The sequence below is a fragment of the Lissotriton vulgaris genome, chromosome 1_1 (assembly GCF_964263255.1).
Source record: "Lissotriton vulgaris chromosome 1_1, aLisVul1.2, whole genome shotgun sequence".
Taxonomy (NCBI): domain Eukaryota; kingdom Metazoa; phylum Chordata; class Amphibia; order Caudata; family Salamandridae; genus Lissotriton; species Lissotriton vulgaris.
Window position 1 is genome coordinate 1368521105 of NC_141685.1, and position 132500 is coordinate 1368653604.

At 43.2% G+C, this 132500-nt stretch overlaps 23 non-coding genes across 23 annotated transcripts; all 23 read right to left on the reverse strand.

Annotated features, from left to right (window-relative positions):
* Positions 1 to 1164: 1164 nt before the first annotated feature.
* TRNAS-AGA (transfer RNA serine (anticodon AGA)) lies at positions 1165 to 1246 on the reverse strand. Its single transcript has one exon. It is a non-coding gene; the product is annotated as a tRNA-Ser (tRNA).
* Positions 1247 to 2745: 1499 nt separating this feature from the next.
* TRNAH-GUG (transfer RNA histidin (anticodon GUG)) lies at positions 2746 to 2817 on the reverse strand. The gene has a single exon. It is a non-coding gene; the product is annotated as a tRNA-His (tRNA).
* Positions 2818 to 5686: 2869 nt separating this feature from the next.
* TRNAH-GUG (transfer RNA histidin (anticodon GUG)) lies at positions 5687 to 5758 on the reverse strand. The gene has a single exon. It is a non-coding gene; the product is annotated as a tRNA-His (tRNA).
* A 4230-nt stretch (positions 5759 to 9988) lies between these two features.
* TRNAS-AGA (transfer RNA serine (anticodon AGA)) lies at positions 9989 to 10070 on the reverse strand. Its single transcript has one exon. It is a non-coding gene; the product is annotated as a tRNA-Ser (tRNA).
* Positions 10071 to 23999: 13929 nt separating this feature from the next.
* Positions 24000 to 24071, reverse strand: TRNAH-GUG (transfer RNA histidin (anticodon GUG)). The gene has a single exon. It is a non-coding gene; the product is annotated as a tRNA-His (tRNA).
* Positions 24072 to 25360: 1289 nt separating this feature from the next.
* TRNAS-AGA (transfer RNA serine (anticodon AGA)) lies at positions 25361 to 25442 on the reverse strand. Its single transcript has one exon. It is a non-coding gene; the product is annotated as a tRNA-Ser (tRNA).
* A 5800-nt stretch (positions 25443 to 31242) lies between these two features.
* On the reverse strand, positions 31243 to 31324 carry TRNAS-AGA (transfer RNA serine (anticodon AGA)). The gene has a single exon. It is a non-coding gene; the product is annotated as a tRNA-Ser (tRNA).
* A 1491-nt stretch (positions 31325 to 32815) lies between these two features.
* TRNAH-GUG (transfer RNA histidin (anticodon GUG)) lies at positions 32816 to 32887 on the reverse strand. Its single transcript has one exon. It is a non-coding gene; the product is annotated as a tRNA-His (tRNA).
* A 1288-nt stretch (positions 32888 to 34175) lies between these two features.
* TRNAS-AGA (transfer RNA serine (anticodon AGA)) lies at positions 34176 to 34257 on the reverse strand. Its single transcript has one exon. It is a non-coding gene; the product is annotated as a tRNA-Ser (tRNA).
* Positions 34258 to 41640: 7383 nt separating this feature from the next.
* TRNAH-GUG (transfer RNA histidin (anticodon GUG)) lies at positions 41641 to 41712 on the reverse strand. Its single transcript has one exon. It is a non-coding gene; the product is annotated as a tRNA-His (tRNA).
* A 10092-nt stretch (positions 41713 to 51804) lies between these two features.
* Positions 51805 to 51886, reverse strand: TRNAS-AGA (transfer RNA serine (anticodon AGA)). Its single transcript has one exon. It is a non-coding gene; the product is annotated as a tRNA-Ser (tRNA).
* A 12565-nt stretch (positions 51887 to 64451) lies between these two features.
* TRNAS-AGA (transfer RNA serine (anticodon AGA)) lies at positions 64452 to 64533 on the reverse strand. Its single transcript has one exon. It is a non-coding gene; the product is annotated as a tRNA-Ser (tRNA).
* A 4439-nt stretch (positions 64534 to 68972) lies between these two features.
* Positions 68973 to 69044, reverse strand: TRNAH-GUG (transfer RNA histidin (anticodon GUG)). The gene has a single exon. It is a non-coding gene; the product is annotated as a tRNA-His (tRNA).
* A 2870-nt stretch (positions 69045 to 71914) lies between these two features.
* Positions 71915 to 71986, reverse strand: TRNAH-GUG (transfer RNA histidin (anticodon GUG)). Its single transcript has one exon. It is a non-coding gene; the product is annotated as a tRNA-His (tRNA).
* A 2870-nt stretch (positions 71987 to 74856) lies between these two features.
* On the reverse strand, positions 74857 to 74928 carry TRNAH-GUG (transfer RNA histidin (anticodon GUG)). Its single transcript has one exon. It is a non-coding gene; the product is annotated as a tRNA-His (tRNA).
* A 1289-nt stretch (positions 74929 to 76217) lies between these two features.
* On the reverse strand, positions 76218 to 76299 carry TRNAS-CGA (transfer RNA serine (anticodon CGA)). The gene has a single exon. It is a non-coding gene; the product is annotated as a tRNA-Ser (tRNA).
* Positions 76300 to 82101: 5802 nt separating this feature from the next.
* TRNAS-AGA (transfer RNA serine (anticodon AGA)) lies at positions 82102 to 82183 on the reverse strand. The gene has a single exon. It is a non-coding gene; the product is annotated as a tRNA-Ser (tRNA).
* Positions 82184 to 93849: 11666 nt separating this feature from the next.
* TRNAS-AGA (transfer RNA serine (anticodon AGA)) lies at positions 93850 to 93931 on the reverse strand. Its single transcript has one exon. It is a non-coding gene; the product is annotated as a tRNA-Ser (tRNA).
* Positions 93932 to 96789: 2858 nt separating this feature from the next.
* On the reverse strand, positions 96790 to 96871 carry TRNAS-AGA (transfer RNA serine (anticodon AGA)). The gene has a single exon. It is a non-coding gene; the product is annotated as a tRNA-Ser (tRNA).
* Positions 96872 to 106972: 10101 nt separating this feature from the next.
* TRNAH-GUG (transfer RNA histidin (anticodon GUG)) lies at positions 106973 to 107044 on the reverse strand. The gene has a single exon. It is a non-coding gene; the product is annotated as a tRNA-His (tRNA).
* A 5165-nt stretch (positions 107045 to 112209) lies between these two features.
* On the reverse strand, positions 112210 to 112281 carry TRNAH-GUG (transfer RNA histidin (anticodon GUG)). Its single transcript has one exon. It is a non-coding gene; the product is annotated as a tRNA-His (tRNA).
* Positions 112282 to 130189: 17908 nt separating this feature from the next.
* TRNAH-GUG (transfer RNA histidin (anticodon GUG)) lies at positions 130190 to 130261 on the reverse strand. The gene has a single exon. It is a non-coding gene; the product is annotated as a tRNA-His (tRNA).
* A 1288-nt stretch (positions 130262 to 131549) lies between these two features.
* TRNAS-AGA (transfer RNA serine (anticodon AGA)) lies at positions 131550 to 131631 on the reverse strand. Its single transcript has one exon. It is a non-coding gene; the product is annotated as a tRNA-Ser (tRNA).
* Positions 131632 to 132500: the final 869 nt, after the last annotated feature.

The window sequence follows — 132500 nt, forward strand, 5'->3', positions numbered from 1 at the left end:
CCTCAGTGGTTGATAGGCTGAAACCGTTTCCTGGCCGCCTGCTTGTGAACTGGCAGGAGTCAAAGATCACACATACACTGGTGGGCCTGTGATGGGACACCAATGCAGAGAAACACACCTGGCGCAGATATTCTATTCTGTTTATTAGACCTGCATCTCCCCTGTACCTCCTCAAGCCATCTGTATGTGAAGCAAGAAAGAGTTAAGGAACGGTCCATCTACACTTTTATTGGGAGGATGCTGCCGTGAGCTCCTCCCAGCTAATCACACAAACAGCAGTAAAGCAAGATAACTACACAGTTAGGGGGGACTGCATGGTTAGGTTTTTGAGGAATTATTGAAACTGACCTCAGTGACCCATAATCGGAGCTGTGGCTAATGACTGCATGCCTAATTATGATGAAGCAAGCACCATGGCTCGTAGGGGCCCCACAACACACTTTTCTTAGCTCATTGAATTAAAGTATAAACTTCTGCCATGTGTGAGTGGTAAAGGCTTGTTAATTTTGTTGCTTTTCAAATTCACGTCTGACAACAAGAGGAAGGAACATTGGGGCATCAGACGCTTTGGAAAGTAGCCACCAACCGCAGAGAAAGAGAGAAAGAGGGAAAAGACAGTATGAGGTGTGGAGAAAACAGCAGCAGGTACAAGGAGCTCAAATGATATTAAGGGCGCCTAAATAGAGCACGTAAAGGAACAGTTACAAATCTAAGAAAAGGGAAAGAAAAGACTAGGAAAAAACACAGAAAGAGCTTGTAGATGAAATTCTCTTCCAGGAACAGCAGGTTAAGAGAAATTACACAGGGAGCAGTTAAGCTTGTAACACGGGGGAGAATAGAAAAGAAAATGCAGTTTTATGAAGTGTGTTTGCCTAATCCAGCTAGCACTTTTATTTTATTTCTCTATTTGCTTCTTTTATTGGTAAAGTAAGTTTCAAGTGCATGCACAGGTATGACCGAGAGAGCCAGGGTATAATAATTTGAAGCGTTTGCACCAGCGCTAATGAAGGACGAGAGTTATAGCAAAGATATGAAAGGGGGAGCGATAATAAATATGTGATATGGCAATAGTGACACCAAAATAAGCCACCTGTTTATAAAACTGACATGGAAGAAATACTAAAGGTTAACTTCTGAAATTGTAGCCGATGTTAAAAAGATTCTCGTTGTCGGCAGGATTCGAACCTGCGCGGGGAGACTCCAATGGATTTCTAGTCCATCGCCTTAACCACTCGGCCACAACAACTGACTGCAAGGTGTGTGCACATAATCTGTATGCATGTTTTCAAGGTGTCCCACAGCAAATTCCTGATATTCTGCAATGCACTTTTTAAAAATAAGGTTTTTTTCAGCAGGCACATTCTCTCCTAAAAACAAAAATTGCATGCGTATATCTCTAGTTTGGAATACCATAGGCTTGCATCCATACTCTCATGGGTCACTCAAGTTTTTTGGACCCTATTGCACTCTGTTTTTGTGCTGCTTTTAGTATATGTCCCATATTAAAGAAGTCTACCATCTTTGAGTATTTGAGGCTCCTTTGTAAGTGCTTTATATTTTTTCCTTGAAGAGCTATATAATAAAGGGGTCCGGGAAGGATTGCATTTATGGAAGATAAAAGAAGGCCCACTTGTCTCACCAAATGCTGTAGAGAAACCTGATGTTTTACTCATGTTATCCTTAGTTCGTTTTTGTTAGACCTTGCATTCTTAAGGTGGTCCCAACCCCACCTTATTGCTTTTCACCTCCGCATTTTGCTGTATCTTTTTGTTGGCCTTAGGACTCTGATCACTTTATCGCTACTAATCAGTGCTGAAGTGCACGTGCTTCTTCCCTAATCATGTGTATAATTGGAGTATACCTGACTGACAGATTTAATTTACTTGAAAGCCCCTTGTAAAGTGGTATACCATATACCCAGGGACTGATTGTGCCGCCCTAAGAAATAGCATTGCAAACCTGTCTCAAGCCTGCTACTGCAGTGCCTGTGCTGCAGTGTACTGCCACTTCAACTTGGCATTTAAAACTACTTGCCAAGCCTTAAACTCCAATTTTATTACATATCAGTAACCCCTAAGGTAGGCCCTAGGTAGTCCTAGGGGCATCATGCTATGTAAGTAAAAGGTAAGACATGTACTGTGGTAGTTTGTATATCCTAGTAGTATCAAACAGTCTATTACATTTTTCACTACTGTGAGGTCTGCCCCTCTCATAGGTTAGCATTGGGTATTCCCTTATACTTTTTGGGGGGTAATTCCATATCAGAGAGGAGAAGCTTTATTTATTTATTGATAAATCCTATCTACTGGTGAGGTTGGATTTAATCTTACTATTGTATAAATGCCATTTTTAGAGAGTGAGCATTTCTCTGCACTTACTGCTCTATTTGCATTGAAACCTGTCTTCGATTGACGTCTGGATTGGGCTGCGAGACAGCTACATATGTGCATTCCCAGTAGACAGCCACAACACAGGTCACTCAACTGCAACTGCATTCATCTGCATTCTGATTGGCCTGGGGGAGAGCTCCGCTCCCCTTACCACAAATATGTTCAAGAACGATAATCGATGTCAGTAAGTACAGTATACCTACATCTTATAATCATGTGTGTTTAAATAATTTGTTGTTAGATCGTTTAAATATTGAAAAGGATCTGTTTTTAATAGACATTTTACAAAAACAACCGGTACATTTGGGAATTCTGTAAAGGAAAAACCCAACTTCCGTGACATTGCCAACCACAATGCCGTGACTCGGATTCGAACCGAGGTTGCTGCGGCCACAACGCAGAGTACTAACCACTATACGATCACGGCGAGCTACTTGGGCTCAATAATGTACAGTGACATGAAGAAATTATAATTCGGAACACTCAGGGCTACTCCTGTGATAGGCTGAATGTGTTCATTGCTTCCTCGTTCCTTATACAAAGGCTTTATCTCCTCAGTGGTTGATAGGCTGAAACCGTTTCCTGGCCGCCTGCTTGTGAACTGGCAGGAGTCAAAGATCACACATACACTGGTGGGCCTGTGATGGGACACCAATGCAGAGAAACACACCTGGCGCAGATATTCTATTCTGTTTATTAGACCTGCATCTCCCCTGTACCTCCTCTAGCCATCTGTATGTGAAGCAAGAAAGAGTTAAGGAACGGTCCATCTACACTTGTATTGGGAGTATGCTGCCGTGAGCTCCTCCCAGCTAATCACACAAACAGCAGTAAAGCAAGATAACTACACAGTTAGGGGGGACTGCATGGTTAGGTTTTTGAGGAATTATTGAAACTGACCTCACTGACCCATAATCAGAGCTGTGGCTAATGACTGCATGCCTAATTATGATGAAGCAAGCACCATGGCTCTTAGGGGCCCCACAACACACTTTTCTTAGCTCATTGAATTAAAGTATAAACTTCTGCCATGTGTGAGTGGTAAAGGCTTGTTAATTTTGTTGCTTTTCAAATTCACGTCTGACAACAAGACGAAGGAACATTGGGGCATCAGACGCTTTGGAAAGTAGCCACCAACCGCAGAGAAAGAGAGAAAGAGGGAAAAGACAGTATGAGGTGTGGAGAAAACAGCAGCAGGTACAAGGAGCTCAAATGAGATTAATGGCGCCTAAATAGAGCACCTAAAGGAACAGTTACAAATCTAAGAAAAGGGAAAGAAAAGACTAGGAAAAAACACAGAAAGAGCTTGTAGATGAAATTCTCTTCCAGGAACAGCAGGTTAAGAGAAATTGCACAGGGAGCAGTTAAGCTTGTAACACGGGGGAGAATAGAAAAGAAAATGCAGTTTTATGAAGTGTGTTTGCCTAATCCAGCTAGCACTTTTATTTTATTTCTCTATTTGCTTCTTTTATTGGTAAAGTAAGTTTCAAGTGCATGCACAGGTATGACCGAGAGATCCAGGGTATAATAATTTGAAGCGTTTGCACCAGCGCTAATGAAGGACGAGAGTTATAGCAAAGATATGAAAGGGGGAGCGATAATAAATATGTGATATGGCAATAGTGACACCAAAATAAGCCACCTATTTATAAAACTGACATGGAAGAAATACTAAAGGTTAACTTCTGAAATTGTAGCCGATGTTAAAAAGATTCTCGTTGTCGGCAGGATTCGAACCTGCGCGCGGAGACCCCAATGGATTTCTAGTCCATCGCCTTAACCACTCAGCCACAACAACTGACTGCAAGGTGTGTGCACATAATCTGTATGCAAGTTTTCAAGGTGTCCCACAGCAAATTCCTGATATTCTGCAATGCACTTTTTAAAAATAAGGTTTTTTTCAGCAGGCACATTCTCTCCTAAAAACAAAAATTGCATGCGTATATCTCTAGTTTGGAATACCATAGGCTTGCATGCATACTCTCATGGGTCACTCAAGTTTTTTGGACCCTATTGCACTCTGTTTTCGTGCTGCTTTTAGTATATGTCCCATATTAAAGAAGTCTACCATCTTTGAGTATTTGAGGCTCCTTTGTAAGTGCTTTATATTTTTTCCTTGAAGAGCTATATAATAAAGGGGTCCGGGAAGGATTGCATTTATGGAAGATAAAAGAAGACCCACTTGTCTCACCAAATGCTGTAGAGAAACCTGATGTTTTACTCATGTTATCCTTAGTTCGTTTTTGTTAGACCTTGCATTCTTAAGGTGGTCCCAACCCCACCTTATTGCTTTTCACCTCCGCATTTTGCTGTATCTTTTTCTTGGCCTTAGGACTCTGATCACTTTATCGCTACTAATCAGTGCTGAAGTGCACATGCTTCTTCCCTAATCATGTGTATAATGGAGTATACCTGACTGACAGATTTAATTTACTTGAAAGCCCCTTGTAAAGTGGTATACCATATACCCAGGGACTGATTGTGCCGCCCAAATAAATAGCATTTCAAACCTGTCTCAAGCCTGCTACTGCAGTGCCTGTGCTGCAGTGTACTGCCACTTCGACTTGGCATTTAAAACTACTTGCCAAGCCTTAAACTCCAAATTTATTATATATCAGTAACCCCTAAGGTAGGCCCTAGGTAGTCCTAGGGGCATCATGCTATGTAAGTAAAAGGTAAGACATGTACTGTGGTAGTTTGTATGTCCTAGTAGTATCAAACAGTCTATTACATTTTTCACTACTGTGAGGTCTGCCCCTCTCATAGGTTAGCATTGGGTATTCCCTTATACTTTTTGGGGGGTAATTCCATATCAGAGAGGAGAAGCTTTATTTATTTATTGATAAATCCTATCTACTGGTGAGGTTGGATTTAATCTTACTATTATATAAATGCCATTTTTAGAGAGTGAGCATTTCTCTGCACTTACTGCTCTATTTGCATTGAAACCTGTCTTCGATTGACGTCTGGATTGGGCTGCGAGACAGCTACATATGTGCATTCCCTGTAGACAGCCACAACACAGGTCACTCAACTGCAACTGCATTCATCTGCATTCTGATTGGCCTGGGGGAGAGCTCCGCTCCCCTTACCGCAAATATGTTCAAGAACGATAATTTATGTCAGTAAGTACAGTATACCTACATCTTATAATCATGTGTGTTTAAATAATTTGTTGTTAGATCGTTTAAATATTGAAAAGGATCTGTTTTTAATAGACATTTTACAAAAACAACTGGTACGTTTGGGAATTCTGTAAAGGAAAAACCCAACTGCCGTGACATTGCCAACCACAATGCCGTGACTCGGATTCGAACCGAGGTTGCTGCGGCCACAACGCAGAGTACTAACCACTATACGATCACGGCGAGCTACTTGGGCTCAATAACGTACAGTGACATGAAGAAATTATAATTCGGAAAACTCAGGGCTACTCCTGTGATAGGCTGAATGTGTTCATTGCTTCCTCATTCCTTATACAAAGGCTTTATCTCCTCAGTGGTTGATAGGCTGAAACCGTTTCCTGGCCGCCTGCTTGTGAACTGGCAGGAGTCAAAGATCACACATACACTGGTGGGCCTGTGATGGGACACCAATGCAGAGAAACACACCTGGCGCAGATATTCTATTCTGTTTATTAGACCTGCATCTCCCCTGTACCTTCTCAAGCCATCTGTATGTGAAGCAAGAAAGAGTTAAGGAACGGTCCATCTACACTTTTATTGGGAGGATGCTGCCGTGAGCTCCTCCCAGCTAATCACACAAACAGCAGTAAAGCAAGATAACTACACAGTTAGGGGGGACTGCATGGTTAGGTTTTTGAGGAATTATTGAAACTGACCTCAGTGACCCATAATCAGAGCTGTGGCTAATGACTGCATGCCTAATTATGATGAAGCAAGCACCATGGCTCATAGGGGCCCCACAACACACTTTTCTTAGCTCATTGAATTAAAGTATAAACTTCTGCCATGTGTGAGTGGTAAAGACTCGTTAATTTTGTTGCTTTTCAAATTCACGTCTGACAACAAGACGAAGGAACATTGGGGCATCAGACGCTTTGGAAAGTAGCCACCAACCGCAGAGAAAGAGAGAAAGAGGGAAAAGACAGTATGAGGTGTGGAGAAAACAGCAGCAGGTACAAGGAGCTCAAATGAGATTAATGGCGCCTAAATAGAGCACGTAAAGGAACAGTTACAAATCTAAGAAAAGGGAAAGAAAAGACTAGGAAAAAATACAGAAAGAGCTTGTAGATGAAATTCTCTTCCAGGAACAGCAGGTTAAGAGAAATTACACAGGGAGCAGTTAAGCTTGTAACACGGGGGAGAATAGAAAAGAAAATGCAGTTTTATGAAGTGCGTTTGCCTAATCCGGCTAGCACTTTTATTTTATTTCTCTATGTGCTTCTTTTATTGGTAAAGTAAGTTTCAAGTGCATGCACAGGTATGACCGAGAGAGCCAGGGTATAATAATTTGAAGCGTTTGCACCAGCGCTAATGAAGCACGAGAGTTATAGCAAAGATATGAAAGGGGGAGCGATAATAAATATGTGATATGGCAATAGTGACACCAAAATAAGCCACCTATTTATAAAACTGACATGGAAGAAATACTAAAGGTTACCTTCTGAAATTGTAGCCGATGTTAAAAAGATTCTCGTTGTCGGCAGGATTCGAACCTGCGCAGGGGGACCCCAATGGATTTCTAGTCCATCACTTTAACCACTCGGCCACAACAACTGACTGTAAGGTGTGTGCACATAATCTGTATGCAAGTTTTCAAGGTGTCCCACAGCAAATTCCTGATATTCTGCAATGCACTTTTTAAAAATAATGTTTTTTTCAGCAGGCACATTCTCTCCTAAAAACAAAAATTGCATGCGTATATCTCTAGTTTGGAATACCATAGGCTTGCATGCATACTCTCATTGGTCACTCAAGTTTTTTGGACCCTATTGCACTCTGTTTTCATGCTGCTTTTAGAATATGACCCATATTACAAAAGTCTACCATCTTTGAGTATTTGAGGCTCCTTTGTAAGTGCTTTATATTTTTTCCTTGAAGAGCTATATAATAAAGGGGTCCGGGAATGATTGCATTTATGGAAGATAAAAGAAGGCCCACTTGTCTCACCAAATGCTGTAGAGAAACCTGATGTTTTACTCATGTTATCCTTAGTTCGTTTTTGTTAGACCTTGCATTCTTAAGGTGGTCCCAACCCCACCTTATTGCTTTTCACCTCCGCATTTTGCTGTATCTTTTTGTTGGCCTTAGGACTCTGATCTTTTTATCGCTACTAATCAGTGCTGAAGTGCACGTGCTTCGTCCCTAATCATGTGTATAATTGGAGTATACCTGACTGACAGATTTAATTTACTTGAAAGCCCCTTGTGAAGTGGTATTCCATATACCCAGGGACTGATTGTGCCGCCCAAAGAAATAGCATTTCAAACCTGTCTCAAGCCTGCTACTGCAGTGCCTGTGCTGCAGTGTACTGCCACTTCGACTTGGCATTTAAAACTACTTGCCAAGCCTTAAACTTCAATTTTATTACATATCAGTAACCCCTAAGGTAGGCCCTAGGTAGTCCTCGGGGCATCATGCTATGTAAGTAAAAGGTAAGACATGTACTGTGGTAGTTTATATGTCCTAGTAGTATCAAACAGTCTATTACATTTTTCACTACTGTGAGGTCTGCCCCTCTCATAGGTTAGCATTGGGTATTCCCTTATACTTTTTGGGGGGTAATTCCATATCAGAGAGGAGAAGCTTTATTTATTTATTGATAAATCCTATCTACTGGTGAGGTTGGATTTAAGCTTACTATTGTATAAATGCCATTTTTAGAGAGTTAGCATTTCTCTGCACTTACTGCTCTATTTGCATCAAAACCTGTCTTCAATTGATGTCTGGATTGGGCTGCGAGACAGCTACATATGTGCATTCCCTGTAGACAGCCACAAGACAGGTCACTCAACTGCAACTGCATTCATCTGCATTCTGATTGGCCTGGGGAGAGGTCCGCTCCCCTTACCGCAAATATGTTCAAGAACGATAATTTATGTCAGTAAGTACAGTATACCAACATCTTATAATCATGTGTGTTTAAATAATTTGTCGTTAGATCGTTTAAATATTGAAAAGGATCTGTTTTTAATAGACATTTTACAAAACCAACTGGTACATTTGGGAATTCTGTAAAGGAAAAACCCAACTGCCGTGACATTGCCAACCACAATGCCATGACTCGGATTCGAACCGAGGTTGCTGAGGCCACAACGCAGACTACTAACCACTATACGATCACGGCGAGCTACTTGGGCTCAATAACATACAGTGACATGAAGAAATTATAATTCAGAACACTCAGGGCTACTCCTGTGATAGGCTGAATGTGTTCATTGCTTCCTCATTCCTTATACAAAGGCTTTATCTCCTCAGTGGTTGATAGGCTGAAACCGTTTCCTGGCCGCCTGCTTGTGAACTGGCAGGAGTCAAAGATCACACATACACTGGTGGGCCTGTGATGGGACACCAATACAGAGAAACACACCTGGCGCAGATATTCTATTCTGTTTATTAGACCTGCATCTCCCCTGTACCTCCTCAAGCCATCTGTATGTGAAGCAAGAAAGAGTTAAGGAACGGTTCATCTACACTTTTATTGGGAGGATGCTGCCGTGAGCACCTCTCAGCTAATCACACAAACAGCAGTAAAGCAAGATGACTACACAGTTAGGGGGGACTGCATGGTTAGGTTTATGAGGAATTATTGAAACTGACCTCAGTGACCCATAATCAGAGCTATGGCTAATGACTGCATGCCTAATTATGATGAAGCAAGCACCATGGCTCGTAGGGGCCCCACAACACACTTTTCTTAGCTCATTGAATTAAAGTATAAACTTCTGCCATGTGTGAGTGGTAAAGGCTCGTTAATTTTGTTGCTTTTCAAATTCACGTCTGACAACAAGACGAAGGAACAATGGGGCATCAGACACTTTGGAAAGTAGCCACCAACCGCAGAGAAAGAGAGAAAGAGGGAAAAGACAGTATGAGGTGTGGAGAAAACAGCAGCAGGTACAAGGAGCTCAAATGAGATTAATGGCGCCTAAATAGAGCACATAAAGGAACAGTTACAAATCTAAGAAAAGGGAAAGAAAAGACTAGGAGAAAACACAGAAAGAGCTTGTAGATGAAATTCTCTTCCAGGAACAGCAGGTTAAGAGAAATTACACAGGGAGCAGTTAAGCTTGAAACACGGGGGAGAATAGAAAAGAAAATGCAGTTTTATGAAGTGTGTTTGCCTAATTCAGCTAGCACTTTTATTTTATTTCTCTATTTGCTTCTTTTATTGGTAAAGTAAGTTTCAAGTGCATGCACAGGTATGACCGAGAGAGCCAGGGTATAATAATTTGAAGCGTTTGCACCAGCGCTAATGAAGGACGAGAGTTATAGCAAAGATATGAAAGGGGGAGCAATAATAAATATGTGATATGGCAATAGTGACACCAAAATAAGCCACCTATTTATAAAACTGACATGGAAGAAAAACTAAAGGTTAACTTCTGAAATTGTAGCCGATGTTAAAAAGATTCTCGTTGTCGGCAGGATTCGAACCTGCGCGGGGAGACCCCAATGGATTTCTAGTCCATCGCCATAACCACTCGGCCACAACAACTGACTGTAAGGCGTGTGCACATAATCTGTAAGCAAGTTTTCAAGGTGTCCCACAGCAAATTCCTGATATTCTGCAATGCACTTTTTAAAAATAATGTTTTTTTCAGCAGGCACATTCTCTCCTAAAAACAAAAATTGCATGCGTATATCTCTAGTTTGGAATACCATAGGCTTGCATGCATACTCTCATGGGTCACTCAAGTTTTTTGGACCCTATTGCACTCTGTTTTCGTGCTGCTTTTAGTATATGGCCCATATTACAGAAGTCTACCATCTTTGAGTATTTGAGGCTCCTTTGTAAGTGCTTTATATTTTTTCCTTGAAGAGCTATATAATAAAGGGGTCCGGGAAAGATTGCATTTATGGAAGATAAAAGAAGGCCCATTTGTCTCACCAAATGCTGTAGAGAAACCTGATGTTTTACTCATGTTATCCTTAGTTCGTTTTTGTTAGACCTTGCATTCTTAAGGTGGTCCCAACCCCACCTTATTGCTTTTCACCTCCGCATTTTGCTGTATCTTTTTGTTGGCCTTAGGACTCTGATCTTTTTATCGCTACTAATCAGTGCTGAAGTGCACGTGCTTCGTCCCTAATCATGTGTATAATTGGAGTATACCTGACTGACAGATTTAATTTACTTGAAAGCCCCTTGTAAAGTGGTATTCCATATACCCAGGGACTGATTGTGCCGCCCAAAGAAATAGCATTTCAAACCTGTCTCAAGCCTGCTACTGCAGTGCCTGTGCTGCAGTGTACTGCCACTTCGACTTGGCATTTAAAACTACTTGCCAAGCCTTAAACTTCAATTTTATTACATATCAGTAACCCCTAAGGTAGGCCCTAGGTAGTCCTCGGGGCATCATGCTATGTAAGTAAAAGGTAAGACATGTACTGTGGTAGTTTGTATGTCCTAGTAGTATAAAACAGTCTATTACATTTTTCACTACTGTGAGGTCTGCCCCTCTCATAGGTTAGCATTGGGTATTCCCTTATACTTTTTGGGGGGTAATTCCATATCAGAGAGGAGAAGCTTTATTTATTTATTGATAAATCCTATCTACTGGTGAGGTTGGATTTAAGCTTACTATTGTATAAATGCCATTTTTAGAGAGTTATTTACAACAAGGGGTGGTGAGGGACAGAGTCTCTGAATTAAACAGAATACTCTCACCCAGTCAAGAGATCAGGGCTAGATCCAACACCGTTTTTTAGCTCACTGCACCATCCCAGTTTCAGAACCTGACTGTATGCAAATTAGTCTGTTCCTGTCCCAGTGCATGATGGGAACAGGGCAAACCAAACTACAAAAGCCAATTCTTACACTGGGAAGGAAACAAGCTACCGGGGACCGGTTTCTGGCATTTCAGCCTCTTCGGCCCGGCTTGCTTGAATCCTGATGGTGCAATGAGCAAGGGACTCACATCTGAGTATACCCTTCCACGCTTAGGGTGGACAAAAATATTTACAACAAGGGGTGGTGAGGGACAGAGTCTCTGAATTAAACAGAATACTCTCACCCAGTCAAGAGATCAGGGCTAGATCCAACACCGTTTTTTAGCTCACTGCACCATCCCAGTTTCAGAACCTGACTGTATGCAAATTAGTCTGTTCCTGTCCCAGTGCATGATGGGAACAGGGCAAACCAAACTACAAAAGCCAATTCTTACACTGGGAAGGAAACAAGCTACCGGGGACCGGTTTCTGGCATTTCAGCCTCTTCGGCCCGGCTTGCTTGAATCCTGATGGTGCAATGAGCAAGGGACTCACATCTGAGTATACCCTTCCACGCTTAGGGTGGACAAAAATATTTACAACAAGGGGTGGTGAGGGACAGAGTCTCTGAATTAAACAGAATACTCTCACCCAGTCAAGAGATCAGGGCTAGATCCAACACCGTTTTTTAGCTCACTGCACCATCCCAGTTTCAGAACCTGACTGTATGCAAATTAGTCTGTTCCTGTCCCAGTGCATGATGGGAACAGGGCAAACCAAACTACAAAAGCCAATTCTTACACTGGGAAGGAAACAAGCTACCGGGGACCGGTTTCTGGCATTTCAGCCTCTTCGGCCCGGCTTGCTTGAATCCTGATGGTGCAATGAGCAAGGGACTCACATCTGAGTATACCCTTCCACGCTTAGGGTGGACAAAAATATTTACAACAAGGGGTGGTGAGGGACAGAGTCTCTGAATTAAACAGAATACTCTCACCCAGTCAAGAGATCAGGGCTAGATCCAACACCGTTTTTTAGCTCACTGCACCATCCCAGTTTCAGAACCTGACTGTATGCAAATTAGTCTGTTCCTGTCCCAGTGCATGATGGGAACAGGGCAAACCAAACTACAAAAGCCAATTCTTACACTGGGAAGGAAACAAGCTACCGGGGACCGGTTTCTGGCATTTCAGCCTCTTCGGCCCGGCTTGCTTGAATCCTGATGGTGCAATGAGCAAGGGACTCACATCTGAGTATACCCTTCCACGCTTAGGGTGGACAAAAATATTTACAACAAGGGGTGGTGAGGGACAGAGTCTCTGAATTAAACAGAATACTCTCACCCAGTCAAGAGATCAGGGCTAGATCCAACACCGTTTTTTAGCTCACTGCACCATCCCAGTTTCAGAACCTGACTGTATGCAAATTAGTCTGTTCCTGTCCCAGTGCATGATGGGAACAGGGCAAACCAAACTACAAAAGCCAATTCTTACACTGGGAAGGAAACAAGCTACCGGGGACCGGTTTCTGGCATTTCAGCCTCTTCGGCCCGGCTTGCTTGAATCCTGATGGTGCAATGAGCAAGGGACTCACATCTGAGTATACCCTTCCACGCTTAGGGTGGACAAAAATATTTACAACAAGGGGTGGTGAGGGACAGAGTCTCTGAATTAAACAGAATACTCTCACCCAGTCAAGAGATCAGGGCTAGATCCAACACCGTTTTTTAGCTCACTGCACCATCCCAGTTTCAGAACCTGACTGTATGCAAATTAGTCTGTTCCTGTCCCAGTGCATGATGGGAACAGGGCAAACCAAACTACAAAAGCCAATTCTTACACTGGGAAGGAAACAAGCTACCGGGGACCGGTTTCTGGCATTTCAGCCTCTTCGGCCCGGCTTGCTTGAATCCTGATGGTGCAATGAGCAAGGGACTCACATCTGAGTATACCCTTCCACGCTTAGGGTGGACAAAAATATTTACAACAAGGGGTGGTGAGGGACAGAGTCTCTGAATTAAACAGAATACTCTCACCCAGTCAAGAGATCAGGGCTAGATCCAACACCGTTTTTTAGCTCACTGCACCATCCCAGTTTCAGAACCTGACTGTATGCAAATTAGTCTGTTCCTGTCCCAGTGCATGATGGGAACAGGGCAAACCAAACTACAAAAGCCAATTCTTACACTGGGAAGGAAACAAGCTACCGGGGACCGGTTTCTGGCATTTCAGCCTCTTCGGCCCGGCTTGCTTGAATCCTGATGGTGCAATGAGCAAGGGACTCACATCTGAGTATACCCTTCCACGCTTAGGGTGGACAAAAATATTTACAACAAGGGGTGGTGAGGGACAGAGTCTCTGAATTAAACAGAATACTCTCACCCAGTCAAGAGATCAGGGCTAGATCCAACACCGTTTTTTAGCTCACTGCACCATCCCAGTTTCAGAACCTGACTGTATGCAAATTAGTCTGTTCCTGTCCCAGTGCATGATGGGAACAGGGCAAACCAAACTACAAAAGCCAATTCTTACACTGGGAAGGAAACAAGCTACCGGGGACCGGTTTCTGGCATTTCAGCCTCTTCGGCCCGGCTTGCTTGAATCCTGATGGTGCAATGAGCAAGGGACTCACATCTGAGTATACCCTTCCACGCTTAGGGTGGACAAAAATATTTACAACAAGGGGTGGTGAGGGACAGAGTCTCTGAATTAAACAGAATACTCTCACCCAGTCAAGAGATCAGGGCTAGATCCAACACCGTTTTTTAGCTCACTGCACCATCCCAGTTTCAGAACCTGACTGTATGCAAATTAGTCTGTTCCTGTCCCAGTGCATGATGGGAACAGGGCAAACCAAACTACAAAAGCCAATTCTTACACTGGGAAGGAAACAAGCTACCGGGGACCGGTTTCTGGCATTTCAGCCTCTTCGGCCCGGCTTGCTTGAATCCTGATGGTGCAATGAGCAAGGGACTCACATCTGAGTATACCCTTCCACGCTTAGGGTGGACAAAAATATTTACAACAAGGGGTGGTGAGGGACAGAGTCTCTGAATTAAACAGAATACTCTCACCCAGTCAAGAGATCAGGGCTAGATCCAACACCGTTTTTTAGCTCACTGCACCATCCCAGTTTCAGAACCTGACTGTATGCAAATTAGTCTGTTCCTGTCCCAGTGCATGATGGGAACAGGGCAAACCAAACTACAAAAGCCAATTCTTACACTGGGAAGGAAACAAGCTACCGGGGACCGGTTTCTGGCATTTCAGCCTCTTCGGCCCGGCTTGCTTGAATCCTGATGGTGCAATGAGCAAGGGACTCACATCTGAGTATACCCTTCCACGCTTAGGGTGGACAAAAATATTTACAACAAGGGGTGGTGAGGGACAGAGTCTCTGAATTAAACAGAATACTCTCACCCAGTCAAGAGATCAGGGCTAGATCCAACACCGTTTTTTAGCTCACTGCACCATCCCAGTTTCAGAACCTGACTGTATGCAAATTAGTCTGTTCCTGTCCCAGTGCATGATGGGAACAGGGCAAACCAAACTACAAAAGCCAATTCTTACACTGGGAAGGAAACAAGCTACCGGGGACCGGTTTCTGGCATTTCAGCCTCTTCGGCCCGGCTTGCTTGAATCCTGATGGTGCAATGAGCAAGGGACTCACATCTGAGTATACCCTTCCACGCTTAGGGTGGACAAAAATATTTACAACAAGGGGTGGTGAGGGACAGAGTCTCTGAATTAAACAGAATACTCTCACCCAGTCAAGAGATCAGGGCTAGATCCAACACCGTTTTTTAGCTCACTGCACCATCCCAGTTTCAGAACCTGACTGTATGCAAATTAGTCTGTTCCTGTCCCAGTGCATGATGGGAACAGGGCAAACCAAACTACAAAAGCCAATTCTTACACTGGGAAGGAAACAAGCTACCGGGGACCGGTTTCTGGCATTTCAGCCTCTTCGGCCCGGCTTGCTTGAATCCTGATGGTGCAATGAGCAAGGGACTCACATCTGAGTATACCCTTCCACGCTTAGGGTGGACAAAAATATTTACAACAAGGGGTGGTGAGGGACAGAGTCTCTGAATTAAACAGAATACTCTCACCCAGTCAAGAGATCAGGGCTAGATCCAACACCGTTTTTTAGCTCACTGCACCATCCCAGTTTCAGAACCTGACTGTATGCAAATTAGTCTGTTCCTGTCCCAGTGCATGATGGGAACAGGGCAAACCAAACTACAAAAGCCAATTCTTACACTGGGAAGGAAACAAGCTACCGGGGACCGGTTTCTGGCATTTCAGCCTCTTCGGCCCGGCTTGCTTGAATCCTGATGGTGCAATGAGCAAGGGACTCACATCTGAGTATACCCTTCCACGCTTAGGGTGGACAAAAATATTTACAACAAGGGGTGGTGAGGGACAGAGTCTCTGAATTAAACAGAATACTCTCACCCAGTCAAGAGATCAGGGCTAGATCCAACACCGTTTTTTAGCTCACTGCACCATCCCAGTTTCAGAACCTGACTGTATGCAAATTAGTCTGTTCCTGTCCCAGTGCATGATGGGAACAGGGCAAACCAAACTACAAAAGCCAATTCTTACACTGGGAAGGAAACAAGCTACCGGGGACCGGTTTCTGGCATTTCAGCCTCTTCGGCCCGGCTTGCTTGAATCCTGATGGTGCAATGAGCAAGGGACTCACATCTGAGTATACCCTTCCACGCTTAGGGTGGACAAAAATATTTACAACAAGGGGTGGTGAGGGACAGAGTCTCTGAATTAAACAGAATACTCTCACCCAGTCAAGAGATCAGGGCTAGATCCAACACCGTTTTTTAGCTCACTGCACCATCCCAGTTTCAGAACCTGACTGTATGCAAATTAGTCTGTTCCTGTCCCAGTGCATGATGGGAACAGGGCAAACCAAACTACAAAAGCCAATTCTTACACTGGGAAGGAAACAAGCTACCGGGGACCGGTTTCTGGCATTTCAGCCTCTTCGGCCCGGCTTGCTTGAATCCTGATGGTGCAATGAGCAAGGGACTCACATCTGAGTATACCCTTCCACGCTTAGGGTGGACAAAAATATTTACAACAAGGGGTGGTGAGGGACAGAGTCTCTGAATTAAACAGAATACTCTCACCCAGTCAAGAGATCAGGGCTAGATCCAACACCGTTTTTTAGCTCACTGCACCATCCCAGTTTCAGAACCTGACTGTATGCAAATTAGTCTGTTCCTGTCCCAGTGCATGATGGGAACAGGGCAAACCAAACTACAAAAGCCAATTCTTACACTGGGAAGGAAACAAGCTACCGGGGACCGGTTTCTGGCATTTCAGCCTCTTCGGCCCGGCTTGCTTGAATCCTGATGGTGCAATGAGCAAGGGACTCACATCTGAGTATACCCTTCCACGCTTAGGGTGGACAAAAATATTTACAACAAGGGGTGGTGAGGGACAGAGTCTCTGAATTAAACAGAATACTCTCACCCAGTCAAGAGATCAGGGCTAGATCCAACACCGTTTTTTAGCTCACTGCACCATTCCAGTTTCAGAACCTGACTGTATGCAAATTAGTCTGTTCCTGTCCCAGTGCATGATGGGAACAGGGCAAACCAAACTACAAAAGCCAATTCTTACACTGGGAAGGAAACAAGCTACCGGGGACCGGTTTCTGGCATTTCAGCCTCTTCGGCCCGGCTTGCTTGAATCCTGATGGTGCAATGAGCAAGGGACTCACATCTGAGTATACCCTTCCACGCTTAGGGTGGACAAAAATATTTACAACAAGGGGTGGTGAGGGACAGAGTCTCTGAATTAAACAGAATACTCTCACCCAGTCAAGAGATCAGGGCTAGATCCAACACCGTTTTTTAGCTCACTGCACCATCCCAGTTTCAGAACCTGACTGTATGCAAATTAGTCTGTTCCTGTCCCAGTGCATGATGGGAACAGGGCAAACCAAACTACAAAAGCCAATTCTTACACTGGGAAGGAAACAAGCTACCGGGGACCGGTTTCTGGCATTTCAGCCTCTTCGGCCCGGCTTGCTTGAATCCTGATGGTGCAATGAGCAAGGGACTCACATCTGAGTATACCCTTCCACGCTTAGGGTGGACAAAAATATTTACAACAAGGGGTGGTGAGGGACAGAGTCTCTGAATTAAACAGAATACTCTCACCCAGTCAAGAGATCAGGGCTAGATCCAACACCGTTTTTTAGCTCACTGCACCATCCCAGTTTCAGAACCTGACTGTATGCAAATTAGTCTGTTCCTGTCCCAGTGCATGATGGGAACAGGGCAAACCAAACTACAAAAGCCAATTCTTACACTGGGAAGGAAACAAGCTACCGGGGACCGGTTTCTGGCATTTCAGCCTCTTCGGCCCGGCTTGCTTGAATCCTGATGGTGCAATGAGCAAGGGACTCACATCTGAGTATACCCTTCCACGCTTAGGGTGGACAAAAATATTTACAACAAGGGGTGGTGAGGGACAGAGTCTCTGAATTAAACAGAATACTCTCACCCAGTCAAGAGATCAGGGCTAGATCCAACACCGTTTTTTAGCTCACTGCACCATCCCAGTTTCAGAACCTGACTGTATGCAAATTAGTCTGTTCCTGTCCCAGTGCATGATGGGAACAGGGCAAACCAAACTACAAAAGCCAATTCTTACACTGGGAAGGAAACAAGCTACCGGGGACCGGTTTCTGGCATTTCAGCCTCTTCGGCCCGGCTTGCTTGAATCCTGATGGTGCAATGAGCAAGGGACTCACATCTGAGTATACCCTTCCACGCTTTTTGGGCCAGGGACAGACTGATTTGCATATAGCCAGGTTCTGAGCTGGGATGGGGCAGTGAGATAAATAACGGTGATGGATCAAGCCCTGATCTTTGGACTGGGTAAGAGTGGTCTGCTCAATTCAGACACTCTGTTCATCACCACCCCCTTTTGTAAATCGATTTTGGCCACTATAGGTGTGGCAGGGTATACTCAGACATGAGTCCCTTTCTCACTGCTCCATCAGGATTCAAGCAAGCCGGGCCGAAGAGGCTGAAATGCCAGAAACCGGTCCCCGGTAGCTTGTCTCCTTTCTGGTAAAGAATTGGCTTGGTAGTTTAGTCTGCCCTGTTCCCATGATGCACTGGGCCAGGGACAGACTGATTTGCATATAGCCAGGTTCTGAGCTGGGATGGGGCAGTGAGATAAATAACGGTGATGGATCAAGCCCTGATCTTTGGACTGGGTAAGAGTGGTCTGCTCAATTCAGACACTCTGTTCATCACCACCCCCTTTTGTAAATCGATTTTGGCCACTATAGGTGTGGCAGGGTATACTCAGACATGAGTCCCTTTCTCACTGCTCCATCAGGATTCAAGCAAGCCGGGCCGAAGAGGCTGAAATGCCAGAAACCGGTCCCCGGTAGCTTGTCTCCTTTCTGGTAAAGAATTGGCTTGGTAGTTTAGTCTGCCCTGTTCCCATGATGCACTGGGCCAGGGACAGACTGATTTGCATATAGCCAGGTTCTGAGCTGGGATGGGGCAGTGAGATAAATAACGGTGATGGATCAAGCCCTGATCTTTGGACTGGGTAAGAGTGGTCTGCTCAATTCAGACACTCTGTTCATCACCACCCCCTTTTGTAAATCGATTTTGGCCACTATAGGTGTGGCAGGGTATACTCAGACATGAGTCCCTTTCTCACTGCTCCATCAGGATTCAAGCAAGCCGGGCCGAAGAGGCTGAAATGCCAGAAACCGGTCCCCGGTAGCTTGTCTCCTTTCTGGTAAAGAATTGGCTTGGTAGTTTAGTCTGCCCTGTTCCCATGATGCACTGGGCCAGGGACAGACTGATTTGCATATAGCCAGGTTCTGAGCTGGGATGGGGCAGTGAGATAAATAACGGTGATGGATCAAGCCCTGATCTTTGGACTGGGTAAGAGTGGTCTGCTCAATTCAGACACTCTGTTCATCACCACCCCCTTTTGTAAATCGATTTTGGCCACTATAGGTGTGGCAGGGTATACTCAGACATGAGTCCCTTTCTCACTGCTCCATCAGGATTCAAGCAAGCCGGGCCGAAGAGGCTGAAATGCCAGAAACCGGTCCCCGGTAGCTTGTCTCCTTTCTGGTAAAGAATTGGCTTGGTAGTTTAGTCTGCCCTGTTCCCATGATGCACTGGGCCAGGGACAGACTGATTTGCATATAGCCAGGTTCTGAGCTGGGATGGGGCAGTGAGATAAATAACGGTGATGGATCAAGCCCTGATCTTTGGACTGGGTAAGAGTGGTCTGCTCAATTCAGACACTCTGTTCATCACCACCCCCTTTTGTAAATCGATTTTGGCCACTATAGGTGTGGCAGGGTATACTCAGACATGAGTCCCTTTCTCACTGCTCCATCAGGATTCAAGCAAGCCGGGCCGAAGAGGCTGAAATGCCAGAAACCGGTCCCCGGTAGCTTGTCTCCTTTCTGGTAAAGAATTGGCTTGGTAGTTTAGTCTGCCCTGTTCCCATGATGCACTGGGCCAGGGACAGACTGATTTGCATATAGCCAGGTTCTGAGCTGGGATGGGGCAGTGAGATAAATAACGGTGATGGATCAAGCCCTGATCTTTGGACTGGGTAAGAGTGGTCTGCTCAATTCAGACACTCTGTTCATCACCACCCCCTTTTGTAAATCGATTTTGGCCACTATAGGTGTGGCAGGGTATACTCAGACATGAGTCCCTTTCTCACTGCTCCATCAGGATTCAAGCAAGCCGGGCCGAAGAGGCTGAAATGCCAGAAACCGGTCCCCGGTAGCTTGTCTCCTTTCTGGTAAAGAATTGGCTTGGTAGTTTAGTCTGCCCTGTTCCCATGATGCACTGGGCCAGGGACAGACTGATTTGCATATAGCCAGGTTCTGAGCTGGGATGGGGCAGTGAGATAAATAACGGTGATGGATCAAGCCCTGATCTTTGGACTGGGTAAGAGTGGTCTGCTCAATTCAGACACTCTGTTCATCACCACCCCCTTTTGTAAATCGATTTTGGCCACTATAGGTGTGGCAGGGTATACTCAGACATGAGTCCCTTTCTCACTGCTCCATCAGGATTCAAGCAAGCCGGGCCGAAGAGGCTGAAATGCCAGAAACCGGTCCCCGGTAGCTTGTCTCCTTTCTGGTAAAGAATTGGCTTGGTAGTTTAGTCTGCCCTGTTCCCATGATGCACTGGGCCAGGGACAGACTGATTTGCATATAGCCAGGTTCTGAGCTGGGATGGGGCAGTGAGATAAATAACGGTGATGGATCAAGCCCTGATCTTTGGACTGGGTAAGAGTGGTCTGCTCAATTCAGACACTCTGTTCATCACCACCCCCTTTTGTAAATCCATTTTTAGAGAGTTAGCATTTCTCTGCACTTACTGCTCTATTTGCATCAAAACCTGTCTTTAATTGATGTCTGGATTGGGCTGCGAGACAGCTACATATGTGCATTCCCTGTAGACAGCCACAAGACAGGTCACTCAACTGCAACTGCATTCATCTGCATTCTGATTGGCCTGGGGAGAGGTCCGCTCCCCTTACCGCAAATATGTTCAAGAACGATAATTTATGTCAGTAAGTACAGTATACCTACATCTTATAATCATGTGTGTTTAAATAATTTGTCGTTAGATCGTTTAAATATTGAAAAGGATCTGTTTTTAATAGACATTTTACAAAAACAACTGGTACATTTGGGAATTCTGTAAAGGAAAAACCCAACTGCCGTGACATTGCCAACCACAATGCCGCGACTCGGATTCGAACCGAGGTTGCTGAGGCCACAACGCAGACTACTAACCACTATACGATCACGGCGAGCTACTTGGGCTCAATAACGTACAGTGACATGAAGAAATTATAATTCAGAACACTCAGGGCTACTCCTGTGATAGGCTGAATGTGTTCATTGCTTCCTCATTCCTTATACAAAGGCTTTATCTCCTCAGTGGTTGATAGGCTGAAACCGTTTCCTGGCCGCCTGCTTGTGAACTGGCAGGAGTCAAAGATCACACATACACTGGTGGGCCTGTGATGGGACACCAATGCAGAGAAACACACCTGGCGCAGATATTCTATTCTGTTTATTAGACCTGCATCTCCCCTGTACCTCCTCAAGCCATCTGTATGTGAAGCAAGAAAGAGTTAAGGAACGGTTCATCTACACTTTTATTGGGAGGATGCTGCCGTGAGCACCTCTCAGCTAATCACACAAACAGCAGTAAAGCAAGATGACTACAGAGTTAGGGGGGACTGCATGGTTAGGTTTTTGAGGAATTATTGAAACTGACCTCAGTGACCCATAATCAGAGCTGTGGCTAATGACTGCATGCCTAATTATGATGAAGCAAGCACCATGGCTCGTAGGGGCCCCACAACACACTTTTCTTAGCTCATTGAATTAAAGTATAAACTTCTGCCATGTGTGAGTGGTAAAGGCTCGTTAATTTTGTTGCTTTTCAAATTCACGTCTGACAACAAGACAAAGGAACAATGGGGCATCAGACACTTTGGAAAGTAGCCACCAACCGCAGAGAAAGAGAGAAAGAGGGAAAAGACAGTATGAGGTGTGGAGAAAACAGCAGCAGGTACAAGGAGCTCAAATGAGATTAATGGCGCCTAAATAGAGCACATAAAGGAACAGTTACAAATCTAAGAAAAGGGAAAGAAAAGTCTGGGAAAAAACACAGAAAGAGCTTGTAGATGAAATTCTCTTCCAGGAACAGCAGGTTAAGAGAAATTACACAGGGAGCAGTTAAGCTTGAAACACGGGGGAGAATAGAAAAGAAAATGCAGTTTTATGAAGTGTGTTTGCCTAATTCAGCTAGCACTTTTATTTTATTTCTCTATTTGCTTCTTTTATTGGTAAAGTAAGTTTCAAGTGCATGCACAGGTATGACCGAGAGAGCCAGGGTATAATAATTTGAAGCGTTTGCACCAGCGCTAATGAAGGACGAGAGTTATAGAAAAGATATGAAAGGGGGAGCGATAATAAATATGTGATATGGCAATAGTGACACCAAAATAAGCCACCTATTTATAAAACTGACATGGAAGAAATACTAAAGGTTAACTTCTGAAATTGTAGCCGATGTTAAAAAGATTCTCATTGTCGGCAGGATTCGAACCTGCGCGGGGAGACTCCAATGGATTTCTAGTCCATCGCCTTAACCACTCGGCCACAACAACTGACTGCAAGGTGTGTGCACATAATCTGTATGCATGTTTTCAAGGTGTCCCACAGCAAATTCCTGATATTCTGCAATGCACTTTTTAAAAATAAGGTTTTTTTCAGCAGGCACATTCTCTCCTAAAAACAAAAATTGCATGCGTATATCTCTAGTTTGGAATACCATAGGCTTGCATCCATACTCTCATGGGTCACTCAAGTTTTTTGGACCCTATTGCACTCTGTTTTTGTGCTGCTTTTAGTATATGTCCCATATTAAAGAAGTCTACCATCTTTGAGCATTTGAGGCTCCTTTGTAAGTGCTTTATATTTTTTCCTTGAAGAGCTATATAATAAAGGGGTCCGGGAAGGATTGCATTTATGGAAGATAAAAGAAGGCCCACTTGTCTCACCAAATGCTGTAGAGAAACCTGATGTTTTACTCATGTTATCCTTAGTTCGTTTTTGTTAGACCTTGCATTCTTAAGGTGGTCCCAACCCCACCTTATTGCTTTTCACCTCCGCATTTTGCTGTATCTTTTTGTTGGCCTTAGGACTCTGATCACTTTATCGCTACTAATCAGTGCTGAAGTGCACGTGCTTCTTCCCTAATCATGTGTATAATTGGAGTATACCTGACTGACAGATTTAATTTACTTGAAAGCCCCTTGTAAAGTGGTATACCATATACCCAGGGACTGATTGTGCCGCCCTAGGAAATAGCATTTCAAACCTGTCTCAAGCCTGCTACTGCAGTGCCTGTGCTGCAGTGTACTGCCACTTCGACTTGGCATTTAAAACTACTTGCCAAGCCTTAAACTCCAATTTTATTACATATCAGTAACCCCTAAGGTAGGCCCTAGGTAGTCCTAGGGGCATCATGCTATGTAAGTAAAAGGTAAGACATGTACTGTGGTAGTATGTATATCCTAGTAGTATCAAACAGTCTATTACATTTTTCACTACTGTGAGGTCTGCCCCTCTCATAGGTTAGCATTGGGTATTCCCTTATACTTTTTGGGGGGTAATTCCATATCAGAGGGGAGAAGCTTTATTTATTTATTGATAAATCCTATCTACTGGTGAGGTTGGATTTAATCTTACTATTGTATAAATGCCATTTTTAGAGAGTGAGCATTTCTCTGCACTTACTGCTCTATTTGCATTGAAACCTGTCTTCGATTGACGTCTGGATTGGGCTGCGAGACAGCTACATATGTGCATTCCCTGTAGACAGCCACAACACAGGTCACTCAACTGCAACTGCATTCATCTGCATTCTGATTGGCCTGGGGGAGAGCTCCGCTCCCCTTACCGCAAATATGTTCAAGAACGATAATCGATGTCAGTAAGTACAGTATACCTACATCTTATAATCATGTGTGTTTAAATAATTTGTTGTTAGATCGTTTAAATATTGAAAAGGATCTGTTTTTAATAGACATTTTACAAAAACAACCGGTACATTTGGGAATTCTGTAAAGGAAAAACCCAACTGCCGTGACATTGCCAACCACAATGCCGTGACTCGGATTCGAACCGAGGTTGCTGCGGCCACAACGCAGAGTACTAACCACTATACGATCACGGCGAGCTACTTGGGCTCAATAACGTACAGTGACATGAAGAAATTATAATTCGGAACACTCAGGGCTACTCCTGTGATAGGCTGAATGTGTTCATTGCTTCCTCGTTCCTTATACAAAGGCTTTATCTCCTCAGTGGTTGATAGGCTGAAACCGTTTCCTGGCCGCCTGCTTGTGAACTGGCAGGAGTCAAAGATCACACATACACTGGTGGGCCTGTGATGGGACACCAATGCAGAGAAACACACCTGGCGCAGATATTCTATTCTGTTTATTAGACCTGCATCTCCCCTGTACCTCCTCTAGCCATCTGTATGTGAAGCAAGAAAGAGTTAAGGAACGGTCCATCTACACTTGTATTGGGAGTATGCTGCCGTGAGCTCCTCCCAGCTAATCACACAAACAGCAGTAAAGCAAGATAACTACACAGTTAGGGGGGACTGCATAATTAGGTTTTTGAGGAATTATTGAAACTGACCTCACTGACCCATAATCAGAGCTGTGGCTAATGACTGCATGCCTAATTATGATGAAGCAAGCACCATGGCTCGTAGGGGCCCCACAACACACTTTTCTTAGCTCATTGAATTAAAGTATAAACTTCTGCCATGTGTGAGTGGTAAAGGCTTGTTAATTTTGTTGCTTTTCAAATTCACGTCTGACAACAAGACGAAGGAACATTGGGGCATCAGACGCTTTGGAAAGTAGCCACCAACCGCAGAGAAAGAGAGAAAGAGGGAAAAGACAGTATGAGGTGTGGAGAAAACAGCAGCAGGTACAAGGAGCTCAAATGAGATTAATGGCGCCTAAATAGAGCACGTAAAGGAACAGTTACAAATCTAAGAAAAGGGAAAGAAAAGACTAGGAAAAAACACAGAAAGAGCTTGTAGATGAAATTCTCTTCCAGGAACAGCAGGTTAAGAGAAATTGCACAGGGAGCAGTTAAGCTTGTAACACGGGGGAGAATAGAAAAGAAAATGCAGTTTTATGAAGTGTGTTTGCCTAATCCAGCTAGCACTTTTATTTTATTTCTCTATTTGCTTCTTTTATTGGTAAAGTAAGTTTCAAGTGCATGCACAGGTATGACCGAGAGATCCAGGGTATAATAATTTGAAGCGTTTGCACCAGCGCTAATGAAGGACGAGAGTTATAGCAAAGATATGAAAGGGGGAGCGATAATAAATATGTGATATGGCAATAGTGACACCAAAATAAGCCACCTATTTATAAAACTGACATGGAAGAAATACTAAAGGTTAACTTCTGAAATTGTAGCCGATGTTAAAAAGATTCTCGTTGTCGGCAGGATTCGAACCTGCGCGGGGAGACCCCAATGGATTTCTAGTCCATCGCCTTAACCACTCGGCCACAACAACTGACTGCAAGGTGTGTGCACATAATCTGTATGCAAGTTTTCAAGGTGTCCCACAGCAAATTCCTGATATTCTGCAATGCACTTTTTAAAAATAAGGTTTTTTTCAGCAGGCACATTCTCTCCTAAAAACAAAAATTGCATGCGTATATCTCTAGTTTGGAATACCATAGGCTTGCATGCATACTCTCATGGGTCACTCAAGTTTTTTGGACCCTATTGCACTCTGTTTTCGTGCTGCTTTTAGTATATGTCCCATATTAAAGAAGTCTACCATCTTTGAGTATTTGAGGCTCCTTTGTAAGTGCTTTATATTTTTTCCTTGAAGAGCTATATAATAAAGGGGTCCGGGAAGGATTGCATTTATGGAAGATAAAAGAAGACCCACTTGTCTCACCAAATGCTGTAGAGAAACCTGATGTTTTACTCATGTTATCCTTAGTTCGTTTTTGTTAGACCTTGCATTCTTAAGGTGGTCCCAACCCCACCTTATTGCTTTTCACCTCCGCATTTTGCTGTATCTTTTTCTTGGCCTTAGGACTCTGATCACTTTATCGCTACTAATCAGTGCTGAAGTGCACATGCTTCTTCCCTAATCATGTGTATAATGGAGTATACCTGACTGACAGATTTAATTTACTTGAAAGCCCCTTGTAAAGTGGTATACCATATACCCAGGGACTGATTGTGCCGCCCAAATAAATAGCATTTCAAACCTGTCTCAAGCCTGCTACTGCAGTGCCTGTGCTGCAGTGTACTGCCACTTCGACTTGGCATTTAAAACTACTTGCCAAGCCTTAAACTCCAAATTTATTACATATCAGTAACCCCTAAGGTAGGCCCTAGGTAGTCCTAGGGGCATCATGCTATGTAAGTAAAAGGTAAGACATGTACTGTGGTAGTTTGTATGTCCTAGTAGTATCAAACAGTCTATTACATTTTTCACTACTGTGAGGTCTGCCCCTCTCATAGGTTAGCATTGGGTATTCCCTTATACTTTTTGGGGGGTAATTCCATATCAGAGAGGAGAAGCTTTATTTATTTATTGATAAATCCTATCTACTGGTGAGGTTGGATTTAATCTTACTATAGTATAAATGCCATTTTTAGAGAGTGAGCATTTCTCTGCACTTACTGCTCTATTTGCATTGAAACCTGTCTTCGATTGACGTCTGGATTGGGCTGCGAGACAGCTACATATGTGCATTCCCTGTAGACAGCCACAACACAGGTCACTCAACTGCAACTGCATTCATCTGCATTCTGATTGGCCTGGGGGAGAGCTCCGCTCCCCTTACCGCAAATATGTTCAAGAACGATAATTTATGTCAGTAAGTACAGTATACCTACATCTTATAATCATGTGTGTTTAAATAATTTGTTGTTAGATCGTTTAAATATTGAAAAGGATCTGTTTTTAATAGACATTTTACAAAAACAACTGGTACGTTTGGGAATTCTGTAAAGGAAAAACCCAACTGCCGTGACATTGCCAACCACAATGCCGTGACTCGGATTCGAACCGAGGTTGCTGCGGCCACAACGCAGAGTACTAACCACTATACGATCACTGCGAGCTACTTGGGCTCAATAACGTACAGTGACATGAAGAAATTATAATTCGAAAAACTCAGGGCTACTCCTGTGATAGGCTGAATGTGTTCATTGCTTCCTCATTCCTTATACAAAGGCTTTATCTCCTCAGTGGTTGATAGGCTGAAACCGTTTCCTGGCCGCCTGCTTGTGAACTGGCAGGAGTCAAAGATCACACATACACTGGTGGGCCTGTGATGGGACACCAATGCAGAGAAACACACCTGGCGCAGATATTCTATTCTGTTTATTAGACCTGCATCTCCCCTGTACCTTCTCAAGCCATCTGTATGTGAAGCAAGAAAGAGTTAAGGAACGGTCCATCTACACTTTTATTGGGAGGATGCTGCCGTGAGCTCCTCCCAGCTAATCACACAAACAGCAGTAAAGCAAGATAACTACACAGTTAGGGGGGACTGCATGGTTAGGTTTTTGAGGAATTATTGAAACTGACCTCAGTGACCCATAATCAGAGCTGTGGCTAATGACTGCATGCCTAATTATGATGAAGCAAGCACCATGGCTCATAGGGGCCCCACAACACACTTTTCTTAGCTCATTGAATTAAAGTATAAACTTCTGCCATGTGTGAGTGGTAAAGACTCGTTAATTTTGTTGCTTTTCAAATTCACGTCTGACAACAAGACGAAGGAACATTGGGGCATCAGACGCTTTGGAAAGTAGCCACCAACCGCAGAGAAAGAGAGAAAGAGGGAAAAGACAGTATGAGGTGTGGAGAAAACAGCAGCAGGTACAAGGAGCTCAAATGAGATTAATGGCGCCTAAATAGAGCACGTAAAGGAACAGTTACAAATCTAAGAAAAGGGAAAGAAAAGACTAGGAAAAAATACAGAAAGAGCTTGTAGATGAAATTCTCTTCCAGGAACAGCAGGTTAAGAGAAATTACACAGGGAGCAGTTAAGCTTGTAACACGGGGGAGAATAGAAAAGAAAATGCAGTTTTATGAAGTGCGTTTGCCTAATCCGGCTAGCACTTTTATTTTATTTCTCTATGTGCTTCTTTTATTGGTAAAGTAAGTTTCAAGTGCATGCACAGGTATGACCGAGAGAGCCAGGGTATAATAATTTGAAGCGTTTGCACCAGCGCTAATGAAGCACGAGAGTTATAGCAAAGATATGAAAGGGGGAGCGATAATAAATATGTGATATGGCAATAGTGACACCAAAATAAGCCACCTATTTATAAAACTGACATGGAAGAAATACTAAAGGTTACCTTCTGAAATTGTAGCCGATGTTAAAAAGATTCTCGTTGTCGGCAGGATTCGAACCTGCGCGGGGGGACCCCAATGGATTTCTAGTCCATCACTTTAACCACTCGGCCACAACAACTGACTGTAAGGTGTGTGCACATAATCTGTATGCAAGTTTTCAAGGTGTCCCACAGCAAATTCCTGATATTCTGCAATGCACTTTTTAAAAATAATGTTTTTTTCAGCAGGCACATTCTCTCCTAAAAACAAAAATTGCATGCGTATATCTCTAGTTTGGAATACCATAGGCTTGCATGCATACTCTCATTGGTCACTCAAGTTTTTTGGACCCTATTGCACTCTGTTTTCGTGCTGCTTTTAGTATATGGCCCATATTACAGAAGTCAACCATCTTTGAGTATTTGAGGCTCCTTTGTAAGTGCTTTATATTTTTTCCTTGAAGAGCTATATAATAAAGGGGTCCGGGAAAGATTGCATTTATGGAAGATGAAAGAAGGCCCACTTGTCTCACCAAATGCTGTAGAGAAACCTGATGTTTTACTCATGTTATCCTTAGTTCGTTTTTGTTAGACCTTGCATTCTTAAGGTGGTCCCAACCCCACCTTATTGCTTTTCACCTCCGCATTTTGCTGTATCTTTTTGTTGGCCTTAGGACTCTGATCTTTTTATCGCTACTAATCAGTGCTGAAGTGCACGTGCTTCGTCCCTAATCATGTGTATAATTGGAGTATACCTGACTGACAGATTTAATTTACTTGAAAGCCCCTTGTGAAGTGGTATTCCATATACCCAGGGACTGATTGTGCCGCCCAAAGAAATAGCATTTCAAACCTGTCTCAAGCCTGCTACTGCAGTGCCTGTGCTGCAGTGTACTGCCACTTCGACTTGGCATTTAAAACTACTTGCCAAGCCTTAAACTTCAATTTTATTACATATCAGTAACCCCTAAGGTAGGCCCTAGGTAGTCCTCGGGGCATCATGCTATGTAAGTAAAAGGTAAGACATGTACTGTGGTAGTTTGTATGTCCTAGTAGTATAAAACAGTCTATTACATTTTTCACTACTGTGAGGTCTGCCCCTCTCATAGGTTAGCATTGGGTATTCCCTTATACTTTTTGGGGGGTAATTCCATATCAGAGAGGAGAAGCTTTATTTATTTATTGATAAATCCTATCTACTGGTGAGGTTGGATTTAAGCTTACTATTGTATAAATGCCATTTTTAGAGAGTTAGCATTTCTCTGCACTTACTGCTCTATTTGCATCAAAACCTGTCTTTAATTGATGTCTGGATTGGGCTGCGAGACAGCTACATATGTGCATTCCCTGTAGACAGCCACAAGACAGGTCACTCAACTGCAACTGCATTCATCTGCATTCTGATTGGCCTGGGGAGAGGTCCGCTCCCCTTACCGCAAATATGTTCAAGAACGATAATTTATGTCAGTAAGTACAGTATACCTACATCTTATAATCATGTGTGTTTAAATAATTTGTCGTTAGATCGTTTAAATATTGAAAAGGATCTGTTTTTAATAGACATTTTACAAAAACAACTGGTACATTTGGGAATTCTGTAAAGGAAAAACCCAACTGCCGTGACATTGCCAACCACAATGCCGCGACTCGGATTCGAACCGAGGTTGCTGAGGTCACAACGCAGACTACTAACCACTATACGATCACGGCGAGCTACTTGGGCTCAATAACGTACAGTGACATGAAGAAATTATAATTCGGAACACTCAGGGCTACTCCTGTGATAGGCTGAATGTGTTCATTGCTTCCTCATTCCTTATACAAAGGCTTTATCTCCTCAGTGGTTGATAGGCTGAAACCGTTTCCTGGCCGCCTTCTTGTGAACTGGCAGGAGTCAAAGATCACACATACACTGGTGGGCCTGTGATGGGACACCAATGCAGAGAAACACACCTGGCGCAGATATTCTATTCTGTTTATTAGACCTGCATCTCCCCTGTACCTCCTCAAGCCATCTGTATGTGAAGCAAGAAAGAGTTAAGGAACGGTTCATCTACACTTTTATTGGGAGGATGCTGCCGTGAGCTCCTCCCAGCTAATCACACAAACAGCAGTAAAGCAAGATGACTACAGAGTTAGGGGGGACTGCATGGTTAGGTTTTTGAGGAATTATTGAAACTGACCTCAGTGACCCATAATCAGAGCTGTGGCTAATGACTGCATGCCTAATTATGATGAAGCAAGCACCATGGCTCGTAGGGGCCCCACAACACACTTTTCTTAGCTCATTGAATTAAAGTATAAACTTCTGCCATGTGTGAGTGGTAAAGGCTCGTTAATTTTGTTGCTTTTCAAATTCACGTCTGACAACAAGACAAAGGAACAATGGGGCATCAGACACTTTGGAAAGTAGCCACCAACCGCAGAGAAAGAGAGAAAGAGGGAAAAGACAGTATGAGGTGTGGAGAAAACAGCAGCAGAGGCAAGGAGCTCAAATGAGATTAATGGCGCCTAAATAGAGCACATAAAGGAACAGTTACAAATCTAAGAAAAGAGAAAGAAAAGACTAGGAAAAAACACAGAAAGAGCTTGTAGATGAAATTCTCTTCCAGGAACAGCAGGTTAAGAGAAATTACACAGGGAGCAGTTAAGCTTGTAACACGGGGGAGAATAGAAAAGAAAATGCAGTTTTATGAAGTGTGTTTGCCTAATCCAGCTAGCACTTTTATTTTATTTCTCTATTTGCTTCTTTTATTGGTAAAGTAAGTTTCAAGTGCATGCACAGGTACGACCGAGAGAGCCAGGGTATAATAATTTGAAGCGTTTGCACCAGCGCTAATGAAGGACGAGAGTTATAGCAAAGATATGAAAGGGGGAGCGATAAAAAATATGTGATATGGCAATAGTGACACCAAAATAAGCCACCTATTTATAAAACTGACATGGAAGAAATACTAAAGGTTAACTTCTGAAATTGTAGCCGATGTTAAAAAGATTCTCGTTGTCGGCAGGATTCGAACCTGCGCGGGGAGACCCCAATGGATTTCTAGTCCATCGCCTTAACCACTCGGCCACAACAACCGACTGTAAGGCGTGTGCACATAATCTGTATGCAAGTTTTCAAGGTGTCCCACAGCAAATTCCTGATATTCTGCAATGCACTTTTTAAAAATAATGTTTTTTTCAGCAGGCACATTCTCTCCTAAAAACAAACATTGCATGCGTATATATCTAGTTTGGAATACCATAGGCTTGCATGCATACTCTCATGGGTCACTCAAGTTTTTTGGACCCTATTGCACTCTGTTTTCATGCTGCTTTTAGAATATGACCCATATTACAAAAGTCTACCATCTTTGAGTATTTGAGGCTCCTTTGTAAGTGCTTTATATTTTTTCCTTGAAGAGCTATATAATAAAGGGGTCCGGGAATGATTGCATTTATGGAAGATAAAAGAAGGCCCACTTGTCTCACCAAATGCTGTAGAGAAACCTGATGTTTTACTCATGTTATCCTTAGTTCGTTTTTGTTAGACCTTGCATTCTTAAGGTGGTCCCAACCCCACCTTATTGCTTTTCACCTCCGCATTTTGCTGTATCTTTTTGTTGGCCTTAGGACTCTGATCTTTTTATCGCTACTAATCAGTGCTGAAGTGCACGTGCTTCGTCCCTAATCATGTGTATAATTGGAGTATACCTGACTGACAGATTTAATTTACTTGAAAGCCCCTTGTAAAGTGGTATACCATATACCCAGGGACTGATTGTGCCGCCCAAAGAAATAGCATTTCAAACCTGTCTCAAGCCTGCTACTGCAGTGCCTGTGCTGCAGTGTACTGCCACTTCGACTTGGCATTTAAAACTACTTGCCAAGCCTTAAACTCCAATTTTATTACATATCAGTAACCCCTAAGGTAGGCCCTAGGTAGTCCTAGGGGCATCATGCTATGCAAGTAAAAGGTAAGACATGTACTGTGGTAGTTTGTATTTCCTAGTAGTATCAGTCTATTAAATTTTTCACTACTGTGAGGTCTGCCCCTCTCATAGGTTAGCATTGGGTATTCCCTTATACTTTTTGGGGGGTAATTCCATATCAGAGAGGAGAAGCTTTATTTATTTATTGATAAATCCTATCTACTGGTGAGGTTGGATTTAATCTTACTATTGTATAAATGCCATTTTTAGAGAGTGAGCATTTCTCTGCACTTACTGCTCTATTTGCATTGAAACCTGTCTTCGATTGACGTCTGGATTGGGCTGCGAGACAGCTACATATATGCATTCCCTGTAGACAGCCACAACACAGGTCACTCAACTGCAACTGCATTCATCTGCATTCTGATTGGCCTGGGGGAGAGCTCCGCTCCCCTTACCGCAAATATGTTCAAGAACGATAATTTATGTCAGTAAGTACAGTATACCTACATCTTATAATCATGTGTGTTTAAATAATTTGTCGTTAGATCGTTTAAATATTGAAAAGGATCTGTTTTTAATAGACATTTTACAAAAACAACTGGTTTGGGAATTCTGTAAAGGAAAATCCCAACTGCCGTGACATTGCCAACCACAATGCCGTGACTCGGATTCGAACCGAGGTTGCTGCAGCCACAACGCAGAGTACTAACCACTATACGATCACGGCGAGCTACTTGGGCTCAATAATGTACAGTGACATGAAGAAATTATAATTCGGAACACTCAGGGCTACTCCTGTGATAGGCTGAATGTGTTCATTGCTTCCTCATTCCTTATACAAAGGCTTTATCTCCTCATTGGATGATAGGCTGAAACCGTTTCCTGGCCGCCTGCTTGTGAACTGGCAGGAGTCAAAGATCACACATACACTGGTGGGCCTGTGATGGGACACCAATGCAGAGAAACACACCCGGCGCAGATATTCTATTCTGTTTATTAGACCAGCATCTCCCCTGTACCTCCTCAAGCCATCTGTATGTGAAGCAAGAAAGAGTTAAGGAACGGTCCATCTACACTTTTATTGGGAGGATGATCCGTGATATCCTCCCAGCTAATCACACAAACAGCAGTAAAGCAAGATAACCACACAGTTAGGGGGGGCTGCATGGTTAGGTTTTTGAGGAATTATTGAAACTGACCTCATTGACCCATAATCAGAGCTGTGGCTAATGACTGCATGCCTAATTATGATGAAGCAAGCACCATGGCTCGTAGGGTCCCCACAACACACTTTTCTTAGCTCATTGAATTAAAGTATAAACTTTTGCCATGTGTGAGTGGTAAAGGCTTGTTAATTTTGTTGCTTTTCAAATTCACGTCTGACAACAAGACGAAGGAACATTGGGGCATCAGACGCTTTGGAAAGTAGCCACCAACCGCAGAGAAAGAGAGAAAGAGGGAAAAGACAGTATGAGGTGTGGAGAAAACAGCAGCAGGTACAAAGAGCTCAAATGAGATTAATGGCGCCTAAGTAGAGCACGTAAAGGAACAGTTACAAATCTAAGAAAAGGGAAAGAAAAGACTAGGAAAAAACACAGAAAGAGCTTGTAGATGAAATTCTCTTCCAGGAACAGCAGGTTAAGAGAAATTACACAGGGAGCAGTTAAGCTTGTTAGACGGGGGAGAATAGAAAGGAAAATGCAGTTTTATGAAGTGTGTTTGCCTAATCCATGTAGCACTTTTATTTTATTTCTCTATTTGCTTCTTTTATTGTTAAAGTAAGTTTCAAGTGCATGCACAGGTATGACCGAGAGAGCCAGGTTATAATAATTTGAAGCGTTTGCACCAGCGCTAATGAAGGACGAGAGTTATAGCAAAGATATGAAAGCGGGAGCGATAATAAATATGTGATATGGCAATAGTGACACCAAAATAAGCCACCTATTTATGAAACTGACATGGAAGAAATACTAAAGGTTAACTTCTGAAATTGTAGCCGATGTTAAAAAGATTCTCGTTGTCAGCAGGATTCGAACCTGCGCGGGGAGACCCCAATGGATTTCTAGTCCATCGCCTTAACCACTCGGCCACAACAACTGACTGTAAGGTGTGTGCACATAATCTGTATGCAAGTTTTCAAGGTGTCCCACAGCAAATTCCTGATATTCTGCAATGCACTTTTAAAAAATAATGTTTTTTTCAGCAGGCACATTCTCTCCTAAAAACAAAAATTGCATGCGTATATCTCTAGTTTGGAATACCATAGGCTTGCATGCATACTCTCATGGGTCACTCAAGTTTTTTGGACCCTATTGCACTCTGTTTTCGTGCTGCTTTTAGTATATGGCCCATATTACAGAAGTCTACCATCTTTGAGTATTTGAGGCTCCTTTGTAAGTGCTTTATATTTTTTCCTGGAAGAGCTATATAATAAAGGGGTCCAGGAAGGATTGCATTTATGGAAGATAAAAGAAGGCCCACTTGTCTCACCAAATGCTGTAGAGAAACCTGATGTTTTACTCATGTTATCCTTAGTTCGTTTTTGTTAGACCTTGCATTCTTAAGGTGGTCCCAACCCCACCTTATTGCTTTTCACCTCCGCATTTTGCTGTATCTTTTTGTTGGCCTTAGGACTCTGATCACTTTATCGCTACTAATCAGTGCTGAAGTGCACGTGCTTCTTCCCTAATCATGTGTATAATTGGAGTATACCTGACTGACAGATTTAATTTACTTGAAAGCCCCTTGTAAAGTGGTATACCGTATACCCAGGGACTGATTGTGCCGCCCAAAGAAATAGCATTTCAAACCTGTCTCAAGCCTGCTACTGCAGTGCCTGTGCTGCAGTGTACTGCCACTTCGACTTGGCATTTAAAACTACTTGCCAAGCCTTAAACTCCAATTTTATTACATATCAGTAACCCCTAAGGTAGGCCCTAGGTAGTCCTAGGGGCATCATGCTATGCAAGTAAAAGGTAAGACATGTACTGTGGTAGTTTGTATGTCCTAGTAGTATCAGTCTATTACATTTTTCACTACTGTGAGGTCTGCCCCTCTCATAGGTTAGCATTGGGTATTCCCTTATACTTTTTGGGGGGTAATTCCATATCAGAGAGGAGAAGCTTTATTTATTTATTGATAAATCCTATCTACTGGTGAGGTTGGATTTAATCTTACTATTGTATAAATGCCATTTTTAGAGAGTGAGCATTTCTCTGCACTTACTGCTCTATTTGCATTGAAACCTGTCTTCGATTGATGTCTGGATTGGGCTGCGAGACAGCTACATATGTGCATTCCCTGTAGACAGCCACAACACAGGTCACTCAACTGCAACTGCATTCATCTGCATTCTGATTGGCCTGGGGGAGAGCTCCGCTCCCCTTACCGCAAATATGTTCAAGAACGATAATTTATGTCAGTAAGTACAGTATACCTACATCTTATAATCATGTGTGTTTAAATAATTTGTCGTTAGATCGTTTAAATATTGAAAAGGATCTGTTTTTAATAGACATTTTACAAAAACAACTGGTACATTTGGGAATTCTGTAAAGGAAAAACCCAACTGCCGTTACATTGCCAACCACAATGCCGTGACTCGGATTCGAACCGAGGTTGCTGCAGCCACAACGCAGAGTACTAACCACTATACGATCACGGTGAGCTACTTGGGCTCAATAACGTACAGTGACATGAAGAAATTATAATTCGGAACACTCAGGGCTACTCCTGTGATAGGCTGAATGTGTTCATTGCTTCCTCATTCCTTATACAAAGGCTTTATCTCCTCAGTGGTTGATAGGCTGAAACCGTTTCCTGGCCGCCTGCTTGTGAACTGGCAGGAGTCAAAGATCACACATACACTGGTGGGCCTGTGATGGGACACCAATGCAGAGAAACACACCTGGCGCAGATATTCTATTCTGTTTATTAGACCTGCATCTCCCCTGTACCTCCTCAAGCCATCTGTATGTGAAGCAAGAAAGAGTTAAGGAACGGTCCATCTACACTTTTATTGGGAGGATGCTGCCGTGAGCTCCTCCCAGCTAATCACACAAACAGCAGTAAAGCAAGATAACTACATAGTTAGGGGGGACTGCATGGTTAGGTTTTTGAGGAATTATTGAAACTGAACTCAGTGACCCATAATCAGAGCTGTGGCTAATGACTGCATGCCTAATTATGATGAAGCAAGCACCATGGCTCGTAGGGGCCCCACAACACACTTTTCTTAGCTCATTGAATTAAAGTATAAACTTCTGCCATGTGTGAGTGGTAAAGGCTTGTTAATTTTGTTGCTTTTCAAATTCACGTCTGACAACAAGACGAAGGAACATTGGGGCATCAGACGCTTTGGAAAGTAGCCACCAACCGCAGAGAAAGAGAGAAAGAGGGAAAAGACAGTATGAGGTGTGGAGAAAACAGCAGCAGGTACAAGGAGCTCAAATGAGATTAATGGCACCTAAATAGAGCACGTAAAGGAACAGTTACAAATCTAAGAAAAGGGAAAGAAAAGACTAGGAAAAAACACAGAAAGAACTTGTAGATGAAATTCTCTTCCAGGAACAGCAAGTTAGGAGAAATTACACAGGGAGCAGTTAAGCTTGTAACACGGGGGAGAATAGAAAAGAAAATGCAGTTTTATGAAGTGTGTTTGCCTAATCCAGCTAGCACTTTTATTTTATTTCTCTATTTGCTTCTTTTATTGGTAAAGTAAGTTTCAAGTGCATGCACAGGTATGACCGAGAGAGCCAGGGTATAATAATTTGAAGCGTTTGCACCAGCGCTAATGAAGGACGACAGTTATAGCAAAGATATGAAAGGGGGAGCGATAATAAATATGTGATATGGGAATAGTGACGACAAAATAAGCCACCTATTTATAAAACTGACATGGAAGAAATACTAAAGGTTAACTTCTGAAATTTTAGCCGATGTTAAAAAGATTCTCGTTGTCGGCAGGATTCGAACCTGCGCGGGGAGACCCCAATGGATTTCTAGTCCATCGCGTTAACCACTCGGCCACAACAACTGACTGTAAGGTGAGTGCACATATTCTGTATGCAAGTTTTCAAGGTGTTCCACAGCACATTCCTGATATTCTGCAATGCACTTTTTAAAAATAATGTTTTTTTCAGCAGGCACATTCTCTCCTAAAAACAAAAATTGCATGCGTATATCTCTAGTTTGGAATACCATAGGCTTGCATGCATACTCTCATGGGTCACTCATGTTTTTTGGACCCTATTGCACTCTGTTTTCGTGCTGCTTTTAGTATATGGCCCATATTACAGAAGTCTACCATCTTTGAGTATTTGAGGCTCCTTTGTAAGTGCTTTATATTTTTTCCTGGAAGAGCTATATAATAAAGGGGTCCAGGAAGGATTGCATTTATGGAAGATAAAAGAAGGCCCACTTGTCTCACCAAATGCTGTAGAGAAACCTGATGTTTTACTCATGTTATCCTTAGTTCGTTTTTGTTAGACCTTGCATTCTTAAGGTGGTCCCAACCCCACCTTATTGCTTTTCACCTCCGCATTTTGCTGTATCTTTTTGTTGGCCTTAGGACTCTGATCACTTTATCGCTACTAATCAGTGCTGAAGTGCACGTGCTTCTTCCCTAATCATGTGTATAATTGGAGTATACCTGACTGACAGATTTAATTTACTTGAAAGCCCCTTGTAAAGTGGTATACCATATACCCAGGGACTGATTGTGCCGCCCAAAGAAATAGCATTTCAAACCTGTCTCAAGCCTGCTACTGCAGTGCCTGTGCTGCAGTGTACTGCCACTTCGACTTGGCATTTAAAACTACTTGCCAAGCCTTAAACTCAAATTTTATTACATATCAGTAACCCCTAAGGTAAGCCCTAAGTAGTCCTAGGGGCATCATGCTATGTAAGTAAAAGGTAAGACATGTACTGTGGTAGTTTGTATGTCCTAGTAGTATCAAACAGTCTATTACATTTTTCACTACTGTGAGGTCTGCCCCTCTCATAGGTTAGCATTGGGTATTCCCTTATACTTTTTGGGGGGTAATTCCATATCAGAGAGGAGAAGCTTTATTTATTTATTTATTGATAAATCCTATCTACTGGTGAGGTTGGATTTAATCTTACTATTGTATAAATGCCATTTTTAGAGAGTGAGCATTTCTCTGCACTTACTGCTCTATTTGCATTGAAACCTGTCTTCGATTGATGTCTGGATTGGGCTGCGAGACAGCTACATATGTGCATTCCCTGTAGACAGCCACAACACAGGTCACTCAACTGCAACTGCATTCATCTGCATTCTGATTGGCCTGGGGGAGAGCTCCGCTCCCCTTACCGCAAATATGTTCAAGAACGATAATTTATGTCAGTAAGTACAGTATACCTACATCTTATAATCATGTGTGTTTAAATAATTTGTCGTTAGATCGTTTAAATATTGAAAAGGATCTGTTTTTAATAGACATTTTACAAAAACAACTGGTACATTTGGGAATTCTGTAAAGGAAAAACCGAACTGCCGTGACATTGCCAACCACAATGCCGTGACTCAGATTCGAACCGAGGTTGCTGCGGCCACAACGCAGAGTACTTACCACTATACGATCACGGCGAGCCACTTGGGCTCAATAATGTACAGTGACATGAAGAAATTATAATTCTGAACACTCAGGGCTACTCCTGTGATAGGCTGAATGTGTTCACTGCTTCCTCATTCTTTGTACAAAGGCTTTATCTCCTCAGTGGTTGATAGGCTGAAATTGTTTCCTGGCCGCCTGCTTGTGAACTGGCTGGAGTCAAAGATCACACATACACTGGTGGGCCTGTGATGGGACACCAATGCAGAGAAACACACCTGGGGCAGATATTCTATTCTGTTTATTAGACCTGCATCTCGACTGTACCTCCTCAAGCCATCTGTATGTGAAGCAAGAAAGAGTTAAGGAACGGTCCATCTACACTTTTATTGGGAGGATGCTGCCGTGAGCTCCTCCCAGCTAATCACACAAACAGCAGTAAAGCAAGATAACTACACAGTTAGGGGGGACTGCATGGTTAGGTTTTTGAGGAATTATTGAAACTGACCTCAGTGACCCATAATCAGAGCTGTGGCTAATGACTGCATGCCTAATTATGATGAAGCAAGCACCCTGGCTCGTAGGGGCCCCACAACACACTTTTCTTAGCTCATTGAATTAAAGTATAAACTTCTGCCATGTGTGAGTGGTAAAGGCTTGTTAATTTTGTTGCTTTTCAAATTCACGTCTGACAACAAGACGAAGGAACATTGGGACATCAGACGCTTTGGAAAGTAGCCACCAACCGCAGAGAAAGAGAGAAAGAGGGAAAAGACAGTATGAGGTGTGGAGAAAACAGCAGCAGGTACAAGGAGCTCAAATGAGATTAATGGCGCCTAAATAGAGCACGTAAAGGAACAGTTACAAATCTAAGAAAAGGGAAAGAAAAGACTAGGAAAAAACACAGAAAGAGCTTGTAGATGAAATTCTCTTCCAGGAACAGCAGGTTAAGAGAAATTACACAGGGAGCAGTTAAGCTTGTAACACGGGGGAGAATAGAAAAGAAAATGCAGTTTTATGAAGTGTGTTTGCCTAATCCAGCTAGCACTTTTATTTTATTTCTCTATTTGCTTCTTTTATTGGTAAAGTAAGTTTCAAGTGCATGCACAGGTATGACCGAGAGAGCCAGGGTATAATAATTTGAAGCGTTTGCACCAGCGCTAATGAAGGACGAGAGTTATAGCAAAGATATGAAAGGGGGAGCGATAATAAATATGTGATATGGCAATAGTGACACCAAAATAAGCCACCTATTTATAAAACTGACATGGAAGAAATACTAAAGGTTAACTTCTGAAATTGTAGCCGATGTTAAAAAGATTCTCGTTGTCGGCAGAATTCGAACCTGCGCGGGGAGACCCCAATGGATTTCTAGTCCATCACCTTAACCACTCGACCACAACAACTGACTGTAAGGTGTGTGCACATAATCTGTATGCAAGTTTTCAAGGTGTCCCACAGCAAATTCCTGATATTCTGCAATGCACTTTTTAAAAATAATGTTTTTTTCAGCAGGCACATTCTCTCCTAAAAACAAAAATTGCATGCGTATATCTGTAGTTTGGAATACCATAGGCTTGCATGCATACTGTCATGGGTCACTCAAGTTTTTTGGACCCTATTGCACTCTGTTTTTCGTGCTGCTTTTAGTATATGGCCCATATTACAGAAGTCTACCATCTTTGAGTATTTGAGGCTCCTTTGTAAGTGCTTTATATTTTTTCCTTGAAGAGCTATATAATAAAGGGGTCCGGGAAAGATTGCATTTATGGAAGATAAAAGAAGGCCCACTTGTCTCACCAAATGCTGTAGAGAAACCTGATGTTTTACTCATGTTATCCTTAGTTCGTTTTTGTTAGACCTTGCATTCTTAAGATGGTCCCAACCCCACCTTATTGCTTTTCACCTCCGCATTTTGCTGTATCTTTTTGTTGGCCTTAGGACTCTGATCACTTTATCGCTACTAATCAGTGCTGAAGTGCACGTGCTTCTTCCCTAATCATGTGTATAATTGGAGTATACCTGACTGACAGATTTAATTTACTTGAAAGCCCCTTGTAAAGTGGTATACCATATACCCAGGGACTGATTGTGCCGCCCAAAGAAATAGCATTTCAAACCTGTCTCAAGCCTGCTACTGCAGTGCCTGTGCTGCAGTGTACTGCCACTTCGACTTGGCATTTAAAACTACTTGCCAAGCCTTAAACTCCAATTTTATTACATATCAGTAACCCCTAAGGTAGGCCCTAGGTAGTCCTAGGGGCATCATGCTATGTAGGTAAAAGGTAGGACATGTACTGTGGTAGTTTGTATGTCCTAGTAGTATCAAACAGTCTATGACATTTTTCACTACTGTGAGGTCTGCCCCTCTCATAGGTTAGCATTGGGTATTCCCTTATACTTTTTTGGGGGTAATTCCATATCAGAGAGGAGAAGCTTTATGTATTTATTGATAAATCCTATCTACTGGTGAGGTTAGATTTAATCTTACTATTGTATAAATGCCATTTTTAGAGAGTGAGCATTTCTCTGCACTTACTGCTCTATTTGCATGAAAACCTGTCTTCAATTGACGTCTGGATTGGGCTGCGAGACAGCTACATATGTGCATTCCCTGTAGACAGCCACAACACAGGTCACTCAACTGCAAATGCATTCATCTGCATTCTGATTGGCCTGGGGGAGAGCTCCGCTCCCCTTACCGCAAATATGTTCAAGAACGATAATTTATGTCAGTAAGTACAGTATACCTACATCTTATAATCATGTGTGTTTAAATAATTTGTCGTTAGATCGTTTAAATATTGAAAAGGATCTGTTTTTAATAGACATTTTACAAAAACAACTGGTACATTTGGGAATTCTGAAAAAACAAACCGAACTGCCGTGACATTGCCAACCACAATGCCGTGACTCGGATTCGAACCGAGGTTGCTGCGGCCACAACGCAGAGTACTTACCACTATACGATCACGGCGAGCCACTTGGGCTCAATATTGTACAGTGACATGAAGAAATTATAATTCGGAACACTCAGGGCTACTCCTGTGATAGGCTGAATGTGTTCACTGCTTCCTCATTCTTTGTACAAAGGCTTTATCTCCTCAGTGGTTGATAGTCTGAAATTGTTTCCTGGCCGCCTGCTTGTGAACTGGCAGGAGTCAAAGATCACACATACACTGGTGGGCCTGTGATGGGACACCAATGCAGAGAAACACACCTGACGCAGATATTCTATTCTGTTTATTAGACCTGCATCTCCACTGTACCTCCTCAAGCCATCTGTATGTGAAGCAAGAAAGAGTTAAGGAATGGTCCATCTACACTTTTATTGGGAGGATGCTGCCGTGAGCTCCTCCCAGCTAATTACACAAACAGCAGTAAAGCAAGATAACTACACAGTTAGGGGGGACTGCATGGTTAGGTTTTTGAGGAATTATTGAAACTGACCTCAGTGACCCATAATCAGAGCTGTGGCTAATGACTGCATGCCTAATTATGATGAAGCAAGCACCCTGGCTCGTAGGGGCCCCACAACACATTTTTCTTAGTTCATTGAATTAAAGTATAAACTTCTGCCATGTGTGAGTGGTAAAGGCTTGTTAATTTTGTTGCTTTTCAAATTCACGTCTGACAACAAGACGAAGGAACATTGGGACATCAGACGCTTTGGAAAGTAGCCACCAACCGCAGAGAAAGAGAGAAAGAGGGAAAAGACAGTATGAGGTGTGGAGAAAACAGCAGCAGGTACAAGGAGCTCAAATGAGATTAATGGCGCCTAAATAGAGCACGTAAAGGAACAGTTACAAATCTAAGAAAAGGGAAAGAAAAGACTAGGAAAAAACACAGAAAGAGCTTGTAGATGAAATTCTCTTCCAGGAACAGCAGGTTAAGAGAAATTACACAGGGAGCAGTTAAGCTTGTAACACGGGGGAGAATAGAAAAGAAAATGCAGTTTTATGAAGTGTGTTTGCCTAATCCAGCTAGCACTTTTATTTTATTTCTCTATTTGCTTCTTTTATTGGTAAAGTAAGTTTCAAGTGCATGCACAGGTATGACCGAGAGAGCCAGGGTATAATAATTTGAAGCGTTTGCGCCAGCGCTAATGAAGGACGAGAGTTATAGCAAAGATATGAAAGGGGGAGCGATAATAAATATGTGATATGGCAATAGTGACACCAAAATAAGCCACCTATTTATAAAACTGACATGGAAGAAATACTAAAGGTTAACTTCTGAAATTGTAGCCGATGTTAAAAAGATTCTTGTTGTCGGCAGAATTCGAACCTGCGCGGGGAGACCCCAATGGATTTCTAGTCCATCGCCTTAACCACTCGACCACAACAACTGACTGTAAGGTGTGTGCACATAATCTGTATGCAAGTTTTCAAGGTGTCCCACAACAAATTCCTGATATTCTGCAATGCACTTTTTAAAAATAATGTTTTTTTCAGCAGGCACATTCTCTCCTAAAAACAAAAATTGCATGCGTATATCTCTAGTTTGGAATACCATAGGCTTGCATGCATACTGTCATGGGTCACTCAAGTTTTTTGGACCCTATTGCACTCTGTTTTCGTGCTGCTTTTAGTATATGGCCCATATTACAGAAGTCTACCATCTTTGAGTATTTGAGGCTCCTTTGTAAGTGCTTTATATTTTTTCCTTGAAGAGCTATATAATAAAGGGGTCCGGGAAGGATTGCATTTATGGAAGATAAAAGAAGGCCCACTTGTCTCACCAAATGCTGTAGAGAAACCTGATGTTTTACTCATGTTATCCTTAGTTCGTTTTTGTTAGACCTTGCATTCTTAAGGTGGTCCCAACCCCACCTTATTGCTTTTCACCTCCGCATTTTGCTGTATCTTTTTGTTGGCCTTAGGACTCTGATCACTTTATCGCTACTAATCAGTGCTGAAGTGCACGTGCTTCTTCCCTAATCATGTGTATAATTGGAGTATACCTGACTGACAGATTTAATTTACTTGAAAGCCCCTTGTAAAGTGGTATACCATATACCCAGGGACTGATTGTGCCGCCCAAAGAAATAGCATTTCAAACCTGTCTCAAGCCTGCTACTGCAGTGCCTGTGCTGCAGTGTACTGCCACTTCGACTTGGCATTTAAAACTACTTGCCAAACCTTAAACTTCAATTTTATTACATATCAGTAACCCCTAAGGTAGGCCCTAGGTAGTTCTAGGGGCATCATGCTATGTAAGTAAAAGGTAAGACATGTACTGTGGTAGTTTGTATGTCCTAGTAGTATCAAACAGTCTATTACATTTTTCACAACTGTGAGGTCTGCCCCTCTCATAGGTTGGCATTGGGTATTCCCTTATACTTTTTGGGGGGTAATTCCATATCAGAGAGGAGAAGCTTTATTTATTTATTGATAAATCCTATCTACTGGTGAGGTTGGATTTAAGCTTACTATTGTATAAATGCCATTTTTAGAGAGTGAGCATTTCTCTGCACTTACTGCTCTATTTGCATGAAAACCTGTCTTCAATTGACGTCTGGATTGGGCTGCGAGACAGCTACATATGTGCATTCCCTCTAGACAGCCACAACACAGGTCACTCAACTGCAACTGCATTCATCTGCATTCTGATTGGCCTGGGGGAGAGCTCCACTCCCCTTACCGCAAATATGTTCAAGAACGATAATTTATGTCAGTAAGTACAGTATACCTACATCTTATAATCATGTGTGTTTAAATAATTTGTCGTTAGATCGTTTAAATATTGAAAAGGATCTGTTTTTAATAGACATTTTACAAAAACAACTGGTACATTTGGGAATTCTGTAAAGGAAAAACCCAACTGCCGTGACATTGCCGTGACTCGGATTCGAACCGAGGTTGCTGCGGCCACAACGCAGAGTACTAACCACTGTACGATGACGGCGAGCTACTTGGGCTCAATAACGTACAGTGACATGAAGAAATTATAATTCGGAACACTCAGGGCTACTCCTGTGATAGGCTGAATGTGTTCATTGCTTCCTCATTCCTTATACAAAGGCTTTATCTCCTCAGTGGTTGATAGGCTGAAACCGTTTCCTGGCCGCCTGCTTGTGAACTGGCAGGAGTCAAAGATCACACATACACTGGTGGGCCTGTGATGGGACACCAATGCAGAGAAACACTCCTGGCGCAGATATTCTATTCTGTTTATTAGACCTGCATCTCCCCTGTACCTCCTCAAGCCATCTGTATGTGAAGCAAGAAAGAGTTAAGGAACGGTCCATCTACACTTTTATTGGGAGGATGCTGCCGTGAGCTCCTCCCAGCTAATCACACAAACAGCAGTAAAGCAAGATAACTACACAGTTAGGGGGGTCTGCATGGTTAGGTTTTTGAGGAATTATTGAAACTGACCTCAGTGACCCATAATCAGAGCTGTGGCTAATGACTGCATGCCTAATTATGATGAAGCAAGCACCATGGCTCGTAGGGGCCCCACAACACACTTTTCTTAGCTCATTGAATTAAAGTATAAACTTCTGCCATGTGTGAGTGGTAAAGGCTTGTTAATTTTGTTGCTTTTCAAATTCACGTCTGACAACAAGACAAAGGAACATTGGGGCATCAGACGCTTTGGAAAGTAGCCACCAACCGCAGAGAAAGAGAGAAAGAGGGAAAAGACAGTATGAGGTGTGGAGAAAACAGCAGCAGGTACAAGGAGCTCAAATGAGATTAATGGCGCCTAAATAGAGCACGTAAAGGAACAGTTACATATCTAAGAAAAGACTAGGAAAAAACACAGAAAGAGCTTGTAGATGAAATTCTCTTCCAGGAACAGCAGGTTAAGAGAAATTACACAGGGAGCAGTTAAGCTTGTAACACGGGGGAGAATAGAAAAGAAAATGCAGTTTTATGAAGTGTGTTTGCCTAATCCAGCTAGCACTTTTATTTTATTTCTCTATTTGCTTCTTTTATTGGTAAAGTAAGTTTCAAGTGCATGCACAGGTATGACCGAGAGAGCCAGGGTATAATAATTTGAAGCGTTTGCACCAGCGCTAATGAAGGACGAGAGTTATAACAAAGATATGAAAGGGGGAGCGATAATAAATATGTGATATGGCAATAGTGACACCAAAATAAGCCACCTATTTATAAAACTGACATGGAAGAAATACTAAAGGTTAACTTCTGAAATTGTAGCCGATGTTAAAAAGATTCTCGTTGTCAGCAGAATTCGAACCTGCGCGGAGAGACCCCAATGGATTTCTAGTCCATCGCCTTAACCACTCGACCACAACAACTGACTGTAAGTTGTGTGCACATAATTTGTATGCACGTTTTCAAGGTGTCCCACAGCAAATTCCTGATATTCTGCAATGCACTTTTTAAAAATAATGTTTTTTTCAGCAGGCACATTCTCTCCTAAAAACAAAAATTGCATGCGTATATCTCTAGTTTGGAATACCATAGGCTTGCATGCATACTCTCATGGGTCACTCAAGTTTTTTGGACCCTATTGCACTCTGTTTTTGTGCTGCTTTTAGTATATGGCCCATATTACAGAAGTCTACCATCTTTGAGTATTTGAGGCTCCTTTGTAAGTGCTTTATATTTTTTCCTTGAAGAGCTATATAATAAAGGGGTCCGGGAAAGATTGCATTTATGGAAGATAAAAGAAGGCCTACTTGTCTCACCAAATGCTGTAGAGAAACCTGATGTTTTACTCATGTTATCCTTAGTTCGTTTTTGTTAGACCTTGCATTCTTAAGGTGGTCCCAACCCCACCTTATTGCTTTTCACTTCCGCATTTTGCTGTATCTTTTTGTTGGCCTTAGGACTCTGATCACTTTATCGCTACTAATCAGTGCTGAAGTGCACGTGCTTCTTCCCTAATCATGTGTATAATTGGAGTATACCTGACTGACAGATTTAATTTACTTGAAAGCCCCTTGTAAAGTGGTATACCATATACCCAGGGACTGATTGTGCCGCCCAAAGAAATAGCATTTCAAACCTGTCTCAAGCCTGCTACTGCAGTGCCTGTGCTGCAGTGTACTGCCACTTCGACTTGGCATTTAAAACTACTTGCCAAGCCTTAAACTCCAATTTTATTACATATCAGTAACCCCTAAGGTAGGCCCTAGGTAGTCCTAGGGGCATCATGCTATGTAAGTAAAAGGTAAGACATGTACTGTGGTAGTTTGTATGTCCTAGTAGTATCAAACAGTCTATGACATTTTTCACTACTGTGAGGTCTGCCCCTCTCATAGGTTAGCATTGGGTATTCCCTTATACTTTTTGCGGGGTAATTCCATATCAGAGAGGAGAAGCTTTATTTATTTATTGATAAATCCTATCTACTGGTGAGGTTAGATTTAATCTTACTATTGTATAAATGCCATTTTTAGAGAGTGAGCATTTCTCTGCACTTACTGCTCTATTTGCATGAAAACCTGTCTTCAATTGACGTCTGGATTGGGCTGCGAGACAGCTACATATGTGCATTCCCTGTAGACAGCCACAACACAGGTCACTCAACTGCAACTGCATTCATCTGCATTCTGATTGGCCTGGGGGAGAGCTCCGCTCCCCTTACCGCAAATATGTTCAAGAACGATAATTTATGTCAGTAAGTACAGTATACCTACATCTTATAATCATGTGTGTTTAAATAATTTGTCGTTAGATCGTTTAAATATTGAAAAGGATCTGTTTTTAATAGACATTTTACAAAAACAACTGGTACATTTGGGAATTCTGTAAAGGAAAAACCCAACTGCCGTGACATTGCCAACCACAATGCCGTGACTTGGATTCAAACCGAGGTTGCTGCGGCCACAACGCAGAGTACTAACCACTATACGATCACGGCGAGCCACTTGGGCTCACTAATGTACAGTGACATGAAGAAATTATAATTCGGAACATTCAGGGCTACTCCTGTGATAGGCTGAATGTGTTCACTGCTTCCTCATTCCTTATACAAAGGCTTTATCTCCTCAGTGGTTGATAGGCTGAAATTGTTTCCTGGCCGCCTGCTTGTGAACTGGCAGGAGTCAAAGATCACACATACACTGGTGGGCCTGTGATGGGACACCAATGCAGAGAAACACACCTGGCGCAGATATTCTATTCTGTTTATTAGACCTGCATCTCCCCTGTACCTCCTCAAGCCAACTGTATGTGAAGCAAGAAAGAGTTAAGGAACAGTCCATCTACACTTTTATTGGGAGGATGCTGCCGTGAGCTCCCCCCAGCTAATCACACAAACAGCAGTAAAGCAAGATAACTACACAGTTAGGGGGGACTGCATGGTTAGGTTTTTGAGGAATTATTGAAACTGACCTCAGTGACCCATAATCAGAGCTGTGGCTAATGACTGCATGCCTAATTATGATGAAGCAAGCACCCTGGCTTGTAGGGGCCCCACAACACACTTTTCTTAGCTCAATGAATTAAAGTATAAACTTCTGCCATGTGTGAGTGGTAAAGGCTTGTTAATTTTGTTGCTTTTCAAATTCACGTCTGACAACAAGACAAAGGAACATTGGGGCATCAGACGCTTTGGAAAGTAGCCACCAACCGCAGAGAAAGAGAGAAAGAGGGAAAAGACAGTATGAGGTGTGGAGAAAACAGCAGCAGGTACAAGGAGCTCAAATGAGATTAATGGCGCCTAAATAGAGCACGTAAAGGAACAGTTACAAATCTAAGAAAAGGGAAAGAAAAGACTAGGAAAAAACACAGAAAGAGCTTGTAGATGAAATTCTCTTCCAGGAACAGCAGGTTAAGAGAAATTACACAGGGAGCAGTTAAGCTTGTAACACGGGGAGAATAGAAAAGAAAATGCAGTTTTATGAAGTGTGTTTGCCTAATACAGCTAGCACTTTTATTTTATTTCTCTATTTGCTTCTTTTATTGGTAAAGTAAGTTTCAAGTGCATGCACAGGTATGACCGAGAGAGCCAGGGTATAATAATTTGAAGCGTTTGCACCAGCGCTAATGAAGGACGAGAGTTATAGCAAAGATATGAAAGGGGGAGCGATAATAAATATGTGATATGGCAATAGTGACACCAAACTTAGCCACCTATTTATAAAACTGACATGGAAGAAATACTAAAGGTTAACTTCTGAAATTGTAGCCGATGTTAAAAAGATTCTCGTTGTCGGCAGGATTCGAACCTGCACAGGGAGTACCTAATGGATTTCTAGTCCATCGCCTTAACCACTCTGCCACAATAACCGACTGTGAGGTGTGTGCACATAATCTGTATGCAAGTTTTTAATGTGTCCCACAGCAAATTCCTGATATTCTGCAATGCACTTTTTAAAAATAATGTTTTTTTCAGCAGGCACATTCTCTCCTAAAAACAAAAATTGCATGCGTATATCTCTAGTTTGGAATACCATAGGCTTGCATGCATACTGTCATGGGTCACTCATGTTTTTTGGACCCTATTGCACTCTGTTTTCGTGCTGCTTTTAGTATATGGCCCATATTACAGAAGTCTACCATCTTTGAGTATTTGAGGCTCCTTTGTAAGTGCTTTATATTTTTTCCTGGAAGAGCTATATAATAAAGGGGTCCAGGAAGGATTGCATTTATGGAAGATAAAAGAAGGCCCACTTGTCTCACCAAATGCTGTAGAGAAACCTGATGTTTTACTCATGTTATCCTTAGTTCGTTTTTGTTAGACCTTGCATTCTTAAGGTGGTCCCAACCCCACCTTATTGCTTTTCACCTCCGCATTTTGCTGTATCTTTTTGTTGGCCTTAGGACTCTGATCACTTTATCGCTACTAATCAGTGCTGAAGTGCACGTGCTTCTTCCCTAATCATGTGTATAATTGGAGTATACCTGACTGACAGATTTAATTTACTTGAAAGCCCCTTGTAAAGTGGTATACCATATACCCAGGGACTGATTGTGCCGCCCAAAGAAATAGCATTTCAAACCTGTCTCAAGCCTGCTACTGCAGTGCCTGTGCTGCAGTGTACTGCCACTTCGACTTGGCAGTTAAAACTACTTGCCAAGCCTTAAACTCCAATTTTATTACATATCAGTAACCCCTAAGGTAGGCACTAGGTAGTCCTAGGGGCATCATGCTATGTAAGTAAAAGGTAAGACATGTACTGTGGTAGTTTGTATGTCCTAGTAGTATCAAACAGTCTATTACATTTTTCACTACTGTGAGGTCTGCCCCTCTCATAGGTTAGCATTGGGTATTCCCCTATACTTTTTGGGGGGTAATTCCATATCAGAGAGGAGAAGCTTTATTTATTTATTGATAAATCCTATCTACTGGTGAGGTTGGATTTAATCTTACTGTTGTATAAATGCCATTTTTAGAGAGTGAGCATTTCTCTGCACTTACTGCTCTATTTGCATGAAAACCTGTCTTCGATTGACGTCTGGATTGGGCTGCGAGACAGCTACATATGTGCATTCCCTGTAGACAGCCACAACACAGGTCACTCAACTGCAACTGCATTCATCTGCATTCTGATTGGCCTGGGGGAGAGCTCCGCTCCCCTTACCGCAAATATGTTCAAGAACGATAATTTATGTCAGTAAGTACAGTATACCTACATCTTATAATCATGTGTGTTTAAATAATTTGTCGTTAGATCGTTTAAATATTGAAAAGGATCTGTTTTTAATAGACATTTTACAAAAACAACTGGTACATTTGGGAATTCTGTAAAGGAAAAACCCAACTGCCGTGACATTGCCTAACCACAATGCCGTGACTCGGATTCGAACCGAGGTTTCTGCGGCCACAACGCCGAGTACTAACCACTATACGATCACGGTGAGCTACTTGGGCTCAATAATGTACAGTGACATGAAGAAATTATAATTCGGAACACTCAGGGCTACTCCTGTGATAGGCTGAATGTGTTCATTGCTTCCTCATTCCTTATACAAAGGCTTTATCTCCTCAGTGGTTGATAGGCTGAAACAGTTTCCTGGCCGCCTGCTTGTGAACTGGCAGGAGTCAAAGATCACACATACACTGGTGGGCCTGTGATGGGACACCAATGCAGAGAAACACACCTGGCGCAGATATTCTATTCTGTTTATTAGACCTGCATCTCCCCTGTACCTCCTCAAGCCATCTGTATGTGAAGCAAGAAAGAGTTAAGGAACGGTCCATCTACACTTTTATTGGGAGGATGCTGCCGTTAGCTCCTCCCAGCTAATCACACAAACAGCAGTAAAGCAAGATAACTACACAGTTAGGGGGGACTGCATGGTTAGGTTTTTGAGGAATTATTGAAACTGACCTCAGTGACCCATAATCAGAGCTGTGGCTAATGACTGCATGCCTAATTATGATGAAGCAAGCACCATGGCTCGTAGGGGCCCCACAACACACTTTTCTTAGCTCATTGAATTAAAGTATAAACTTCTGCCATGTGTGAGTGGTAAAGGCTTGTTAATTTTGTTGCTTTTCAAATTCACGTCTGACAACAAGACGAAGGAACATTGGGGCATCAGACGCTTTGGAAAGTAGCCACCAACCGCAGAGAAAGAGAGAAAGAGGGAAAAGACAGTATGAGGTGTGGAGAAAACAGCAGCAGGTACAAGGAGCTCAAATGAGATTAATGGCGCCTAAATAGAGCACGTAAAGGAACAGTTACAAATCTAAGAAAAGGGAAAGAAAAGACTAGGAAAAAACACAGAAAGAGCTTGTAGATGAAATTCTCTTCCAGGAACAGCAGGTTAAGAGAAATTACACAGGGAGCAGTTAAGCTTGTAACACTGGGGAGAATAGAAAAGAAAATGCAGTTTTATGAAGTGTGTTTGCCTAATCCAGCTAGCACTTTTATTTTATTTCTCTATTTGCTTCTTTTATTGGTAAAGTAAGTTTCAAGTGCATGCACAGGTATGACCGAGAGAGCCAGGATATAATAATTTGAAGCGTTTGCACCAGCGCTAATGAAGGACGAGAGTTATAGCAAAGATATGAAAGGGGGAGCGATAATAAATATGTGATATGGCAATAGTGACGACAAAATAAGCCACCTATTTATAAAACTGACATGGAAGAAATACTAAAGGTTAACTTCTGAAATTTTAGCCGATGTTAAAAAGATTCTCGTTGTCGGCAGGATTCGAACCTGCGCGGGGAGACCCCAATGGATTTCTAGTCCATCGCCTTAACCACTCGGCCACTACAACTGACTGTAAGGTGAGTGCACATAATCTGTATGCAAGTTTTCAAGGTGTCCCACAGCAAATTCCTGATATTCTGCAATGCACTTTTTAAAAATAATGTTTTTTTCAGCAGGCACATTCTCTCCTAAAAACAAAAATTGCATGCGTATATCTCTACTTTGGAATACCATAGGCTTGCATGCATACTCTCATAGGACACTCAAGTTTTTTGGACCCTATTGCACTCTGTTTTCGTGCTGCTTTTAGTATATGGCCCATATTACAGAAGTCTACCATCTTTGAGTATTTGAGGCTCCTTTGTAAGTGCTTTATATTTTTTCCTTGAAGAGCTATATAATAAAGGGGTCCGGGAAGGATTGCCTTTATGGAAGATAAAAGAAGGCCCACTTGTCTCACCAAATGCTGTAGAGAAACCTGATGTTTTACTCATGTTATCCTTAGTTCCTTTTTGTTAGACCTTGCATTCTTAAGGTGGTCCCAACCCCACCTTATTGCTTTTAACCTCCGCATTTTGCTGTATCTTTTTGTTGGCCTTAGGACTCTGATCACTTTATCGCTACTAATCAGTGCTGAAGTGCACGTGCTTCTTCCCTAATCATGTGTATAATTGGAGTATACCTGACTGACAGATTTAATTTACTTGAAAGCCCCTTGTAAAGTGGTATACCATATACCCAGGGACTGATTGTGCCGCCCAAAGAAATAGCATTTCAAACCTGTCTCAAGCCTGCTACTGCAGTGCCTGTGCTGCAGTGTACTGCCACTACGACTTGGCATTTAAAACTACTTGCCAAGCCTTAAACTTCAATTTTATTACATATCAGTAACCCCTAAGGTAGGCCCTAGGTAGTTCTAGGGGCATCGTGCTATGTAAGTAAAAGGTAAGACATGTACTGTGGTAGTTTGTATGTCCTAGTAGTATCAAACAGTCTATTGCATTTTTCACTACTGTGAGGTCTGCCCCTCTCATAGGTTAGCATTGGGTATTCCCTTATACTTTTTGGGGGGTAATTCCATATCAGAGAGGAGAAGCTTTATTTATTTATTGATAAATCCTATCTACTGGTGAGGTTGGATTTAATCTTACTATTGTATAAATGCCATTTTTAGAGAGTGAGCATTTCTCTGCACTTACTGCTCTATTTGCATGAAAACCTGTCTTCAATTGACGTCTGGATTGGGCTGCGAGACAGCTACATATGTGCATTCCCTGTAGACAGCCACAACACAGGTCACTCAACTGCAACTGCATTCATCTGCATTCTGATTGGCCTGGGGGAGAGCTCCGCTCCCCTTACCGCAAATATGTTCAAGAACGATAATTTATGTCAGTAAGTACAGTATACCTACATCTTATAATCATGTGTGTTTAAATAATTTGTCGTTAGATCGTTTAAATATTGAAAAGGATCTGTTTTTAATAGACATTTTACAAAAACAACTGGTACATTTGGGAATTCTGTAAAGGAAAAACCCAACTGCCGTGACATTGCCAACCACAATGCCGTGACTCGGATTCGAACCTTGGTTGCTGCGGCCACAACGCAGAGTACTAACCACTATACGATCACGGCGAGCTACTTGGGCTCAATAACGTACAGTGACATGAAGAAATTATAATTCGGAACACTCAGGGCTACTCCTGTGATAGGCTGAATGTGTTCATTGCTTCCTCATTCCTTATACAAAGGCTTTATCTCCTCAGTGGTTGATAGGCTGAAACCGTTTCCTGGCCGCCTGCTTGTGAACTGGCAGGAGTCAAAGATCACACATACACTGGTGGGCCTGTGATGGGACACCAATGCAGAGAAACACACCTGGCGCAGATATTCTATTCTGTTTATTAGACCTGCATCTCCCCTGTACCTCCTCAAGCCATCTGTATGTGAAGCAAGAAAGAGTTAAGGAACGGTCCATCTACACTTTTATTGGGAGGATGCTGCCGTGAGCTCCTCCCAGCTAATCACACAAACAGCAGTAAAGCAAGATAACTACACAGTTAGGGGGGTCTGCATGGTTAGGTTTTTGAGGAATTATTGAAACTGACCTCAGTGACCCATAATCAGAGCCGTTGCTAATGACTGCATGCCTAATTATGATGAAGCAAGCACCATGGCTCGTAGGGGCCCCACAACACACTTTTCTTAGCTCATTGAATTAAAGTATAAACTTCTGCCATGTGTGAGTGGTAAAGGCTTGTTAATTTTGTTGCTTTTCAAATTCACGTCTGACAACAAGACAAAGGAACATTGGGACATCAGACGCTTTGGAAAGTAGCCACCAACCGCAGAGAAAGAGAGAAAGAGGGAAAAGACAGTATGAGGTGTGCAGAAAACAGCAGCAGGTACAAGGAGCTCAAATGAGATTAATGGCGCCTAAATAGAGCACGTAAAGGAACAGTTACAAATCTAAGAAAAGGGAAAGAAAAGACTAGGAAAAAACACAGAAAGAGATTGTAGATGAAATTCTCTTCCAGGAACAGCAGGTTAAGAGAAATTACACAGGGAGCAGTTAAGCTTGTAACACGGGGGAGAATAGAAAAGAAAATGCAGTTTTATGAAGTGTGTTTGCCTAATACAGCTAGCACTTTTATTTTATTTCTCTATTTGCTTCTTTTATTGGTAAAGTAAGTTTCAAGTGCATGCACAGGTATGACCGAGAGAGCCAGGGTATAATAATTTGAAGCGTTTGCACCAGCGCTAATGAAGGACGAGAGTTATAGCAAAGATATGAAAGGGGGAGCGATAATAAATATGTGATATGGCAATAGTGACACCAAACTAAGCCACCTATTTATAAAACTGACATGGAAGAAATACTAAAGGTTAACTTCTGAAATTGTAGCCGATGTTAAAAAGATTCTCGTTGTCGGGAGGATTCGAACCTGCGCGGGAGACCCCACTGGATTTCTAGTCCATCGCCTTAACCACTCTGCCACAATAACTGACTGTGAGGCGTGTGCACATAATCTGTATGCAAGTTTTCAAGGTGTCCCACAGCAAATTCCTGATATTCTGCAATGCACTTTTTAAAAAAAAATCTTTATTAATAGGAAGGAATAGTGGTTAGCCAGCATCATACAATCATATGTTATTGGTTACAGTTTGTACATTTAACTTTTCGTACGTGACAAGTAACATCACTTTAGCAAGGACTGTGCTGCATTAAACCTTTGAAGACTCGTAGATACGTTATCTGGTGGTCCATTCCCATGTACCGTAGTCTTCTATTACCCCCCCCTTCGTGTACGATTCAACGGTAGCCTCATTTTTTATAGTACAGAAACAACAAACATCCCTCCCCCCCCCAAACCATGTGTCATCATTGCCATTGTGTCTCCACCCACTTCCCGTACCAGCATTTTTCTCAGCGTGTACGTCGGTACATAGCCAGGTCAAAGCCAACAACATCGTACTGTTGTTTTGCTGAGGTTGACATCCCCTATCCGCTTTGCTACTCCTCCTCCCCCTCTGAGTCCAGGTCGTCTCCCTCCGGTAAGGGGTCGCAGATTTCTCCTCTGTATATATTCCACGCCGCCCAGACTTTGTTCCACTTGCGGGGCGCCGCGCATAGGACATACACTGCCCTTTCTGTTACCATCAGGATGTCCATGTTCTTAGCCCACCTGCTTGCGGTGGGTAGTTCTGGTGCGCCCCACTTCTGTGCTATATCCCGCTTGGCCACTGTCATAGCCAAAGTTGCCCAAATCAGTTCATATCTACCCAGGTCATTGGGGTCCCAGATGTTCAAAAGGCATTTGCATGGTTCAGGTAGTATAGAAAGTTTAAGGGCCTGTGAGATCGAGCGCATTATCTGTCTCCAGAATTCTCGTATTTGTGGGCATTCCCATAATGTGTGAAGCAGTGTCCCCTCTTCCCCGCAGCCTCTCAAACAAAAGGGTTTTCGGCGCTCTCAGTATTTTATGCAGCAGTGTCCTGGTGTAGTAGATGCGGTGCAGGATTTTAAGTTGCACCAGTCTGAGCTTACTTGAGATTTCAACCTCTCTCGGGGAGGCCAGCGCCTCATTCCACTCAAATTCATCTGTCTCACCTATTTCCCCCTCCCACCTTTCTTTAGGTTTCAGCATTGGGTCTTTGAGATTATTGATCAGTTTTTTGTACGTGAGGGAGGTAGCGCTTTGGATCATGAATTCCGTTAGCAGTCTATCTTCTAACGGGGAGGAGTCCGGCAGAGTGGTACCTGCAGGAATTGCCCGTAGTAATGCATGCCTAATTTGTACATATCTGAATGTTTCTGTGGGTCCGAGGTTATATTGCTGTTGTGGGTGTGGAAATGATACTACTGTGTCATTATCCCAGAGGTCCCCTACCGTGGAAATGCCTATGGAGTCCCACCGCTCAAAACCCTTATAGCCTCTGAGGTTTCCCAATGTCTTTGTGTCCCATAATGGTGTCATTTTGGTGATTCGATCTGCCCATCCCAATCGGGCCTGTGCCATGTGCCATAGGGTCGCCGTGTGTTTGGTCGGACCGAGTAGGCTCTTAAGTTGTGACTTATTGTAGAGCACAGACAGCATACAGTCCGTCCCAAGCTGAGACCAATCCGCCCGATAGGCCGGGTCCTCTTTTGGGGCGTGAATCCAATAGTTTATTATTTTAAGCTGGGCCGCCCAGTAATATAGTTGAATGTTGGGGAGCGCTATTCCCCCCTCATACCAGCTTTTAACCAACTTGTCGTAGGCTATACGTGCCGGGCCAGTATCCCAGAGCAAGGTAGTGACCAGCGCCACGATCTGCTTGAAGTATCGCGGTGGCACTAGGTGCGGGTATTTTCTAGGACATAGAGGAGCCTCGGGAGCGCCATCATTTTGTATAACGCTGCCCTACCCAGTAGGGTCAGGGGCAGGGCCGCCCAATGCTTAACGTCCGCCCGTAGGCGATCCATAGGCGGTTTTAAGTTACTGGCAAAAAAGTCTGCTTCCTTGCTCGTGATGACAATACCAAAGTATTTGAAGGAGGTCGTCGTCGTAAGCAGAGGACAGTCATCTTGCAACCTCGGCGCCGGGCCTTTTAGTGTATACATGACAGATTTCAACCAATTTAGGGTGTAGCCCGATGTGCGTCCGTGGGTGTTACAGAGGTCTAGCAGGGCCGGGACGCCGGTGTCAGGTGCAGTCATGTAAATGAGCATGTCGTCGGCGTATAATGAGACTTTGTCCTCCCATCCCTCCTCCCATTTAATGCCTGCAAACAAGGGCGTAGACCTGATCTGAATTGCCAGGGTTTCAAGCACTAGCGCGAAGAGCAAGGGAGACAAGGGGCAACCCTGTCTAGTCCCCCTGCCTAATAGGAACCTCGGTGATATGTGGCCGTTGACCACCACCTGCGCGACGGGCTTCGTATAAAGCAGCCGTATCCACGCTATATATTTCGGCCCAAATCCCATACGTTCGAGCACCATGAAGAGATACTCCCACTCTACGAGGTCGAACGCCATTTTAGCGTCGAGAGAGAGAATCACAGCCTGTTCCGAGAGGAGGTGTGCACGGGCCATCACACCATGTACTCTCCGGAGATTCATCGCAGTGCTCCGGTGAGGCATAAAGCCCGACTGGTCAGGGTGGATCAGGGTACTGAAGTGGGGCAGCAAACGGGTGGCTAGAAGCTTAGCTAATATCTTGGCCTCAATATTCAGTAATGATATCGGGCGATACGAGGTACACTCAGTCGGGGTTTCCCCGGTTTGGGCATCGCCACAATCGTGGCCGTGCGTTGATCCAGCGGCAACTCTGCTCTATCCCTGCTTTCCAAATACATGGCCAGCAGTGGGGCACTGAGTTCCGGAGCCATGGACTTGTACCATTCCACGGGTATCCCTTTCGGGCCCAGTGCTTTTCCAGACTGTAACGCCTGGATCGCCAGCTGAATTTCCTCCTCCGTCGGGTCTACTTCTAGGGTACCCCTGTCCTCCTGTGTAATGCTGGGGATGGCAATATCCGCTAGTGTTGCTGCTGCCATTTGCTGTGTGACCATCCGGTCTGGTGTATATATTGTTTGATAATGTTGTGCCAATGCGCAAACTATGTCCTCTGGGTGTGTCAGTGTCCGCCCATCCTCCGTGTGTAGTCTCTGAATACCTCTCGCTCCACTCCCCCTCTTATCTAGCCATGCCAGCATTCGACCCGCTTTGTCTCCCACATCATATATTCTGTGTTTAGTGTTTGCGACGTACCCCTTCTCTGTCGTTTTAAGGTGAGCCAGGTATTGTTGTTGCCGAACCATGAGGGTGTGTGTCGTGGTCGGGGAGGGGTCTGTCATGTGTGCATTGTTAGCCGTGTTGAGTGCCAGTTCTAAGTCTGTGAGTTCCTTCCGGGAATCCCGTTTGTGCCCCGTTATTGTTGCAATGGCCGCCCCCCGGAGGACTGTTTTGTACGCCTCCCACAAGATGGATGGGGATACCACCGTGCCTGTATTTTCAGCAAAATACTGCGTCGTCACAAGTTTGAGTTTCTTCCGAATCTTGGGGATTTTTAAAAAGTTGGGGTAAATTGGGTAGATCCGTGCACATTTTTTTCCCCCGGTGGTAAGCGATAGAACAATTGGAGAATGATCAGAGATTCCCCTGGGCAGGACGTCCACCTTATCAACCATTTCAGCCCCAACCCCAGGGCCATGAAGTAGTCTATACGGGATAAACTATTATGTACAGCTGAGTAATAAGTGTATTGAGTAGCCTCGGTATGCAATTGTCGCCAGATGTCTACAAGGCCCAGGGCTTCTACAAAATCCGAGAGTGGTGCAGTTCCTCGTGGTCAGGCCCTAGAGGGAAAGGTGTCCTTAAATGGATCCATGATTGCATTAAAGTCCCCCCCAACAATCGTATCCCCCTCGGGGAGGTCAAGGAGGAATTTGCCTAGTGCAGGTAGGGCCACGGAGTGTAGTGCTGGGGGGATAAATACCGATATTACATTAAGAGATCTGCCCTCCCATTGACCATGAACTGCAGCAAAACGACCCTGGTCGTCCGCCACGCGACGTGTTATGATAAAGGGGGATGATTTTTTCACCAGTATTCCCGTTCCCCTGGAGCCGGTAGTGAATTCTGCGTGTATTGCCATGGTATAGCCGCGCCTATCAAGTGCTTTGCAGGTGGACCCCGTGAGGTGGGTTTCCTGTAGGAGGACCAAATCCGGGCTATGTCGCGTTATGGCCTGCAGTACCAAGCCTCGTTTAATTTTGTCGCCCAGGCCTCTGACATTCCAGGTTAGCATGCGCAGTGGGGGTATCCCCGTAGTTACAGGGGAGCCCTCAGCGGGCGTTTTGTTAAGTGGCCTGGCCATTGAGTCGGTGAGAGAGCCTTGCACTCAGCGTGTCCTTAGGACTAACACATGTGTCGCTTCGTGCCATGCTGTGTAGGAGACATACAAATGTCGGGGTGGCAGTACAATGTAAGTGCTGAATGATGACTATGAACAAAAACATGAATTCTAACAAGAAAACTTCAGTTCCATCCCCCCACCCTGCTACCCTGCTCCACGGACCAACCCCCGCCCGTTTCCCCAACTTTGCAGAGTGCTTTAGTCCTTCCCCAGTCATCTTACTTGCTCGTGGGGTTGGTGAGTCCCTTACGGGCACTGCCTGTGCCCACCTTACATAGCCACGCCAGATCCATGGCCCTTGCGGCACATTCAGTCCCATACGAATATAGTCGGCTTCAGACCGGAGCCAATTGTCCAGAGTCCAGCGGGTCCCTTTCAAGATCTGATTCCGTTTCTTCCGCGCCTTCCTGACGGGGTGATTGGGAGTTCTGATTGCTCACTCTCTTTTCGGTACGATGTGTCGGCCGGTCTCGATGCGGGCGATGTCGCTGTCCCACTGGTCTCCAGCCCTCCAGCCATTCCTGTGCCACCTCCGGCGTGTCAAAAAACCAAGTCTTTCCTTCGGCCACAATTCGCAGTTTAGCGGGGAATAGCATGGAGTACGGCAATTCCCTATCCCGTAGTGCTTTTTTTACCTCCGTGAAGGACTTACGACGCCTGGCCACCTCTGCCGTGTAGTCTGGGAAGGTTGCATTTTGGATCCGCACCGGCGGTGAGGTTCTTGCCGCCTGTAGGATCGCATCCCTGTCCCTGAAATTGAAGAGCCGGGCCAGCACAGGCCTTGGTGCCGCTCCAGTCTTGGGCGGGCCTCCCGGGACTCTGTGTGCCCTCTCCACCGAGAAGAAGTGGGACAGGCCTTTGGGCTGCAGTTTGTTTTTGATGAGATCTTCCACATAGAGGTCCATGGCCCCCTTCCCCTCCATCTCTGGAAGTCCAAGGATGCGCACGTTGTTGCATCGCGAACGCCCTTCTGGGTCGTCCAGCTTGTCGTGTAGGAGCTTGGTTACTTTCTGCATTCTTTCCATGGCCACTTGTAGTTCCGAGGTGTCTTCCATAAGCGATTTCGTGACCACCTCTACCTGCGACACCCTCTCTGCCATTTTGTGAAAGTCCGCTCGCAGCAAGGAGACTTCAGAGGAGATGGCGCCCACTGTTGTTTTTACCTCTGAGAGTGTTTTCATAATGTCTTCCAGCGTTATTTTCTTCGTTCCTTCTGCGTCTTGAGTGTTACCCGTGGAGGTTCGCCCTACATTTTGAGGCTGACCTTGTTGTCCGTATGCAAATTTGTCTAATTTGGCCTGTGTGGATCCACTCCTAGTGCCTTTGCCCGCCATGGTGCTGGGGCTCGCGAAATTCAGAGTCTTGCCTTGTTTAGTCGCGATCAGCGCCTCGACCTGTTTCGCAGTTTGTAGGCACCAGCCAGGGAGCAGTAGGCTGGTGTGCGTTAGACAGAGTATCACCTTCCGCCCTCTGTGCAGGCCTCACTGGCCGTTGTGGTGATGCAGGAGAGTCCCGGCGGTTGCTGTATGAGTTTCAGGTTGAGTCGCTGTAGGTCGCACCCCGTGATCTGTGCTCTCGCCCCTCGATAATCCCACCTTGAGCAGGAACGGTCCCAGCGGCCTCCAGTTGAGGTCCTCTGGGCAAGCCTACCACACTCGGGTACTCCGGATGGCGCAGGGTCTGGTTCCGGGCAGCTGTACCCCATAGGCCATGCAGGCCTCAAGCTCACCCGCTCAGTGCACCGGATCTATGTCTCTACTATGCCAGGGCTGCTGATGCTACCGGGCAGTATGTGGGCCCGAGGCCCCTTCGCTAGTTCCTGCGTGGATCCTCAGTATGACGCCGTCCCCCGGGGGCACCGATGTCTCTCACCTCTGATCGGGGCTAATATGTGCTTCCACTTCGACCCTGCGGCCAAGCGAGGCGCGAAGATCGCCTCAACCGTTCCCCGCAGCCCGCCAGGCCCCCGAGGGGGGGGGGGAGTGTCGAGATCTCAGCCCCGCTCAGCGCGCCCAAGGCCAGATCGGCACGTTTCTGAGTGTTGCGCCAGTCCCGTACAGGGGGCGTGTTTGTACGTGTGCCGTAGGGCGATGCCACTAAATGTTCCAGGCAGGTTGTGTGTTGTCAGGCGGGTGCCGGGATGCGTCCACCCCTCCCGGCCGGCTTGGTCGCACTTCCGCCGGGGCCTGGGTGCTATGCAAGGCCGGTGCTGTTCTTCCGCTGGCAGGCCCAGACTTGTCGCCTGGAATTCGCTTGGCTCCGCTCCTCCGAATTGCTTGAAAGTCGGACCGGTGACACCGCTTCCGTCCCGGACCCGAACGCCGCCGCTTCAGGTGAGCAGGGTAGCGGATAAGTGTGTCGGATTTAGATTAAGGTCACAGTGCCCTCAGGAGCTCTCACGCTATGCGGCCGCCATGCTTGGCTGCTAGCCACGCCCCCCTGCAAAGCACTTTTTAAAAATAATGTTTTTTTCAGCAGGCACATTCTCTCCTAAAAACAAAAATTGCATGTGTATATCTCTAGTTTGGAATACCATAGGCTTGCATGCATACTCTCATGGGTCACTCAAGTTTTTAGGACCCTATTGCACTCTGTTTTCGTGCTGCTTTTAGTATATGGCCCATATTACAGAAGTCTACCATCTTTGAGTATTTGAGGCTCCTTTGTAAGTGCTTTATATTTTTTCCTTGAAGAGCTATATAATAAAGGGGTCCGGGAAAGATTGCATTTATGGAAGATAAAAGAAGGCCCACTTGTCTCACCAAATGCTGTAGAGAAACCTGATGTTTTACTCATGTTATCCTTAGTTCGTTTTTGTTAGACCTTGCATTCTTAAGGAGGTCCCAACCCCACCTTATTGCTTTTCACCTCCGCATTTTGCTGTATCTTTTTGTTGGCCTTAGGACTCTGATCACTTTGTCGCTACTAATCAGTGCTGAAGTGCACATGCTTCTTCCCTAATCATGTGTATAATTGGAGTATACCTGACTGACAGATTTAATTTACTTGAAAGCCCCTTGTAAAGTGGTATACCATATACCCAGGGACTGATTGTGCCGCCCAAAGAAGTAGCATTTCAAACATGTCTCAAGCCTGCTACTGCAGTGCCTGTGCTGCAGTGTACTGCCACTTCGACTTGGCATTTAAAACTACTTGCCAAGCCTTAAACTTCAATTTTATTACATATCAGTAACCCCTAAGGTAGGCCCTAGGTAGTCCTAGGGGCATCATGCTATGTAAGTAAAAGGTAAGACATGTACCTTGGTAGTTTGGATGTCCTAGTAGTATCAAACAGTCTATTACATTTTTCACTACTGTGAGGTCTGCCCCTCTCATAGGTTAGCATTGGGTATTCCCTTATACTTTTTGGGGGGTAATTCCATATCAGAGAGGAGAAGCTTTATTTATTTATTGATAAATCCTATCTACTGGTGAGGTTGGATTTAATCTTACTATTGAATAAATGCCATTTTTAGAGAGTGAGCATTTCTCTGCACTTACTGCTCTATTTGCATTGAAACCTGTCTTCAATTGACGTCTGGATTGGGCTGCGAGACAGCTGCATATGTGCATTCCCTGTAGACAGCCACAACACAGGTCACTCAACTGCAACTGCATTCATCTGCATTCTGATTGGCCTGGGGGAGAGCTCCACTCCCCTTACCGCAAATATGTTCAAGAACGATAATTTATGTCAGTAAGTACAGTATACCTACATCTTATAATCATGTGTGTTTAAATAATTTGTCGTTAGATCGTTTAAATATTGAAAAGGATCTGTTTTTAATAGACATTTTACAAAAACAACTGGTACATTTGGGAATTCTGTAAAGGAAAAACCCAACTGCCCTGACATTGCCAACCACAATGCCGTGACTCGGATACGAACCGAGGTTGCTGCGGCCACAACGCAGAGTACTAACCACTATACGATCACGGCGAGATACTTGGGCTCAATAACGTACAGTGACATGAAGAAATTATAATTCGGAACACTCATGGCTACTCCTGTGATAGGCTGAATGTGTTCATTGCTTCCTCATTCCTTATACAAAGGCTTTATCTCCTCAGTGGTTGATAGGCTGAAACCGTTTCCTGGCCGCCTGCTTGTGAACTGGCAGGAGTCAAAGATCACACATACACTGGTGGGCCTGTGATGGGACACCAATGCAGAGAAACACACCTGGCGCAGATATTCTATTCTGTTTATTAGACCTGCATCTCCCCTGTACCTCCTCAAGCCATCTGTATGTGAAGAAAGAAAGAGTTAAGGAACTGTCCATCTACACTTTTATTGGGAGGATGCTGCCGTGAGCTCCTCCCAGCTAATCACACAAACAGCAGTAAAGCAAGATAACTACACAGTTAGGGGGGACTGCATGGTTAGGTTTTTGAGGAATTTTTGAAACTGACCTCAGTGACCCATAATCAGAGCTGTGGCTAATGACTGCATGCCTAATTATGATGAAGCAAGCACCATGGCTCGTAGGGGCCCCACAACACACTTTTCTTAGCTCATTGAATTAAAGTATAAACTTCTGCCATGTGTGAGTGGTAAAGGCTTGTTAATTTTGTTGCTGTTCAAATTCACGTCTGACAACAAGACGAAGGAACATTGGGGCATCAGACGCTTTGGAAAGTAGCCACCAACCGCAGAGAAAGAGAGAAAGAGGGAAAAGACAGTATGAGGTGTGGAGAAAACAGCAGCAGGTACAAGGAGCTCAAATGAGATTAATGGCGCCTAAATAGAGCACGTAAAGGAACAGTTACAAATCTAAGAAAAGGGAAAGAAAAGACTAGGAAAAAACACAGAAAGAGCTTGTAGATGAAATTCTCTTCCAGGAACAGCAGGTTAAGAGAAATTACACAGGGAGCAGTTAAGCTTGTAACACGGGGGAGAATAGAAAAGAAAATGCAGTTTTATGAAGTGTGTTTGCCTAATACAGCTAGCACTTTTATTTTATTTCTCTATTTGCTTCTTTTATTGGTAAAGTAAGTTTCAAGTGCATGCACAGGTATGACCGAGAGAGCCAGGGTATAATAATTTGAAGGGTTTGCACCAGTGCTAATGAAGGACGAGAGTTATAGCAAAGATATGAAAGGGGAAGGGATAATAAATATGTGATATGGCAATAGTGACACCAAAATAAGCCACCTATTTATAAAACTGACATGGAAGAAATACTAAAGGTTAACTTCTGAAATTGTAGCCGATGTTAAAAAGATTCTTGTTGTCGGCAAGATTCGAACCTGCGCGGGGAGACCCCAATGGATTTCTAGTCCATCGCCTTAACCACTCGGCCACAACAACTGACTGTAAGGCGTGTGCAAATAATCGGTATGCAAGTTTTCAAGGTGTCCCACAGCAAATTCCTGATATTCTGCAATGCACTTTTTAAAAATAATGTTTTTTTCAGCAGGCACATTCTCTCCTAAAAACAAAAATTGCATGCGTATATCTCTAGTTTGGAATACCATAGGCTTGCATGCATACTCTCATGGGTCACTCACGTTTTTGGGACCCTATTGCACTCTGTTTTCGTGCTGCTTTTAGTATATGGCCCATATTACAGAAGTCTACCATCTTTGAGTATTTGAGGCTCCTTTGAAAGTGCTTTATATTTTTTCCTTGAAGAGCTATATAATAAAGGGGTCCGGGAAGATTGCATTTATGGAAGATAAAAGAAGGCCCACTTGTCTCACCAAATGCTGTAGAGAAACCTGATGTTTTACTCATGTTATCCTTAGTTCGTTTTTGTTAGACCTTGCATTCTTAAGGTGGTCCCAACCCCACCTTATTGCTTTTCACCTCCGCATTTTGCTGTATCTTTTTGTTGGCCTTAGGACTCTGATCACTTTATCGCTACTAATCAGTGCTGAAGTGCACGTGCTTCTTCCCTAATCATGTGTATAATTGGAGAATACCTGACTGACAGATTTAATTTACTTGAAACCCCCTTGTAAAGTGGTATACCATATACCCAGGGACTGATTGTGCCGCCCAAAGAAATAGCATTTCAAACCTGTCTCAAGCCTGCTACTGCAGTGCCTGTGCTGCAGTGTACTGCCACTATGACTTGGCATTTAAAACTACTTGCCAAGCCTTAAACTCCAATTTTATTACATATCAGTAACCCTTAAGGTAGGCCCTAGGTAGTCCTAGGGGCATCATGCTATGTAAGTAAAAGGTAAGACATGTACTGTGGTAGTTTGTATGTCCTAGTAGTATCAAACAGTCTATTACATTTTTCACTACTGTGAGGTCTGCCCCTCTCATAGGTTAGCATTGGGTATTCCCTTATACTTTTTGGGGGGTAATTCCATATCAGAGAGGAGAAGCTTTATTTATTTATTGATAAATCCTATCTACTGGTGAGGTTGGATTTAATCTTACTATTGTATAAATGCCATTTTTAGAGAGTGAGCATTTCTCTGCACTTACTGCTCTATTTGCATCAAAACCTGTCTTCAATTGACGTCTGGATTGGGCTGCGAGACAGCTACATATGTGCATTCCCTGTAGACAGCCACAACACAGGTCACTCAACTGCAACTGCATTCATCTGCATTCTGATTGGCCTGGGGGAGAGCTCCGCTCCCCTTACCGCAAATATGTTCAAGAACGATAATTTATGTCAGTAAGTACAGTATACCTACATCTTATAATCATGTGTGTTTAAATAATTTGTCGTTAGATCGTTTAAATATTGAAAAGGATCTGTTTTTAATATACATTTTACAAAAACAACTGGTACATTTGGGAATTCTGTAAAGGAAAAACCCAACTACCGTGACTTTGCCAACCACAATGCTGTGACTCGGATTCGAACCGAGGTTGCTGCGGCCACAACGCAGAGTACTAACCACTATACGATCACGGCGAGCTACTTGGGCTCAATAACGTACAGTGACATGAAGAAATTATAATTCGGAACACTCAGGGCTACTCCTGTGATAGGCTGAATGTGTTCATTGCTTCCTCATTCCTTATACAAAGGCTTTATCTCCTCAGTGGTTGATAGGCTGAAACCGTTTCCTGGCCGCCTGCTTGTGAACTGGCAGGAGTCAAAGATCACACATACACTGGTGGGCCTGTGATGGGACACCAATGCAGAGAAACACACCTGGTGCAGATATTCTATTCTGTTTATTAGACCTGCATCTCCCCTGTACCTCCTCAAGCCATCTGTATGTGAAGCAAGAAAGAGCTAAGGAACGGTCCATCTACACTTTTATTGGGAGGATGCTGCCGTGAGCTCCTCCCAGCTAATCACACAAACAGCAGTAAAGCAAGATAACTACACAGTTAGGGGGGACTGCATGGTTAGGTTTTTGAGGAATTATTGAAACTGACCTCAGTGACCAATAATCAGAGCTGTGGCTAATGACTGCATGCCTAATTATGATGAAGCAAGCACCATGGCTCGTAGGGGCCCCACAACACACTTTTCTTAGCTCATTGAATTAAAGTATAAACTCCTACCATGTGTGAGTGGTAAAGGCTTGTTAATTTTGTTGCTTTTCAAATTCACGTCTGACAACAAGACGAAGGAACATTGGGGCATTAGACGCTTTGGAAAGTAGCCACCAACCGCAGAGAAAGAGAGAAAGAGGAAAAAGGCAGTATGAGGTGTGGAGAAAACAGCAGCAGGTACAAGGAGCTCAAATGAGATTAATGGCGCCTAAATAGAGCACGTAAAGGAACAGTTACAAATCTAAGAAAAGGGAAAGAAAAGACTAGGAAAAAACACAGAAAGAGCTTGTAGATGAAATTCTCTTCCAGGAACAGCAGGTTAAGAGAAATTACACAGGGAGCAGTTAAGCTTGTAACACGGGGGAGAATAGAAAAGAAAATGCAGTTTTATGAAGTGTGTTTGCCTAATCCAGCTAGCACTTTTATTTTATTTCTCTATTTGCTTCTTTTATTGGTAAAGTAAGTTTCAAGTGCATGCACAGGTATGACCGAGAGAGCCAGGGTATAATAATTTAAAGCGTTTGCACCAGCGCTAATGAAGGACAAGAGTTATAGCAAAGATATGAAAGGGGGAGCGATAATAAATATGTGATATGGCAATAGTGACACCAAAATAAGCCAAATATTTATAAAACTGACATGGAATAATTACTAAAGGTTAACTTCTGAAATTGTAGCCGATGTTGAAAAGATTCTCGTTGTCGGCAGGATTCGAACCTGCACGGTGGGACCCCAATGGATTTCTAGTCCATCGCCTTAACCACTCGGCCACAACAACTGACTGTAAGGTGTGTGCACATAATCTGTATGCAAGTTTTCAAGGTGTCCCACAGCAAATTCCTGATATTCTGCAATGCACTTTTTAAAAATAATGTTTTTTTCAGCAGGCACATTCTCTCCTAAAAACAAAAATTGCAGGCGTATATCTCTAGTTTGGATTACCATTATCTTGCATGCATACTCTCATGGGTCACTCAAGTTTTTTGGACCCTATTGCACTCTGTTTTCATGCTGCTTTTAGTATATGGCCCATATTACAGAAGTCTACCATCTTTGAGTATTTGAGGCTCCTTTGTAAGTGCTTTATATTTTTTCCTTGAAGAGCTATATAATAAAGGGGTCCGTGAAAGATTGCATTAATGGAAGATAAAAGAAGGCCCACTTGTCTCACCAAATGCTGTAGAGAAACCTGATGTTTTACTCATGTTATCCTTAGTTCGTTTTTGTTAGACCTTGCATTCTTAAGGTGGTCCCAACCCCACCTTATTGCTTTTCACCTCCGCATTTTGCTGTATCTTTTTGTTGGCCTTAGGACTCTGATCACTTTATCGCTACTAATCAGTGCTGAAGTGCACGTGCTTCTTCCCTAATCATGTGTATAATTGGAGTATACCTGACTGACAGATTTAATTTACTTGAAAGCCCCTTGCAAAGTGGTATACCATATACCCAGGGACTGATTGTGCCGCCCAAAGAAATAGCATTTCAAACCATCTCAAGCCTGCTACTGCAGTGCCTGTGCTGCAGTGTACTGCCACTTCGACTTGGCATTTAAAACTACTTGCCAAGCCTTAAACACCAATTTTATTACATATCTGTAACCCCTAAGGTAGGCCCTAGGTAGTCCTAGGGGCATCATGCTATGTACGTAAAAGGGAAGACATGTACTGTGGTAGTTTGTATGTCCTAGTAGTATCAAACAGTCTATTAAATGTTTCACTACTGTGAGGTCTGCCCCTCTCATAGGTTAGCATTGGGTATTCCCTTATACATTTTGGGGGGTAATTCCATATCAGAGAGGAGAAGCTTTATTTATTTATTGATAAATCCTATCTACTGGTGAGGTTGGATTTAATCTTATTATTTTATAAATGCCATTTTTAGAGAGTGAGCATTTCTCTGCACTTACTGCTCTATTTGCATGAAAACCTGTCTTCAATTGACGTCTGAATTGGGCTGCGAGACAGCTACATATGTGCATTCCCTGTAGACAGCCACAACACAGGTCACTCAACTGCAACTGCATTCATCTGCATTCTGATTGGCCTGGGGGAGAGCTCCGCTCCCCTTACCGCAAATATGTACAAGAACGATAATTTATGTCAGTAAGTACAGTATACCTACATCTTATAATCATGTGTGTTTAAATAATTTATCGTTAGATCATTTAAATATTGAAAAGGATCTGTTTTTAATATACATTTTACAAAAACAACTGGTACATTTGGGAATTCTGTAAAGGAAAAACCCAACTGCCGTGACATTGCCAACCACAATGCCGTGACTCGGATTCGAACCGAGGTTGCTGCGGCCACAACGCAGAGTACTAACCACTATACGATCACGGCGAGCTACTTGGGCTCAATAACGTACAGTGACATGAAGAAATTATAATTCGGAACACTCAGGGCTACTCCTGTGATAGGCTGAATGTGTTCATTGCTTCCTCATTCCTTATACAAAGGCTTTATCTCCTCAGTGGTTGATAGGCTGAAACCGTTTCCTGGCCGCCTGCTTGTGAACTGGCAGGAGTCAAAGATCACACATACACTGGTGGGCCTGTGATCGGACACCAATGCAGAGAAACACACCTGGCGCAGATATTCTATTCTGTTTATTAGACCTGCATCTCCCCTGTACCTCCTCAAGCCATCTGTATGTGAAGCAAGAAAGAGTTAAGGAACGGTCCATCTACACTTTTATTGGGAGGATGCTGCCGTGAGCTCCTCCCAGCTAATCACACAAACAGCAGTAAAGCAAGATAACTACACAGTTAGGGGGGACTGCATGGTTAGGTTTTTGAGGAATTATTGAAACTGACCTCAGTGACCCATGATCAGAGCTGTGGCTAATGACTGCATGCCTAATTATGATGAAGCAAGCACCAGGGCTCGTAGGGGCCCCACAACACACTTTTCTTAGCTCATTGAATTAAAGTATAAACTTCTACCATGTGTGAGTGGTAAAGGCTTGTTAATTTTGTTGCTTTTCAAATTCACGTCTGACAACAAGACGAAGGAACATTGGGGCATCAGACGCTTTGGAAAGTAGCCACCAACCGCAGAGTAAGAGAGAAAGAGGAAAAAGGCAGTATGAGGTGTGGAGAAAACAGCAGCAGGTACAAGGAGCTCAAATGAGATTAATGGCGCCTAAATAGAGCACGTAAAGGAACAGTTACAAATCTAAGAAAAGGGAAAGAAAAGACTAGGAAAAAACACAGAAAGAGCTTGTAGATGAAATTCTCTTCCAGGAACAGCAGGTTAAGAGAAATTACACAGGGAGCAGTTAAGCTTGTAACACGGGGGAGAATAGAAAAGAAAATGTAGTTTTATGAAGTGTGTTTGCCTAATCCAGCTAGCACTTTTATTTTATTTCTCTATTTGCTTCTTTTATTGGTAAAGTAAGTTTCAAGTGCATGCACAGGTATGACCGAGAGAGCCAGGGTATAATAATTTGAAGCGTTTGCACCAGCGCTAATGAAGGACAAGAGTTATAGCAAAGATATGAAAGGGGGAGCGATAATAAATATGTGATATGGCAATAGTGACACCAAAATAAGCCACCTATTTATAAAACTGACATGGAAGAAATACTAAAGGTTAACTTCTGAAATTGTAGCTGATGTTAAAAAGATTCTCGTTGTCGGCAGGATTCGAACCTGCGCGGTGGGACCCCAATGGATTTCTAGTCCATCGCCTTAACCACTCGGCCACAACAAGTGACTGTAAGGTGTGTGCACATAATCTGTATGCAAGTTTTCAAGGTGTCCCACAGCAAATTCCTGATATTCTGCAATGCACTTTTTTAAAATAATGTTTTTTTCAGCAGGCACATTCTCTCCTAAAAACAAAAATTGCAGGCGTGTATCTCTAGTTTGGATTACCATAATCTTGCATGCATACTCTCATGGGTCACTCAAGTTTTTTGGACCCTATTGCACTCTGTTTTCGTGCTGCTTTTAGTATATGGCCCATATTACAGAAGTCTACCATCTTTGAGTATTTCAGGCTCCTTTGTAAGTGCTTTATATTTTTTCCTTGAAGAGCTATATAATAAAGGGGTCCGGGAAAGATTGCATTTATGGAAGATAAAAGAAGGCCCACTTGTCTCACCAAATGCTGTAGAGAAACCTGATGTTTTACTCATGTTATCCTTAGTTCGTTTTTGTTAGACCTTGCATTCTTAAGGTGGTCCCAACCCCACCTTATTGCTTTTCACCTCCGCATTTTGCTGTATCTTTTTGTTGGCCTTAGGACTCTGATCACTTTATCGCTACTAATCAGTGCTGAAGTGCACGTGCTTCTTCCCTAATCATGTGTATAATTGGAGTATACCTGACTGACAGATTTAATTTACTTGAAAGCCCCTTGTAAAGTGGTATACCATATACCCGGGGACTGATTGTGCCGCCCAAAGAAATAGCATTTCAAACCTGTCTCAAGCCTGCTACTGCAGTGCCTGTGCTGCAGTGTACTGCCACTTCGACTTGGCATTTAAAACTACTTGCCAAGCCTTAAACTCCAATTTTATTACATATCAGTAACCCTTAAGGTAGGCCCTAGGTAGTCCTCGGGGCATCATGCTATGTAAGTAAAAGGTAAGACATGTACTGTGGTAGTTTGTATGTCCTAGAAGTATCAAACAGTCTATTACATTTTTCACTACTGTGAGGTCTGCCCCTCTCATAGGTTAGCATTGGGTATTCCCTTATACTTTTTGGGGGGTAATTCCATATCAGAGAGGAGAAGCTTTATTTATTTATTGATAAATCCTATCTACTGTTGAGGTTGGATTTAATCTTACTATTGTATAAATGCCATTTTTAGAGAGTGAGCATTTCTCTGCACTTACTGCTCTATTTGCATCAAAACCTGTCTTCAATTGACGTCTGGATTGGGCTGCGAGACAGCTACATATGTGCATTCCCTGTAGACAGCCACAACACAGGTCACTCAACTGCAACTGCATTCATCTGCATTCTGATTGGCCTGGGGGAGAGCTCCGCTCCCCTTACCGCAAATATGTTCCAGAACGATAATTTATGTCAGTAAGTACAGTATACCTACATCTTATAATCATGTGTGTTTAAATAATCTGTCGTTAGATCGTTGAAATATTGAAAAGGATCTGTTTTTAATAGACATTTTACAAAAACAACTGGTACATTTGGGAATTCTGTAAAGGAAAAACCAAACTGCCATGACATTGCCAACCACAATGCCATGACTCGGATTCGAACCGAGGTTGCTGCGGCCACAACGCAGAGTACTAACCGCTATACGATCACGGCGAGCTACTTGGGCTCAATAACGTACAGTGACATGGAGAAATTATAATTCGGAACACTCAGGGCTACTCCTGTGATAGGCTGAATGTGTTCATTGCTTCCTCATTCCTTATACAAAGGCTTTATCTCCTCAGTGGTTGATAGGCTGAAACCGTTTCCTGGCCGCCTGCTTGTGAACTGGCAGGAGTCAAAGATCACACATACACTGGTGGGCCTGTGATCGGACACCAATGCAGAGAAACACACCTGGCGCAGATATTCTATTCTGTTTATTAGACCTGCATCTCCCCTGTACCTCCTCAAGCCATCTGTATGTGAAGCAAGAAAGAGTTAAGGAACGGTCCATCTACACTTTTATTGGGAGGATGCTGCCGTGAGCTCCTCCCAGCTAATCACACAAACAGCAGTAAAGCAAGATAACTACACAGTTAGGGGGGACTGCATGGTTAGGTTTTTGAGGAATTATTGAAACTGACCTCAGTGACCCATGATCAGAGCTGTGGCTAATGACTGCATGCCTAATTATGATGAAGCAAGCACCAGGGCTCGTAGGGGCCCCACAACACACTTTTCTTAGCTCATTGAATTAAAGTATAAACTTCTACCATGTGTGAGTGGTAAAGGCTTGTTAATTTTGTTGCTTTTCAAATTCACGTCTGACAATAAGACGAAGGAACATTGGGGCATCAGACGCTTTGGAAAGTAGCCACCAACCGCAGAGAAAGAGAGAAAGAGGAAAAAGGCAGTATGAGGTGTGGAGAAAACAGCAGCAGGTACAAGGAGCTCAAATGAGATTAATGGCGCCTAAATAGAGCACGTAAAGGAACAGTTACAAATCTAAGAAAAGGGAAAGAAAAGACTAGGAAAAAACACAGAAAGAGCTTGTAGATGAAATTCTCTTCCAGGAACAGCAGGTTAAGAGAAATTACACAGGGAGCAGTTAAGCTTGTAACACGGGGGAGAATAGAAAAGAAAATGTAGTTTTATGAAGTGTGTTTGCCTAATCCAGCTAGCACTTTTATTTTATTTCTCTATTTGCTTCTTTTATTGGTAAAGTAAGTTTCAAGTGCATGCACAGGTATGACCGAGAGAGCCAGGGTATAATAATTTGAAGCGTTTGCACCAGCGCTAATGAAGGACAAGAGTTATAGCAAAGATATGAAAGGGGGAGCGATAATAAATATGTGATATGGCAATAGTGACACCAAAATAAGCCACCTATTTATAAAACTGACATGGAAGAAATACTAAAGGTTAACTTCTGAAATTGTAGCTGATGTTAAAAAGATTCTCGTTGTCGGCAGGATTCGAACCTGCGCGGTGGGACCCCAATGGATTTCTAGTCCATCGCCTTAACCACTCGGCCACAACAAGTGACTGTAAGGTGTGTGCACATAATCTGTATGCAAGTTTTCAAGGTGTCCCACAGCAAATTCCTGATATTCTGCAATGCACTTTTTAAAAATAATGTTTTTTTCAGCAGGCACATTCTCTCCTAAAAACAAAAATTGCAGGCGTATATCTCTAGTTTGGATTACCATAATCTTGCATGCATACTCTCATGGGTCACTCAAGTTTTTTGGACCCTATTGCACTCTGTTTTCGTGCTGCTTTTAGTATATGGCCCATATTACAGAAGTCTACCATCTTTGAGTATTTCAGGCTCCTTTGTAAGTGCTTTATATTTTTTCCTTGAAGAGCTATATAATAAAGGGGTCCGGGAAAGATTGCATTTATGGAAGATAAAAGAAGGCCCACTTGTCTCACCAAATGCTGTAGAGAAACCTGATGTTTTACTCATGTTATCCTTAGTTCGTTTTTGTTAGACCTTGCATTCTTAAGGTGGTCCCAACCCCACCTTATTGCTTTTCACCTCCGCATTTTGCTGTATCTTTTTGTTGGCCTTAGGACTCTGATCACTTTATCGCTACTAATCAGTGCTGAAGTGCACGTGCTTCTTCCCAAATCATGTGTATAATTGGAGTATACCTGACTGACAGATTTAATTTACTTGAAAGCCCCTTGTAAAGTGGTATACCATATACCCGGGGACTGATTGTGCCGCCCAAAGAAATAGCATTTCAAACCTGTCTCAAGCCTGCTACTGCAGTGCCTGTGCTGCAGTGTACTGCCACTTCGACTTGGCATTTAAAACTACTTGCCAAGCCTTAAACTCCAATTTTATTACATATCAGTAACCCTTAAGGTAGGCCCTAGGTAGTCCTAGGGGCATCATGCTATGTAAGTAAAAGGTAAGACATGTACTGTGGTAGTTTGTATGTCCTAGAAGTATCAAACAGTCTATTACATTTTTCACTACTGTGAGGTCTGCCCCTCTCATAGGTTAGCATTGGGTATTCCCTTATACTTTTTGGGGGGTAATTCCATATCAGAGAGGAGAAGCTTTATTTATTTATTGATAAATCCTATCTACTGTTGAGGTTGGATTTAATCTTACTATTGTATAAATGCAATTTTTAGAGAGTGAGCATTTCTCTGCACTTACTGCTCTATTTGCATCAAAACCTGTCTTCAATTGACGTCTGGATTGGGCTGCGAGACAGCTACATATGTGCATTCCCTGTAGACAGCCACAACACAGGTCACTCAACTGCAACTGCATTCATCTGCATTCTGATTGGCCTGGGGGAGAGCTCCGCTCCCCTTACCGCAAATATGTTCCAGAACAATAATTTATGTCAGTAAGTACAGTATACCTACATCTTATAATCATGTGTGTTTAAATAATCTGTCGTTAGATCGTTGAAATATTGAAAAGGATCTGTTTTTAATAGACATTTTACAAAAACAACTGGTACATTTGGGAATTCTGTAAAGGAAAAACCAAACTGCCATGACATTGCCAACCACAATGCCATGACTCGGATTCGAACCGAGGTTGCTGCGGCCACAACGCAGAGTACTAACCGCTATACGATCACGGCGAGCTACTTGGGCTCAATAACGTACAGTGACATGGAGAAATTATAATTCGGAACACTCAGGGCTACTCCTGTGATAGGCTGAATGTGTTCATTGCTTCCTCATTCCTTATACAAAGGCTTTATCTCCTCAGTGGTTGATAGGCCGAAACCGTTTCCTGGCCGCCTGCTTGTGAACTGGCAGGAGTCAAAGATCACACATACACTGGTGGGACTGTAATGGGACACCAATGCAGAGAAACACACCTGGCGCAGATATTCTATTCTGTTTATTAGACCTGCATTTCCCCTGTACCTCCTCAAGCCATCTGTATGTGAAGCAAGAAAGAGTTAAGGAACGGTCCATCTACACTTTTATTGGGAGGATGCTGCCGTGAGCGCCTCCCAGCTAATCACACAAACAGCAGTAAAGCAAGATAACTACACAGTTAGGGGGGACTGCATGGTTAGGTTTTTGAGGAATTATTGAAACTGACCTCAGTGACCCATAATCAGAGCTGTGGCTAATGACTGCATGCCTAATTATGATGAAGCAAGCACCATGGCTCGTAGGGGCCCCACAACACACTTTTCTTAGCTCTTTGAATTAAAGTATAAACTTCTGCCATGTGTGAGTGGTAAAGGCTTGTTAATTTTGTTGCTTTTCAAATTCACGTCTGACAAGAAGACAAAGGAACATTGGGGCATCAGACGCTTTGGAAAGTAACCACCAACCGCAGAGAAAGAGAGAAAGAGGGAAAAGGCAGTATGAGGTGTGGAGAAAACAGGAGCAGGTACAAGGAGCTCAAATGAGATTAATGGCGCCTAAATAGAGCACGTAAAGGAACAGTTACAAATCTAAGAAAAGGGAAAGAAAAGACTAGGAAAAAACACAGAAAGAGCTAGTAGATGAAATTCTCTTCCAGGAACAGCAGGTTAAGAGAAACTACACAGGGAGCAGTTAAGCTTGTAACACGGGGGAGAATAGAAAAGAAAATGCAGTTTTATGAAGTGTGTTTGCCTAATCCAGCTAGCACTTTTATTTTATTTCTCTATTTGCTTCTTTTATTGGTAAAGTAAGTTTCAAGTGCATGCACAGGTATGACCGAGAGAGCCAGGGTATAATAATTTGAAGCGTTTGCACCAGCGCTAATGAAGGACGAGAGTTATAGCAAAGATATGAAAGGGGGAGCGATAATAAATATGTGATATGGCAATAGTGACACCAAAATACGCCACCTATTTATAAAACTGACATGGAAGAAATACTAAAGGTTAACTCCTGAAATTATAGCCGATGTTAAAAAGATTCTCATTGTCGGCAGGATTCGAACCTGCGCGGGGAGACCCCAATGGATTTCGAGTCCATCACCTTAACCACTCGGACACAACAACTGACTGTGAGGCGTGTGCACATAATCTGTATGCAAGTTTTCAAGGTGTCCCACAGCGAATTCCTGATATTCTGCAATGCACTTTTTAAAAATAATGTTTTTTTCAGCAGGCACATTCTCTCCTAAAAACAAAAATTGCATGCGTATATCTCTAGTTTGGAATACCATAGGCTTGCATGCATACTCTCATGGGTCACTCAAGTTTTTTGGACCCTATTGCACTCTGTTTTCGTGCTGCATTTAGTATATGGCCCATATTACAGAAGTCTACCATCTTTGAGTATTTCAGGCTCCTTTGTAAGTGCTTTATATTTTTTCCTTGAAGAGCTATATAATAAAGGGGTCCGGGAAAGATTGCATTTATGGAAGATAAAAGAAGGCCCACTTGTCTCACCAAATGCTGTAGAGAAACCTGATGTTTTACTCATGTTATCCTTAGTTCGTTTTTGTTAGACCTTGCATTCTTAAGGTGGTCCCAACCCCACCTTATTGCTTTTCACCTCCGCATTTTGCTGTATCTTTTTGTTGGCCTTAGGACTCTGATCACTTTATCGCTACTAATCAGTGCTGAAGTGCACGTGCTTCTTCCCTAATCATGTGTATAATTGGAGTATACCTGACTGACAGATTTAATTTACTTGAAAGCCCCTTGTAAAGTGGTATACCATATACCCGGGGACTGATTGTGCCGCCCAAAGAAATAGCATTTCAAACCTGTCTCAAGCCTGCTACTGCAGTGCCTGTGCTACAGTGTACTGCCACTTCGACTTGGCATTTAAAACTACTTGCCAAGCCTTAAACTCCAATTTTATTACATATCAGTAACCCTTAAGGTAGGCCCTAGGTAGTCCTAGGGGCATCATGCTATGTAAGTAAAAGGTAAGACATGTACTGTGGTAGTTTGTATGTCCTAGAAGTATCAAACAGTCTATTACATTTTTCACTACTGTGAGGTCTGCCCCTCTCATAGGTTAGCATTGGGTATTCCCTTATACTTTTTGGGGGGTAATTCCATATCAGAGAGGAGAAGCTTTATTTATTTATTGATAAATCCTATCTACTGGTGAGGTTGGATTTAATCTTACTATTGTATAAATGCCATTTTTAGAGAGTGAGCATTTCTCTGCACTTACTGCTCTATTTGCATCAAAACCTGTCTTCAATTGACGTCTGGATTGGGCTGCGAGACAGCTACATATGTGCATTCCCTGTAGACAGCCACAACACAGGTCACTCAACTGCAACTGCATTCATCTGCATTCTGATTGGCCTGGGGGAGAGCTCCGCTCCCCTTACCGCAAATATGTTCCAGAACGATAATTTATGTCAGTAAGTACAGTATACCTACATCTTATAATCATGTGTGTTTAAATAATCTGTCGTTAGATCGTTTAAATATTGAAAAGGATCTGTTTTTAATAGACATTTTACAAAAACAACTGGTACATTTGGGAATTCTGTAAAGGAAAAACCCAACTGCCGTGACATTGCCAACCACAATGCCGTGACTCGGATTCGAACCTAGGTTGCTGTGGCCACAACGCAGAGTACTAACCGCTATACGATCACAGCGAGCTACTTGGGCTCAATAACGTCCAGTGACATGAAGAAATTATAATTCGGAACACTCAGGGCTACTCCTGTGATAGGCTGAATGTGTTCATTGCTTCCTCATTCCTTATACAAAGGCTTTATCTCCTCAGTGGTTGATAGGCTGAAACCGTTTCCTGGCCGCCTGCTTGTGAACTGGCAGGAGTCAAAGATCACACATACACTGGTGGGCCTGTGATGGGACACCAATGCAGAGAAACACACCTGGCGCAGATATTCTATTCTGTTTATTAGACCTGCATCTCCCCTGTACCTCCTCAAGCCATCTGTATGTGAAGCAAGAAAGAGTTAAGGAACGGTCCATCTACACTTTTATTGGGAGGATGCTGCCGTGAGCTCCTCCCAGCTAATCACACAAACAGCAGTAAAGCAAGATAACTACACAGTTAGGGGGAACTGCATGGTTAGGTTTTTGAGGAATTATTGAAACTGACCTCAGTGACCCATAATCAGAGCTGTGGCTAATGACTGCATGCCTAATTATGATGAAGCAAGCACCATGGCTCGTAGGGGCCCCACAACACACTTTTATTAGCTCATGGAATTAAAGTATAAACTTCTGCCATGTGTGAGTGGTAAAGGCATGTTAATTTTGTTGCTTTTCAAATTCACGTCTGACAACAAGAAGAAGGAACATTGGGGCATCAGACACTTTGGAAAGTAGCCACCAACCGCAGAGAAAGAGAGAAAGAGGGAAAAGGCAGTATGAGGTGTGGAGAAAACAGCAGCAGGTACAAGGAGCTCAAATGAGATTAATGGCGCCTAAATAGAGCACGTAAAGGAACAGTTACAAATCTAAGAAAAGGGAAAGAAAAGACTAGGAAAAAACACAGAAAGAGCTAGTAGATGAAATTCTCTCCCAGGAACAGCAGGTTAAGAGAAATTACACAGGGAGCAGTTAAGTTTGTAACACGGGGGAGAATAGAAAAGAAAATGCAGTTTTATGAAGTGTGTTTGCCTAATCTAGCTAGCACTTTTATTTTATTTCTCTATTTGCTTCTTTTATTGGTAAAGTAAGTTTCAAGTGCATGCACAGGTATGACCGAGAGAGCCAGGGTATAATAATTTGAAGCGTTTGCACCAGCGCTAATGAAGGACGAGAGTTATAGCAAAGATATGAAAGGGGGAGCGATAATAAATATGTGATATGGCAATAGTGACACCAAAATAAGCCACCTATTTATAAAACTGACATGGAAGAAAAACTAAAGGTTAACTTCTGAAATTGTAGCCGATGTTAAAAAGATTCTCCTTGTCGGCAGGATTCGAACCTGCGCGGGGAGACCCCAATGGATTTCTAGTCCATCGCCTTAAACACTCGGCCACAACAACTGACTGTGAGGCATGTGCACATAATCTGCATGCAAGTTTTCAAGGTGTCCCACAGCAAATTCCTGATATTCTGCAATGCACTTTTTAAAAATAATGTTTTTTTCAGCAGGCACATTCTCTCCTAAAAACAAAAATTGCATGCGTATATCTCTAGTTTGGAATAACATAGGCTTGCATGCATACTCTCATGGGTCACTCAAGTTTTTTGGACCCTATTGCACTCTGTTTTCGTGCTGCTTTTAGTATATGGCCCGTATTACAGAAGTCTACCATCTTTGAGTATTTGAGGCTCCTTTGTAAGTGCTTTATATTTTTTCCTTGAAGAGCTATATAATAAAGGGGTCCGGGAAAGATTGCATTTATGGAAGATAAAAGAAGGCCCACTTGTCTCACCAAATGCTGTAGAGAAACCTGATGTTTTACTCATGTTATCCTTAGTTCGTTTTTGTTAGACCTTGCATTCTTAAGGTGGTCCCAAACCCACCTTATTGCTTTTCACCTCCACATTTTGCTGTATCTTTTTGTTGGCCTTAAGACTCTGATCACTTTATCGCTACTAATCAGTGCTGAAGTGCACGTGCTTCTTCCCTAATCATGTGTATAAATGGAGTATACCTGACTGACAGATTTAATTTACTTGAAAGCCCCTTGTAAAGTGGTATACCATATACCCAGGGACTGATTGTGCCGCCCAAAGAAATAGCATTTCAAACCTGTCTCAAGCCTGCTACTGCAGTGCCTGTGCTGCAGTGTACTGCCACTTCGACTTGGCATTTAAAACTACTTGCCAAGCCTTAAACTCCAATTTTATTACATATCAGTAACCCCTAAGGTAGGCCCTAGGTAGTCCTAGGGGCATCATGCTATGTAAGTAAAAGGTAAGACATGTACTGTGGTAGTTTGTATGTCCTAGTAGTATCAAACAGTCTATTACATTTTTCACTACTGTGAGGTCTGCCCCTCTCATAGGTTAGCATTGGGTATTCCCTTATACTTTTTGGGGTGTAATTCCATATCAGAGAGGAGAAGCTTTATTTATTTATTGATAAATCCTATCTACTGGTGAGGTTGGATTTAATCTTACTATTGTATAAATGCCATTTTTAGAGAGTGAGCATTTCTCTGCACTTACTGCTCTATTTGCATGAAAACCTGTCTTCAATTGACGTCTGGATTGGGCTGCGAGACAGCTACATATGTGCATTCCCTGTAGACAGCCACAACACAGGTCACTCAACTGCAACTGCATTCATCTGCATTCTGATTGGCCTGGGGGAGAGCTCCGCTCCCCTTACCGCAAATATGTTCAAGAACGATAATTTATGTCAGTAAGTACAGTATACCTACATCTTATAATCATGTGTGTTTAAATAATTTGTCGTTAGATCGTTTAAATATTGAAAAGGATCTGTTTTTAATAGACATTTTACCAAAACAACTGGTACATTTGGGAATTCTGTAAAGGAAAAACCCAACTGCCGTGACATTGCCAACCACAATGCCGTGACTCGAATTCGAACCGAGGTTGCTGCAGCCACAACGCAGAGTACTAACCACTATACGATCACGGCGAGCTACTTGGGCTCAATAACTTACAGTGACATGAAGAAATTATAATTCGGAACACTCAGGGCTACTCCTGTGATAGGCTGAATGTGTTCATTGCTTCCTCATTCCTTATACAAAGGCTTTATCTCCTCAGTGGTTGATAGGCTGAAACCGTTTCCTGGCCGCCTGCTTGTGAACTGGCAGGAGTCAAAGATCACACATACACTGGTGGGCCTGTGATGGGACACCAATGCAGAGAAACACACCTGGCGCAGATATTCTATTCTGTTTATTAGACCTGCATCTCCCCTGTACCTCCTCAAGCCATCTGTATGTGAAGCAAGAAAGAGTTAAGGAACGGTCCATCTACACTTTTATTGGGAGGATGCTGCCGTGAGCTCCTCCCAGCTAATCACACAAACAGCAGTAAAGCAAGATAACTACACAGTTAGGGGGTACTGCATGGTTAAGTTTTTGAGGAATTATTGAAACTGACCTCAGTGACCCATAATCAGAGCTGTGGCTAATGACTGCATGCCTAATTATGATGAAGCAAGCACCATGGCTCGTAGGGGCCCCGCAAAACACTTTTCTTAGCTCATTGAATTAAAGTATAAACTTCTGCCATGTGTGAGTGGTAAAGGCTTGTTAATTTTGTTGCTTTTCAAATTCACGTCTGACAACAAGACGAAGGAACATTGGGGCATCAGATGCTTTGGAAAGTAGCCACTAACCGCAGAGAAAGAGAGAAAGAGGGAAAAGACAGTATGAGGTGTGGAGAAAACAGCAGCAGGTACAAGGAGCTCAAATGAGATTAATGGCGCCTAAATAGAGCACGTAAAGGAACAGTTACAAAACTAAGAAAAGGGAAAGAAAAGACTAGGAAAAAAAACAGAAAGAGCTTGTAGATGAAATTCTCTTCCAGGAACAGCAGGTTAAGAGAAATTACACAGGGAGGAGTTAAGCTTGTAACACGGGGGAGAATAGAAAAGAAAATGCAGTTTTATGAAGTGTGTTTGCCTAATCCAGCTAGCACTTTTATTTTATTTCTATATTTGCTTCTTTTATTGGTAAAGTAAGTTTCAAGTGCATGCACAGGTATGACCGAGAGAGCCAGGGTATAATAATTTGAAGCGTTTGCACCAGCGCTAATGAAGGACGAGAGTTATAGCAAAGATATGAAAGGGGGAGCGATAATAAATATGTGATATGGCAATAGTGACACCAAAATAAGCCACCTATTTATAAAACTGACATGGAAGAAATACTAAAGGTTAACTTCTGAAATTGTAGCCGATGTTAAAAAGATTCTCGTTGTCGGCAGGATTCGAACCTGCACGGGGAGACCCCAATGGATTTCTAGTCCACCGCCTTAACCACTCGGCCACAACAACTGACTGTAAGGCGTGTGCACATAATCTGTATACAAGTTTTCAAGGTGTCCCACAGCAAATTCCTGATATTCTGCAATGCACTTTTTAAAAATAATGTTTTTTTCAGCAGGCACATTCTCTCCTAAAAACAAAAATTGCATGCGTATATCTCTAGTTTGGAATACCATAGGCTTGCATGCATACTCTCATGGGTCACTCAAGTTTTTTGGACCCTATTGCACTCTGTTTTCGTGCTGCTTTTAGTATATGGCCCATATTACAGAAGTCTACCATATTTGAGTATTTGAGGCTCCTTTGTAAGTGCTTTATATTTTTTCCTTGAAGAGCTATAAAATAAAGGGGTCCGGGAAAGATTGCATTTATGGAAGATAAAAGAAGGCCCACTTGTCTCACCAAATGCTGTAGAGAAACCTGATGTTTTACTCATGTTATCCTTAGTTCGTTTTTGTTAGACCTTGCATTCTTAAGGTGGTCCAAACCCCACCTTATTTCTTTTCACCTCCGCATTTTGCTGTATCTTTTTGTTGGCCTTAGGACTCTGATCACTTTATCGCTACTAATCAGTGCTGAAGTGCACGTGCTTCTTCCCTAATCATGTGTATAATTGGAGTATACCTGACTGACAGATTTAATTTACTTGAAAGCCCCTTGTAAAGTGGTATACCATATACCCAGGGACTGATTGTGCCGCCCAAAGAAATAGCATTTCAAACCTGTCTCAAGCCTGCTACTGTGCTGCGCTGTACTGCCACTTCGACTTGGCATTTAAAACTACTTGCCAAGCCTTAAACTCCGATTTTATTACATATCAGTAACCCCTAAGGTAGGCCCTAGGTAGTCCTAGGGGCATCATGCTATGTAAGTAAAAGGTAAGACATGTACTGTGGTTGTTTGAATGTCCTAGTAGTATCAAACAGTCTATTACATTTTTCACTACTGTGAGGTCTGCCCCTCTCATTGGTTAGCATTGGGTATTCCCTTATACTTTTTGGGGGGTAATTCCATATCAGAGAGGAGAAGATTTATTTATTTATTGATAAATCCTATCTACTGGGGAGGTGGAATTTAATCTTACTATTGTATAAATGCCATTTTTAGAGAGTAAGCATTTCTCTGCACTTACTGCTCTATTTGCATGAAAACCTGTCTTCAATTGACGTCTGGATCTGGCTGCGAGACAGCTACATATGTGCATTCCCTGTAGACAGCCACAACACAGGTCACTCAACTGCAACTGCATTCATCTGCATTCTGATTGGCCTGGGGGAGAGCTCCGCTCCCCTTACCGCAAATATGTTCAAGAACGATAATTTATGTCAGTAAGTACAGTATACCTACATCTTATAATCATGTGTGTTTAAATAATTTGTCGTTAGATCGTTTAAATATTGAAAAGGATCTGTTTTTAATAGACATTTTACAAAAACAACTGGTATATTTGGGAATTCTGTAAAGGAAAAACTCAACTGCCGTGACATTGCCAACCACAGTGCCGTGACTTGGAATCGAACCGAGGTTGCTGCGGCCACCACGCAGAGTACTAACCACTATACGATCACGGCGAGCTACTTGGGCTCAATAACGTACAGTGACATGAAGAAATTATAATTCGGAACACTCAGGGCTACTCCTTTGATAGGCTGAATGTGTTCATTGCTTCCTCATTCCTTATACAAAGGCTTTATCTCCTCAGTGGTTGATAGGCTGAAACCGTTTCCTGGCTGCCTGCTTGTGAACTGGCAGGAGTCAAAGATCACACATACACTGGTGGGCCTGTGATGGGACACCAATGCAGAGAAACACACCTGGTGCAGATATTCTATTCTGTTTATTAGACCTGCATCTCCCCTGTACCTCCTCAAGCCATCTGTATGTGAAGCAAGAAAGAGTTAAGGAACGGTCCATCTACACTTTTATTGGGAGGATGCTGCCGTGAGCTCCTCCCAGCTAATCACACAAACAGCAGTAAAGCAAGATAACTACACAGTTAGGGGGGACTGCATGATTAGGTTTTTGAGGAATTATTGAAACTGACCTCAGTGATCCATAATCAGAGCAGTGGCTAATGACTGCATGCCTAATTATGATGAAGCAAGCACCATGGCTCGTAGGGGCCCCAGAAAACACTTTTCTTAGCTCATTGAATTAAAGTATAAACTTCTGCCATGTGTGAGTGGTAAAGGCTTGTTAATTATGTTGCTTTTCAAATTCACGTCTGACAACAAGACGAAGGAACATTGGGGCATCAGACGCTTTGGAAAGTAGCCACCAACCGCAGAGAAAGAGGGAAAAGACAGTATGAGGTGTGGAGAAAACAGCAGCAGGTACAAGGAGCTCAAATGAGATTAATGGCGCCTAAATAGAGCACGTAAAGGAACAGTTACAAATCTAAGAAAAGGGAAAGAAAAGACTAGGAAAAAACACAGAAAGAGCTTGTAGATGAAATTCTCTTCCAGGAACAGCAGGTTAAGAGAAATTACACAGGGAGCAGTTAAGCTTGTAACACGGGGGAGAATAGAAAAGAAAATGCAGTTTTATGAAGTGTGTTTGCCTAATCCAGCTAGCACTTTTATTTTATTTCTCTATTTGCTTCTTTTATTGGTAAAGTAAGTTTCAAGTGCATGCACAGGTATGACCGAGAGAGCCAGGGTATAATAATTTGAAGCGTTTGCACCAGCGCTAATGAAGGACGAGAGTTATAGCAAAGATATGAAAGGGGGAGCGATAATAAATATGTGATATGGCAATAGTGACACCAAAATAAGCCACCTATTTATAAAACTGACATGGAAGAAATACTATAGGTTAACTTCTGAAATTGTAGCCGATGTTAAAAAGATTCTCGTTGTCGGCAGGATTCGCACCTGCGCAGGGAGACCCCAATGGATTTCTAGTCCATCGCCTTAACCACTCGGCCACAAAAACTGACTGTAAGGCGTGTGCACATAATCTGTATGCAAGTTTTCAAGGTGTCCCACAGCAAATTCCTGATATTCTGCAATGCACTTTTTAAAAATATTTTTTTCAGCAGGCACATTCTCTCCTAAAAACAAAAATTGCATGCGTATATCTCTAGTTTGGAATACCATAGGCTTGCATGCATACTCTCATGGGTCACTCAAGTTTTTTGGACCCTATTGCACTCTGTTTTCGTGCTGCTTTTAGTATATGGCCCATATTACAGAAGTCTACCATCTTTGAGTATTTGAGGCTCTTTTGTAAGTGCTTTATATTTTTTCCTTGAAGAGCTATATAATAAAGGTGTCCGGGAAAGATTGCATTTATGGAAGATAAAAGAAGGCCCACTTGTCTCACCAAATGCTGTAGAGAAACCTGATGTTTTACTCATGTTATCCTTAGTTTGTTTTTGTTAGACCTTGCATTCTTAAGGTGGTCCCAACCCCACCTTATTGCTTTTCACCTCCGCATTTTGCTGTATCTTTTTGTTGGCCTTAGGACTCTGATCACTTTATCGCTACTAATCAGTGCTGAAGTGCACGTGCTTCTTCCCTAATCATGTGTATAATTGGAGTATACCTGACTGACAGATTTAATTTACTTGAAAGCCCCTTGTAAAGTGGTATACCATATACCCAGGGACTGATTGTGCCGCCCAAAGAAATAGCATTTCAAACCTGTCTCAAGCCTGCTACTGCAGTGCCTGTGCTGCAGTGTTCTGCCACTTCGACTTGGCATTTAAAACTACTTGCCAAGCCTTAAACTCCAATTTTATTACATATCAGTAACCCCTAAGGTAGGCCCTAGGTAGTCCTAGGGGCATCATGCTATGTAAGTAAAAGGTAAGACATGTACTGTGGTAGTTTGTATGTCCTAGTAGTATCAAACAGTCTATTACATTTTTCACTACTGTGAGGTCTGCCCCTCTCATAGGTTAGCATTGGGTATTCCCTTATACTTTTTGGGGGGTAATTCCATATCAGAGAAGAGAAGCTTTATTTATTTATTGATAAATCCTATCTACTGGTGAGGTTGGATTCAATCTTACTATTGTATAAATGCCATTTTTAGAGAGTGAGCATTTCTCTGCACTTACTGCTCTATTTGCATGAAAACCTGTCTTCAATTGACGTCTGGATTGGGCTGCGAGACAGCTACATATGTGCATTCCCTGTAGACAGCCACAACACAGGTCACTCAACTGCATCTGCATTCATCTGCATTCTGATTGGCCTGGGGGAGAGCTCCGCTCCCCTTACCGCAAATATGTTCAAGAACGATAATTTATGTCAGTAAGTACAGTATACCTACATCTTATAATCATGTGTGTTTAAATAATTTGTCGTTAGATCGTTTAAATGTTGAAAAGGATCTGTTTTTAATAGACATTTTACAAAAACAACTGGTACATTTGGGAATTCTGTAAAGGAAAAACCCAACTGCCGTGACATTGCCAACCACAATGCCGTGACTCGGATTCGAACCGAGGTTGCTGCGGCCACAACGCAGAGTACTAACCACTATGCGATCACGGCGAGCTACTTGGGCTCAATAACGTACAGTAACATGAAGAAATTATAATTCGGAACACTCAGGGCTACTCCTGTGATAGGCTGAATGTGTTCATTGCTTCCTCATTCCTTATACAAAGGCTTTATCTCCTCAGTGGTTGATAGGCTGAAACCGTTTCCTGGCCGCCTGCTTGTGAACTGGCAGGAGTCAAAGATCACACATACACTGGTCGGCCTGTGATGGGACACCAATGCAGAGAAACACACCTGGCACAGATATTCTATTCTGTTTATTAGACCTGCATCTCCCCTGTACCTCCTCAAGCCATCTGTATGTGAAGCAAGAAAGAGTTAAGGAACGGTCCATCTACACTTTTATTGGGAGGATGCTGCCGTGAGCTCCTCCCAGCTAATCACACAAACAGCAGTAAAGCAAGATAACTACACAGTTAGGGGGGACTGCATGGTTAGGTTTTTGAGGAATTATTGAAACTGACCTCAGTGACCCATAATCAGGGCTGTGGCTAATGACTGCATGCCTAATTATGATGAAGCAAGCACCATGGCTCGTAGGGGCCCCACAACACACTTTTCTTAGCTCATTGAATTAAAGTATAAACTTCTGCCATGTGTGAGTGGTAAAGGCTTGTTAATTTCGTTGCTTTTCAAATTCACGTCTGACAACAAGAAGAAGGAACATTGGGGCATCAGACGCTTTGCAAAGTAGCCACCAACCGCAGAGATAGAGAGAAAGAGGGAAAAGACAGTATGAGGTGTGGACAAAACAGCAGCAGGTACAAGGAGCTCAAATGAGATTAATGGCGCCTAAATAGAGCACGTAAAGGAACAGTTACAAATCTAAGAAAAGGGAAAGAAAAGACTAGGAAAAAACACAGAAAGAGCTTGTAGATGAAATTCTCTTCCAGGAACAGCAGGTTAAGAGAAATTACACAGGGAGCAGTTAAGCTTGTAACACGGGGGAGAATAGAAAAGAAAATGCAGTTTTATGAAGTGTGTTTGCCTAATCCAGCTAGCACTTTTATTTTATTTCTCTATTTGCTTCTTTTATTGGTAAAGTAAGTTTCAAGTGCATGCACAGGTATGACCGAGAGAGCCAGGGTATAATAATTTGAAGCGTGTGCACCAGCGCTAATGAAGGACGAGAGTTATAGCAAAGATATGAAAGGGGGAGCGATAATAAATATGTGATATGGCAATAGTGACATCAAAATAAGCCACCTATTTATGAAACTGACATGGAAGAAATACTAAAGGTGAACTTCTGAAATTGTAGCCGATGTTAAAAAGATTCTCGTTGTCGGCAGGATTCGACCCTGCGCGGGGAGACCCCAATGCATATCTAGTCCATCGCCTTAACCACTGGGCCACAACAACTGACTGTAAGGCGTGTGCAAATAATCTGTATGCAAGTTTTCAAGGTGTCCCACAGCAAATTCCTGATATTCTGCAATGCACTTTTTAAAAATAATGTTTTTTTCAGCAGGCACATTCTCTCCTAAAAACAAAAATTGCATGCGTATATCTCTAGTTTGGAATACCATAGGCTTGCATGCATACTCTCATGGGTCACTCAAGTTTTTTGGACCCTATTGCACTCTGTTTTCGTGCTGCTTTTAGTATATGGCCCATATTACAGAAGTCTACCATCTTTGAGTATTTGAGGCTCCTTTGTAAGTGCTTTATATTTTTTCCTTGAAGAGCTATATAATAAATGGGTCCGGGAAAGATTGCATTTATGGAAGATAAAAGAAGGCCCACTTGTCTCACCAAATGCTGTAGAGAAACCTGATGTTTTACTCATGTTATCCTTAATTCGTTTTTGTTAGACCTTGCATTCTTAAGGTGGTCCCAATCCCACCTTATTGCTTTTCACCTCCGCATTTTGCTGTATCTTTTTGTTGGCCTTAGGACTCTGATCACTTTATCGCTACTAATCAGTGCTGAAGTGCACGTGCTTCTTCCCTAATCATGTGTATAATTGGAGTACACCTGACTGACAGATTTATTTTACTTGAAAGCCCCTTGTAAAGTGGTATACCATATACCCAGGGACTGATTGTGCCGCCCAAAGAAATAGCATTTCAAACCTGTCTCAAGCCTGCTACTGCAGTGCCTGTGCTGCAGTGTACTGCCACTTCGACTTGGCATTTAAAACTACTTGCCAAGCCTTAAACTCCAATTTTATTACATATCAGTAACCCCTAAGGTAGGCCCTAAGTAGTCCTAGGGGCATCATGCTATGTAAGTAAAAGGTAAGACATGTACTGTGGTAGTTTGTATGTCCTAGTAGTATCAAACAGTCTATTACATTTTTCACTACTGTGAGGTCTGCCCCTCTCATAGGTTAGCATTGGGTATTCCCTTATACTTTTTGGGGGGGAATTCCATATCAGAGAGGAGAAGCTTTATTTATTTATTGATAAATCCTATCAACTGGTGAGGTTGGATTTAATCTTACTATTGTATAATTGCCATTTTTAGAGAGTGAGCATTTCTCTGCACTTACTGCTCTATTTGCATGTAAACCTGTCTTCAATTGACGTCTGGATTGGGCTGCGAGACAGCTACATATGTGCATTCCCTGTAGACAGCCACAACACAGGTCACTCAACTGCAACTGCATTCATCTGCATTCTGATTGGCCTGGGGGAGAGCTCCGCTCCCCTTACCGCAAATATGTTCAAGAACGATAATTTATGTCAGTAAGTACAGTATAACTACATCTTATAATCATGTGTGTTTAAATAATTTGTCGTTAGATCGTTTAAATATTGAAAAGGATCTGTTTTTAATAGACATTTTACAAAAACAACTGGTACATTTGGGAATTCTGTAAAGGAAAAACCCAACTGCCGTGACATTGCCAACCACAATGCCGTGACTCAGATTCGAACCGAGGTTGCTGCGGCCACAACGCAGAGTACTAACCACTATACGATCACGGCGAGCTACTTGGGCTCAATAACTTACAGTGAAATGAAGAAATTATAATTCGGAACACTCAGGGCTACTCCTGTGATAGGCTGAATGTGTTCATTGCTTCCTCATTCCTTATACAAAGGCTTTATCTCCTCAGTGGTTGATAGGCTGAAACCGTTTCCTGGCCGCCTGCTTGTGAACTGGCAGGAGTCAAAGTCCACACATACACTGGTGGGCCTGTGATGGGACACCAATGCAGAGAAACACACCTGGTGCAGATATTCTATTCTGTTTATTAGACCTGCATCTCCCCTGTACCTCCTCAAGCCATCTGTATGTGAAGCAAGAAAGAGTTAAGGAACAGTCCATCTACACTTTTATTGGGAGGATGCTGCCGTGAGCTCCTCCCAGCTAATCACACAAACAGCAGTAAAGCAAGATAACTACAAAGTTAGGGGGGACTGCATGGTTAGGTTTTTGAGGAATTATTGAAACTGACCTCAGTGACCCATAATCAGAGCTGTGGCTAATGACTGCATGCCTAATTATGATGAAGCAAGCACCATGACTCATAGGGGCCCCACAACACACTTTTCTTAGCTCATTGAATTAAAGAATAAACTTCTGCCATGTGTGAGTGGTAAAGGCTTGTTAATTTTGTTGCTTTTCAAATTCACGTCTGACAACAAGACGAAGGAACATTGGGGCATCAGACGCTTTGGAACGTAGCCACCAACCGCAGAGAAACAGAGAAAGAGGGAAAAGACAGTATGAGGTGTGGAGAAAACAGCAGCAGGTACAAGGAGCTCAAATGAGATTAATGGCGCCTAAATAGAGCACGTAAAGGAACAGTTACAAATCTAAGAAAAGGGAAAGAAAAGACTAGGAAAAAACACAGAAAGAGCTTGTAGATGAAATTCTCTTCCAGGAACAGCAGGTTAAGAGAAATTACACAGGGAGCAGTTAAGCTTGTAACACGGGGGAGAATAGAAAAGAAAATGCAGTTTTATGAAGTGTGTTTGCCTAATACAGCTAGCACTTTTATTTTATTTCTCTATTTGCTTCTTTTATTGGTAAAGTAAGTTTCAAGTGCATGCACAGGTATGACCGAGAGAGCCAGGGTATAATAATTTGAAGCGTTTGCACCAGCGCTAATGAAGGACGAGAATTATAGCAAAGATATGAAAGGGGGAGCGATAATAAATATGTGATATGGCAATAGTGACACCAAAATAAGCCACCTATTTATAAAACTGACATGGAAGAAATACTAAAGGTTAACTTCTGAAATTGTAGCCGATGTTAAAAAGATTCTCGTTGTCGGCAGGATTCGACTCTGCGCGGGGAGACCCCAATGCATTTCTAGTCCATCGCCTTAACCACTGGGCCACAACAACTGACTGTAAGGCATGTGCAAATAATCTGTATGCAAGTTTTCAAGGTGTCCCACAGCAAATTCCTGATATTCTGCAATGCACTTTTTAAAAATAATGTTTTTTTCAGCAGGCACATTCTCTCCTAAAAACAAAAATTGCATGCTTATATCTCTAGTTTGGAATACCATAGGCTTGCATGCATACTCTCATGGGTCACTCAAGTTTTTTGGACCCTATTGCACTCTGTTTTCGTGCTGCTTTTAGTATATGGCCCATATTACAGAAGTCTACCATCTTTGAGTATTTGAGGCTCCTTTGTAAGTGCTTTATATTTTTTCCTTGAAGAGCTATATAATAAATGGGTCCGGGAAAGATTGCATTTATGGAAGATAAAAGAAGGCCCACTTGTCTCACCAAATGCTGTAGAGAAACCTGATGTTTTACTCATGTTATCCTTAATTCGTTTTTGTTAGACCTTGCATTCTTAAGGTGGTCCCAACCCCACCTTATTGCTTTTCACCTCCGCATTTTGCTGTATCTTTTTGTTGGCCTTAGGACTCTGATCACTTTATCGCTACTAATCAGTGCTGAAGTGCACGTGCTTCTTCCCTAATCATGTGTATAATTGGAGTACACCTGACTGACAGATTTAATTTACTTGAAAGCCCCTTGTAAAGTGGTATACCATATACCCAGGGACTGATTGTGCCGCCCAAAGAAATAGCATTTCAAACCTGTCTCAAGCCTGCTACTGCAGTGCCTGTGCTGCAGTGTACTGCCACTTCGACTTGGCATTTAAAACTACTTGCCAAGCCTTAAACTCCAATTTTATTACATATCAGTAACCCCTAAGGTAGGCCCTAGGTAGTCCTGGGGGCATCATGCTATGTAAGTAAAAGGTAAGACATGTACTGTGGTAGTTTGTATGTCCTAGTAGTATCAAACAGTCTATTACATTTTTCACTACTGTGAGGTCTGCCCCTCTCATAGGTTAGCATTGGGTATTCCCTTATACTTTTTGGGGGGTAATTCCATATCAGAGAGGAGAAGCTTTATTTATTTATTGATAAATCCTATCAACTGGTGAGGTTGGATTTAATCTTACTATTGTATAAATGCCATTTTCAGAGAGTGAGCATTTCTCTGCACTTACTGCTCTATTTGCATGTAAACCTGTCTTCAATTGACGTCTGGATTGGGCTGCGAGACAGCTACATATGTGCATTCCCTGTAGACAGCCACAACACAGGTCACTCAACTGCAACTGCATTCATCTGCATTCTGATTGGCCTGGGGGAGAGCTCCGCTCCCCTTACCGCAAATATGTTCAAGAACGATAATTTATGTCAGTAAGTACAGTATACCTACATCTTATAATCATGTGTGTTTAAATAATTTGTCGTTAGATCGTTTAAATATTGAAAAGGATCTGTTTTTAATAGACATTTTACAAAAACAACTGGTACATTTGGGAATTCTGTAAAGGAAAACCCCAACTGCCGTGACATTGCCAACCACAATGCCATGACTCAGATTCGAACCGAGGTTGCTGCGGCCACAACGCAGAGTACTAATCACTATACGATCACGGCGAGCTACTTGGGCTCAATAACGTACAGTGAAATGAAGAAATTATAATTCGGAACACACAGGGCTACTCCTGTGATAGGCTGAATGTGTTCATTGCTTCCTCATTCCTTATACAAAGGCTTTATCTCCTCAGTGGTTGATAGGCTGAAACCGTTTCCTGGCCGCCTGCTTGTGAACTGGCAGGAGTCAAAGTCCACACATACACTGGTGGGCCTGTGATGGGACACCAATGCAGAGAAACACACCTGGCGCAGATATTCTATTCTGTTTATTAGACCTGCATCTCCCCTGTACCTCCTCAAGCCATCTGTATGTGAAGCAAGAAAGAGTTAAGGAACGGTCCATCTACACTTTTATTAGGAGGATGCTGCCGTGAGCTCCTCCCAGCTAATCACACAAACAGCAGTAAAGCAAGATAACTACACAGTTAGGGGGGACTGCATGGTTAGGTTTTTGAGGAATTATTGAAACTGACCTCAGTGACCCATAATCAGAGCTGTGGCTAATGACTGCATGCCTAATTATGATGAAGCAAGCACCATGGCTCGTAGGGGCCCCACAACACACTTTTCTTAGCTCATTGAATTAAAGTATAAACTTCTGCCATGTGTGAGTGGTAAAGGCTTGTTAATTTTGTTGCTTTTCAAATTCACGTCTGACAACAAGACAAAGGAACATTGGGGCATCAGACGCTTTGGAAAGTAGCCACCAACCGCAGAGAAACAGAGAAAGAGGGAAAAGACAGTATGAGGTGTGGAGAAAACAGCAGCAGGTACAAGGAGCTCAAATGAGATTAATGGCGCCTAAATAGAGCACGTAAAGGAACAGTTACAAATCTAAGAAAAGGGAAAGAAAAGACTAGGAAAAAACACAGAAAGAGCTTGTAGATGAAATTCTCTTCCAGGAACAGCAGGTTAAGAGAAATTACACAGGGAGCAGTTAAGCTTGTAACACGGGGGAGAATAGAAAAGAAAATGCAGTTTTATGAAGTGTGTTTGCCTAATACAGCTAGCACTTTTATTTTATTTCTCTATTTGTTTCTTTTATTGGTAAAGTAAGTTTCAAGTGCATACACAGGTATGACCGAGAGAGCCAGGGTATAATAATTTGAAGCGTTTGCACCAGCGCTAATGAAGGACGAGAATTATAGCAAAGATATGAAAGGGGGAGCGATAATAAATATGTGATATGGCAATAGTGAAACCAAAATAAGCCACCTATTTATAAAACTGACATGGAAGAAATACTAAAGGTTAACTTCTGAAATTGTAGCCGATGTTAAAAAGATTGTCGTCGTCGGCAGGATTCGAACCTGCGCGGGGAGACCCCAATGGATTTCTAGTCCATCGCCTTAACCACTCGGCCACAACAACTGACTGTGAGGCGTGTGCACATAACCTGTATGCAAATTTTCAAGGTGTCCCACAGCAAATTCCTGATATTCTGCAATGCACTTTTTAAAAATAATGTTTTTTTCAGCAGGCACATTCTCTCCTAAAAACAAAAATTGCATGTGTATATCTCTAGTTTGGAATACCATAGGCTTGCATGCATACTCTCATGGGTCACTCAAGTTTTTTGGACCCTATTGCACTCTGTTTTCGTGCTGCTTTTAGTATATGGCCCATATTACAGAAGTCTACAATCTTTGAGTATTTGAGGCTCCTTTGTAAGTGCTTTATATTTTTTCCTTGAAGAGCTATATAATAAAGGGGTCCGGGAAAGATTGCATTTATGGAAGATAAAAGAAGGCCCACTTGTCTCACCAAATGCTGTAGAGAAACCTGATGTTTTACTCATGTTATCCTTAGTTCATTTTTGTTAGACCTTGCATTCTTAAGGTGGTCCCAACCCCACCTTATTGCTTTTCTCCTCCGCATTTTGCTGTATCTTTTTGTTGGCCTTAGGACTCTGATCACTTTATCGCTACTAATCAGTGCTGAAGTGCACGTGCTTCTTCCCTAATCATGTGTATAATTGGAGTACACCTGACTGACAGATTTAATTTACTTGAAAGCCCCTTGTAAAGTGGTATACCATATACCCAGGGACTGATTGTGCCGCCCAAAGAAATAGCATTTCAAACCTGTCTCAAGCCTGCTACTGCAGTGCCTGTGCTGCAGTGTACTGCCACTTCGACTTGGCATTTAAAACTACTTGCCAAGCCTTAAACTCCAATTTTATTACATATCAGTAACCCCTAAGGTAGGCCCTAAGTAGTCCTAGGGGCATCATGCTATGTAAGTAAAAGGTAAGACATGTACTGTGTTAGTTTGTATGTCCTAGTATTATCAAACAGTCTATTACATTTTTCACTACTGTGAGGTCTGCCCCTCTCATATTTTAGCATTGGGTATTCCCTTATACTTTTTGGGGGGTAATTCCATATCAGAGAGGAGAAGCTTTATTTATTTATTGATAAATCCAATCTACTGGTGAGGTTGGATTTAATCTTACTATTGTATAAATGCCATTTTTAGAGAGTGAGCATTTCTCTGCACTTACTGCTCTATTTGCATGTAAACCTGTCTTCAATTGATGTCTGGATTGGGCTGCGAGACAGCTACATATGTGCATTCCCTGTAGACAGCTACAACACAGGTCACTCAACTGCAACTGCATTCATCTGCATTCTGATTGGCCTGTGGGAGAGCTCCGCTCCCCTTACCGCAAATATGTTCAAGAACGATAATTTATGTCAGTAAGTACAGTATACCTACATCTTATAATCATGTGTGTTTAAATAATTTGTCGTTAGATCGTTTAAATATTGAAAAGGATCTGTTTTTATTAGACATTTTACAAAAACAACTGGTACATTTGGGAATACTGTAAAGGAAAAACCCAACTGCCGTGACATTGCCAACCACAATGCCGTGACTCGGATTCGAACCGAGGTTGCTGCGGACACAACGCAGAGTACTAACCACTATACGATCACGGCGAGCTTCTTGGGCTCAATAACATACAGTGACATGAAGAAATTATAATTCGGAACACTCAGGGCTACTCCTGTGATAGGCTGAATGTGTTCATTGCTTCCTCATTCCTTATACAAAGGCTTTATCTCCTCAGTGGTTGATAGGCTGAAACAGTTCCTGGCCGCCTGCTTGTGAACTGACAGGAGTCAAAGATCACACACACACTGGTGGGCCTGTGATGGGACACCAATGCAGAGAAACACACCTGGCGCAGATATTCTATTCTGTTTATTAGACCTGCATCTCCCCTGTACCTCCTCAAACCATCTGTATGTGAAGCAAGAAAGAGTTAAGGAACGGTCCATCTACACTTTTATTGGGAGGATGCTGCCGTGAGCTCCTCCCAGCTAATCACACAAACAGCAGTAAAGCAAGATAACTACACAGTTAGGGGGGACTGCATGGTTAGGTTTTTGAGGAATTATTGAAACTGACCTCAGTGACCCATAATCAGAGCTGTGGCTAATGACTGCATGCCTAATTATGATGAAGCAAGCACCATGGCTCGTAGGGGCCCCACAACACACTTTTCTTAGCTCATTGAATTAAAGTATAAACTTCTGCCATGTGTGAGTGGTAAAGGCTTGTTAATTTTGTTGCTTTTCAAATTCACGTCTGACAACAAGACGAAGGAACATTGGGGCATCAGACGCTTTGGAAAGTAGCCACCAACCGCAGAGAAAGAGAGAAAGAGGGAAAGACAGTATGAGGTGTGGAGAAAACAGCAGCAGGGTCAAGGAGCTCAAATGAGATTAATGGCGCTTAAATAGAGCACGTAAAGGAACAGTTACAAATCTAAGAAAAGGGAAAGAAAAGACTAGGAAAAAACACAGAAAGAGCTTGTAGATGAAATTCTCTTCCAGGAACAGCAGGTTAAGAGAAATTACACAGGGAGCAGTTAAGCTTGTAACACGGGGGAGAATAGAAAAGAAAATGCAGTTTTATGAAGTGTGTTTGCCTAATCCAGCTAGCACTTTTATTTTATTTCTCTATTTGCTTCTTTTATTGGTAAAGTAAGTTTCAAGTGCATGCACAGGTATGACCGAGAGAGCCAGGGTATAATAATTTGAAGCGTTTGCACCAGCGCTAATGAAGGACGAGATTTATAGCAAAGATATGAAAGGGGGAGCGATAATAAATATGTGATATGGCAATAGTGACACCAAAATAAGCCACCTATTTATAAAACTGAAATGGAAGAAATACTAAAGGTTAACTTCTGAAATTGTAGCCGATGTTAAAAGGATTCTCGTTGTTGGCAGGATTCGAACCTGCGCGGGGAGACCCCAATGGATTTCTAGTCCATCGCCTTAACCACTCAGCCACAACAACTGACTGTAAGGTGCGTGCACATAATCTGTATGCAAGTTTTCAAGGTGTCCCACAGCAAATTCCTGATATTCTGCAATGCACTTTTTAGAAATAATGTTTTTTTCAGCAGGCACATTCTCTCCTAAAAACAAAAATTGCATGCGTATATCTCTAGTTTGGAATACCATAGGCTTGCATGCATACTCTCATGGGTCACTCAAGTTTTATGGACCCTATTGCACTCTATTTTCGTGCTGCTTTTAGTATATGGCCCATAATACAGAAGTCTACCATCTTTGAGTATTTGAGGCTCCTTTGTAAGTGCTTTATATTTTTTCCTTGAAGAGCTATATAATAAAGGGGTCCGGGAAAGATTGCATTCATGGAAGATAAAAGAAGGCCCACTTGTCTCACCAAATGCTCTAGAGAAACCTGATGTTTTACTCATGTTATCCTTAGTTCGTTTTTGTTAGACCTTGCATTCTTAAGGTGGTCCCAACCCCACCTTTTTGCTTTTCACCTCCGCATTTTGCTGTATCTTTTTGTTGGCCTTAGGACTCTGATCACTTTATCGCTACTAATCAGTGCTGAAGTGCACTTGCTTCTTCCCTAATCATGTGTATAATTGGAGTATACCTGACTGACAGATTTAATTTACTTGAAAGCCCCTTGTAAAGTGGTATACAATATACCCAGGGACTGATTGTGCCGCCCAAAGAAATAGCATTTCAAACCTGTCTCAAGCCTGCTACTGCAGTGCCTGTGCTGCAGTGTACTGCCACTTCGACTTGGCATTTAAAACTACTTGCCAAGCCTTAAACTTCAATTTTATTACATATCAGTAACCCCTAAGGTAGGCCCTAGGTAGTTCTAGGGGCATCATGCTATGTAAGTAAAAGGTAAGACATGTACTCTGGTAGTTTGTATGTCCTAGTAGTATCAAACAGTCTATTACATTTTTCACTACTGTGAGGTCTGCCCCTCTCATAGGTTAGCATTGGGTATTCCCTTATACTTTTTGGGGGGTAATTCCATATCAGAGAGGAGAAGCTTTATTTATTTATTGATAAGTCCTATCTACTGGTGAGGTTGGATTTAATCTTACTATTGTATAAATGCCATTTTTAGAGAGTGAGCATTTCTCTGCACTTACTGCTCTATTTGCATCAAAACCTGTCTTCAATTAACGTCTGGATTGGGCTGCGAGACAGCTACATATGTGCATTCCCTGTAGACAGCCACAACAATGGTCACTCAACTGCAACTGCATTCATCTGCATTCTGATTGGCCTGGGGGAGAGCTCCGCTCCCCTTACCGCAAATATGTTCAAGAACGATAATTTATGTCAGTAAGTACAGTATACCTACATCTTAAAATCATGTGTGTTTAAATAATTTGTCGTTAGATCGTTTAAATATTGAAAAGGATCTGTTTTTAATAGACATTTTTCAAAAACAACTGGTACATTTGGGAATTCTGTAAAGGAAAAACCCAACTGCCGTGACATTGCCAGCCACAATGCCGTGACTCGGATTCGAACCGAGGTTGCTGCGGCCACAACGCAGAGTACTAACCACTATACGTTCACAGCGAGCTACTTGGTCTCAATAACGTACAGTGAAATGAAGAAATTATAATTCGGAACACTCAGGGCTACTCCTGTGATAGGCTGAATGTGTTCATTGCTTCCTCATTCCTTATACAAAGGCTTTATCTCCTCAGTGGTTGATAGGATGAAACCGTTTCCTGGCCGCCTGCTTGTGAACTGGCAGGAGTCAAAGATCACACATACACTGGTGGGCCTGTGATGGGACACCAATGCAGAGAAACACACCTGGCGCAGATATTCTTTTCTATTTATTAGACCTGCATCTCCCCTGTACCTCCTCAAGCCATCTTTATGTGAAGCAAGAAAGAGTTAAGGAACGGTCCATCTACACTTTTATTGGGAGGATGCTGCCGTGAGCTCCTCCCAGCTAATCACACAAACAGCAGTAAAGCAAGATAACTACACAGTTAGGGGGGACTGCATGGTTAGGTTTTTGAGGAATTATTGAAACTGACCTCAGTGACCCATAATCAGAGCTGTGGCTAATGACTGCATGCCTAATTATGATGAAGCAAGCACCATGGCTCGTAGGGGCCCCACAACACACTTTTCTTAGCTCATTGAATTAAAGTATAAACTTCTGCCATGTGTGAGTGGTAAAGGCTTGTTAATTTTGTTGCTTTTCAAATTCACGTCTGACAACAAGACGAAGGAACATTGGGGCATCAGACGCTTTGGAAAGTAGCCACCAACCGCAGAGAAAGAGAAAAAGAGGGAAAAGGCAGTATGAGGTGTGGAGAAAACAGCAGCAGGTACAAGGAGCTCAAATGAGATTAATGGCGCCTAAATAGAGCACGTAAAGGAACAGTTACAAATCTAAGAAAAGGGAAAGAAAAGACTAGGAAAAAACACAGAAAGAGCTTGTAGATGAAATTCTCTTCCAGGAACAGCAGGTTAAGAGACATTACACAGGGAGCAGTTAAGCTTGTAACACGGGGGAGAATAGAAAAGAAAATGCAGTTTTATGAAGTGTGTTTGCCTAATCCAGCTAGCACTTTTATTTTATTTCTCTATTTGCTTCTTTTATTGGTAAAATAAGTTTCAAGTGCATGCACAGGTATGACCGAGAGAGCCAGGGTATAATAATTTGAAGCGTTTGCACCAGCGCTAATGAAGGACGAGAGTTATAGCAAAGATATGAAAGGGGGAGCGATAATAAATATGTGATATGGCAATAGTGACACCAAAATAAGCCACCTATTTATAAAACTGACATGGAAGAAATACTAAAGGTTAAATTCTGAAATTGTAGCCGATGTTAAAAAGATTCTCGTTGTCTGCAAGATTCGACGCTGCGCAGGGAGACCCCAATGGATTTCTAGTCCATCGCCTTAACCACTCGGCCACAACAACTGACTGTAAGGCGTGTGCAAATAATCTGTATGCAAGTTTTCAAGGTGTCCCACAGCAAATTCCTGATATTCTGCAATGCACTTTTTAAAAATAATGTTTTTTTCAGCAGGCACATTCTCCCCTAAAAGCAAAAATTGCATGCGTATATCTCTAGTTTGGAATACCATAGGCTTGCATGCATACTCTCACGGGTCACTCAAGTTTTTTGGACCCTATTGCACTCTGTTTTCGTGCTGCTTTTAGTATATGGCCCATATTACAGAAGTCTACCATCTTTGAGAATTTGAGTCTCCTTTGTAAGTGCTTTATATTTTTTCCTTGAAGAGCTATATAATAAAGGGGTCCGGGAAAGATTGCATTTATGGAAGATAAAAGAAGGCCCACTTGTCTCACCAAATGCTGTAGAGAAACCTGATGTTTTACTCATGTTATCCTTAGTTCGTTTTTGTTAGACCTTGCATTTTTAAGGTGGTCCCAACCCCACCTTATTGCTTTTCACCTCCGCATTTTGCTGTATCTTTTTGTTGGCCTTAGGACTCTGATCACTTTATCGCTACTAATCAGTGCTGAAGTGCACGTGCTTCTTCCCTAATCATGTGTATAATTGGAGTATACCTGACCAATACACACCGCCAAGGGTGTCGTGTCTGGCCCCTTTGACGCTTTCATAACACGGGCCACTGGAATCCTGGAAAAGGAAATTGCCATGGTAGAGAAAAGACTCTCAATAGACCTTATTAGTGGAAGGCGATCATCACTGGGGGCCCTAGCTACTTCCACCTCCCCTGTGCCCTCTGCCCCACATGCTGCCTTTAACTGCGTTCACACTACCTCTACGGACGCAATTGTCCACTTAGAAAACATAGGGGGAAGCCCAACAGCGGATACTTTGAGGGAAGAAAGGCATAGTATAGATGCTTCCCAATGTAGCCAGGGGGATGATGATAATGATTCCTTGATTAGTGGGGGGCCGGATTTTAGTCAGCTTTCTGGATGTCTCCCCCTTAATCACTCTAACATCTCTAATCCTGCCGAAATCACTAACCATCCTATACCCAATCCTGGCCCCAATATTAAGAAGAGAAAGTTGGATTCTAGATTGTCGGGGGAAAGAGACTTAAAAATCCCTAAAGTAAATGAAGCCCAAGAAGGTAGGAGACAGGGGTCTGAGCTTCCCCCAAACCCCTTAATTCCCTCTGTATTTAACAATATGCTATGTCCTTCCCTTTCGGCTTTGGGCTCTTCAAGTACCTGCCCCATGTGCCTTAATAGTGACGAAGTTTTGCTAGTAAAAATGGAGGCCATGTTTAAAACATTACTCTTACCAGTCCTGGAGCGGACTAGGCTCATGACCTCAAAAATTGATAGTATGGAGGCTTTGATTTACTCAAACCATAGGATGCTACAAACGTTACTTGATTCCAATAATATGGGCGCCAGTAAAACATCAACATCTACTAAGGTCACTTGTAATAACAATATAGAAAGGGGTAAAACACTTCCTAATAAAACCACAGGGTTGAATATTGCCACGCTTAAAGGGGGTGAAAAATCTAATATTACATCTTCTAAATCAGGTGTTAGCACTCATGCCCAGGCACCAACGCCCCACTCAAAACCAGTGGCTAAACAAAATACTGGTGGGCGCCAAACCATGGGTCCTCCCCCACAATCTACTTTAAATATTGCCCCCCCAAGCACCCAAAGAGACCAACGTACTGCCTCCACCAACCACAGGGAGGGGGGACGCAAAAGACCAACTATCCCTTGTGTTGATTTACCACCTGAAGCAGCTCAACACACCATCGTCTTGACAGGTGTAGCACCATTAAAACCGGGTGCCAGGGAGTCTTATGGCGACCTTCGCAATAAAGTCATTTTTTGGTTGAATAAAAACCACCCGTTACCCCCCTCCACTCCTACGGAGACACTATTCGTGAGGAGAGTAGATTGGGTGGGACATGGGTCAAAAGACTTGGAGGGAGATTGTATCTTAATCTCGTTTAAAGATTCGTGGGTGGTAGACGTCATTCGACGAGAACCGAGGTTTGCAAGGCAGGGGGATGTACAAACATTAGCATTATCATATTTTTATCCACACAGGCAAATACCCCCCAATCCTACCCTTTATTCCGTAAGGGCCCAGCTATAAGACACCCCCTGGCATTAACTCCACTTGACTGTCAGCATCCCTTTCTCTTTAATCACTTTGGCCCCCTCTCTGGCCTTGATGCTATCGATTGACTCAACGATCTATCTAGTGAGCCTTTGCTTGCTAGCGCAGTAGCCCAAGAGTCCATTGAGCATAGTATGGTGCGCCCATATCAATTCAGCAATCCAGTAGATGAGGATGGAGGTCAAGCTTCTCTGCTATTTAGCCCTCTACCACACGCAGCTGTCCAGGGGATCTCGACCAAGGACAATCTTATAGCTCCAGTAGATTGTGTTAAGCACCTAGAGGTTAAAGATGATAAAGGGATGCCTCAGGGAGTTGCACAGCCCTTACAACCTCCGTCTCTGGTCTATCTGAAAGATCACTTGAAAATCTTGTCCTGGAACATAGCGGGTATCAAGGCCCGCCTTGCTTCTACTGATTGGTCGAACTTTGTGGACAATTACGACATCATCCTGCTGCAGGAAACATGGGCAACTGAGCCTGTTCACAAGTTGGGTTATATTAACTTTTTTAAACCTGCAACTAAAGGGGGTAAAGGGCGGGCCTCAGGCGGTCTGTTGATTTGGGTGAAACAATCCTTGGGTTTCTATCCAACTGAACTTCCTGTGGAGAACCCGGATCTCCTCCACATCATACTAAACAAAGGGAACCAGCAAATTATGAACATTGTTAATATCTATGCTAGAGGTCTGCCTGGTGGTCGAAGTCCACCCTTGTTGAATTTCATTGACCATATAACCTCGGAAATGGACAGTGGCAACCTCATTATTCTTGCTGGTGATCTAAATTGCACTATAGAACCTTTGTTTGATATGGGAGACACTTGGAGCATGGCGGAGGACTCTGTTTGGGGTATCCCGGACTTACAAGTGGTAAAGAGGGCAAAGGCAACAGAGGCAGCAGTATCTTGGATGGCATTTTGCCTACAAAAGGGGTTTCGTGCATGTAACGGCCGTTCTACTTCGGACATTAAAGGAAATTGTACTTTTGACAATGGGCAGAGGCAGAGCCGCATTGATTACATTTTGCTGAATATGGAACATTGGCAGTTATTAATTGACATGGCAGTATTACAGCGCCCGGAAAGTGACCACAACCCGCTGTCATTGTCTTTGAAGATACCGGGTCTAAATAGACAGGAGGAGCCAACTGCCACCTATACAGGGGACGCCCAACTTACCAATGACAGGAGGAGACTAAAATGGTCCCGGGTCATGGAAGACAAGTGTTTATGGGACAACATTAATAATGTGGTAAAAAATGCGCTTAATGAAATGTTGCAAATAGATTTGTTGGGGACGGACCCTGGACTGGCTAACAATGTGATGGGAGTACATACTAAATGCTTTGACCATTTAAAAACCCTTCTTTCCCTACCGTGCGGAAATGCTCCTACTAAAACAAATCCTTTGCCCCAAAAATGGTACAATAGGAAATGTAGGGAGGCACATGCAGCTCTCATTTCAGCCATTAAATCTCGGGATATGGTTGGAGTGAAAGCTGCAAGGCTCAATTACAGGAAAACCCTTAGAGAAGCTAAACGGGAGTGGGAGGATAAGTTCTGGTCGGATCTTTTGGAGGCATCTTCCACTAACAACCAAAAAAGGTTTTGGGATCTAGTTAAATGGGGAAAAAACGCGGACTCTTCTACCCCGGGAAACAATGTGCCCCTTGAGGATTGGGTATCATTCTACTCGGCCCAATTTAGAGCCGATGACCCCGAAACTATGAATCCCTCAGGCAACACACTCTTGCTGACCCCCCAAAGAGAAAAACTTACCTTCACAGTTGCAGAGGCTGAGCTGGCCCTTGCATTGACTCTCCGAGGGAAAGCCCCTGGTATGGATCTGATTCCGGCAGATTTATTCAAATCTAATCCCGCCTTGTGGCTCCCTTATATAACAATGATAGCCAACACCTTAGCCCTTGGAGCCACAGTCCCGAAATCATGGAGGGGAGCCGAAATTGTTCCGATTTATAAAAAGGGCGATAAATCCATCCCAGGCAATTATCGCCCTATCAGTTTGATCGATTCGATCCAAAAGATAATAGCACGTATGGTCCTAGGACGGGTCCAGGGATGGATTGAAACAGAGAATATTCTGTCACCCATGCAGGCGGGCTTCAGATCGGGAATGAGCACCATAGATCAGGTGTTTAGATTCTGCCTGATCTATTGGAAGGTGGTATGGCTCGGCGGCGGCACCATCTATGCTGCATTCATTGATCTGAAGTCCGCCTTCGACTTGGTGCCAAGGGATAAACTGTGGGGTGTGCTGAAAAATCTGGGGTGCCCATCAGAACTATTAGACCTCCTTGTTAGACTCCATGAGGACAACTATGCGAGGGTGAGGTGGGGGGACCAGGGACAAGTGACAGCGACATTTCCTGTAACTCGAGGTGTCCGCCAGGGGTGTGTCCTGGCCCCAACTCTCTTCCTCCTCTTTATCGATCAAGTTGTCAAGTTTTTCACGGATACCCCCACTGATGCTCCAATGCTGGCTGGGATGAGATTTCCTCTTCTCATCTTCGCAGATGACACTTTAATCCTCTCAAAAACACGTAGCGGACTTCAGCGGGCTCTCGACCGCTTTGAGGAGTACTGTGCCATCAATAACCTGGTGGTTAATGTGGGGAAAACGAAGTTCATGGTTTTTACAAAAAACCATCCAGTTCGGAGTTCCGTGAGGTTGAATGGAGTAAACCTCGAGCAGGTTGATACCATGACCTACTTAGGGGTTACCCTCGATAGCCGTTTAAGATGGAAGGACCAGATTAACATACAATATCTTAAAATTGCTAGGCTGACTGGTTGCCTCATCAAAGAGCAAAAGGAATCAATTACAAAGCGGGTCCTCCCGGCCCTCAAGATCTATGATGTTAAAATCTCTACCGCCATTTTATATGGCGCGGATCTGTGGGGCCACATGGACTTGCTTAACTTGTTTAAAACCCAATGTAGATTCCTTCCTAACTTAGTAGGCCTACCGCAGTCGACACCCTCGATCCCCCTCTGCTTGGACCTTGGTTCCCCACCGATCAATGAGATGGCTAGATTTAGGCTAGTGGCCCTGTGGAGACGGATATGGACATCTCCAGATCTATCCCTATTTGCAAAGGAACTGTCCGAAGTTAGGTCTATTACGGGTTCAGGGAAAATCCCATGGCTTTCTGCTGTTAAATCTATCCTTAATGACATGGGCTTGGAACACCTCTGGACATCCCCTCAATCCAATGTTTTCCCTTCCAAAGACGAGTTCAAATCCTTGTATTGGGCCACGACCCGCTTAAAAAAAGTTCTGCTTTCTAACAAAAATAGCCTCACAGGCAGGTTTCTAACATTCAAACTTGACCTATTGCGAGAGCCCTATTGGGACGTAATAACTCGACCGTTAGATAAGAAGCTGTATCATCAGTTTAGAGTGGGTTCTTTGCCTTTGAACCCTTTTCTAAACAAACGGTCTACAGGGTTATCGCCTTACTGTACATGTTGCCCAGGTCATATTGAATCTGAAGGACATTTTCTTTTTGCTTGCCCTAGGTACGCTGCACCCCAAAAGAAATGGTTAAAACCCTTGTTTCAAAAATTACCATTTAAAACATCGATGGAAGCAATATGGGTGCTTAGGACCAACACCTCCGAACTCTTTGTAGTAAGTCTGGCAAAATATCTGGGATGAGCTTGGCTCCTAAGGCTAAAAAACAACATGCCTTAGCCCCAAGGACCAGGATGCTCCACAATCGGTCATAATCTGATTGACTATGTATTAGTTAACTGATTTATGACTTAGTTGTTTCATCTGTATCCCTTGTATTTTTGCCATATAAACGGCCCATTGACAATGAACTTGAACTGCAATGTCTTTTTTAACTTAAATTTATCTTTTTTATAAAATAGTCAGGTTCTTCATTAATTGAAATTTAATCCTGTTTTATCTATTTGTCTTAAATGTTCCTTATTTGCATATTTTTGTTAGTGTTTAATCTTTTTATAGTTTTGTTCTTTCCTGTTTTTGTTTAAATTGAATTAGTTAAATTCTTTTGTATTTTAATGTGTCTTTTATGATTTGTTAAAAATCGAAATAAAGACTTTAAACCTGAAACTGAAAGATTTAATTTACTTGAAAGCCCCTTGTAAAGTGGTATACCATATACCCAGGGACTGATTGTGCCGCCCAAAGAAATAGCATTTCAAACCTGTCTCAAGCCTGCTACTGCAGTGCCTGTGCTGCAGTGTACTGCCACTTCGACTTGGCATTTAAAACTACTTGCCAAGCCTTAAACTCCAATTTTATTACATATCAGTAACCCCTAAGGTAGGCCCTAGGTAGTCCTAGGGGCATCATGCTATGTAAGTAAAAGGTAAGACATGTACTGTGGTAGTTTGTATGTCCTAGTAGTATCAAACAGTCTATTACATTTTTTACTACTGTGAGGTCTGCCCCTCTCATAGGTTAGCATTGGGTATTCCCTTATACTTTTTGGGGGGTAATTCCATATCAGAGAGGAGAAGCTTTATTTATTTATTGATAAATCCTATCTACTGGTGAGGTTGGATTTAATCTTACTATTGTATAAATGCCATTTTTAGAGAGTGAGCATTTCTCTGCACTTACTGCTCTATTTGCATGAAAACCTGTCTTCAATTGACGTCTGGATTGGGCTGCGAGACAGCTACGTATGTGCATTCCCTGTAGACAGCCACAACACAGGTCACTCAACTGCAACTGCATTCATCTGCATTCTGATTGTCCTGGGGGAGAGCTCCGCTCCCCTTACCGCAAATATGTTCAAGAACGATAATTTATGTCAGTAAGTACAGTATACCTACATCTTATAATCATATGTGTTTAAATAATTTGTTGTTAGATCGTTTAAATATTGAAAAGGATCTGTTTTTAATAGACATTTTACAAAAACAACTGGTACATTTGGGAATTCTGTAAAGGAAAAACCCAACTGCCGTGACATTGCCAACCACAATGCCGTGACTCGGATTCGAACCGAGGTTGCTGCGGCCACAACGCAGAGTACTAACCACTATACGATCACGGCGAGCTACTTGGGCTCAATAACATACAGTGACATGAAGAAATTATAATTCGGAACACTCAGGGCTACTCCTGTGCTAGGCTGAATGTGTTCATTGCTTCCTCATTCCTTATAGAAAGGCTTTATCTCCTCAGTGGTTGATAGGCTGAAACCGTTTCCTGGCCGCCTGCTTGTGAACTGGCAGGAGTCAAAGATCACACATACACTGGTGGGCCTGTGATGGGACACCAATGCAGAGAAACACACCTGGCGCAGATATTCTATTCTGTTTATTAGATCTGCATCTCCCCTGTACCTCCTCAAGCCATCTGTATGTGAAGCAAGAAAGAGTTAAGGAATTTATTTATTTATATTTATTTATAATTACATTTGTTAAGCGCGCAGCTACCCGGAGGTTTCCCGGTGCTAAGGCAAACTGAACGGTATAAAAGGTGGGAGGACTATTAAACCATAAAGTTAAGTGTTGAAAAGCCAAGTTTAAATTCCCTTACGGAATGTCAGAACGCAAAAGTTGGGGTAAAGAATTCCATAAGGAAGGGGCCAGCAGGGAAAACGAGCGTCCTACCATTTTGGCTCTGTTGATACGCGGAATCATAAACTTGTTCTGCGTGGAAGACCTGAGTGTACGGGGTGGAATATATTGCTGCACCAGAGCAGAGAGATAGTGAGGGGCTCTACCAGTCATGATCTTATGCATATAGCAAAGTGCTTTAAACTTAACTCTATTCTCGATTCGCAACCAGTGCAATTTCCGCATGTGGTGAGTAACCGAGGATCTGGCAGGAAGGTGACAGATAAGGCGAACTGCCATATTCTGTACCACCTGGTACTTCCTAGTAACCTCCTTGGCGGCACCCAAGAGAAGGATGTTCCCATAGTCCAGGCGGGAGATGACAAGAGCCTGGACTACGGTCCTCAAGGTGTCCGCTGGCAGCATCCACGTGATTTTTCTCAGCCACCTGATGATGGTGGTACAGGTGGTGGAGACTTTCACAGCGTGTTGCTTGAAGGTTAGTTGATTATCGAAGAGAACCCCAAGATTGCGAGCAGACACTGATGGGATAGGTAGAGGACCCATCTCCGGTGGCCAATGGTGTGGGCCCCAGAGTGAAGTGTCCGGGCCGAACAGGAGCAGTTCTGTTTTGTCCCCATTCAATTTTAATTTGTGCTTCAGCATCCAATCCGATATTTGTTTCAGCCCGGATTGAAGAGAGGAAGAGGGGAGGTTTTTATTGGTGGAAAGTGAATAGATGACTTGAGTGTCATCAGCGTAGGAATAAATTGTGAGGCCCGCCTGTTCCGCCAAAAAAGCAAGCGGCCTCACGTACAGGTTAAAGAAAAGGGGACTAAGGATGGACCATTGGGGAACACCGTGAGTGGAGGGGAGAATGGATGAAACAGATGTAGAGGAAAAGACTTGGAACGTGCGATCAGAAAGAAAATTAGCAATCCAGGCCAGGGCGGAACCACCGACACCAACCGCCTCCAAAGTGGACAGTAAGATGGAATGGGAGACGGTGTCAAATGCGGTACTCAAGTCAAGCAGAATGAGTGCCACAGTCTCACCATTATCCACTTGGCGTCTGATGGTCTCTGACACGCCGAGGAGAGTGGTTTCCGTGGAGAAGCCAGCCCTGAACCCGGATTGAGAACCATGAAGAAAATTGGAAGATTCAACAAAGGAATTAAGCAAAGAATTAACGTGTTTCTCCAAAATCTTGGAAAAACATGAAAGCAAAGAAATAGGGCGAAAATTGGAGAGGTTGGTGGGGTCTGCGTTAACCTTTTTTAGTAATGGGACCACCATTGCGTGCTTCCATTCGTTTGGGACAATCGCTTCTGTTAGCGAAGCGTTCAGGACATCTAAAATAATGTGGAGAAGTGCTGGGTCCAGAGAACTCAGAACTTGAGGGGGCATGGGGTCAAGGGGGGAGCCAGATTTGATGTCTTGGAGATACTTGTTTAGAAGCGCGGGGGAAATAGGATCCCAAGCAAGAAGTGAGGAGGTGGCGGGCAGAGGGCAAGGAATAATACCAGGGGGAGAGTTGCGTAGATCTTGAACAGAGTGAGTGGAGGAAGCGGGAGTCGAATTAAAAATGGCATAGATCTTATCAATTTTTTCAAGAAAAAAATTGGCTAAGGCATTACACTGAGCAGTGTCTAGACAAGGATCCTCAGGTACCGAGGATGCACCTGAGGGCTCCTTGACTATTTTAAACAGGGCCTTAGGTCTGTTTTGAGCTGTAAGTATGGTACTGTTAGCAAAATTAGCTCTGGCGGTATCACAGGCCGCATGATAGGCTTTGAGGGCGGACTTATATTTTACTTTGTGATCGGAGTCATAGTTGGAACGCCATATGCGCTCCAATTTTTTACAGTTGGATTTTTCTGCACGGAGGGAGTCGTTAAACAAGGGTGCCGGGGGTGATGGACTTGAGATTTATTTTTTTGGGTAGGGAGACAGGAGTCCAAAGCGGTGGTTAACCATGATCTAACAGCAGGTAGCTCTTTGATAGTCATCATGGAAGCCGTGGGTTTAGAATTGGCGAGAAGAGAGTTTAATTTATTTAAATCAAGACGTTTCCAGTTCCTACTGGCTTTGTGAGGGAGGTCGGGCCTAGAGGAATCAGCCACAGACGTAGGAATGGTCCATCTATACTTTTATTGGGAGGATGCTGCCGTGAGCTCCTCCCAGCTAATCACACAAACAGCAGTAAAGCAAGATAACTACACAGTTAGGGGGGACTGCATGGTTAGGTTTTTGAGGAATTATTGAAACTGACCTCAGTGACCCATAATCAGAGCTGTGGCTAATGACTGCATGCCTAATTATGATGAAGCAAGCACCATGGCTCGTAGGGGCCCCACAACACACTTTTCTTAGCTCATTGAATTAAAGTATAAACTTCTGCCATGTGTGAGTGGTAAAGGCTTGTTAATTTTGTTGCTTTTCAAATTCACGTCTGACAACAAGACGAAGGAACATTGGGGCATCAGACGCTTTGGAAAGTAGCCACCAACCGCAGAGAAAGAGAGAAAGAGGGAAAAGGCAGTATGAGGTGTGGAGAAAACAGCAGCAGGTACAAGGAGCTCAAATGAGATTAATGGCGTCTAAATAGAGCACGTAAAGGAACAGTTACAAATCTAAGAAAAGACTAGGAAAAAACACAGAAAGAGTTTGTAGATGAAATTCTCTTCCAGGAACAGCAGGTTAAGAGAAAATACACAGGGAGCAGTTAAGCTTGTAACACGGGGGAGAATAGAAAAGAAAATGCAGTTTTATGAAGTGTGTTTGCCTAATCCAGCTAGCACTTTTATTTTATTTCTCTATTTGCTTCTTTTATTGGTAAAGTAAGTTTCAAGTGCATGCACAGGTATGACTGAGTAAGCCAGGGTATAATAATTTGAAGCATTTGGACCAGCGCTAATGAAGGACGAGAGTTATAGCAAAGATGTGAAAGGGGGAGCGATAATAATTATGTGATATGGCAATAGTGACACCAAAATAAACCACCTATTTATGAAACTGACATGGAAGAAATACTAAAGGTTAACTTCTGAAATTGTAGCCGATGTAAAAAGATTCTCGTTGTCGGCAGGATTCAAACCTGCGCGGGGAGACCCCAATGGATTTCTAGCCCATCGCCTTAACCACTCTGACACAACAACTGACTGTGAGGCGTGTGCACATAATCTGTATGCAAGTTTTCAAGGTGTCCCACAGCAAATTCCTGATATTCTGCAATGCACTTTTTTAAAAAAATGTTTTTTTCAGAAGGCACATTCTCTCCTAAAAACAAAAATTGCATGCGTATATCTCTACTTTGGAATACCATAGGCTTGCATGCATACTCTCATGGGTCACTCAAGTTTTTTGGACCCTATTGCACTCTGTTTTCGTGCTGCTTTTAGTATATGGCCCATATTACTGAAGTCTACCATCTTCTAGTATTTGAGGCTCCTTTGTAAGTGCTTTATATTTTTTCCTTGAAGAGCTATATAATAAAGGGGTCCGGTAAAGATTGCATTTATGGAAGATAAAAGAAGGCCCACTTGTCTCACCAAATGCTGTAGAGAAACCTGATGTTTTACTCATGTTATCCTTAGTTCGTTTTTGTTAGACCTTGCATTCTTATGGTGGTCCCAACCCCACCTTATTGCTTTTCACCTCCGCATTTTGCTGTATCTTTTTGTTGGCCTTAGGACTCTGATCACTTTATCGCTACTAATCAGTGCTGAGGTGCACGTGCTTCTTCCCTAATCATGTGTATAATTGGAGTATACCTGACTGACAGATTTAATTTACTTGAAAGCCCCTTGTAAAGTGGTATACCATATACCCAGTGACTGATTGTGCCGCCCAAAGAAATAGCATTTAAAACCTGTCTCAAGCCTGCTACTGCAGTGCCTGTGCTGCAGTGTACTGCCACTTCGACTTGGCATTTAAAACTACTTGCCAAGCCTTAAACTCCAATTTTATTACATATCAGTAACCCCTAAGGTAGGCCCTAGGTAGTCCTAGGGGCATCATGCTATGTAAGTAAAAGGTAAGACATGTACTGTGGTAGTTTGTATGTCCTAGTAGTATCAAACAGTCTATTACATTTTTTACTACTGTGAGGTCTGCCCCTCTCATAGGTTAGCATTGGGTATTCCCTTATACTTTTTGGGGGGTAATTCCATATCAGAGAGGAGAAGCTTTATTTATTTATTGATAAATCCTATCTACTGGTGAGGTTGGATTTAATCTTACTATTGTATAAATGCCATTTTTAGAGAGTGAGCATTTCTCTGCACTTACTGCTCTATTTGCATGAAAACCTGTCTTCAATTGACGTCTGGATTGGGCTGCGAGACAGCTACGTATGTGCATTCCCTGTAGACAGCCACAACACAGGTCACTCAACTGCAACTGCATTCATCTGCATTCTGATTGTCCTGGGGGAGAGCTCCGCTCCCCTTACCACAAATATGTTCAAGAACGATAATTTATGTCAGTAAGTACAGTATACCTACATCTTATAATCATGTGTGTTTAAATAATTTGTTGTTAGATCGTTTAAATATTGAAAAGGATCTGTTTTTAATAGACATTTTACAAAAACAACTGGTACATTTGGGAATTCTGTAAAGGAAAAACCCAACTGCCGTGACATTGCCAACCACAATGCCGTGACTCGGATTCGAACCGAGGTTGCTGCGGCCACAACGCAGAGTACTAACCACTATACGATCACGGCGAGCTACTTGGGCTCAATAACATACAGTGACATGAAGAAATTATAATTCGGAACACTCAGGGCTACTCCTGTGCTAGGCTGAATGTGTTCATTGCTTCCTCATTCCTTATAGAAAGGCTTTATCTCCTCAGTGGTTGATAGGCTGAAACCGTTTCCTGGCCGCCTGCTTGTGAACTGGCAGGAGTCAAAGATCACACATACACTGGTGGGCCTGTGATGGGACACCAATGCAGAGAAACACACCTGGCGCAGATATTCTATTCTGTTTATTAGACCTGCATCTCCCCTGTACCTCCTCAAGCCATCTGTATGTGAAGCAAGAAAGAGTTAAGGAATTTATTTATTTATATTTATTTATAATTACATTTGTTAAGCGCGTAGCTACCCGGAGGTTTCCCGGTGCTAAGGCAAACTGAACGGTATAAAAGGTGGGAGGAGTATTAAACCATAAAGTTAAGTGTTGAAAAGCCAAGTTTAAATTCCCTTACGGAATGTCAGAACGCAAAAGTTGGGGTAAAGAATTCCATAAGGAAGGGGCCAGCAGGGAAAACGAGCGTCCTACCATTTTGGCTCTGTTGATACGCGGAATCATAAACTTGTTCTGCGTGGAAGACCTGAGTGTACGGGGTGGAATATATTGCTGCACCAGAGCAGAGAGATAGTGAGGGGCTCTACCAGTCATGATCTTATGCATATAGCAAAGTGCTTTAAACTTAACTCTATTCTCGATTCGCAAGCAGTGCAATTTCCGCATGTGGTGAGTAACCGAGGATCTGGCAGGAAGGTGACAGATAAGGCGAACTGCCATATTCTGTACCACCTGGTACTTCCTAGTAACCTCCTTGGCGGCACCCAAGAGAAGGATGTTCCCATAGTCCAGGCGGGAGATGACAAGAGCCTGGACTACGGTCCTCAAGGTGTCCGCTGGCAGCATCCACGTGATTTTTCTCAGCCACCTGATGATGGTGGTACAGGTGGTGGAGACTTTCACAGCGTGTTGCTTGAAGGTTAGTTGATTATCGAAGAGAACCCCAAGATTGCGAGCAGACACTGATGGGATAGGTAGAGGACCCATCTCCGGTGGCCAATGGTGTGGGCCCCAGAGAGAAGTTTCCGGGCCGAACAGGAGCAGTTCTGTTTTGTCCCCATTCAATTTTAATTTGTGCTTCAGCATCCAATCCGATATTTGTTTCAGCCCGGATTGAAGAGAGGAAGAGGGGAGGTTTTTATTGGTGGAAAGTGAATAGATGACTTGAGTGTCATCAGCGTAGGAATAAATTGTGAGGCCCGCCTGTTCCGCCAAAAAAGCAAGCGGCCTCACGTACAGGTTAAAGAAAAGGGGACTAAGGATGGACCCTTGGGGAACACCGTGAGTGGAGGGGAGAATGGATGAAACAGATGTAGAGGAAAAGACTTGGAACGTGCGATCAGAAAGAAAATTAGCAATCCAGGCATGGGCGGAACCACCGACACCAACCGCCTCCAAAGTGGACAGTAAGATGGAATGGGAGACGGTGTCAAATGCGGCACTCAAGTCAAGCAGAATGAGTGCCACAGTCTCACCATTATCCACTTGGCGTCTGATGGTCTCTGACACGCCGAGGAGAGTGGTTTCCGTGGAGAAGCCAGCCCTGAACCCGGATTGAGAACCATGAAGAAAATTGGAAGATTCAACAAAGGAATTAAGCAAAGAATTAACGTGTTTCTCCAAAATCTTGGAAAAACATGAAAGCAAAGAAATAGGGCGAAAATTGGAGAGGTTGGTGGGGTCTGCGTTAACCTTTTTTAGTAATGGGACCACCATTGCGTGCTTCCATTCGTTTGGGACAATCGCTTCTGTTAGCGAAGCATTCAGGACATCTAAAATAATGTGGAGAAGTGCTGGGTCCAGAGAACTCAGAACTTGAGGGGGCATGGGGTCAAGGGGGGAGCCAGATTTGATGTCTTGGAGATAATTGTTTAGAAGCGCGGGGGAAATAGGATCCCAAGCAAGAAGTGAGGAGGTGGCGGGCAGAGGGCAAGGAATAATACCAGGGGGAGAGTTGCGTAGATCTTGAACAGAGTGAGTGGAGGAAGCGGGAGTCGAATTAAAAATGGCATAGATCTTATCAATTTTTTCAAGAAAAAAATTGGCTAAGGCATTACACTGAGCAGTGTCTAGACAAGGATCCTCAGGTACCGAGGATGCACCTGAGGGCTCCTTGACTATTTTAAACAGGGCCTTAGGTCTGTTTTGAGCTGTAAGTATGGTGCTGTTAGCAAAATTAGCTCTGGCGGTATCACAGGCCGCATGATAGGCTTTGAGGGCGGACTTATATTTTACTTTGTGATCTGAGTCATAGTTGGAACGCCATATGCGCTCCAATTTTTTACAGTTGGATTTTTCTGCACGGAGGGAGTCGTTAAACAAGGGTGCCGGGGGTGATGGACTTGAGATTTATTTTTTTGGGTAGGGAGACAGGAGTCCAAAGCGGTGGTTAACCATGATCTAACAGCAGGTAGCTCTTTGATAGTCATCATGGAAGCCGTGGGTTTAGAATTGGCGAGAAGAGAGTTTAATTTATTTAAATCAAGACGTTTCCAGTTCCTACTGGCTTTGTGAGGGAGGTCGGGCCTAGAGGAATCAGCCACAGACGTAGAAATGGTCCATCTATACTTTTATTGGGAGGATGCTGCCGTGAGCTCCTCCCAGCTAATCACACAAACAGCAGTAAAGCAAGATAACTACACAGTTAGGGGGGACTGCATGGTTAGGTTTTTGAGGAATTATTGAAACTGACCTCAGTGACCCATAATCAGAGCTGTGGCTAATGACTGCATGCCTAATTATGATGAAGCAAGCACCATGGCTCGTAGGGGCCCCACAACACACTTTTCTTAGCTCATTGAATTAAAGTATAAACTTCTGCCATGTGTGAGTGGTAAAGGCTTGTTAATTTTGTTGCTTTTCAAATTCACGTCTGACAACAAGACGAAGGAACATTGGGGCATCAGACGCTTTGGAAAGTAGCCACCAACCGCAGAGAAAGAGAGAAAGAGGGAAAAGGCAGTATGAGGTGTGGAGAAAACAGCAGCAGGTACAAGGAGCTCAAATGAGATTAATGGCGTCTAAATAGAGCACGTAAAGGAACAGTTACAAATCTAAGAAAAGACTAGGAAAAAACACAGAAAGAGTTTGTAGATGAAATTCTCTTCCAGGAACAGCAGGTTAAGAGAAATTACACAGGGAGCAGTTAAGCTTGTAACACGGGGGAGAATAGAAAAGAAAATGCAGTTTTATGAAGTGTGTTTGCCTAATCCAGCTAGCACTTTTATTTTATTTCTCTATTTGCTTCTTTTATTGGTAAAGTAAGTTTCAAGTGCATGCACAGGTATGACTGAGTAAGCCAGGGTATAATAATTTGAAGCATTTGGACCAGCGCTAATGAAGGACGAGAGTTATAGCAAAGATGTGAAAGGGGGAGCGATAATAATTATGTGATATGGCAATAGTGACACCAAAATAAACCACCTATTTATAAAACTGACATGGAAGAAATACTAAAGGTTAACTTCTGAAATTGTAGCCGATGTAAAAAGATTCGCGTTGTCGGCAGGATTCAAACCTGCGCGGGGAGACCCCAATGGATTTCTAGCCCATCGCCTTAACCACTCTGACACAACAACTGACTGTGAGGTGTGTGCACATAATCTGTATGCAAGTTTTCAAGGTGTCCCACAGCAAATTCCTGATATTCTGCAATGCACTTTTTAAAAAAAATGTTTTTTTCAGAAGGCACATTCTCTCCTAAAAACAAAAATTGCATGCGTATATCTCTACTTTGGAATACCATAGGCTTGCATGCATACTCTCATGGGTCACTCAAGTTTTTTGGACCCTATTGCACTCTGTTTTCGTGCTGCTTTTAGTATATGGCCCATATTACTGAAGTCTACCATCTTCTAGTATTTGAGGCTCCTTTGTAAGTGCTTTATATTTTTTCCTTGAAGAGCTATATAATAAAGGGGTCCGGTAAAGATTGCATTTATGGAAGATAAAAGAAGGCCCACTTGTCTCACCAAATGCTGTAGAGAAACCTGATGTTTTACTCATGTTATCCTTAGTTCGTTTTTGTTAGACCTTGCATTCTTATGGTGGTCCCAACCCCACCTTATTGCTTTTCACCTCCGCATTTTGCTGTATCTTTTTGTTGGCCTTAGGACTCTGATCACTTTATCGCTACTAATCAGTGCTGAGGCGCACGTGCTTCTTCCCTAATCATGTGTATAATTGGAGTATACCTGACTGACAGATTTAATTTACTTGAAAGCCCCTTGTAAAGTGGTATACCATATACCCAGTGACTGATTGTGCCGCCCAAAGAAATAGCATTTAAAACCTGTCTCAAGCCTGCTACTGCAGTGCCTGTGCTGCAGTGTACTGCCACTTCGACTTGGCATTTAAAACTACTTGCCAAGCCTTAAACTCCAATTTTATTACATATCAGTAACCCCTAAGGTAGGCCCTAGGTAGTCCTAGGGGCATCATGCTATGTAAGTAAAAGGTAAGACATGTACTGTGGTAGTTTGTATGTCCTAGTAGTATCAAACAGTCTATTACATTTTTCACTACTGTGAGGTCTGCCCCTCTCATAGGTTAGCATTGGGTATTCCCTTATACTTTTTGGGGGGTAATTCCATATCAGAGAGGAGAAGCTTTATTTATTTATTGATACATCCTATCTACTGGTGAGGTTGGATTTAATCTTACTATTGTATACATGCCATTTTTAGAGAGTGAGCATTTCTCTGCACTTACTGCTCTATTTGCATCAAAACCTGTCTTCAATTGATGTCTGGATTGGGCTGCGAGACAGCTACATATGTGCATTCCCTGTAGACAGCCACAACAGAGGTCACTCAACTGCAACTGCATTCATCTGCATTCTGATTGGCCTGGGGGAGAGCTCCGCTCCCCTTACCGCAAATATGTTCAAGAACGATCATTTATGTCAGTAAGTACAGTATACCTACATCTTATAATCATGTGTGTTTAAATAATTTGTCGTTAGATCGTTTAAATATTGAAAAGGATCTGTTTTTAATAGACATTTTTTAAAAACAACTGGTACATTTGGGAATTCTGTAAAGTAAAAACCCAACTGTCGTGACATTGCCAACCACAATGCCGTGACTCGGATTTGAACCGAGGTTGCTGCGGCCACAACGCAGAGTACTAACCACTTTACGATCACGGCGAGCTACTTGGGCTCAATAACGTACAGTGACATGAAGAAATTATAATTCGGAACACTCAGGGCTACTCCTGTGATAGGCTGAATGTGTTCATTGCTTCCTCATTCCTTATACAAAGGCTTTATCTCCTCAGTGGTTGATAGGCTGAAACCGTTTCCTGGCCGCCTGCTTCTGAACTGGCAGTGTAGCTAACTCAAATCAAAACGTAGATCGTAGGACTTCGGCAAGCGTCCGAGGACTACCTTACCGATCACAAATCATAGAACTTCAGTAAGCGTCCGAAGACTACCTTACCGAACACAAATCTTACCCAAATTCTCAAATGTCCAGATTCCAACTGCCAAGGTCTTGTAATTCAAATCAGCCAAACGGCACTTTCCCAGCAACGCAGACACTCGAAAACTCAGTCGGAGACCGGCGCCACCTGGAAGGTCAGATCGGAAGGAAAGGAAGAAACACCGTGGGAGCCAAGACTCGGGTCACTCAGTGGCAGCGCGCGTCCATGGCGAGTTTCCAAGCCTTCGTCACGACCTCTCCTTCGGGCATCCGAGTCGCCGATGAGTCCCTTCGTGGTCGCCAATTTGTAGTAATCAGGGTTCCCAAGGCCTACATGCTCCGAAGATAACCCACTTACACTCAAGAACTGTTGGCACGGAAACTGTAAAAGGCAAAGAACAAGTTTATTAAGACCCCATGGGGTGGTGGTACACTCAAACAGCACCCTTCAGTAATGCAAGAGGTATCACACCGAACACCGGTGTGACCCCGATTTATATACAGTCTTGGGGCAATAAAAGATAGGCGGCACAAGTTAGAACACATTTAGGTACATATATGGTCATGTTTTGGAACACAGCCAGCTCATTGGAGGGGGCACAACTCCGCTGGTCAGTTTGGCGCACATTCCTGAAGGACGACTGGTCAGTTGGGACTGCGCATGTGCAAGCTTGACCAGTACTAAAAATAGCCTGTTGCTGGGCAAACTGAAGTGGTCAGTGGTACGGACAACGGACTAAAGGGCACGCCTGCCACGAGGCCGCTTACCCGCTTATGGTCTAAGATGGCCGCCGCAACATTCAAAATGGCGTTTTCATATATAGCCAAGTTAAGGAGGACAACGTGTAGTTTCAGCTAATCGCTAACGCGACAACGGACTAAAGGGCACGCCGGCCACGAGGCCGCTTATGGTCTAAGATGGCCGCCGCAACATTCAAAATGGCGTTTTCATATATAGCCAAGTTAAGGAGGACAACGTGTAGTGTCAGCTAATCGCTAACGCGGCCATGCCAATTACGACAGACGACCCTTTTAGTGTTTAGCTGAATCTACCTCATAGTGAACATAATCAGGATGTTCGTCCTCGATGTCTATTAACATTATTTGGGTTACTTCTTTATGAAGCATCATTTTATCATGGGCAAGAGCTCGTCTTGATGGTATGCAAGCTGATAGGCACATTGAATACATAAGCATATAAAAAACATTGCCCCCACGATTATACATAGAATTGTCAACAGTTTCCAGCCCCAGGTAGTAAGCATGGACCAGAACCATCCTGAAAGTGTCCAAGTTCCATTGTCCGGATGTATCTCAGCTGCGATCTTGTGGAGCTTTGATATGGCATCATAAACAGATGGAGAATTGTCCGGTATGTATACACAGCAGCTGCTTCCAATAATTCTGCATGCCCCCCCACGGTCAGCCAAAACTACATCCAGCACCATCCTATTTTGGACAGTAACAATTCTGGAAATCTGTAGTTCCTCAGTGATGTTTCCCAGGGCAATGGCAGTGTCATTCGCTACAGCCTCAACAACACATGTCAGTCGTCTTATTTTCCGGCTGTTCAACGCAGCCCCCACAAAGGAAAATAGTCCCAAATTAAAGTCCACATACTGTTGCAAAGCAGTATCAGTCTGGTCTATGTCATCCAGAACAACAGTCCGCTTAACCCTATTCAGGACAAAATCATGATACAAGGTATAATCATTGTGATACATTGGTGGGGCAATGAATACAGGAGGTAGCACAAACGATACATAGCACGTGCCCAACCACCCCAATGGAAGCTGATGATAACCCTTCGTTCCACAAATAAAATACGTGTTTCGAGATGCTACAAATGAGATGCCATTCGGGCTATCAAAAGTAAGAGTGGTGTTACATTCTCTTTTCCCCACCGCAATCGAGCCTTTATTCCTAATGCACAAATCGGCTTTAGTAGCAATGACATTAATGACATGTGAGCTGGATACATTAATATTTCTTTGATTGCTGTACACACACGGAGCAGACACGTTGTCGGGCCTGTACTCTTCCCATTCAAATCGAGTACCCTCAGCCCATGGAAACCCATCCTTGTCATGGGAGCATACTTTATTCAAACGGAAAAGCACCCCCCCTTTGGTTGGCCATCTCAAAGTAAAGAGGAGGGTGTACCAGGCGTTGCATGATCCATTATGCGAAAACGGAAGCGGAATGAGTGGGGTGCCCCCTCTCTTCTGGTGCCCCGGCAACATCCCACACACCCAGCAATTCGAGGTATTGGTCATATTATGCGTGTGGTGAAGAATCTGAATAAAACTGTTATTCAGATAAGTTTGCCGGTGTCGTTCCTCATGGTAGGGTAATGTAAAGTGAAAATGTTCAGATGGAGCCGGGGTAGTCGGCAGCAAATGTTCACGTGCAGGCACCACAAGTTCAACTACCCAGGCTATTACAGCTATCACCACAATAGTCAGAACAAAGAGAATGGCACCTAATATTCGTTTGTCTCGTGCTGCCGTTGATGCCATAGTTCAGGAATGTTCGTGCAAAGTCTCAAATAGCACAAATTGTTCACAAAGTCTCAGATACACGTGCGTGTATACCTAAAAAAGAAAAATGCGGTGCTGAACTCCGAGGTAGCTGTTGTTTTCTTCTCCGGGCCAAGACGGGTGTCGCTACACTGGCAGAACTGATCCCCCCCCCTTGGAATTCCCGGTTTCCGTTTCACAAACCTGGAGCGGTAACCAACCAGTCACGTAAAAAAACCAAAAATCTTCTTATCGAGGACGCAGATTATAGTGCTCTCGTCCGGCAACAGCGTGGTCCGGGAAGGCTCCCTCAACTTTGGCCGACGTCACAGCTGGGCTCTTTTCTTTCTCCAGAATCTCTTTGTAGTCAGTCAGCACAGCAGGAGTCACCAGATCCGGAGAGACACGGCGGCAGTGTGTCGAATGCACCCACCGCTTCCTGTTGGTCACTCGTACAGCGGTTCGGGTTGCAAGGAGGACCTGTTCGGGGCCCTTCCACCTGGGCTCCAGACTGCTCGCTCTCTCAAACGACCGGATCATCACATGATCACCAGGGCGGAGATCATGGCCCTCTCCAGTAGAGTTGTCAGGGAGCGCTTCTCGAACCTGTTGATGAATAGAAAGTAAATCATTTGTTAATCGTGCCAAATAGTCGTTCATCATAACACAAGGCACATCATGTATTAATCGCGGCTTAGGCACCCCCCAGATATTCATGGGGCGCCCAAACACCACCTCATAGGGTGTAAGGCCAGTTCGTGAATGGGGTACTGATCTAAGAGAGAGCAGTGCTAGCGGCAAAGCGTCTGGCCACTTCAACGATGTGGACGCCACAATTTTGGCCAGCTTAAGTTTCAACGTAGCATTGTACCGCTCGACCAGACCTGCCGACTGAGGGTGGAATACAGCGTGGAACTTCTGCTGAATCCCTAACCCCTTCAGTACATACTCCACAATCTTTCCAACAAAATGAGGCCCATTGTCGCTCCACAGAAATTTGCAAACTCCGAAGCGAGGAAAGAATTCCTTAAGCAACACCTTAGCTGTTGTCAGAGCCGTATTGTCTTTCGTGGGGAAGGCCTCAACCCATTTGCTAAAGGCGCATACCACCACTAGGACGTACTTCAGGTTGTTGCAGCGCTCGAGTTGGATGTAATCCATTTGGAGTACCTCAAATGGTGCAGAAGGCGGAACGAACCCTCCTTTCGGAGTATGGGTCCCCTTTCCAGGATTGTGTTGTAAACAAACCAGGCAGGTCTGCACTACTCTCTTCGCAGTATTGGCAATCTCGGGATGTTCCCAGACTCGTGTTAACAGCCGAGTGATTGCAAGAGCTCCGACATGCGCCAGTCCATGTGTCATCTGGACCATCGCCTGCAAGTAAGCCGCAGGCAATTTCCATTTCTCCATGTCTTTGCTTCTCCAACAACCCTCGTCATCTAGTACCCCATCTGCTGCCCATGCCGCAAGTTCAGATTCAGTAGCTGATTTTTGAATGTCCAATATTTCTGCTCTAGCATCACTCCATCGCTCAGCCTGCGATTGTATCACATACATGGGGGAGCTAGTTCGGGACATAGCCGTTTGTCTCGCTATGCTGTCTGCGAAAGCATTTCCTTGGCCCACTTTATCCGTGATCTTTTTGTGGGCGCTGCATTTTACTATTGCTACTTTCTTTGGGCCTAGCAACGCGTTTAGGAGATCACGCACTAGCTCTCTGTGCATAATGTGTTCTCCGTGAGATGTCAAAAACCCACGCTCTCTCCAGAGTAGCCCGAAGTCATGTGCCACTCCGAAGGCATACCGGCTGTCTGTGTATATGTTCACACATAGACCAGCACTCAATTCGCAGGCTCTTGTTAAGGCTATCAGCTCTGCTGCCTGAGCCGATTTCTGTGGTATCCTAGCTGTTTCTACCACTGTCTTAAGTGTCGTGATCGCATAGGCTGCAGAAGTCGTACCATCTATCAGCCTTAAACATGATCCATCAACCCACAGTTCCCCATCCACATCTGGAAGTGGCATATCCTGTAAGTTGACACGACCCTTTGTCTGTTCCTCGGTCAGGAAAACACAGTCGTGATGTTTTTCTTCCTGACCCTCCTCGGCCGGATAGGGCAATAAAGTGGCAGGGTTCAAAGTAGCGCATCTTTTCAGTGTAATATGTGGCGCCAAAAGTGTCAGCTCATATCCTGTTAGCCGTGCACTCGTGAGGTATTGGGTCTTTGTTTGGTTTAGCAGAGCATCTACTGCGTGAGGAACTAACACCAGCAGTTTGTGCGATAACACTATTCCCTCACTCTGTCGTATGGCTACTGCCGTTGCTGCTACCACTCGAAAACACCCAGGCAACCCTCGTGCTACAGGATCAAGAATAGCAGAGAAGTATGCACATGGTCTCTGCTTATCCCCGTGTAATTGCACTAACACTGACAACGCGCACCCATCAGTCTCGTGCACGTACAATGTGAAAAGTTTTGTGTAGTCTGGTGTGCCTAACACGGGTGCAGAACAAAGGGCCTGCCTCAACTGTTCAAAAGCCTTCTGACATTCATCTGTCCATTCTAGGGGCATTGGTGTAGCTTTGGACAATAACGCTAGCAAGGGTTTTATGATGTGTGAAAAACCCATGATCCACTGTCTACAAAAGGATGTCAACCCTATGAAGGAACGTACATCTCTCTGCGTGTGGGGGACTGGTGTGTCTAGAATTGCTTGAATCCGATCAGATGTTAATGCATGCCCCTCCTTAGACAACAGATGACCGAGGTAGGTCACCTGAGGTCTACAGTATTGAAGCTTTTTCTTCGAAACCTTATGATTGTTCTGTGCCAAAAAGGAAAGCAACGCAAGTGTACTTTCTTCACATTGTGCATAAGAGTCAGCAGCAAGCAAAAGGTCATCCACGTACTGGATGAGAGCAACGCCAGACTGCAATTTAAAGGAATCTAGCTGCCTTTTCAAAGCCCGGCTGTAGATGCTAGGGCTTTCAGTATAACCTTGGGGAACACGACAAAATCTATACGATTTATTATTTAACGTGAAGCCAAACAAGTATCTGCTATCAGGATGAACAGGGATGGAAAAGAACGCGTTTTTCAAATCGATTACACTAAACGTTGTGGCCGTGGGTGGGACCAATGTAAGCAAGGTCGTAATATCAGACACCACCGGATATTGGGGAATGACAATTTTGTTGATCTCTCTCAAGTCAATAATAAAGCGATAGACTTTGTCGTCAGTATCTCTCTTAAGGATCGGAAGAATAGGACTGTTGCAAACATTGTAAGGGACCTCCTCCACAACCCCTGCAGAAATTAAATCCTGAACAATATGTGTCAATGCAATTTCACCTTCTCTCGAAATCTTATACTGTGGCACTCGTGGTAGAGGGGCCCCCTCCTTAACAGTAATGTGTATTGGTGGAATACGCATTTCTCCCACATCCGTATCTGAGGTCGCCCATAACGTATGCGGTAGAGAGGCCAAAGCTGGAATGTCTAAGATAGCGTAAAACCTGTCGGGGTCAGGATAATTGTCATTCAGGATAACCCGCACTCCCTCAGGAGCGCACCGTATCGTTGCTCGAAAATATTTTAGCAAATCAATACCCAGGATATTATCTGGCGTATGGGGTGATAACAAAAATTGGCCAAAACTGAAATATTTGTCAAGACATAGTGCAAGGGGCTTTGACAATGGGCTAGGGGAGGGCGTGCCATCGAACCCTACACATGTAATCATTTCGCCAGACAGGGGAGCCCTCGGAACCAAGTTTTTCGACAAAGCGCTACGTGTAGCTCCTGTGTCGACTAGAAATTGATCAGTAGAACCCAAAATACCCGCTGTTACATATGGACCCTGCTGATCTACCGGCACTTCAACTGATTCCTTACCCCATCCTACGCAGTCCTATGCATGCACATAATCCTGGTGCTCCACATTCTCACCCTCCGAAATCTGATATTGATTCCGTCTATCAAACGTGTTTCGTTCATCCTGGCCACGGCCCCTCTCCTCAACTCTTCCACGATCATTTCCGCCACCTCTCGCTCCCGTATAACCTCCTCTCGACCTACCACCTCCTCGACCACGCTGACTACGCTGCTCACGAAGTACCGGACAATCATCAGCCCAATGCCCAAACTCCTTACAATAAGCACACTGATCCTCCGCTATATCCGTACGACCATACGACGTATTCCCACCACCTCGTCTACCTCTATCATTCCCTCTACCCTGTGTTCCCCGAACCTGCGCCAACATCACCTTCGTTTTCAATTCCTTCGCCTTTTTCTCAACACTTTCTTTAGCCTCCAATTCCTGCCGCTCATAATACTGAGCCATAGTTAACAAGGACGCAGGGGTCGCCGTGGCCCAGGAACTTTCACTCGATTTCAATCGTCTTGCAATCTCCGGTAGGAGATTAGCCACATACTTATCTACAAACAAATGCCGACCCGTATCGTCTGTTAAAGATTGACCACTGTAATCATGGAATGCCTCCTCGAAGCGTGTAAAGAAATCTGAAACCGTTTCATCGGGTTTCTGTTTGCACGAAGTTAGCATAGTCCAATCGATCTTTTTAGAGGGAACAAGCGTCTTTAATTTAATCAAGATAGCTGCCGGAAGCTCTAGAATTAACTGACAAGGCTTACATGCCGGTTCCCTATCTAAATCGGCAGCATTTATTTCTTTCCATGTGCCCCCCAATATTGTTTCATCATTATTTTTACGAATTTGCCTCCACATATCAGGTGGTAGAATTAGCCCAAAGAACAAATCTATATCAACAAGAGTCATCACACAAGACGAAATAGCCCCTTCCACCCCTTCATAAAATGCCGCCGGATTTTTCCGAAGGTCAGGTAGAGAATTTTTCAATGCCATAACATCTGCTCTATTCCAGGGCGTGTACACCCAATTGTATACAAAATACCCCTTCGCATCCTTCGACAATTTATCCTCATCTGTACCTAGCCCTTTAGGAGGGACATACAAAGGTGCAGCTTCACGCATAGGCATAACATGCAACGCAGAACTCTTATCTGAACCCCGGAGAGAACACTGTTTAATCTGCTCGTCAGGCTCCGCCTCAGCCGCATTTTGCCTCCTCTTTCGCTCCTCCCGCAATCTGGTCGTTTCATCCCGTAGCTGGATCAGTTGCTTGAAAAGGTCATCAACATCTGAAAGAGCAAATAAACCTTTATCCAAATTCTCACGATGCACTGACACAGATTTAGATTCTAACGTGTCTGAAAGTTCTCGATACGCGGTAACAACTTCATCCGCCAAACTAGACAAGAAATACATTAATTCAAGATCCGACCATTTACGCTTCTCCGCAATCACCTCATCCTGTGAAACACATTTCTTATTCACTTTACGAGCCCAACTACGTAAATGTGCAGACCTGTCCGCAGAGAACCTGAGAGCGGATATACCCTTCTGTTCTGACTTATCCTGCCCATCATCTCCCGAATCTTCAGCTGGAGCCGTTGGCGAAACGTACGGAGGCAGTGACCGATCTAGCAATGAGAAATCATCAGTTTCATTATTAAGGACAGGATAAAGCGGTCGGCGAATAGGAAATTGACCAGTCGTTTGCAATTTACGTTCCCGTTCCTCCCTCTCTTTCTTCTCCTGAGCCTCCTTTTCCTCCAGCTGTAAAGCCTTATCCCGAGCAGCCTTGCGCTGCTCTTTGTCCGCCAAGGCAACTTCACGCTTCATTCGCTCACGCACCACTTTCTCCCACATTCGCACACAATCAAACATGTTTTGTCTAGACCTGCGTTGAAACAAACATTGCTCCACAAACTGTACTTTTCGTAAATCGAACGACCCATGTAGAGGCCATTGCAATTCAGGATCAGCCTTTGTATACTTATGCCATAATTTACTGTACATAATAGGGGGAAGGCCAAATTTTATGTAAATCTCGCGGTTTGGTGTTCCTTCTGGGGGAGCCGGCTGTGCTTCCGCTAACCTAATTGTGGTACCATTTCCAAGACAGCACATCCCTTGGAGTGTGCTGAAAACAGGCATGTTCAAAAAGTATCACGAAAGCGTGACACCGTACAAAATGGCACTTACAGTACTTCACACAAATGTGCCGCTCAGAGGAAAAAAAACAAAGTTAGAGAAACATCTCTACATGCCTGCCTATGTGAAGTGCACTACACATATAAGTTCAAAGATCACAAAGTCACAATGTTAGCTAACTCAAATCAAAACGTAGATCGTAGGACTTCGGCAAGCGTCCGAGGACTACCTTACCGATCACAAATCATAGAACTTCAGTAAGCGTCCGAAGACTACCTTACCGAACACAAATCTTACCCAAATTCTCAAATGTCCAGATTCCAACTGCCAAGGTCTTGTAATTCAAATCAGCCAAATGGCACTTTCCCAGCAACGCAGACACTCGAAAACTCAGTCGGAGACCGGCGCCACCTGGAAGGTCAGATCGGAAGGAAAGGAAGAAACACCGTGGGAGCCAAGACTCGGGTCACTCAGTGGCAGCGCGCGTCCATGGCGAGTTTCCAAGCCTTCGTCACGACCTCTCCTTCGGGCATCCGAGTCGCCGATGAGTCCCTTCGTGGTCGCCAATTTGTAGTAATCAGGGTTCCCAAGGCCTACATGCTCCGAAGATAACCCACTTACACTCAAGAACTGTTGGCACGGAAACTGTAAAAGGCAAAGAACAAGTTTATTAAGACCCCATGGGGTGGTGGTACACTCAAACAGCACCCTTCGGTAATGCAAGAGGTATCACATCGAACACCGGTGTGACCCCGATTTATATACAGTCTTGGGGCAATAAAAGATAGGCGGCACAAGTTAGAACACATTTAGGTACATATATGGTCATGTTTTGGAACACAGCCAGCTCATTGGAGGGGGCACAACTCCGCTGGTCAGTTTGGCGCACATTCCTGAAGGACGACTGGTCAGTTGGGACTGCGCATGTGCAAGCTTGACCAGTACTAAAAATAGCCTGTTGCTGGGCAAACTGAAGTGGTCAGTGGTACGGACAACGGACTAAAGGGCACGCCGGCCACGAGGCCGCTTATGGTCTAAGATGGCCGCCGCAACATTCAAAATGGCGTTTTCATATATAGCCAAGTTAAGGAGGACAACGTGTAGTTTCAGCTAATCGCTAACGCGGCCATGCCAATTACGAGAGCAGAAGTCAAAGATCACACATACACTGGTGGGCCTGTGATGGGACACCAATGCAGAGAAACACACCTGGCGCAGATATTCTATTCTGTTTATTAGACCTGCATCTCCCCTGTACCTCCTCAAGCCATCTGTATGTGAAGCAAGAAAGAGTTAAGGAACGGTCCATCTACACTTTTATTGGGAGGATGCTGCCGTGAGCTCCTCCCAGCTAATCACACAAACAGCAGTAAAGCAAGATAACTACACAGTTAGAGGGGACTGCATGGTTAGGTTTTTGAGGAATTATTGAAACTGACCTCAGTGACCCATAATCAGAGCTGTGGCTAATGACTGCATGCCTAATTATGATGAAGCAAGCAACATGGCTCGTAGGGGCCCCACAACTCACTTTTCTTAGCTCATTGAATTAAAGTATAAACTTCTGCCATGTGTGAGTGGTAAAGGCTTGTTAATTTTGTTGCTTTTGAAATTCACGTCTGACAACAAGACGAAGGTACATTGGGGCATCAGACGCTTTGGAAAGTAGCCACCAACCGCAGAGAAAGAGAGAAAGAGGGAAAAGACAGTATGAGGTGTGGAGAAAACAGCAGCAGGTACAAGGAGCTCAAATGAGATTAATGGTGCCTAAATAGAGCACGTAAAGGAACAGTTACAAATCTAAGAAAAGGGAAAGAAAAGACTAGGAAAAAACACAGAAAGAGCTTGTAGATGAAATTCACTTCCAGGAACAGCAGGTTAAGAGAAATTACACAGGGAGCAGTTAAGCTTGTAACACTGGGGAGAATAGAAAAGAAAATGCAGTTTTATGAAGTGTGTTTGCCTAATCCAGATAGCACTTTTATTTTATTTCTCTATTTGCTTCTTTTATTGGTAAAGTAAGTTTCAAGTGCATGCACAGGTATGACCGAGAGAGCCAGGGTATAATAATTTGAAGCGTTTGCACCAGCGCTAATGAAGGACGAGAGTTATAGCAAAGATATGAAAGGGGGAGCGATAATAAATATGTGATATGGCAATAGTGACACCAAAATAAGCCACCTATTTATAAAACTGACATGGAAGAAATACTGAAGGTTAACTTCTGAAATTGTAGCCAATGTTAAAAAGATTCTCGTTGTCGGCAGGATTCGAACCTGCGCAGGGAGACCCCAATGGATATCTAGTCCATCGCCTTAACCACTCGGCCACAACAACTGACTGCGAGGCGTGTGCACATAATCTGTATGCAAGTTTTCAAGGTGTCCCACAGCAAATTCCTGATATTCTGCAATGCACTTTTTAAAAATAATGTTTTTTTCAGCAGGCACATTCTCTCCTAAAAACAAAAATTGCATGTGTATATCTCTAGTTTGGAATACCATAGGCTTGCATGCATACTCTCATGGGTCACTCAAGTTTTTTGGACCCTATTGCACTCTGTTTTCGTGCTGCTTTTAGTATATGGCCCATATTACAGAAGTCTACCATCTTTGAGTATTTGAGGCTCCTTTGTAAGTGCTTTATATTTTTTCCTTGAAGAGCTATATAATAAAGGGGTCCGGGAAAGATTGCATTTATGGAAGATAAAAGAAGGCCCACTTGTCTCACCAAATGCTGTAGAGAAACCTGATGATTTACTCATGTTATCCTTAGTTCGTTTTTGTTAGACCTTGCATTCTTATGGTGGTCCCAACCCCACCTTATTGCTTTTCACCTCCGCATTTTGCTGTATCTTTTTGTTGGCCTTAGGACTCTGATCACTTTATCGCTACTAATCAGTGCTGAAGTGCACGTGCTTCTTCCCTAATCATGTGTATAATTGGAGTATACCTGACTGACAGATTTAATTTACTTGAAAGTCCCTTGGAAAGTGGTATACCATATACCCAGGGACTGATTGTGGCGCCCAAAGAAATAGCATTTCAAACCTGTCTCAAGCCTGCTACTGCAGTGCCTGTGCTGCAGTGTACTGCCACTTCGACTTGGCATTTAAAACTACTTGCCAAGCCTTAAACTCCAATTTTATTACATATCAGTAACTCCTAAGGTAGGCCCTAGGTAGTCCTAGGGGCATCATGCTATGTAAGTAAAAGGTAAGACATGTACTGTGGTAGTTTGTATGTCCTAGTAGTATAAAACAGTCTATTACATTTTTCACTACTGTGAGGTCTGCCCCTCTCATAGGTTAGCATTGGGTATTCCCTTATACTTTTTGGGGGGTAATTCCATATCAGAGAGGAGAAGCTTTATTTATTTATTGATAAATCCTATCTACTGGTGAGGTTGGATTTAATCTTACTATTCTATAAATGCCATTTTTAGAGAGTGAGCATTTCTCTGCACTTACTGCTCTATTTGCATGAAAACCTGTCTTCAATTGACGTCTGGATTGGGCTGCGAGACAGCTACATATGTGCATTCCCTGTAGACAGCCACAACACCGGTCACTCAACTGCAACTGCATTCATCTGCATTCTGATTGGCCTGGGGGAGAGCTCCGCTCCCCTTACTGCAAATATGTTCAAGAACGATAATTTATGTCAGTAAGTACAGTATACCTACATCTTATAATCATGTGTGTTTAAATAATTTGTCGTTAGATCGTTTAAATATTGAAAAGGATCTGTTTTTAAAAGACATTTTACAAAAACAACTGGTACATTTGGGAATTCTGTAAAGGAAAAACCCAACTGCCGTGACATTGCCAACCACAATGCCGTGACTCGGATTCGAACCGAGGTTGCTGCGGCCACAACGCAGAGTACTAACCACTATACGATCACGGCGAGCTACTTGGGCTCAATAACGTACAGTGACATGAAGAAATCATAATTCGGAACACTCAGGGCTACTCCTGTTTTAGGCTGAATGTGTTCATTGCTTCCTCATTCCTTATACAAAGGCTTTATCTCCTCAGTGGTTGATAGGCTGAAACCGTTTCCTGGCCGCCTGCTTGTGAACTGGCAGGAGTCAAAGATCACACATACACTGGTGGGCCTGTGATGGGACACCAATGCAGAGAAACACACCTGGCGCAGATATTCTATTCTGTTTATTAGACCTGCATCTCCCCTGTACCTCTTCAAGCCATCTGTATGTGAAGCAAGAAAGAGTTAAGGAACGGTCCATCTACACTTTTATTGGAGGATGCTGCCGTGAGCTCCTCCCAGCTAATCACACAAACAGCAGTAAAGCAAGATAACTACACAGTTAGGGGGGACTGCATGGTTAGGTTTTTGAGGAATTATTGAAACTGACTTCAGTGACCCATAATCAGAGCTGTGGCTAATGACTGCATGCCTAATTATGATGAAGCAAGCACCATGGCTCGTAGGGGCCCCACAACACACTTTTCTTAGCTCATTGAATTAAAGTATAAACTTCTGCCATGTGTGAGTGGTAAAGGCTTGTTAATTTTGTTGCTTTTCAAATTCACGTCTGACAACAAGACGAAGGACCATTGGGGCATCAGACGCTTTGGAAAGTAGCCACCAACCGCAGAGAAAGAGAGAAAGAGGGAAAAGACAGTATGAGGTGTGGAGAAAACAGCAGCAGGTACAAGGAGCTCAAATGAGATTAATGGCGCCTAAATAGAGCACGTAAAGGAACAGTTACAAATCTAAGAAAAGGGAAAGAAAAGACTAGGAAAAAACACAGAAAGAGCTTGTAGATGAAATTCTCTTCCAGGAACAGCAGGTTAAGAGAAATTACACAGGGAGCAGTTAAGCTTGTAACACGGGGGAGAATAGAAAAGAAAATGCAGTTTTATGAAGTGTGTTTGCCTAATCCAGCTAGCACTTATATTGTATTTCTCTATTTGCTTCTTTTATTGGTAAAGTAAGTTTCAAGTGCATGCACAGGTATGACCGAGAGAGCCAGGGTATAATAATTTGAAGCGTTTGCACCAGCGCTAATGAAGGACGAGAGTTATAGCAAAGATACGAAAGGGGGAGCGATAATAAATATGTGATATGGCAATAGTGACACCAAAATAAGCCACCTATTTATAAAACTGACATGGAAGAAATACTAAAGGTTAACTTCTGAAATTGTAGCCGATGTTAAAAAGAATCTCGTTGTCGGCAGGATTCGAACCTGCGCGGGGAGACCCCAATGGATTTCTAGTCCATCGCCTTAACCACTCGGCCACAACAACTGACTGTAAGGTGTGTGCACATAATCTGTATGCAAGTTTTCAAGGTGTCCCACAGAAAATTCCTGATATTCTGCAATGCACTTTTTAAAAATAATGTTTTTTTCAGCAGGCACATTCTCTCCTAAAAACAAAAATTGCATGCGTATATCTCTAGTTTGGAATACCATAGGCTTGCATGCATACTCTCATGGGTCACTCAAGTTTTTTGGACCCTATTGCACTCTGTTTTCGTGCTGCTTTTAGTATATGGCCCATATTACAGAAATCTACCATCTTTGAGTATTTGAGGCTCCTTTGTAAGTGCTTTATATTTTTTTCTTGAAGAGCTATATAATAAAGGGGTCCGGTAAAGATTGCATTTATGGAAGATAAAAGAAGGCTCACTTGTCTCACCAAATGCTGTAGAGAAACCTGATGTTTTACTCATGTTATCCTTAGTTCGTTTTTGTTAGACCTTGCATTCTTAAGGTGGTCCCAACCCCACCTTATTGCTTTTCACCTCCGTATTTTGCTGTATCTTTTTGTTGGCCTTAGGACTCTGATCACTTTAGCGCTACTAATCAGTGCTGTAGTGCATGTGCTTCGTCCCTAATCATGTGTATAATTGGAGTATACCTGACTGACAGATTTAATTTACTTAAAAGCCCCTTGTAAAGTGGTATACCATATACCCAGGGACTGATTGTGCCGCCCAAAGAAATAGCATTTCAAACCTGTCTCAAGCCTGCTACTGCAGTGCCTGTGCTGCAGTGTACTGCCACTTCGACTTGGCATTTAAAACTACTTGCCAAGCCTTAAACTCCAATTTTATCACATATCAGTAACCCCTAAGGTAGGCCCTAGGTAGTCCCAGGGGCATCATGCTATGT